This window comes from Lampris incognitus, chromosome 7 (assembly GCF_029633865.1).
Source record: "Lampris incognitus isolate fLamInc1 chromosome 7, fLamInc1.hap2, whole genome shotgun sequence".
Classification (NCBI taxonomy): domain Eukaryota; kingdom Metazoa; phylum Chordata; class Actinopteri; order Lampriformes; family Lampridae; genus Lampris; species Lampris incognitus.
In genome coordinates, this window is record NC_079217.1 from 65872620 (window position 1) to 65992619 (window position 120000).

A 120000-nucleotide genomic window follows, 5' to 3' on the forward strand; every position below is an offset into this window, starting at 1 on the left:
AATCTGTGTTTATATTCTCGGAAGAAGTTTTACGCGACGTATTATGCGTTAGCCAGTGAAGCTAATAAGATAGCTTAGCAAAGAAAAGTATAGCAAGCTAGCAGGCCGGGTAAAATTAGCGCGTTAGCAAAATGGCAAGCAAGAGCAACGGGAGTCTTGGCACCGCAGCTTAGTCGACGGATCCGAAGATAAGTATGAACTTTGGGAAACAAGATTCCTAGGCTGCTTACACACTCTGAAGCTAAAAGAGACTATTCTACATGAGCCCACCGGCACTAGCGAAGAAGGAGTTAGCTGAAGACAGGGGAAGAATGCTGACTGCTATGCTGAGCACCTCACTTAATATTGTAACGTGCATGGATAAGTAGACACGCTGGCCGCTGGCTCGCGGGCCTGACCCTTTAGCCGAGCGGTTAGCGATGTCTCCTGCGTGCGGGCGATACGGGTTCGCTTCCCGGCCGCGGCAGTTCCTGTGGTTGCGTTGTCCCCGAATTCGCTACGCTATTAATCACCCACTTAATATTTACCACCCTCACTCAACGCTCACACGCCCAACCTCCCAGCATGCAGTGCAGAGAGAGAGACAGGTAGAGAGAAGTTATTTTATATCGATGATTGCTGATGATTGGCGGACCTTTCCGGTCACACCCACCCATCAAACCTCTGGTCCAGTAAGAACCAATCATTACACCACTTCCTGGTCCTATCAAGCCTGTTTCTGTCTGTCTGTCTCGTGGATGTATTATAGTAGAATTGCCGCCCAATGACTGCTGGGATAGGCTCCAGCATCCCCAGGACCCTAAGAGCAGGATAAGCGGTTTGGATAATGGATGGATACGGCGTCGCCGCTCAGCGCTGCAGCCAATTTTTTTTCCAGTGGTCAATCGCGGTATTGCAGCGAAAAATCCCCTGCGGCCCAAGAAGCATTTTCCCCACAGACCACCATTGTAAAACAGACGCCTGTAAAACTGTTGACAGGACACCTGCTGCTATAGTCATGGTCAATTATTACTCTTTGTGTTGTATATTTTGAAGCCACGGGGGTTTTAATCTTTTTAACACAAATTTCCAAAGCCCAGAAAAAGCTTTTTTTTTCCCTGCATGACGTCACGGCTGTGTACGAGCGCTCTACGCGCGGCCATGTTGTGTCTCGGGAACGAGGATCTTTGCTAGGTTAAACAAACGCTGCTCGGATGAACAGAAACCAAAGGTGAAGGTGAATAAATGACACAAAGCTGAGCTTCTCTTCCACACGTCACGATATTCTGAGTCTGCGGATTTGCGTCGCGTTTATCGGTCACCAGCATCGCATTCATGTGTCCGCAGCGCCGGATCCTGAACGCGGATCCCTCGTTCTCATAGCCCAGAGGCATGATGGGAGTAACACTACTGCGCATATGCAGTGGGCCGCAGGTACCCGGAAGTAACCCGGAAGCCAGAGACTGAACAGGCGCCATTTTTAGACCTGGTATCCAGTTCTACTATAATACATCCACGGTCTGTCACTGTCTCTTTCTACCGGTCTGCCTTTCATCCACCCATCATCCATCCATCCATCCACATGTCTGTCTTTCTGTCCATGTGTCTTTGTGTTTGTGGTGTTGGTCTGTAGGATCATTAACTATCCTAACACTCTGAATAAGGAGGAACACCAGGAAAGCCATCAGCGTGGCCTTCACCAAGTGGAGCGACGTCTCACCTTTGACCTTCAGTGAAGTCACTGAACCCAACGCCACCGCAGACATCGTCATCGGTGAGAAGAGCAACTACTCACACACACACACACACACACACACACACACACACACACACACACACACACACACACACACACACACACACACACACACACACACACACACACACGGCAGTGTATCAGGAGGTAGAGCAGGTCTTCTGAGATGTGTGTGTGCTTGTGTGTGTGTGTGTGTGTGTGTGTGTGTGTGTGTGTGTGTGTCCAGGCTTCTACACTTTTAACCATACAGACTGCTGGTGGTCTCCCCTTCACCCATGTTTTGATGGACTGAACGGGGAGCTCGCTCACGCCTTCCTGCCCCCCCGCGGCGAAATCCACTTCGACAACCACGAGTTCTGGATCCTGGGTAAATCCAGATTCAGCTGGAAACAAGGTACTCTCACACCGATGCTGTTTGGTCTGGACTTTACAGACCTTTTTTAAAAAATATATTTTATTTTCCTTTTCTTCAGCAACATAGCAACTTTGTGATACCATCCATCCATCCATTATCCAAGCTGCTTCCCCTGCTCTCAGGGTCACGGGATGCTGGAGCCTATCCCAGCAGTCATTGGGCGGCAGGCGGGGAGACACCGTGGACAGGCCGCCAGGCCATCACAGGGCCTTCAATGTGATATACCAAAATACCAAAGTTTGCATGTTGTCCATTTTTATACCCCCCCCCCCCAGAAAAAAAAGACATTGTACAGAACAGAACTAACATGAGATGAATGAATGAAAAGAATCGGTTATGGAAGTGTACACAGTTTTAGCATTTCCATATATGTCAGAAATGGTTGCCATATCTTATAAAATTTACCTGTAGAGCCACCCAATGTGAACTTTATTTTCTCCATGTGTAAAAAACCTCATAAGTCCTCTCCAACCCACTGGACATGTGTGGGAGAGGCCTCCTGCTTCCACTTCATAAGGCATCTAGCAATTAAGGAGGCAAAAGCAATTGCATTCGAGTAATGTCTGGGAGGGAACATGTCCTCTGGTACCACTCTGAAAATTGAAATCAAAGGAGATGGGGGTAAATTTGACTCCAAAAACCTCTGAAAATGTATCAAATATAGATGTCAAGTCAATTTTATTTGTATAGCCCAATATCATTCATTCATCTTCAGCTGCTTCTCCGGGGCCGGGTCACAGTGGCAGCAAGCTAAGTAGGGCACTCCAGACGTCCCTCTCCCCAGCAACTCCCTCCAGCTCTTCCTGGGGAATACCAAGGCGTTCCCAGGCCAGATTGGACATGTAATCCCTCCAGCCAGTTCTGGATCTACCCCGGGGTCTACTCCCAGTTGGCCAAGCCCGGTAAACCTCCAAAGGAAGGCGCCCAGGAGGCATCCTAATCAGATACCTGAACCACCTCAACTGGCTCCTTTCAATGTGAGGGAGCAGCGGCTCTACTCCGAGCTCCCTCCAGATGTCTGAGCTCCTCACCCTATCTGTAAGGCTGAGCCCAGACACCCTACGGAGGAAACTCATTTCAGCCGCTTGTATCCAACTAATGCAGTTTCTCTCAAGCCCAATATCACAAATTACAAATTTGCCTCAAGGGGCTTTACAGACCCTCACATTGGATAAGGAACAACTCCCTAAAAAAAAAAAAAACCTTCAACAAGGAGCAAAAATAGGAAGAAACCTCAGGGAGAGCAACAGGAGAGCAACAATAATTATGAAGATTTGGACAAGTTCAAAACGTATGAATGAGGGATCCAGTTACTGTCTTGCATCTGTTGCATAAGGGATCTAGCCCTGGTTAAATCTTAGCCAGCTTTTCCTTGGATAGATGAAGACAGTGTATGACCTTGACTTGTAGGAGTCCATGCCTAGCACAAATTGAGGGAGAATGTACTCCTTGAAGAATGGACTGCCAATTGCCACCTGTTATTTCAGAGGCCAAATCATCTCTACTGGGATCTAACAGTGGAAAGAGAGGGGGATGCAAAGTCAATAATATGTTATATAGCACTTTGATTACTCCTCTGTTGAGCATTTTTATGTCGAGAATTTTTTTTTGGTTTTTTTTTGGAATTCCCCCTTTTTCTCCCCGGTTATATCCGTCCAGTTACCCCACTCTTTCAAGCCGTCCCGGTTGCTGCTCCACCCCCTCTGCCACATGCTTCCTCTGATACATGTGAACTCGCCAGCCGCTTCTTTTCACCTGACAGTGAGGAGTTGCACCAGGCGGATGTAACACATGGGAGGATCCCACTATTCCCCCTCCCCCCAACCCTTGAACAGGCACCCCCGACTGACCAGAGGAGGCGCTAGTGCAGCGACCAGGACATATACCCACATCTGGCTTCCCACCCGCAGACACGGCCAATTGTGTATGTATCGACGCCCAACCAAGCCAGAGGTAACACGGGGATTTGAACCGCCGATCCCCGTGTTGCTAGGCAACGGAATAGACCGCCACGCCACCCAGACGCCCCCTTTATTATTGTTGTTTTGTAGCGTTTTGCAATTTTTGTCAATAAAGTATTGGTAAAAAGCAAATCTCTCTCTCTCTCTCTCTCTCTCTCTCTCTCTCTCCTCTCTCTCTCTCTCTCTCTCTCTCTCTCTGTATCTCTCTCTCTCTCTCTCTCTCTCTCTCTCTGTCTCTCTCTCTCTCTGTATCTCTCTCTCTCTCTCTCTCTCTCTCTCTCTCTGTCTCTCTCTCTCTCTGTCTCTCTCTGTCTCTCTCTGTCTCTCTCTCTCTCTCTCTCTCTGTCTCCCTCTCTCTGTCTCTCTCTCTCTCTCTCTCTCTCTGTGTCTCTCTCTCTCTCTCTCTAGGTGTGTGGTTAAATGACCTGGTTCAGGTCGCGGCTCATGAGATCGGTCATGCTTTGGGTCTGTGGCACTCCAGGAACCCCAAAGCTCTGATGCACCCAAACGCCACCTACACCGGCCAGAGGAACCTGGCTCAGGATGACATCTGGGGCATCCAGAGACTCTATGGTCAGTCTGTCTGTCTGTCTGTCTGTCTGTCTGTCTGTCTGTCTGTCTGTCTGTCTGTCTGTCTGTCTGTGATGTCACTTCTGTAATAATCTGACTCACCACTCATAAAGACAAGTCAGATTTCATCGTAAACTAGACTGTGGTTTTCAGAACTGGTGTCAGACCTGTTCTGCTTCACCGAAAACTACAACTTTCTTGTGTGTATGTTGAGTGATTTTAACAAATGGAATAATGTTAAGGTGTGTGTGTGTGTGTGTGTGTTTTTCAGGCTGTCTGGATAAAAAGAGGGTTTGCGATTCCTGGGCTCGCCTCGGCTTCTGTGAGAGAAGGAAGAGTTTCATGAAAAAGAACTGTCCTCAACGCTGCAACCTCTGCTATGGTGAGACACGAACCTACAACCTGTGTGTGTGTGTGTGTGTGTGTGTGTGTGTGTGTGTGTGTGTGTGTCTTGCTATTGTCCTCATGTTGCTAATAGTCAGTGCGTTTACATGCACAGGTAAGTGGAGCTACAGTTACAGCTCGATTAGGACATGTAATTGGACTACTGTCGTTGTCCCAGTATACAAGAACCGGGGGAGAATCAATTTATTGACGGAAGTATGTCCCACCCCGGTACGGTAGGTGGCGATATGCCCCCTTTCAGATGGTTGCTATTGGACCCTGTTCCGGTTGACCTATTTTGTCACATACCAAACAAGCGACAAACAAGTAGCAGGCCTGTAGTAGTAGGCCTGTTTGAGGCGCTTCCACCGAACACGGATTTGCTCGGGGATTCTTTTAAATTCCGCTTCGTCCAACTTTTCCGCCACCTTCTTAAATAGTTCGCCATTCCGTGTCCTCCTTCTGTCATGTACTTTAGGACATTCACCTCCTTTAGCTGACACAACATGAAGTTTGTCTCCTTGTCGGTCCAGAAATCCGTGGTTCTCGCTCTAGCACTCGCCATATTGATACTGTTGATACTACGCTGTTCCACTTCCGGGTGAAAGACCGCTGCGGGAACTATGGATCATGCACAGAACGCCTACGCCAGTTCGGGGCCGATTGAAGCGTATACATGTAAATCCATCCCCAACCGCATTATCTAGGTGTATTAGTCCGACTTTCAGAAATTTGATTTAGTACGATTTCAGTCGGACTAGCATGTTTACATGTATTTCAAAAGTCCAGTTTTAGTCGGACTAACACAATAAATCCACTTTTTCTAACATCATGTAAACGTACTAAGAGAAGAAGAAGAAGAAGAAGAAGAATAGTAGAACAAGGAGGGGTAGGAAGCGCTGCATGGGTCCAGTGGCTTAATGGTGACAGGTGCTCTTCAGTATGGTGGGTAGAAAAATATGGAAAAATAACTGAAAACTGAGGCACCCCGTAAACCAAAAGAAATGAAATATATTCACCCAAGGGCAAGGCAACAAGGCTGACGCGTTTCGACTTTCGTCTTAATCCAAGTCATGGATTAAGTCAAGAAGAATGTTGTGATAAGGCCGGACCGGGTTCAGATCTGGCTTGACCCAACAGGAAGCTAACACCTGTGGGAATTCACTCATCAGTTTTACTTCCTGTTCTAGAGCCACTGGAGGCTGAGGCCACGCCCACTCCCCCCCCTGACAATGTCAAAGTCAAACTGGTTCCTCGAGGGAAGGTCATCGGCTTCCGCTGTGGAACCAAAAACCTGCGTTCCCCACCCAAAGTCAGGTGGTTAACCAGCTTCCCTTTATTTTTATAAACAACTCCCAGTTCTAATTGGTCAACAAATAGTTTATACATCGTCAAATATATCTTCAGTTTAATATTACTAAATAAACCACAAATTTATTCACAAATAATCCATTATGATATATGTTAATGTCTTCTGAGGTAAAAGACTGCAGGAGAACTTAGGATTCCCTGTCTTCTGTCTGTTCCAGTTGGTACAAAGATGGCGAGCAGCTGCTGACATCAGTTCCTGGTTACATCGTCATGAAGGAGCGAGACCTCCGCATCATCGCTAATGAGTTCAACGAGGGCGTCTACACATGCCGCATCCATCGCCGTGGCAATGTGGTCTCTGCCAACTCCTGGGCCATCCGGCTGAAACCCGAACAGTCGTCCAACAGCTGAGAGAAGTTGGGAGGTGTTTGTGTCGGTCCAGACCAAAACTCCCATCTGTCTGTTCACAGGGAAGAAAACCGGATTATGACATGGTGTTCAGACTGACAGGAAGAGATGGACAGAAGTGTGAAGATAGATGGATCTCCCCTCGTTCTCTCTCTCTGGAAGGAAACACATCGCAGGAAGTGCTTCATGCTAGGCTCATAGACTCATCAACCGGAATGGGAATCGGCAACCTTCCAGGAAGGTGACATTCCTTCTGATCTGCAGGAAACACACCATCCAAGAGCCAAAATCTACATGACAGGAAACCTTCTAACCCCCATCACAAACCTCTGACGTCTGTCTATCAGAGTGGAGGATGGATGGATTGATCCCTTGAGTATATATGCAGCTTCATATTCACTATGTGCTTTCAGACAACATGATCGGTGCTATCAGGGTCTTTAAAAGCAACTTCTGTCATCTGATCAGTTCACTCTCTCCTCCTTTCATATCTTTGCTGAAGGGGAATTGAATCAGCCTCCACTCAAGTCTCTCTCTCTCCTCTGGATGATGGCTTTCAAACCACAACGCTGGAGGAGAGAGATTCTGACTAACCGTGTTACAAACCAAAGTCAGAGCCTTCATCCCACTTTTACAACAGAAGTGAGAGAGCAAACAGACTCTGCAGCTTCTCAGCCAGTTAGCTTGTTAGCAGTTAGCTTGTTAGCAGTTAGCTTGGCACCTTTAGAAAAGTATATCTTAGATTGTTTTGGTCAAACACCATTGGGTGCTAACAGAGTTCAAGTATTACAACTTATGATGGATTTGATTTAAACATCATCTGTGTATTCGGTTTGGGTTTGAGATGTACTGAGAGTGCCTGGGGGCTCCAGAGTTGTCACGCATACTTACATACAGAAGTCATGTTTAATTTCATACATTTATCCTTTTCTGTACGAGTAGAGCCGTCCTCATATTTCTTCCTACTATTCATTATACTGTAAGCATTGATACGTGAAGTGAGAAACAGAATGTAAAAATGTAGGATTGTCATTTTTATAAACAGTGAAATAGGCGGGAAACAGATCTTGGCATGAAATATTTCAAACTGAAGCCTTTCTCATTTTATGAGATCTTGTTTCTTTGAAAAATGTGGCCTTTGTTTTAAGAATAAAACTTTGATTTCATTGCATTTAACCCTGAATACTTAACATTGTTTAATTAAACAACAGGAAAAAGTTTAATATAGTCACTGGTGTAGTGGAAGCTAAGTGTACCCAAACACAGTTCGACCAGTTTTATTAGCAGACTGATATTTATCCATTTATGTTAAAACTTGCATAAATCTTCATTACATACATGTATTGAGAGGCGTCTCATCATACAAGTTCTAGAGGATAGTCACAGAAGGTTGAATCAGTTCATCTGGACATAACGTTTACTGACAGAAACATTTCATCCCGTTTTTCATCGTCTGGGCTCAGCCTTAGAGATAGGGTGAGGAGCTCGGACATCCGGAGGGAGCTCGGAGTAGAGCCGCTGCTCCTTTACGTCCAAAGGAGCCAGTTGAGGTGGTTTGGGCATCTGATTAGGATGCCTCCTGGGCGCATTCCTTTGGAGGTTTACCAACTGGGAGGAGACCCCGGGGTAGACCCAGAACTCGCTGGAGGGACTACATGTCCAATCTGGCCTGGGAACGCCTTGGTATTCCCCAGGAAGAGCTGGAGGGAGTTGCTGGGGAGAGCAGAGAGGGACGTCTGGAGTGTCCTACTTAGCTTGCTGCCACCGCAACCCGACCCCGGAGAAGCAGCTGAAGATGAATGAATGTTTCATCATCATCTAAGTGACCTCTTCAGTCTCACCTGACTGCAGGTGTCCCCACCCTTATAAACAATACAGTGGCATAGCGACCCAAACCAACAATCAGTTTCATATGCAAATATGGGTGTGACCATTAACTAGAGTTACAAGGCCATGTGTACTAGTCACAGTCTACACCCATCTACAGGCCAGTGGCCACTCTTTCAAGGATGAGGTGAGGATGTGCACGACGCTGGTTTAAACGGAGAGTCAAAGAGGCCATCTATGTGAAGAGGGAACAACCATCCCTGAACCGGGGGGGGGGGGGCTAAGAGTACATGTCGCCATCTTACAATGCTGTGATGCCACTGTATTGTTTATAAGGGTGGGATAGCTGCAGTCAGGTGAGACTGAAGAGGTCAATTAGATGAGTGATGACACGTATCTGTCAGTAAACGTTGTGTCCAGATGAGCTGATTCAACCTTCTTTGACTTCCTTACCTGGATTATGCATCAAGATATATAGATGATGGTGTAATTCAGTAGAACCCCCCCCCCCCCATAATATTGTCCATACTAGTGGTTGGATGATTGATAAGTCACTGAATGGAGATCCCAGTTTATTTACCCCCACGTTACGGGGTAAAAACAGAGAAGCCGGCTTGGTCTCAACACCGTCTGAATTTCCACAGGAGGGAAGAACAGAGCAAGACTGTTATAACCGGTAGGACACAGCGCCACCTGCTGTTTTGTATAATCAATAGACGTGGTAGAGTATCTTAAGTCTTTCTATGGAGGCTTCCAGGCGGACCCGAGCAGACCAGCCTGTTTGATGAGATAAGGTCCCATGAAATGAAAAATGTACTTTCCTTCTAGTGAACTCTTTCATCTGCAGTTAATTTACATCTATTTGACACTATGTGGTAGAAATTCACAAACAGCATGTTGTATTTTTGTGTTTATAAGAATATTTTCGCTGACAAATGCAATTATTTCTTAATAACATCGTCCTACATTTTGCAGGTGCATGCTAAAAAAGTCAAATGGATGGAGGATGGGGTGAGACAGAGAGGACCCAACTGGAACTTGCCAAGAGCAGACCTATGTCCACGTTCTTCTAAAAATGTCCCTCCCCTCATTAAACCCACCTTACCGCTGACCTATAATAAACTAGTATCTATACTTATACCATCCACTATGGACAAGTGCACCCAACCTTCCCATGTTGTTCGGCTCTGTTCGCCACATCACTGACGCGTGTTGTTTTAGAGCAGGAACAATTTCCTGCCCCATTCCCTACATGAAGCCCCAGCAGCGCAGCACAAAACACATTCCCCAGAAACCACCACCACCACCACCACCACCAACAGAGAGAACAAAGCAACAACAACACAAACGGTCAACAACGCAGCCCGCTGGCTGCAGCGCAGTCCAGAAGAGTCCTCTGTCCAGGGAGGGAACGCCAGCCCGCCCGCCCGGAGGACTGTCGGAACCGCCGGTCTGCGTGGGCTAGCCGTTAGCTTAGCCTGCCCCGCTTCCGCGTCCTGCCAGACCGCCCTCGGTGTTTCCTCCCCGGGCGCAGCTCCGGGCAAGGGCCGTGGTCGCTGGGCCCATCTGGAGAAGCAGACCAGTAGGGTTGGGCATCGAGAACCCCAAATTCCGATTCCGACGGAATCGTTAAGAAAGCCCAATTTCGATTCTGCCCGTCGGTTCCTAGAGCAACTTCACTCGCGCTGAGGTCCGTTTCCGTGTCCGTGGCGGCGGCGTGCCGCCAGGGGGAATGGACCGGAGCAAGCGGCGGTTCGGAGTGAATGGAGGGTGGGCACAGAGCGGCGCACAGAGCGGCGCCTGTGGCGACGTCACTTCCTGCAAGGGCGGACGCACAACAAACATGGCCGATCACCCTGGCCTGCACGGAGTCCAGATTAACCAGCGTGGCGCCGGTCTCCGTCTCCCGCCTGGGCGTCCTCTGCAGCCAGCCTGGGCCCACGGCCAGCAGCACCTCGTCCCTGCTGGGTAGGGGGACGTTAATAACGTCTGTCTTCTTCTTCCTCACAACAGCGACACAGCGAACAGCTTGTACCTAGCAACCGTAGGGTGACGTGCATGGATAAGCAGACACGTCGGTCCTTCACTAACGGGTCGGGCCCTTTAGTCGACTGGTTAACGTTGTCGCTTGCGGAGCGGGAGACGCGGGTTCGCGTCCCGGCTGTGGCGACGGTCTCCCACACTGCCCCCCGAACTCGCTACAGTATGCAAATACCGAGATGTGTATCTACATACAGTTTATAGAAGGTAACCCGTATGTACAGACACCGCAGGGATGGGACTGGTCACATGTCAGTAATGCTGTCATGTTGCCACACATTTGTAGTTTTACTAGCGGTTTCCTGTCTGCAGGGGCGGGTAGGTGGGGTTAAATGAACGTTATGGTCAGAGGTGGCTAGTGGGGTTTAGCCTCGGCCGGTGGGGTTTAGCCTCGGCTAGGGGGGTTTAGCCTCGGCTGGTGGGGTTTAGCCTCGGCTAGTGGGGTTTAGCCTCGGCTAGGGGGGTTTAGCCTCGGCTGGTGGGGTTTAGCCTCGGCTAGTGGGGTTTAGCCTCGGCTAGGGGGGTTTAGCCTCGGCTAGGGGGGTTTAGCCTCGGCCGGTGGGGTTTAGCCTCGGCCGGTGGGGTTTAGCCTTGGCTAGGGCGGTTTAGCCTTGGCTAGTGGGGTTTAGGCTCGGCCAGCGGGGTTTAGCCTCGGCTAGTGGGGTTTAGGCTCGGCTAGTGGGGTTTAGGCTCGGCTAGTGGGGTTTAGCCTTGGCTAGTGGAGGCATCTTCAATGTTGCCATAACATGTATCGTGTAGTATTATACTACACGGACTTGTATGTGGGGATGAAATGAACGTTATGGTCAAATACGGACGTGACGCTGGCGTGTACAGCCTGAGAAGGCTGATGTGCCCATGTTTCTGATCAAGAACTGTTTAATACCTGGTGGTCCGGACCAGGGTGGGACCGTGTCTTCATGTCTTCATCTTCATGTATGAAGACCACCAGGTATCAAACTCCTAGTTTAAGGAGTTTAATACCTGGTGGTCCGGACCAGGGTGGGACCGTGTCTTTATGTCTTCATCTTCACGTATGAAGACCACCAGGTATCAAACTCCTAGTTTAAGGACCAGGGTGGGACCGTGTCTTCATGTCTTCATGTATGAAGACCACCAGGTATCAAACTCCTAGTTTAAGGACCAGGGTGGGACCGTGTCTTTATGTCTTCATCTTCATGTATGAAGACCACCAGGTATCAAACTCCTAGTGTAAGGAGTTTAATACCTGGTGGTCCGGACCAGGGTGGGACCGTGTCTTCATGTCTTCGTCTTCACGTATGTGTAAATATAAGAACGTGCAGTCACATGAATGATCCCTTCTTAAAACAGCATGGCTTGTATAAAGTGTTTTTAAAGAAAATCTTCTTCGGTGAAAGGAGCATGTGATCTGTTTTGACCCCGCCTCTCAAAGAACCGGAATCGAGAATCGTTAAGAACCGGGATCGAAAAGCAACATCGGAATCGGAACCAGAATCGTTAAAATCCAAACGATGCCCAACCCTACAGACCAGGTTCGCTCAGCCGATCCAGCGCCAGCTGCCCAGCCAAACGCCGTATCACCGGGCCGCTGACCGGCTCCCCCAGCCAAACGCCGTATCACCGGGCCGCTGACCGGCTCCCCCAGCCAAACGCCGTATCACCGGGCCGCTGACCGGCTCCCCCAGCCAAACGCCGTATCACCGGGCCGCTGACCGGCTCCCCCAGGGCGCCGTTTACAGAAGAATGAAAGCCGCTTTATTCGGCATCGCATTCTCACAACAAATTGTATTCTTACAACGAGCGTGTTGTCTGCATGTAACCATGCTATTGTGTAGGAGCAGTGGGCAGCTGCAGCACCCGGGGACCAACTCCTCTTCTTCTTTCCATTGCCTTGCTCAGGGGCACAGGCAGGAGTATTAACCCTAACATGCATGTCTTTTTGATGGTGGCAGGAAACCCACTTAGACACAGGGAGAAGATACGTGAGAGAGAAACGAGGCTGCTCCGGGCTTATGTGTTAACTACAGGGAGCTCGACAGGAAACGCACCCAGATCGCCACCCCGTCCCTAGAGTACGGGACATTATGGACAATCTGGGCGGAAACAACCACTTTTCACTGCTGGACCAGAGTAAAGCATGCCACCAGGGGTTCGTGGGCAAGGACAGCAAACATCTAACAGCCTTTGTGACCCCCTGGGGTCTATGTGAGGGGGTCCGAATCCCATTTGGACTCATGAACGCGCCTGCAGCATTTCAGCGCTGCATGGAGGAACGCTTAGGGGAATTCAGGGACGGGGTATGTTGCCTTATCTTGACGATGTCCTGGTGTTTAGCAGAACATTTGAGGACCATGTTAAGGATGTCAGGAGGGTACTGCGACGGCTGAGGGAGCAGGGAATCAAACTAAAACCAAGAAAGTGTGGCCTGTTTAAAGTGGCAGGCTTGTGTCTGCAGAGGGAACCGGGACGGATCCCCAGCGACACTGCTGCAGGGACAGCTTCGAAGAGCAAACAGCCAGGTGCTGTTGGTGAGTTAAGAGCAGTGTTGGGACTGTTGGGTCATTACAGACAGCATATCAAGGATTTCTCACGGCTCGCTAGTCCTCTGCATGACCTGCTTAGAGGACCTGCAGAAACTGAAACCCTGCAAAACAAAAGGAGAAAGTGGCAAACAAAACGAAACAGCAGAGGGGTCCCATCCAGTACACCTACTGAGTGGGCCGCCATGCACCAGTCGGTATAGGAGCAGTTGATAGACTGGCTATAACTCAGCCTCCCGTTCTAGGCTCCCCAGAATTACCGCAGCCATACTCCATACTGATGCATCGAACCAGGGATTAGGTGCAGCATTGTACCAACTTCAGTACTTTAACTGCAGCCGAGAAAGATTACCATTTACCTTCTGGCAAGTTGGAGTTTCTAGCCCTCAAACGGGCCATCACAGAAAAATTGTGTGATTACCTCTACAGTCTATAGCCACAATGATCCACTTACCTATGTACTGTCTACTGCCAAATTGAATGCAGCAGGGTGCCGATGGGTAGCAGAATTGGCAGATTTCCATTGTGTCGGCACTGGCATTGTGTTTTCCTGCTGGCATAAATGGACATTTTCTCCCCGAGGTGTCTGCGTGGGTTTCCTTCAGGTGCTTCGGTTTCCTCCCATAGTCCAAAGACATGTAGGTCAGGTGAATCCACCCATCCATTATCCAAACCGCTTATCCTGCTCTCAGGGCCGTGGGGGTGCTGGAGCCTATCCCAGCAGTCACTGGGCGGCAGGCGGGGAGACACCCTGGACAGGCCGCCAGGCCATCACAGGATCAGGCCCTGTGCAGGCCATCTCTGGTGAGTTGGCTATACTAAATTGTCCCTAGGTGTGTGTGTGTGTGTGTGTGTGTGTGTGTGTGTGGGCCCTGTGATGGCCTGGTGGCCTGTCCAGGGTGTCTCCCCGCCTGCCGCCCAATGACTGCTGGGCTAGGCTCCAGCATCCCTGTGGCCCTGAGAGCAGGATAAGCGGTTAGGATAAGGGACGGATGGATGATCGATACCTTTCACTCGGTTCTTCCGTTATTTATTTGAAGTATCTGCTGATAGAGTGATATATATATATATATATATATATATATATATATATATATATATATATATATATATATATATATATATATATATATATATATATATATATATACACTACCAGAATACAGCTGAGGGCACATTCAAACCTCTAGAGGGGGCACCTGGATAAAATAGCAGGTTGAGAAGTTAATCTGCAGACTGGAATAAACCCTCATGACTTATTCAGCGACTTTCCACCAGTTTGCTCTTCATCTTTTTCACAAAGACTGCAGAAAACTCTCACCTGCTGAAACAGTTTTTCATTAGAACACCAGGCGAGGGCGTCCGACCTACGTAACATTTGGCCAAATCGGTATGTGGACTGACATGGTGGATGCTGAATACGGAGCTGCCAGGGAAGAGGAGAAGAGGAAGGCCAAAGAGGCGGTTTATGGATGTGGTGAGGGAGGACATGCAGGTGGCTGGTGTGACGGAGAAAGATGCAGAGGACAGGAAGAGATGGAAACGGATGATCCGCTGTGGCGCCCCCTAACGGGAGCAGCCGGAAGTAGTAGTAGTACTAGTAGTACTAGTAGTAGTAGTAGTATGTGGATTGACAAGACCATACTGGATCAGTCGAGGCCCGGGTTAACAACGACCACCATCGGTGCTGTGTCCTCACAGGGTCCTGATGGAGACTATAAAATCCACTGCGGTGACCCCTGAGAAACGGAACGAGCGGAAAGGAGGATGAGGTGATATGAGGTCCACAGATGCTCTTGCCCTTCCATAGACAACACTATTTATTGACCTGATTTTTGCCAAGAACACACAAAAGGCACGGAGATGACAGTCATGAACGATTAAAACTTTGTGCAGGGCTGCAATAAAAAGGAAAAATTTGCAAAGCCAAAACTATTAATGACATTTGTCATTAATTACGTCTACAGTGCCCTTTTTGATACTTGAACAAATTTGCATATTATTTTATTTATAAAAGTCTAACAAGTGTGGTTTGGAGCCAGACCCTTTTGTTTCATAAATTCTCTTTTGCAACGTAAAGGTCATCACTTCGATTTCTAGAGACAATATAACATTTGGTAGGATTTTGCAAAACAAAAACGATGAACTCTGTTGTAATGTAATCCTCTGCTTAGCCAAATTCCTTATTCATAAAAATAGATACTTTAAGTCATCCCCCAAATGTGTTGTTTTTTTAAATGAATGTAGATTATACTTGAAATCTTTAAAACTAATGACCGATACAAAAGCTCTACAGATTTATGAGGTGTTAAGACATTCTCGCACTGAATCAGAAGACTGATATCCTTATTAATTCCCCCTTGTATGATGGACTATGTTTATTATTTTCAATTAGTGTATGTCAAGTATTTAATTAATTATTGTTTGTACCCTTATTTTCATAATACATTACCGTGTATTTGTCATGTGACATTTAACCTCTATGTACTTCCTGATATACTGTATAGAAAAGTTTACATACTGTTCCCTTTGGCACTCTGGATATCTCTATGTATGTTTGGATGGAATGTATATTTACCATGTTTGTTTTATAATGAACTTTCTTCAAGAATCTGCACATGAATATGAACAATGTTCAATAAAAATATTTTAAAAAACAAACGTAAAGGTCATCTCCGCATCACCATGTCGGAAATAAAACCATATGGACCCTGACGAGCCGGCAGCTGCTCTCCGCTCTGCTTAACAACATCCGGTTTAGGAGCGTCACGCCTCACTCGGCGGACCAGTGAAGAGAGACGCGCAGCCAACGTCCTGAGGCAGAAGACGACATAATGATGAGCTGAACTCTGAAAATACCCGAAAGTACAATAATAAACGAGGATGTAAGATATTTGCATTCGAAAGTGATCGTAAAATAGCACGGATGTGTACTTCCGGTGTTACGACGACACGTATACGTTGGTTTTATCAGCGTCAGCTGCGCGGGATTCGAGTTGAAAGAACATCTGTTGCGTTTGAAAAAAAAATCATTTTGGTAAAACAAAAGCAAACTCACAAACAAAGTAGCCGAAATTACAGTAAACAGGATGTAAGATATTTGCATTAAAAAAAAAAATCATAAAATAACACGTACGTTGACTTCCGGTGTTGTTATGGCAACGCCGGAAGCTGCACGGGATTCGAATTGAAAAAACGTTGCGTTTGAAAAAAAATCATTTTGGTAAAACAAATTTATTAACAAAAGCAAATTCACAAACAACGTAGCCGAAATGACAGTAAACAGGATGTAAGATATTTGCATTTAAAAAAAACGTAAAATAACACGTACGATGACTTCCGGTGTTGTTATGGCAACGCCGGAAGCTACATGGGATTCGAATTGAAAAAACGTTGCGTTTGAAAAAAAAATCATTTTGGTAAAACAAATTTATTAACAAAAGCAAATTCACAAACAAAATAAGCGAAATTACAGTAAACAGGATGTAAGATATTTGCATTAAAAAAAAACATAAAATAAGACGTACGTTGACTTCCGGTGTTGTTATAGCAACGCCGGAAGCTACACGGGATTCGAATTGAAAAAAACGTTACGTTTGAAAAAAAACAAAACAATTTTGGCAATTTTTTTTATTCACAAAAGCAAATTCACAAACAAAAAACACTTTTTTTTCTTGTGTTCTTGAAAGAACTTAACAGTATGTAACACTCCGTTCTTCTACGCACAGAAAGGCGGTCAAAACGTTTGTGTGTCCTGTAATATCTTTGTGTGATGGAATATAATGTACCCCCGGCTGCTTTGTGTGTGGTGTTCGTGGTGTTCGCGGTCCTCTGTACACTAAATCTGTTGCTTTAATCAAGATTTGTTTCATAAAAACAATTCGTTTTGAAACGGAAATTATGTTTCAGTCGACGCTGTCTATCGCCACCCCGCGGTCAGCGTGGGTACTGCGCTTTATTTTTCATTGAATCTCGCCTCTCATTGTTCTAGTGGTGCGTAATGTTAATGCGTTATTCTCAGCTACCCAAACCCAGAAGCTGAGCTGAACAATAGCAGAGGGTCACACAAAAGGTTTCCATCTTCAAAACTGAATCTTTATTATCGAAACAAATATTTTTTTTGACAGAAATAGTTCATCTCTTACAGGCGAAGGCCACACACAGTGCAGCCAGACCTTACTACTTTCAAATCTTCTGATTCAAAAGACCTTCATTTCCTTCTGCTGGGCAAGATACAGGAAGATACAGAAAACAGAGTAGAAAGGGTATAAAGACACCAGATACTGGGTTTTTACAACCATTTAGAGATAGCAAACAACTTCTGGAATGTAAGTCACTGAGTACCTGAATAGTTGTGGGTTGGTCTACATGCTCATACGTTTTTCTCTGGTTATTATTGTCACATTCGAAGCTCAGTTCCAAAGACAAGATGTTACTATTGTCACAGAGTGTGTCTACAAATGTCCTCAGGTTTAGGATCACACGTGTCGCTTGACAAGTTGCACAGCTCACCTTTTGCTAATCACACTCAGTAACTGAGTGGAACGTAATGTGAAATGTCAACGTAGCCACCATGAGCTCAGACGTGAGGAGGGTCCTTCTCTTTTCTGAAGAGCTCCCTAGTACACTCCTCCCTGAAAACACTGTGTCCTCCTGTAGGAACGGGTACACAATCACTGAAACTCAGGCGTCCCCCTTATGTCAGCGTTTTCACTCTGAGAAATGAGCAAGGCAGACATGGACTACCATGTGCCAAGATGAGCAGAACTTCCTGCTAAACCCTCACTGATCCACTTTAACTGAAGGAGAAACTGTGACCGTTCACAGGGAAAACCGTATAGTCGCTGCTCTCTATGGCTCATTGTTGTCAATATGTCTGCCGTATGGTCTACATACAAAGGAGAGCAGTTGTTCGATGTATCGTAAATGACCAGAAGGGGAAGGAGGGCCGTCCCGTTTAGACACACCTCTGTGGTTCTCTGGTTCATTTTTCAGCCAAAAGGTACTGGAGAACCACAGGGACACTACCTCCAAAAACTGACAACTAGTACTAAATCAACATAATGAGAGGTTGATAGGAAAAAGGATGGAAAAAAGGGAGGATGACTGCTTGGCAGGCAGACAGTGGTGATGGATAGAGACTTTGCTCACACACACACACACACACACAAGAGTGGCAGAGAGAGAGAGAAAGAAAATGGGGGAATCTCCCCGTGGCTGTGGACACTTGAGTCTATGATGGGGAGTCACTGAAGCTGGCTGTGTGTGTGTGTGTGTGTGTGTGTGTAAAAACGTAGGGTAATGTTGGTTAAGTTTCTCGGTAAAGATCGGAGACTCGATGAGGGACATTCCCGTGTTGTGGGCTGCCTGTCATCTTGGCTCCGCCCCTGGCCGTGACATCATCACTCTACATGCCCATCCTGATGCTCTGGATGATTTGGAAAATAGCTGAAATGAAAAGAGGTGGAAGTGAATAAAGCAGAGTTTGAAATATGAGCTCGGAGGTACAGGGTGACACAGGTGAGGTCGGGGTATTTGGAGGACACGGGGTATTTGGAGGTACATTCTGTTACCACAGAGCAAAGTTTGCTGTGGCTGCAGCCGCTGATAAGTGAGGTGGACTTTGGCACTTTGGCAGATCAACACAGAGACCAAACCACTTCAGTGACGTGGTCCACCAATGCGGGGTAACTCCACACTTGCAGCAGTACTGTCCACACAGCCATTTAAAAAAAACACCAGACTGATTTCTGTCTTACATAAACACAAGATCTACTCTTTACTGGAGTCATAACCAACATGCATGGAAACCTCATTTAAAAGACACAACACAGCCCCTCTCTGCAGCTCAAATACTCGTGTTTGGCTGACGTCATGGTTTTACTTTCCAACGTGTACTGATGGTACTACAGCATTTTGTGTGTCTGCTCCTCAAACCGTGTTATATTCTCCCAACCGTGGAGCCAAACACCATTTAATGCTACTTTAATTTAACCCCTTCTGAGCTGTCGGTCCCCCGTTGATCGATTACAGGGCTTCTGCCCGTCCCACATTTATCGGTTTTACTTTGATTCCAATCACTCCATGTTATTTCCTGTCTTATTCACTACACCACAGTCCCTTTTACTTTACAATTACTTGTCTTCTAGTCTGAATATGTCCACTGCATGGAAAGTGCATTGCCTTGCATTGCATTGCATTTCAGTAACGTTTGGTGACGTGTGGTGTGGACGTGCTGAGCCCCAGATGACGACTGGTCTCGGGACGTAGGCCTCTGTTGTGACGCGGTGTCTCGAGTCTGGACTAAACAGTGAAGCGTGAACGCACCTGAGCCACAAACCACGAAGACGAACAGGGCCAGCAGCCACGGCCCGACCCCCTTCTCCTCGCCCAGGTTTCTCTGAAATCAAACCAAGGCATTTCATCGATCAGTACGTCATCGATATCGGTGACCCGCTGGTGGTTCACCGGCAGTGCAGTTTAACTCAGTCGGCCGCTGCTGCCTGGGGAAACCTGCCGGCTGGCAGCTCGGCTGGGCAGCGGAGCGAGCAGGGCCCGCTGGGGGGGATATGGGGGGGGTAAGAGGAGCTGCTAGCCGAGCTGCGCAGCTCGGCGGGTTTCTGGGAGCTAGCGGCACCCTGCTAGCGAGGCCCCCCCCCCGCCCCCCAGATGCTCCCCGAGAGGAGCGACTCACCGTCGACTTGGCCACGTTTCCTCTCTGGGTGATGTTCTTGCTGTGCTTCTCGTTCGCCATGCGGATCCTCTGCTTGGCGACCATGGTGAGAGAGGCGGATCGGTGTCTTCACAGGCGCGGCGGCGTAGATTGAGACGGCGGAACTGCGGCAGACGGACTGGCGAAACTGCGGGCTCCGAGCAGACTTGTCTACGTACACACTCACTAGGCTCCGCCCGGCTGGACGTGTCACCCCTTCCTCCCTGCCTTCCTTCCTCCCGTCTGGCTGCTTTTTCTTCTTCGCCGGTTTATTGGCGGTTGGCAAACCACGGGTTGGTGCGTTACCGCCGCTAGCTGGTATGGAGTGTGGATCAGACTGTCTATTATTTACGTCATTCCCTCCCAAAAACAACAACAAATAACAAACAAAAAAACAACCCCTCAGATCGTCTTAGTTAAATTAGCTACTGTGGGAAACTGAAACAAGATTTTATAACGCGCAGTTGAATCCTTCTGTAGAACATACGTGTCACTCCGCCAGTAACTTACGCAGCGCTGCGTCTTCTTCTTCTTCTGTTTTATTGGCGAAAAGCAGCCAGACTGAGCATTATCGCCACCTACTGTTACATTAAAAAGTCCTTAATTTATAGCCTTCCCATCAGTCCAGTATCCTTGAGAAAGGCGAACACGTATTTAAGTACATCATTCCCAGTGTTGCTTGTGAAAATTGAGTTTAAGTCCATGTGCGTAATTCCGTTTTGTTCCAGTATAGTTTGTAGTATGAATCTGGAAAAGGCTCCAGCATCCCCGCGACCCCGAGAGCAGGATAAGCGGTTTAAGACAATGGATGGGATGGATGGGATGGATGGGATGGATGGATGGGTGGATGGGTGGATGGATGGATGGATGGATGGATGGATGAATCTCTCTCTTGCGTATGTTGGGCAAATAAGAAACACATGTTCTATAGTCTGATGTTTCCCGACGAGTTGCAATGAGGAAGTCAGTCTTGTATGACCTACTGTGAACCTGCTAATGATGTTCTGTTCTCTCCTGCTCTTCCCCCAAGTCCTTTCTACTCCGACTTCCTGTTGGACGTCTTCCTTTTCGATCATTGCCCCATAATTGCTGCCATTGTGCCTTGATTTTGTGTCTTCCACATTATGTTGCTTCTGCTTTGCTGACTGGTGCTGACAGTTCTGCATGACTTGCTTTCAACCCGCGTTTGGCCAGTTTCTGTGTCATAGCCCCTACATGAATAAGACCCACATGAGCTGGTATCCACATAGGCGGGACACCCGTTCCCAGTCTAACAGTGCTGTATGACAGCAGCGACATGTCAGAGGATCTCTCGTCGGCAGGGTGAAGATGTGTGTGTTTGGTGAGCAGTGTAATGCTGCACTGGAGGCCGAGCACACCGACCCTCCTGGGCTGGGTTCCCCCCCCCCCACTGGAGAGCTGATGAGACAGTCAGCACTTCCACTGTGACAGCACACACACACACACACACACACACACACACACACACACACACACACACACACACACACACACACACACTCTCTCTCTGCAACTCACACAGATCCCGTTTATCTTCACTTTCATGTTCAATACACAAAAGTGACACTAGTCACACTCTTCAGCTCAGGCCAGACGCCGCTCTCCGAGTCCCGTCTGAACACCCACCAGCTGCACGCTGACGTGGCAATTAGCGACACGCCCCCATGCCGTCGTTTTTCTTCCCGATCTTCTTCTCTTTATTTTTTTATAGAATTAATCCAAAAAAATGCAGCGTTCACAAATATTAATTCCCCGTTTTTAATTTGACGACGGGATTTATTTTAAATAAATCTAAATACGAGGCGTCCTCTGCTAACGTGGCAGCAGACGACGCGTCCCCGCGGCGTTACTTCCGGTCCCGACATCGTCCCTTTCCGGTGCGGCGTTAAAAATGGCGTCCCCCGTTCCACACCTGGCAGGTGGGTTAGTAGGCATTACCCCGTTGTGATGGCATGTTAAGCTACCGTTTTACGCTGAGATGTTCGCGAAGTGTCGGCGCTCCCCCCGCCGAAGGCGTCAGCTAGCCGGGGGAGACGGCCGAGAGGCCGCACGGCGCGGCGTCCGCCCGGGTTCCGGACGCGGTACCGACACAGACTCGCCTGTGATGGATAACCGTCCGCCCGCGTTCCGGACGCGGTACCGACACAGACTCGCCTGTGATGGATAACCGTCCGCCCGGGTTCCGGACGCGGTACCGACACAGACTCGCCTGTGATGGATAACCGTCATTTAACACCGTTCCCGGCTACACGGGGCGCCGCTGTTAAGGTGGAGGAGGTGGAGGAGTAGTTCGTCTCTGATGGATGAGATGAGATGAGATGAGATGGACCGACAGAGAGCAAGTGTTGTAGATTTCAGTAATAATAATCATAATTAAACCGGAGGCAGATGTCTGAATAATATATATATATACATATATATATGTGTGTATATACATATATATATATATATATATATATATATATATATATATATATAACTACAGTCTGTCTGTGTTAGATGTGTTTTTAGGAAGGTCCTCCATGCACAGTACTCTCAAATCCTCCCCCGCATACGGACTTAAATCATTGTTCTGATGAACATAATGTTGTTAATAACAGATATATATATACATATATATATATATATATATATATATATATCTCCTGTCATCCTACAGATGTGTCAGGCGTTTTTCTCTCGGGCGCGTGGTGTTACTCAGAATAAAGGAGCAAGGTGCATTTCAGTATTTTGGGGGAATTAAACCGGTGTCACAAAAAGTTGAATCAGGTCATCCGGAAACGCTTCATCAGTGACCTCTTCAGTCTCAGCTGACTGCAGGTGTCTCCACCCTTATACACAACACAGTGACTGCAGGTGTCTCCACCCTTATACACAACACAGTGACTGCAGGTGTCTCCACCCTTATACACAACACAGTGACTGCAGGTGTCTCCACCCTTATACACAACACAGTGGTATAACGACCCAAACCAACCACCAGTTTCATATGCACATATGTGTGGCCATTAACTAGAGTTACATTGGTCGTGGACTACCCACAGAGGCCATGTGTACTACCCACAGAGGCCATGTCGACTACCCACAGAGGCCATGTGGACTACTCACAGAGGCCATGTGGACTACTCACAGAGGCCATGTGTACTACTCATAGAGGCCATGTGTACTACTCACAGAGGCCATGTGTACTACTCACAGAGGCCATGTGGACTACTCACAGAGGGTTGGGGAATAGTTGCAATCACAGCATTGTAAGATGGTGACAGACCAGAATCTCTTACTGTACACTTACTCTGTACTGTACTGTTAGCCCCCCCCCGGTTCAGTGATGGTCGTTCCCTCTTCACATAGATGGCCTCTTTGACTCCCCATTCAAACCAGCCTTCCTCCCTATCCAGGATGTGCACATCCTCATCTCAGTTTGTGGTGCAGCGTGTTTTGGGGTTTGAAAGCAACTGAGACGCGGTGTTTGGAAAATACCTGTCTCAACTGTTCCGACACTCCGACCACATACAGAACCACCACTGGTTTACACTTAGACAGCTGTTGTCCTCCTCCTCTCTTCGATTGGCTGGGGCACTGTTTGGGCGTCTTCATGGCTTTGACAAACGCCCAGTTAGGATAACCACACTTAACCACGGTTGTCAGCTGGGTGGTCCAGCGTCCTGATGACTCCTGGTTTGTGCTCCTGTGGATGAGGAGAGTCAAACCTTAAGTACTGATCAGCATGTGTTGGTTTACAGTAAACATCAACAATCAAATGTCCCCCATCACCACTCCATGATGATGTCCCTCACCTCATGCACAACATCCACAGTGTTCTGCATGTGGCGTTCATTACTGTCGACCAACGAGTCAAGAACAGATGCCAGGAACTTAGAGAGGTCACAGGTCACTGAGTTAATCATACTAACGATAGGCTGTAATGGCACATCCTGTTTATGTATCTTAGGTAAACCATACGAGCGGCACAGTGGTTAGCGCGGTCACCTCACAGCAAGAAGGTCCTGGGTTCGAGCCCCGGGGTAGTCCAACCTTGGGGGTCGTCCCGGGTCGTCCTCTGTGTGGAGTTTGCATGTTCTCCCCGTGTCTGTGTGGGTTTCCTCCGGGGGCTCCGGTTTCCTCCCACAGTCCAAAGACATGTAGGTCAGGTGGATCGGCTGTACTAAATTGTCCCTAGGTGTGTATGTATGTGTGTGTGTGTGTGTGTCGGCCCTGTGTGATGGCCTGGCAGCCTGTCCAGGGTGTCTCCCCGCCTGTCGCCCACTGACTGCTGGGATAGGCTCCCGCATCCCCACGACCCTGAGAGCAGGATAAGCAGTTTGGATAATGGATGGATGGAGGTAACTCACACAGACTAGGTGTAGCGCCCCCTGGGTATAATCTGTGGTACAATATTCTGTCAATAGCATTGTGCTGTTCTAACAGCTTCAGACAATCTATCACCCTTTTTCTTCTTACCACTCCGACTAATTGTGGCCGTTGTAAGTCTAGGTAATGGTCAGGCTAATCTGCATATGAAACTGGTGGTTGGTTTGGGTCGTTATACCACTGTATAGTTTATAAGGGTGGGGACACCTGCAGTCAGGTGAGGACACTATTGTTTATAAGGGTGGGGGACACCTGCAGTCAGGTGAGGACACGGTATTGTTTATAAGGGTGGGGACACCTGCAGTCAGGTGAGACTGAAGAGGTCACTTATGCCCCTTTTCCACTACATGGTACCGGCTCGATTTGACTTTTTCGTTCTCCATTACAGGAAAGTACCGGCATTTTGGTAACTGTTACCACTTTTCTGGTACCACCTTTGTCGAGGTTCCAGAAAACCCGGAGCGGGTACCAAAATCAATGCAGACCAGCGACACTGTGGGGGTGGTTATGTTACGGCGATGGAAAACAACACTCTGCGAGTCGAGTCGGGTCGAGTTGAGCCGGTACCACGTGGTGGAAAAGGGGCATTAGATGAGCGATGACACGTATCTGTCAGTGAACGTTGTGTCCAGATGAACTGATTCGCCTTCTGTGAGGTCCTCCCCTGGGTGAGTGAGCAGCACCACCCGGCATCGTTCTGAGCTGCTTGTGTGTTTGTCTTCCTCAGTGTGTGGATCAGATGGGACACTGATTCTTCGTGGACCTCCGCACTGTGACGAGAGTCCTGCTTTTCAGAGGTCAGACACTGAACTTTTAACACGCCTGCATCTCCCACTGTTAGGTCCATGTTAGGATCCAGAGAAGTTACCAAGGGGGGAAAAATACTACTTGAATACTGCCGTCTGTTTCTCAGTGATACAAATAACAACAACAAAACAAATAGGGACAAATTCAGAGAGAGGTAGTGGACACACAGCTGCTGTACTGAAATCTGCCATTTACACCAGGGCGGGGGTGGGGGAGTGGCGGCGGTTAGCATGAGCTGGTGCTGCCGAATAGGGGGAGGCTGCAGGTGGACATGCAGCAGGGTGGGGCCAGACTGGGGGTGCGGCGGTGGAGGGGCCGGCGGAGGCGGGGCAGCAGAACCCTGGTAGTGCAAGCTGTGGGGGATAGTCTGCATCAAGGGCCGGAAACCGTGAGGACAGGGTGATGTGACGGCAGGCTTGAACCCAGGGAAGGGCCTGGCTGCTGTGGCGCCCTGGTTGGGGAAATAAATGACAGAAGCTGGGGGTGCGGGGGGGGGTGGCAGTGGGGCGCTCTGACCAGTAGACTGACAGCTCGTCTCGCTCAGTTTCCGACTCGTGCCCATAGATGAGCTGCCAGTTGGTCTCGCAGTGCTTCTAACAGCAGATTAGCGGGTGAGAAACAGCCGAGGGACCGAATACAGGAGGGTATGAAAGTAGTCGGAGCACTTCAAGCAAAGTAAGAAAGGAGGCTCTTTTGGATTCCCCCCCTTTTTCTCCCCAATTGTACCTTGCCAATTACCCCACTCTTCGGAGCCGTCCCGGTCGCTGCTCCACCCCCTCTGCTGATCCGGGGAGGGCTGCAGACTACCACGTGCCTCCTCCCATACATGTGGAGTCACCAGCCGCTTCTTTTCACCTGACTGGGGAGTTTCACCAGGGGGATGTAGCACGTGGGAGGATCACGCTATTCCCCCAAGTTCCTCCTCCCCCCTGAACAGGCACCCCGACTGACCAGAGGAGGCGCTAGTGCAGCGACCAGGACACATACCCACATCCGGCTTCACACCCACAAACACGGCCAGTTGTGTCTGTAGGGACGCCCGACCAAGCCGGAGGTAACACGGGAAGTCGAACTGGCGATCCCCGTGTTGGTAGGCAACGGACTAGACCGCTATGCTATGTGGATGCCCCCACAAAGGAGACTTATCTCTGTGTTTCATGGCTGCTGGGGTTGACGCCCAGCTGCCAGTGACAGTAGCAGTGAGCCGCAGTGTGGAGGAGGTGCTGGAGGAGGCTGCGGCTAGCGGAGACTGCGGCTAGCGGAGACTGCAGCTAGCAGAATCCTCAACTTGTCCAACCGCCAACTGAAAGAGTTTCCCCGCTCCGCCGGCGACCATGACCTGTCTGACATCACACACGCAGACCTGTGCGTTAACTTAAATTCAGCGTGTCAGAATTCCCCAACACCGCTAACTACTACCACTGCTACTTTTGGCTGCTCCTGAGTTGTTATCCACGTGCGGCGGGGCTTGCAGCAGGCCCAGTATCCGTGATGCCTCAGATGTTCCGAGTGCTGCCGCGACGCAGTGGTACTTGGTCTCATCCATGGTGATGTTCCTAATTGCGAACTGGGCTTTGATGAGAGGGAACCATGCTGCCGCAGCCGTCTGCCAGAAGTCGGGCAGTTTGAGCGAGACGGCGGTAGCCACTGCCGCTGCACTGGTAGCTTCGTTTTCTGGTTGTGTGGAACGGGGTAGCGGTCTGGCATCATGGCATTGGTGAGGTGGCAGTAATCAACACATGGGCGCCAACCGGCGTTAGCCTTCGTGACCATATGCAGGGGGGAGACCCACGGACTGTCGATGGCGAGCTTGGCTGGGTTGAAGCGCTGTGCATGGGCATAGACTGGGGGGGGGGGGCAGTGGTGGTGATGTAGTGTTCCACTCCATGCTAAACTCCCGCTAACTGCTTTTCCATTTCAGGGAGACACGGCCGAGCAAATGTATGACCTTCAGCAGAGATGGCACGCTGTTTGGATGGTGCAATGGGCAGAAGTAAGATGGATCATTCTATCTCTGTCACTTCTGTATCATCCGTCATCATTCTATTTCTGTGTCACTTCTCTATCATCCATCATCATTCTATCTCTGTCACTTCTCTATCCTCCATCATCATTCTATCTCTGTCACTTCTCTATCATCCGTCATCATTCTATCTCTGTCACTTCTCTATCATCCGTCATCATTCTATCTCTGTCACTTCTCTATCATCCATCGTCATTCTATCTCTCTGTCACTTCTCTATCATCCATCATCATTCTATCTCTGTCACTTCTCTATCATCCGTCATCATTCTATCTCTCTGTCACTTCTCTATCATCCATCATCATTCTATCTCTGTCACTTCTCTATCATCCATCATCATTCTATCTATGTCACTTCTCTATCATCCGTCATCATTCTATCTCTCTGTCACCTCTCTATCATCCGTCATCATTCTATCTCTCTGTCACTTCTCTATCATCCATCATCATTCTATCTCTCTGTCACCTCTCTATCATCCATCATCATTCTATCTCTGCCACTTCTCTATCATCCATCATCATTCTATCTCTGTCACTTCTCTATCATCCATCATCATTCTATCTCTGTCACTTCTCTATCATCCATCATCATTCTATCTCTGTCACTTCTCTATCATCCATCATCATTCTATTTCTGTGTCACTTCTCTATCATCCATCATCATTCTATCTCTGTCACTTCTCTATCATCCATCATCATTCTATCTCTGTCACTTCTCTATCATCCATCATCATTCTATTTCTGTGTCACTTCTCTATCATCCATCATCATCTATCTCTGTCACTTCTCTATCATCCATCATCATTCTATCTCTGTCACTTCTCTATCATCCATCATCATTCTATCTCTGTCACTTCTCTTTCATCCATCGTCATTCTATCTCTCTGTCACTTCTCTATCATCCATCATCATTCTATCTCTGTCACTTCTGTATCATCCATCATCATTCTATCTCTGTCACTTCTGTATCATCCATCATCATTCTATGTCTGTCACTTCTCTATCATCCATCATCATTCTATCTCTGTCACCTTTCTATCATCCATCATCATTCTATCTCTGTCACTTCTCTATCATCCATCATCATTCTATCTCTGTCACTTCTCTTTCATCCATCGTCATTCTATCTCTCTGTCACTTCTCTATCATCCATCATCATTCTATCTCTGTCACTTCTGTATCATCCATCATCATTCTATCTCTGTCACTTCTGTATCATCCATCATCATTCTATTTCTGTCACTTCTCTATCATCCATCATCATTCTATCTCTGTCACCTTTCTATCATCCATCATCATTCTATCTCTCTGTCACTTCTCTATCATCCATCATCATTCTATCTCTGTCACTTCTGTATCATCCATCATCATTCTATCTCTGTCACTTCTGTATCATCCATCATCATTCTATTTCTGTCACTTCTCTATCATCCATCATCATTCTATCTCTGTCACCTTTCTATCATCCATCATCATTCTATCTCTGTCACTTCTCTATCATCCATCATCATTCTATCTCTGTCACTTCTCTATCATCCATCATCATTCTATCTCTGTCACTTCTGTATCATCCATCATCATTCTATCTCTCTGTCACTTCTCTATCATCCATCATCATTCTATCTCTGTCACTTCTCTATCATCCATCGACATTCTATCTCTGTCACTTCTCTATCATCCATCATCATTCTATCTCTGTCACTTCTCTATCATCCATCATCATTCTATCTCTGTCACTTCTCTATCATCCATCATCATTCTATCTCTGTCACTTCTCTATCATCCATTGACATTCTATCTCTGTCACTTCTCTATCATCCATCATCATTCTATCTCTCTGTCACTTCTCTATCATCCGTCATCATTCTATCTCTGTCACTTCTCTATCATCCGTCATCATTCTATCTCTGTCACTTCTCTATCATCCATCATCATTCTATCTCTGTCACTTCTCTATCATCCATCATCATTCTATCTCTGTCACTTCTCTATCATCCATCATCATTCTATCTCTGTCACTTCTCTATCATCCATCATCATTCTGTCTCTCTGTCACTTCTCTATCATCCATCATTATTCCGTCTCTCTGTCACTTCTCTATCATCCATCATCATTCCGTCTCTCTGTCCCTTCTCTATCATCCATCGACATTCTATCTCTCTGTCACCTCTCTATCATCCATCATCATTCTATCTATAACTTCTCTATTATCCATCATCATTCTATCTCTGTCCCTTCTCTATCATCCATTGACATTCTATCTCTCTGTCACTTCTCTATCATCCTTCATCATTCTATCTCTGTCCCTTCTCTATCATCCATTGACATTCTATCTCTGTCACTTCTCTATCATCCATCATCATTCTATCTCTCTGTCACTTCTCTATTATCCATCATCATTCTATCTCTGTCCCTTTTCTATCATCCATTGACATTCTATCTCTGTCACCTGTCTATCATCCATCATCATTCCGTCTCTCTGTCACTTCTCTATCATCCATTGACATTCTATCTCTGTCACTTCTCTATCATCCATTGACATTCTATCTCTCTGTCACTTCTCTATCATCCATCATCATTCTCAGGTCTCAGGAATATTTGTTCCATCACTTGTCAGGGTTTTGCATCTCTGCCACCTGACCTCTTTACTTTTGGTTGATTATTACGTTTAATCTACATTGTGAGTCTCTATGGAGAATAAACGAGTCCATCAGCTCATTACAGATACACAAATGTCAGACCTGGAGTGCTGGCTTCACATCTGTTCGGCTAAAGTCAAAATTGCTTCTGTGTTTTTCAGGGTTAGTGTAGTGAAGGTGTCGGATGGTTCAGTGGTGATGACCTTTGACCTTCCCAAAACAACTCTGCTGCAGTTTTCCCCTCTCAACACTGTGCTGGCCACATGGCAGCCATACACCAGTGAGTTCAAAGTTCAGACTGACCTTTTGCAGAATGGATCCTCCTTGACAACACACACTCTGATGATGTTATTACCCGACTGTCTGTAGTGGCAGCACGGTGGTGCAGTGGTTAGCGGGGTCGCCTCACAGCAAGAAGGTCCTGGGTTCGAGCCCCGGGGTAGTCCAACCCTGGGGGTCGTCCCAGGTCGTCCTCTGTGTGGAGTTTGCATGTTCTCCCCGTGTCTGCGTGGGTTTCCTCCGGGTGCTCCGGTTTCCCCCACAGTCCAAAGACCTGTAGGTCAGGTGAATCACCGTACTAAATTGCCCCTAGGTGTGTGTGTGTGTGTGTGTTTGTGTGTGTGTTTGTGTGTGTGTGTGTATGTGTGTGTGTGTGTGTGTGTGTGTGTGTGTTTGTGTCGGCCCTGTGTGATGGCCTGGCGGCCTGTCCAGGGTGTCTCCCCGCCTGCCGCCTAATGACTGCTGGGATAGGCTCCAGCATCCCCGCAACCCTGAGAGCAGGTTGGGTGGTTTGGATAATGGACGGATGTTTGTTTGTAGAACTGTTGTAACCTGAACTACTGTAATTCTTCCACCTTCTCTGTTGGTTGTATTTGCTGTATCACTGACACCCACTTCCTGTTTTGTCGATATCCTTGTGTGTGTGTGTGTGTGTGTGTGTGTGTGTGTGTGTGTGTGAGTGTGAGAGTGAGAGAGAGTGTTATACACTGATGAGCCAAAATATTATGACCACCTGCCTAATGTGCTCTTGGACCCCCATGTGCTGCCAAAACAGCACCGACCCATCGAGAGGCACAAGACCCCTGAAGGTGTCTTGTGGTATCTGCAAGTCTCAGCGATTTCGGTTTTTACTGATTTTCAAAATACCCAGATTTTTAAACTGATTTTCACCTGGATTTTATATTTCCACGGATCCAAAAGTTGTTCCTGTTCATGTGAGGTTATGTAACAGTGTCCTCTTGTGGCGAAATTCGGCATGCTGGATGGCTTTGAAAAATAAAAACCGAGAACGCTGAACCTTTGGCATCTAGCACCAAAACATTTGCAGCAGATCCTTTGAGTCCTGTAAGTGGCGACGTGGAGCCACCGTGGATCGGACTTGTCGAGCCGGCACGTCCCACGGATGCTCAATTGGATTGAGATCTGGAAAATTTGGAGGCCAAGGCAACACCTTGAACACTTCATCATGTTCCTCAAACCATTCCTGCCGTGTGGGAGGGAGCATTATCCTGCTGAAAGAGGCCCCTGCCGTCAGGGAATACCGCTGCCTTGTAGGGGTGCACCTGGTCAGCAACGATGTTTAGGTAGGTGGCATGTGTCAAAGTGTCCACATGTCCACATGAATGGCTGGACCCAGGGTTTCCCAGCAGAACACTGCCCAGAGCGTCACACTCCCTCCGTCATCTTCCCACAGTGCATCCTGGTGCCATCACCTCCCTAGGTAAAAACAGCGCACACGTACACAGCCACCCACATGACCTAAAGGAAAACGGAAATCATCGAGCCAGGCGACCTTCTTCCACTGCTCCATGGTCCGTTTCTAATGCTCGCATGCCAGTTGTAGGCGCTTTCGACAGGGGACGGCGGTCATCACGGGCACTCTGACTGGTCCCGTACGCAGCAGGGTGCGAGTCACTGTGTGTTGTGACACATTCCTCCCGTAACCATCATTAACTTATATAACTTGTGCCACAGTAGACCTTCTGTCGGGTCAGACCAGACGGCCTTCGTTGCCCTTGCGCATCGATGTGCCTTGGGCGCCCAACACCCCTAAAATGCTAGTTTGTGGTTTGTCCCTCCTCAGGCCACTGTCGGTAGGTACTCGCACTACTGACCGGGAGCACCCCACAAGCCTTGCTGTTTCAGAGATGCTCTGACCCAGTCGTCTGGCCATCACGGCCATCACAATGTGGCGCTTGTCAGAGTCTCTCAGGTCTTTACTCCTGCTCATTTCTCCTGCACCCAACACGTTGACCAGGAGAACTGGTTGTTCACCTACCATCTAGTCCACCCAGACAGCGGTGAGTGGTCATAATGTTTTGGCTCATCAGTGTGTGTGTGTGTGTGTCTGTGTGTCTGTGTGTGTTGAAGAGAGCCAGAAGGAGGCTCAGGGAGAACCCAACCTCCAGCTGTGGTCACTGGCGAGCGGCGCCCTCCTCAAAGCACTTTACCAGAAGAATGCCGAGTCCTGGTGAGTGAGTCTCATTTACAGACAGAACATTTCCTCACACAAGCAGTGTGTCGCATTATAGCTGGACATAGCAGGATAAGCCGTTGGGATGATGGATGGATGGATGGATGGATGGATGGATGGATGGATGGATGGATGGATGGATGGATGCATGGATGGACTACCAGGTAGACTAGAAGAACAGCAGTACTGGTGGTACCTCAGGGCATTTTAGGTTTTGTGTCTGGTTTCCTTAAACGGTGTCAGGAGGAGCTCAATCTCAAAATGTGTGTGTGTGTGTGTGTGTAGCTTTCCCAGCTGGTCTGAGGATGAGCACATCGCCGTGCGCAGAGTCAACAACGAACTTCACTTCTTCGAGAAGAACGACTTCAGTGAGTGAGCAGTCGGTCGAGGAGTGCCAGACACCTGCTGTACTTTACTTATACTTCCTTTACACAAGACGACCGTCGCCTGCGGTTATTCAGGCCTGTTTGTGCACATCCTCAAAAATTAACACTTCACACCCACAAGGTGAAGTACCAACATACACCATGGGGGGCAGTATAGACGGCAGTAACTGCTAGTTTATGTCGAGATGCTGACAGTTTGTCTCAGTCCTGCCGCTTGGTGGACGAACTGTTAAAACTCTAGTCTGACAGGAAGTACACAGACGAGTATGTTAACAATGATGCTCACTTAGAAAACAATGTGCTAGGGCGTCCGGGTGGCGTGGCGGTCTATTCCGTTGCCTACCAATACGGGGATCGCCGGTTTGAATCCCTGTGTTATCGCCAGCTTAGTCGGGCGTCCCTACAAACACAATTTGGCCGTGTCTGCGGGTGGGAAGCTGGATGTGGGTATGTGTCCTGGTCGCTGCACTAGCGCCTCCTCTGGTTAGTCGGGGCGCCTGTTCAGGGGGGAGGGGGAACTGGGGGGAACAGTGTGATCCGTCCCCCTGGTGAAACTCCTCACTGTCAGGTGAAAAGAAGCGGCTGGTGACTCCACATGTATGGGAGGAGGCATGTGGTAGTCTGCAGCCCTCCCTGGATCAGCAGAGGGGGTGGTGCAGAGACCGGGACAGCTCAGAAGAGTGGGGTAATTGGCCAGACACAATCGGGGAAAAAGAGGGGGGGGATTATATATATATTATTGTAATTTGACGCAGTCCGACTAATGAGTCCAGAAGCTTTAACTCACTGTCTGGTACTTCAGTCTGTGTCTGAGTACTGACTCAGTCCTGTCTCTCCCATCAGACACCATCGCCAACAAGCTTCATATGCAGAAGGTGTCAAACTTTGTCCTCTCCCCTGGAGGTCAGCCCGTTAAGGTAAGGACTGCCTCAGACTTGGTTTGAGTGGTACAAACTGGTTCAGGCTGGTTCAGACTTGTTTTGATGGGTACGGATCGGTTCAGACTGGTTTGGACCGGTTCAGACTGATTTTTTGATTGGTCAGTGTTTTTATGGAAATGGCAGATGTGGTTCCAGACCGCACAACTGACCGTCTGTGTTGTTTGCCTTTTGCAGGTTGCCGTCTACGTGCCGGGCTCTAAAGGCACGCCGTCATTTGTCCGTCTGTATCAGTACCCGCTGTTTGGAGACTCGACGGCCGCCCTGGCCAATAAGAGTTTCTTCAAGGCCGACCACGTCTCCATGCTGTGGAACAGAAAAGGTTTGGGGAACCGTCTGAGATGTGTGCCGGTTTTTGGATGGATTGATGCGAACACGGCGTAGCTCCATTCAGCTTACAGTCTTTAGTTCTGTCCACCTCCAACACTCAGACTTAACAAATCACAAGATCCATTTGGACAGAAAGGATCAAGTCACTCAGTCAGTACAGTATGTAAAGTGCAGGTTAGTGCCTGTAGTCCAGCGGTCACCAACCCTGCTCCTGGAGAGCTACCAACCCTGCTCCTGGAGAGCCACCGTCCTGCCGGTTTTCACTCCAGCCCTAATTTAACACACCTGATTCTACTGATTACCTACTGAACAAGACCTTGGTTAATTGAATCAGGTGAGTTGAATCAGGGTTGGAGTGAAAACTGGCAGGACGGTGGCTCTCCAGGAGCAGGGCCGGTGACCACTGCGTCTAGCCAGTAGCCAGTGATAGTAGTAGCCTAAATAGAGACGCTAACATCTACCTAGGTTTCGGGAGTAGTATGCCTTGAATGACTCATGAGGGGAGTTGGTATGAAGTTGAACCGTTGACAATTTTATTGCCCCTTAGCAATTGCTAAGGGGCAATAAAACCACTGGGCCACCGGGCGGCACGGAGCAGATAGGGGTTTAGTGTCTTGCTCAAGGACACTCGGACAGGCTCGCTGGAGGAGCTGTTGGAACTAATAATGCTTGCTTGTCGTTTGCTGATAGTAGGCCGAGGTCGGAACTCCTTCGGAACCCAATTTCTGCCTGGGTTGGGGCCACAGCCTTTACCCCGCCCAGGACGTCTACAAGGCAGTAGTTTGTTTTGTTATTTAACCCATAACTGGGCTAACCTTGACTCAGTTACCAGGACACAGTAATTCAAGTGGGCCATAGTAATTGATCTACTGGGGGTTACTCCTCTTGAGGTTTTCTGACAGGGTTTGCCCCGCCCTTAGCCTTTGGCTAAATAGCCTATCCCACAAGGCAGCAGGAGGCCAGTTACTTTCTAGGGCGCCGGCGATTCACCCATAGCCAGAATCCCGTTAGTGATAACAGTGTGAACCACAAGAAGGTGGGGTTGACTTGCCCGGGAGAAGCTTTGTGTTGCACTAGACGTGTGTTTTTGACACACACCACACCAGACCAGTTCAGACTGCGGGCGAAGGAGGAGGATGATGATGACTGATTACTAGACGACCCGCTCTACCTCGTGAGCCGTGCCGCCCCTCATGACGTCGGCAGCAGGGGTAAATCTGAGACGAGCAGAAGTGCTAGTATGTGGATGTCCAGGTACTCGTGAGGCAGGTAGCTTCAGAGTTTGGATGGTTCAGTAGTTTTTGCACAGCCACGTCAGGAGGTTTTACCTCCAGAAGAGAAGCCCAGCACCACATCCACATGAGCCGAGTCCTCCTGAAACCAAGATAACAAGACTCCCCAAAAACCTGAAAGAATAAGTGATTTTCTTGTTTTCGTTGAGCAGTCTGTGAGCAGTAAATGTATTTTTCCCATCAGCCACTGCGGTGTTGGTGACGGCCAGTACAGACGTGGATAAGACAGGAGCTTCCTACTACGGAGAGCAGACGCTGCATTACCTGGCAGTAAATGGAGAAAGTGCCGTGGTCCAACTACGTAAGAACTAACTGCACTGTAGTAGTAGTAGTAGTAGTAGTAGTAGTAGTAGTAGTAGTAGTGGCAGTAGTAGTAGTAGTAGTAATGGTGGTAGTAGTAGTAGTGGTAGTAGCAGTAGTAGTAGTAGTGGTAGTAGTAGTAATGGTGGTAGTAGTAATAGTAGTAGTGGTAGTAGCAGTAGTGGTAGTAGTAGTAGTAGTAGTAGTAATGGTGGTAGTAGTAATAGTAGTAGTGGTAGTAGCAGTAGTAGTAGTAGTGGTAGTAGTAGTAGTAGTAGTAGTAATGGTGGTAGTAGTAATAGTAGTAGTGGTAGTAGTAGTGGTAGTAGCAGTAGTAGTAGTAGTGGTAGTAGTAGTAATGGTGGTAGTAGTAATAGTAGTAGTGGTAGTAGCAGTAGTAGCAGTAGTGGTAGTAGTAGTAGCGGTGGTGGTGGTAGTACTAGTGGTAGTTGGTGGTAGTGGTAGTACTAGTGGTGGTAGTGGTAGTACTAGTGGTAGTTGGTGGTAGTACTAGTGGTGGTAGTACTAGTGGTAGTTGGTGGTAGTGGTAGTACTAGTGGTGGTAGTAGTAGTGATAGTAGTAGTGGTGGTGGTAGTAGTATGGCTGCAGTCATCAGAGTGAGTGGTACAGATCAGAAGTCCATACATGAGTGAGTATTGTTCTGCTAGTGAAGTTAGTTACACTTCGTTTTTTGTCTGGGTGACCTCAGCACGACAATCTCCACTGTTTAAGTGAACCTGTGTGTGTGTGTGTGTGTGTGTGTGTGTGTGTGTGTGTGTGTGTGTGTGTGTGTGTGTGTGTGTGTGTGTGTGTGACAGCGAAGAGCGGTCCGATCTACGACGTGGCCTGGAGTCCCAACTCATCAGAGTTCTGTGTAGTTTACGGCTTCATGCCTGCCAAGGCCACCGTCTTCAACCTGAAATGTGACCCGGTGTTTGACTTCGGCACCGGCCCGCGAAATGCCGTGTACTACAGGTGAGGAGACGCACACGTCCCGTGCTGGGAAGAGGTCTTTACACTTGGACTTGGACTGCTTTTATTTGTCCTTGCCTCATATGCATGTCTCATACATACAAGGGAACGAGATGGTGTTCACACGGACCTCAGTGCCACACAACAACACATATCACACAGTTAATATTAAAATTAGAATTAAAATATTAAAATATTAATATTAAAAACAAGAATGACTTCACACACCTGAACACCACAAGCACACCCGACACGGACACTGACCGAGACGGTCACAAAGTCACTGTGTGGAAGGTCTGAGTGTTCAGGCTGGTGAGGAACCTCACAGCCTGAGGAATGAAGCTGTTGCGTAGTCTGGTGGAGGCAGCACGGATGCTCCGGTACCTCCTGCCAGAGGGTAGGGGAGGGAAGTGGATGTGGGAAGGGTCCTTCACGATGCTGAGAGCCTTCCGGCTGCTCCCTGCATCATAGATGGCCTGGATGGACGGGAGAGCAGTTCCAATGATCTCTCCAGCTGTCTCACTATCCGCTGTAGGGATTTGCGGGCGGAGGCCTTGGCGTTGCCATGGCAGTGGCGCTACAGCTGCTCAGGATGCTCTCTGTATGTAGAGACTCAGCTGAGGGGAGTGGGTTGCCTTGGATGCCTTGTTGACAATCCACTGCAGTTTTTTCTGTGTCTGCCTGTCTGTGCCGCCATACCATACTGTACTACTGTACTACTGTACTGCTGTACTACTGTACTACTGTACTACTGTACTACTGTACTGCTGTACTACTGTACTACTGTAAGAGAAGATGTTATGATGGACTGGATAAAGGCTGAGTAAAACCGAACGAGCAGTTGATGCTTGAGCCGGTATTTTTTAAGCTGCCTAAGAAAGTAAAGTGGTTGTTGAGCTTTTGCAGTGATGTGTTCAGTGTTAGTTTTCCACTTCAGGTTGTTGCTGATGGATGTTCCAAGGAATTTAAAAGAGTGGGTGGTGGTGATGGGGTCTCCGTTCATTTGTATGGGTGTTTTGGGATTCGGTATGCATGAGAAGTCAATGATGAGTTCTTGGGTTTTGACTGTATTAAGCAGAAGGTTGTTGTTTGTGCACCAAGTGGCAGCTTGGTGTACTGCAGGGCGGCACTGGGTTTCATCATTGTTGGAGATGAGACCTACAATGGTTGTGTCGTCTGCGTATTTTATTATTTTCACAGAGCTATCCGTGGATGTAAAGAGGGTGGTGTAAATGAGAAGAGCCAGGGGGCGAGAACACAGCTCTGAGGAGCACCTGTACTGAGGGTAAGAGGGTGTGAGGTTAGGTTATTAACCTTCACCCTAAGTGGCCTGTTCCATGGGAAGCTCTGAATCCAGTGGCATATGGCTGGGTCAAAGTTCATATCCAAGAGTATGGTAAAGAGTTTGAGTGGGTTGATGGAGTTGAAGGCGGAACTAAGTCTATGAAGAGGATGCATGCGTATGTGTTTGGGGATTCCAGGTGTTGCAGGGCTGTGCTAACTGCATCCTCAGCAGACCGGTTGGCTTGACAGGCAAATTGATATGGGTCCATCAGTGGGGAGGTGCAAGATATCAAGTTCGACAGAATGATGCGCTCAAATGCTTTCATGGCCACAGATGTCAGGGCAACTGGTCTGAAGTCATGGAGGCAGGTGATCTTTGAGGACTTTGGCACAGGAATGATGGTAGAGAGTCTGAAGCACTGTGGGACTGTACACTGACCTAGAGAGGTGTTAAATATGGTGGAAAATATTGGGGCCAGCTGTGCTGCACAGTGGCTCAACAAAGCAGGACTGAGGCCGCCTGGCCCTGCTGCAGTCATTCCCAGCAGTCATTGGGCTGCAGGCGGGAAGACACCCTGGACAGGCTGCCAGTCCATCACAGGGCCCACACACACACACACACACTCTGACAGCTGGTGATTCAGCAGCTGACGTCTGAACTCAGAGGTCATCATCTACTTGTCAGACCGCCCTGACCTGAAGCTGAGCGAGCTGAGAGGTCCTGTTGGTTCTGATAAATGTTAATGTTTGTTCTGTTGTCTGCTGTTGATTCACTGGTCTTGCTGACGATGCTGTGGGGACTCTAAGCAAAACCTTTCACCCCTCTTGAGTATCAGTCGTTACTCTGGGCAAATGTGTTCGTACACACCCATGGGATTTTTTACCCCTGAAGTTTGCCACAGAGACCCGTGTAGAACCTGGGTGACCCCTGAATTCAGACACCGGTTGGCTAACACTGATGTCTGTGCAGGCCTGGGTGATTGCTCGTTGCAAGAGGTAGAGATAGGTGTTAGGAGGCAGGAATTACAAATAACCATCATGCTTTGCTGCTGACTGTCAGACGATCTTGAGGACTACAAAATTCCATGAGTGTGTACGAACAAATGTGCCCGCGGTAATGACTGATACATGAGGCCCCTGGTCTGTGTTGTGGTGCGGGACTGTTTGAGGAGTTTTGATGTGAATGTTTGAAGTCAGCCCAGCCCATTTCCTGTCCCCTGTTAACTTCCTGTCTGCGCTGCAGTCCTCAGGGTCACATCCTGGTGCTGGCAGGCTTCGGGAACCTGCGTGGACAGATGGAGATGTGGGACACCAAGAAATACAAGCAGGTGGGTCGCTGGTTTAAAACCCAGGAGCGATGTCTCATATTCATATCTCCTCATATATGCGGTCGATGATGCGGTGCGTCTCAGGCGATGATCCAGTGCGTCTCAAGTTGATGATGCGGTGCATCTCAGGCGATGATGCAGTGCATCTCAGGTAATGATCCAGTGCGTCTCAGGTGATGATGCGGTGCGTCTCAGGCGATGATCCAGTGCGTCTCAAGTCGATGATGCGGTGCGTCTCAGGCGATGATCCAGTGCGTCTCAAGTCGATGATGCGGTGCATCTCAGGCAATGATGCAGTGCGTCTCAAGTCGATGATGCGGTGCATCTCAGGCAATGATGCAGTGCGTCTCAAGTCGATGATGCGGTGCATCTCAGGCAATGATGCAGTGCGTCTCAAGTCGATGATGCGGTGCATCTCAGGTGATGATGCAGTGCATCTCAGGTAATGATCCAGTGCGTCTCAGGTGATGATGCGGTGCGTCTCAGGCGATGATCCAGTGCGTCTCAGGTGATGATGCGGTGCGTCTCAGGCAATGATGCAGTGCGTCTCAAGTCGATGATGCGGTGCATCTCAGGCAATGATGCAGTGCGTCTCAAGTCGATGATGCGGTGCATCTCAGGCAATGATGCAGTGCGTCTCAAGTCGATGATGCGGTGCATCTCAGGCGATGATGCAGTGCGTCTCAAGTCGATGATGCGGTGCATCTCAGGCAATGATGCAGTGCGTCTCAAGTCGATGATGCGGTGCATCTCAGGCGATGATGCAGTGCATCTCAGGTTATGCTAAAGCTTCATCATCTGATATCTCTTTGTTTGAGTTTCTCTCTAAAACTGATTGACTGACAGTCTGCTGTGAGCTTCACGGACCAGTACAGAGTTATTCCATTCTACAGTCTCACAGAGAGTCTTGCCCTTCTAACCAATCAGAGAAGCTCAAAGGGAAGGGGCGGGTACCTCCTGGCTGTCCGTCAACTTTCAGCATGTGATTTGACAGTTTAACCCCCAGCTCTCTCTGGGTGAAGCCCATTTAAAGTAGACTTTAGTCTCTGTTGGCCAAATGAAGACAGCGATCTACTTCTCGTGTAACTTAAAGATTACAAGAAGTGAAACTGGGGCGCCTGCGTAGTGTAGCGGTCTATTCCGTTGCCTACCAACACAGGGGTCACCGGTTTGAATTCCTGTGTTACCTCTGGCTTGGTTGGGCGTCCCCACAGACATAATTGGCCGTGTCTGCGGGTGGGGAGCTGGATGTGGGTATGTGTCCTGATTGCTGCACTAGCGCCTCCTCTAGTCAGTCGGGGCGCCTGTTCGGGGGGGAGGGGGAACTGGAGGGAACAGCGTGATCCTCCCACCCGCTATGTCCCCCTGGTGAAACTCCTCACTGTCAGGTGAAAAGATGTGGCTGGCAACTCCACGTGTATCGGAGGAGGCATGTGGTAGTCTGTAGCCCTCCCCGGATCAGCAGAGCGGGTGGAGCAGAGACGGGGATGGCTCGTTGGTGTGGGGTAATAGGCCAAGTACAATTGGGAAGAAAAAGGGCGGGGGGGGTTGAAACTGCTTCACAGGAACAAGTGACCTGATTTCAGATGATCTTAATCAGTCATTTGTTGTCTAGAACTTGTGGAGTTTTTAGTCCTCAGGGTTGTCTCATAGAGAAGACATGGAGCCTGAATAACCCTGAATCTATACCAACACTGGTCCTGGTTCATGAACCAGGACCAGTGTTGGTGTCACTATTCTGACATGCATAGATTACAAACTGAGGTACAACTTTACTTGTGTGGATTATCCATGAATAGATGTCTTCTGTCATTTAAGATGGTCAGACTCCTGCACGCTTATGAAACTGGTTCAGAGGGAGTGATGGATTTATTTGCTGCGTCCTTTCAAAATTAAACTCAGTTGCTCGTTTCTCCAAAGGTAACTAGTTGTGACCCTGAGCAACCCAACGATTGATCAGATCTGATTTGGCCCTTTATCGATATGTAATGTGACTCAGTACAGTGGGATGCAACAGTAAGAATCACTTCCAATTCTATTAGGAATCAGGAACACTCTGTCCTGTTTTTTTGGGGGGGGGGGGGGTTAGTTTCCCCCAGCCCACAGCAGTGCAGCACAAGGACACAAACGCATCCACAAACTACTAGAACACATAACACATATCAAAACTGAAGAAGAGAACACTGTCCAGGAGAACAAACGCCAGCCAGGATGACTGTCGGAACTGCCGGTCTGCATGGGCTAGCAGTTAGCTTAGCCTGCCCCGCTTCCGCGTCCTGTCAGACCGCCCTCAGTGTTTCCTCTTCAGTCACAGCTCCAGGCAGGGCCATGGTCCCTGGACCCACCGGACACAGCAGACCAGGCTCCCCCAGCCGATCCAACGCCAGCTCTCCCAGCCAGACACCTTCGACACACCTCGGCACACTCCACACGACGACACTAAAAACACAGTCAGCGCCAGGCGAGGCCACTGCCTGACCGCCCTCAGTGTTTCCTCTTCAGGCACAGCTCCAGGCAGGGCCCTGGGCCCACCGGACACAGCAGACCAGGCTCTCTCGGCTGATCCAGCGCCAGCTCACCCAGCCATCAAACGAAGACAAACTTAGACGTGGACAAAGACACTGCATGGACGATACTGGGTGAGGCCGCCGCAAATGTGAATTCGTTTAATTCATATTAAGGCTTTGATTTTGTGATGGGCTCGTAACAGATACACATCTTCTCAGTCCAGTAACGAGAGAGACTGGTGGTGTTGGCATCTGGTCTGGAATGGTGCTGACATCTGGTCTGGAATGGTGCTGACATCTGGTCTGGAATCTGATTTGTTGGAATTAAAACATGAAAATAAATTCAACTCCAAATAATCCCTTCAAACAGGTTACTGTTTATTAACCGTGCGTTTCTGCTACGTTGACAACTTGACATAACACTATTTCTGTTGGGAAAATAAAACCCCGCCCGCATGTGGTGGAAGGAGGCACACCGCGACTCCATGACGTGTCGTAAAGCGTGTTGCGTCAGTTATGTTTCTCTGCGGTTCAGCAGGTTTTTCATATAGACACTCTTCTGTCAAGCCTTCTGTCGTTCTTCTAGAAGCTAAAACTAGCCCACCGTGTGATGGACGAGTGGGTGGGGGTTCACAATCACTCTGGGAAAGGAAAACATAAGACAGGTGTCTTTATTTGAGTGTGAGGCGACATGTCACGTGGGGACACAGGGAGAGAGAGGGACAAGCAGGCTGAGAGAGAAACCGCCAGAGAAACACGATGCTAAAGGAGCAGAAAGGGTATTATTAGATGCTAAACAATATGTCATATCGGGTTTTACTGAAAGACCACATATTGATTAAAAATTGATTAAAAATTTCACTTCCGGTGTGGGAAGATGATGGTGCGAATTCACATGGGCGGCGGACTCACCCAGTGCCATCTATGCAGCAGTGTCTTTGTCCATGTCTGCATCTACGTTTTGTCTTCGTTTGATGGCTGGGAGAGCTGGCGCTGAATCTGCTGGGAGAGCGGGGCAGGCTAAGCTAACTGCTAGCCCATGCAGACCGGCAGTTCCGATGAAACCGAGGGCGGTCTGGTGGCGGCCTCACCTGGCGTTGACTGTGGTGTTTTTCACGTCATCGTGAGAAGTGTGGGGAGGTGTGTCGAGGGTGTCTGGCTGGGAGAGCTGGCGCTGGATTGGCTGGGTAGGCTTGGTCTGCTTTGTCTGGTGAGCCCGGGGACCACGGCCCCTGCCTGGAGCTGCGCCTGAGGAAGAAATGCACGTGGATGCGGGGCGGGCTAAGCTAACTGCTAGCCCATGTAGACCGGCGGTTCTGACAGTCATCCTGGCTGGTGTTCGTTCCCTTGGACAGTGATTTTTTTGTTTAGTTAGTTTGGACATGTGTTTTAGTTTTAGTATGTGTGTTCTTGTAGTGTTTGGATGTGTTTTTGTCTTTGTGTTGTACTGCTGTGGGCTGGAGGCAACGGCATTTCATTTCATTTCATGTACACAAGTGCATGAAGTGAAATTACAAATAGGGTTCCTGATTCCTTCCTGATTTTTTTGATTGGGCGGCACGGTGGCCCAGTGGTCAGCACTGTTGCCTCACAAGAAGAAGGTCCTGGGTTTGAACCCCAGGCCGCCCCAGGTCCTTTCTGTGTGGAATTTGTCTGTGTGGGTTTCCTCCGGGTGCTCCGGTTTCCTCCCACCATCAAAAAGACATGCATGGTAGGGTTGATACTCCTGCCTGTGCCCCTGAGCAAGGCAATGGAAAGAAGAACTGGAGTTGGTCCCCGGGTGCTGCATCTGCCCACTGCTGCTATACAATAGGATGGTTACATGCAGAGACACATTTCACTGTAACCAAACAACTGTGCAATGACAAAAATTAAGTGGCGTTCTTTCTTTTCTGAGATTCCCCCCAAGCACTTGTCCAGTTACACCTTTCTGAATCGATGGAGTTGAATCTCAAACATAAAACCCAACACACCAGTTCCAGTCAGTGAAATGTCTCACCCCGAAAACCAAATGCTCCCTTTTCCAACAGTGTTTACTGCTGCTGTGTCTATGAGCAAGGTATTGAACATGAAGTTAAAAACCATCATTCAGTGTTCAGCACCATTGTCCCAGATATCCTTCACTCCAAACTCACCCGGCTCACTGTACCAGCCCCCGTCTGCCACTGGATTAAAAACCTCCTGACAGACGTGAGGCAGCTGGCGAGGCTGGGGAAAATCACATCCAGCACCCGGACAATCAGCACTGGCGTCCCCCAGGGATGTGTGCTCTCCCCTCTACTCTTTCCCCTCTAAACAAATGACTGCACCTCAGGTGCCCCGTCTGTTAAACTCCTGAAGTTTGCAGACGACACAACCATCACTGGCCTTATCCGGGATGGTGACGAGTCTGCATATAGATGGGAGGTTGATCAGCTGGGCCTCTGGTGCAGCCATAACAACCTGGAGCTGAACACGCTAGAAAATGGTGGAGATGACAGTGGACTTCAGGAGGAGTCCCCCAACACTGCCCCCCGCCCCCACCATACTCAACAGCATGGTGTCTACGGTGAAAACCTACAGATTTCTGGGTTCCACAGTCTCCCAGGACCTAAGGTGGACATACAACAGACACAATTATCAAAAAGGCCCAGCAAAGGATGTACTTCCTCCACCAGCTCAGGAAGTTCAACCTGCCTCAGGAACTGCTGGTTCAGTTCTACACTGCAGTAATCCAGTCTGTCCTCAGCACATCCATCACTGTCTGGTTTGGTTTGGCCACCAAACAGGACAGGGACAGACTACAATGGACAGTTAAGTCTGCAGAGAAACCTGCCCTCCATTCAGGACTTGTTGTTGTTGTTGTTATTCTATGTTAAGTACACTGAGAGGGCCATGACACCAGAGTCACATTCCATGTAGTACAAACCTACATGACCAGTAAACATGGTTCTGGTTCTGGTTCTGATTCATCATTATTTATTCATTCCTCAAATGTGTGTGTGTGTGAGATTAAAGTAGGCATGGTCATGTGACCTCGCCTGTTCTTTCTGCATCAAATCAGGTGTCCAAACCCCAGGTCCCGGATTCCACCCACTTCTCCTGGTGTCCTGACGGTGAGCACATCGTCACGGCGACCTGCGCCCCGCGGCTGCGGGTGGGGAACTGTTATAAGATCTGGCATTACACGGGCACAGTGCTGTGGAAGCAGGAGATGCCGGCCGGCACGGAGCTGTGGCAGGTCCTCTGGCAGCCCTTCCCCCCGGGATGCTTCCCCGAGCGGCCCATCTGCTACCAGGCAGCGCAGGGAGAGCTGGGCAGCACCGAAACCAAGCCCAGCCAGGCCTACCGGCCCCCAGCACTACGCAACCAACCACCGACAGCCAGCACCAAACTGGTGAGAGCAGGGGCGGCTGGGCGGGTGGTTGAATGAATGTCTCTCTCTCTTGCCCCCCTCTGTCTCTCTCTCTTTCTCTCTTGCCCCCCATCTCTCTCTCGCCCCTCCCATATATATTTATTTTCTTCCAGAAACCATCAGTGGTGTAGGTAAAAGTGCTCAACAAATGAGGAGGGGAATGTCAATACAGATGTAGGACAAAACTTTAATACACAGCAGTACAAACCTGTTTCATGCGTCACACACTCATCAGCTGCCAGTGTGGTAAACAACAAAGAAAACAACACACAGCCAGCAAATAAATAAATAAATAAATAAATAAATATTGGCTGTGTTTTTTGCTTTGAAGTAAGACAAAGCCATGAACCTCAAACCTGTGACGTGGGAATATGTGTGGACTCAGTAACTGACTTCTTTGTTTGTATCCTTGGCGTGTGTGCGTGTGTGTGTGTGTGTGTGTGTGTGTGTGTGTGTGTGTGTGTGTGTGTGTGTGTGCGGGGTAGCATGAGGATGAGCCTCCTCAGAACATGTTGCCAGGCGGAGACAAACAGCCGTCTAAAACTGCTCTCAAGAACCAGAGGAAGCGAGAAGCCAAGAAAGCTGCCAAACAGGTGAACATCCATCTGCCTACTGGGAGCTGACCAGTACAACCAGTCTAATACTGGTGGTTACTGGGAGCTGACCAGTACAACCCGTCTATTACTGTAGGTTACTGGGAGCTGACCAGTCAAACCAGTCCAATACTGATGGTTACTGGGAGCTGACCAGTCAAACCAGTCCAATACTGATGGTTACTGGGAGCTGACCAGTACAACCAGTCTATTACTGTAGGTTACTGGGAGCTGACCAGTCAAACCAGTCCAATACTGATGGTTACTGGGAGCTGACCAGTACAACCAGTCTAATACTGTAGGTTACTGGGAGCTGACCAGTACAACCTGTCTATTACTGTAGGTTACTGGGAGCTGACCAGTCAAACCAGTCCAATACTGAACTACTTATGCGTTATACGGTTTTAACACACACCCTTCAGCCAATCAGAGAGCAGTATTCTGTGACCCCGGTGTGACGGGAGTTAATAGTGTTGGAAACAGCAGCGCTTTGTTACATGGTTACTGTTTGTTTACATGGTTACTGTTTGTTTACATGGTTACTGTTTCCTGTAGGAGACAAAACAGGAAACCCCAGAGCCCCAGTCAAACTCCGCCCCCACAAACAGAATCCCATCAGCACCCTCTGGTGGCGACCCAGAGATTGACAAGAAGATCAAGAACCTGAAGAAGGTAAACTATTCATGTTCAGGGTTACAAGTGCTGTTGGGCAAGTGCCCACACTGCCGGAGGGCAGAGGTTCTATTCCCAGTAAAGTTGGGCTGTAAACACAAGCACTGTAATTCATGAACTGATCCACACTGATGCATCTCTGGGATCTTTCAGAAACTCAAAGCCATCGACGAACTGAAGGAGCAGCAGGCTTCTGGAAAAACCCTCCAAAAGAACCAGGTTTCACTCCCTACACGCCAAATACTACACGCCAAATACACTCCAGCTGTGTGCGGCTTCATTCAGCCTGACTTAAAGTGTATTTAGTTGGAGCAGAATTTATGACTTCCAGTAAAACTCAGGAGTACAGTAAACCTCACTTTCTACTGTTGGTGATATCTAAACTTATTCCACCATCAGTTTACCTGTACATCTCACACACAGATGATGGAGAGAGACAGACAGACGGACAGACAGACAGACAGAGAGAGGGGGGGAGAGAGACAGACAGAGAGGGACAGAGAGACAGAGACAGACAGGCAGAGAGAGGGGGGGAGAGAGAGAGACAGACAGAGCGAGACAGACAGAGAGGGAGAGAGAGACAGAGACAGACAGACAGAGAGAAGGGGGGAGAGAGACAGAGAGAGAGGGACAGATAGACAGACAGAGACAGACAGACAGACAGAGAGGGACAGACAGACAGACAGACAGACAGAGAGAAGGGGGGAGAGAGAGACAGACAGAGAGAGAGGGACAGAGACAGAGAGAGACAGACAGAGAGAGAGAGACTGGATAATAGAGAAGTGACACAAGTCTAATATGTCGGTGGTTTGATGTTTTAGAGAAACTGCTTCTGCTCTTTTAACATTTTAAATCTTTCCTTCTCAGATGGAGAAGATGCAGAAGGAGGAGCAGCTGCTGAAGGAGTTGGAGGAGTTGGAGTTGGGGCTGTAGGAGTTGGTTCTCCTCCAGGAGGTCCTCGCCATGTTCTGGCCTGGCAGTGGCGGCGGTCTTGCGTCCTGCAGAAGACGGAACTTGCAGGAATTTGCTGGGCTTGCTTGGTGTGTGTAAATGAAAGAGGGAAGCAGGTCTGTCCTCCTCAGACCTCCTTCTGCTCTGCTGACCTGAGTCGCTCCTCTTTGCTTTGCGGTGGATGTGTAGATAATAAAGCAGCGACACTAAATCGGTTTGTGAGAGTTTGTAGGATCTCTGCTGCGCCTGGCGTAAAAACATGGCGCCATTAGAAACGCCGGAGTTCGGCAGAAAGGAGGATCGCCTTTCTGTTGGATCTCCGTAGGATCTGGCCTCCTTCAGGTGTGAGAGGGTTTCGGGTGGATGTGAGTTGTATGCCAGTCGACGGGGGTTTGAGCATCAAATTTTAAACCTGGACGTCAGACTGCAGAACCAGAACCAGCAGATGCGGTTTCATGTGTTGATGCCGAGCCGTGTCAGTTAGAAGGCCTCTTGAGTTGCTGAAACATCTAATAAAGGTTTTCTATCTGTGTTGTGCCAGCGTTGCGGCCTCATTTGCATGCGGGGTGGAGGAAGTCGTGTCAGTGGGTTGTCGTGGGGATTCAGTAACTGATGGGTGGGATTTTCAGCCCCGGTCCACAACATTCACAGACGAACAGGCGGCCTTCCCAGTGTATTTATGCTCAAGATCCCAGGAAGCTGAATCATCAGTTCATCTGGACAGAAGAGCTAAGGGCCCACGTGCACCAGGCCGACATCGGGCCGTCACTGAGCGTCTGTGACCCCGTCACTGAGCGTCTGTGACCCCGTCAGTGAGTGTCTGTGACCCCGTCACTGAGCGTCTGTAACCCCGTCACTGAGCGTCTGTGACCCCGTCACTGAGCGTCTGTGACCCCTTCAGTGAGCGTCTGTGACCCCGTCAGTGAGCGTCTGTGACTAGTTTTTGCGGCGAGTCCCGCTCCGTCGGCACAATTGTGTCCGGCCGCTCATCCTCGTCCTCGTGGACGTAACTTGACGTGTACAACTTGACACTTCTGCCCCGTGTGCTGGCGGGTGCACGTGACAGTGTGTGGACAGTTGTGTGCACGTGGTGGCCATCTGTCCATGGTAAATCTTGCAGCCGTCGCCCAAAACATGGCACGGCACACGCCAACAAACAGGAAACTGGTATGACCGCCTCGGTAGAAACCGGAAGTCGGTGGACAACAGTTACACGCAGAGTCGATTGTGTCTGTAGGCACGCCCGACCAAGCCGGCGGTAACACGGGGATTCAAACCGGTGATCCCCGTTGATCCTTAATCTTTATTGAATTAGAAAAAGCGTCAAACCAGGGAAGAGATAGTCCCCCCTTTCCTACTGCGTCCAGGCTTTCAGAAAATTATTCAGCGAAGAAGAAGACGGGCGGTTTTTACTGGATGAATAAACCACGTGTTGGTGGGAGGAGTGACGTCAGCAGCAGGCTGACGTGCTGGAACATGACGTCATGGAGTTAAAATAAAGGGAGGTTTAGGAAGACAGTGAACGGTGACTGTGTACAAATGAGCTTTAAAAAAGTGTTCATTAATGTATTGATTCAGATCTTAAATTTAACAGGATTAATACACAAGAGTTGTGTTTCGTTTTCTGCGTTTTATCTCCCTTTCTTATCGAGGACTCGTGGTGAGTCGCCTGTTCGTCCTCCTGGGCAGTAGGTGGCGGTAACGCGCCCGATAGTTCAGTCGCCGCTATAAAACTCGAGAACAAGAAAACCACCAAACTGTTAAGTTTTCACCTGAGCAGCGCGAGGCGTCCGGTGGGTCTCGCAGGAGGTTACGTGACTGTTCACACGTTTGGTTAAAGGAGACGAACTGTCGGACGAGTGACATGAGATGAAGGACCGGAACAAACCGCGTGAAACCTGAACCACGTGAGGAAACCGCGAGGATAAACATGCGTTAAAGGCTCGCGCAGGAACCTGACCGACACGCGCACACAGGTGTGTATCCGGACATCCGGGGCTCACGCGACACGACCAAGCCGGAGCAGCACGGGACTGAGAGGGGGGGAGGTGGAGCAGAGCGGGACTGAGAGGGGGGGAGAGGTGGAGGAGAGCGGGACTGAGAGGGTAGAGGTGGAGGAGCGGGAGGGAGAGGTGGAGGAGAGCGGGACTGAGAGGTTAGAGGTGGAGGAGAGGGAGGGAGAGGTGGAGGAGAGCGGGACTGAGAGGGGGGAGAGGTGGAGCAGAACGGGACTGAGAGGGAGGGAGAGGTGGAGCAGAGTGGTACTGAGAGGGAGGTAGAGACGGAGCAGAGCGGGACTGAGAGGGAGGGAGAGGTGGAGCAGAGTGGTACTGAGAGGGGGGGAGAGGTGGAGGAGAGGGAGGGAGAGATGGAGCAGAGTGGGACTGAGAGGGAGGTAGAGACGGAGCAGAGCGGGACTGAGAGGGAGGGAGAGGTGGAGCAGAGTGGTACTGAGAGGGAGGGAGAGATGGAGCAGAGTGGGACTGAGAGGGAGGTAGAGACGGAGCAGAGCGGGACTGAGAGGGAGGGAGAGGTGGAGCAGAGTGGTACTGAGAGGGAGGGAGAGATGGAGCAGAGTGGGACTGAGAGGGGGGGAGAGGTGGAGCAGAGCGGGACTGAGAGGGAGGGAGAGGTGGAGGAGAGGAAGGGAGAAGTGGAGCAGAGCGGGACTGAGAGGGAGGAGAGGAGCCGGTCCGCCTGTGTCGTCGGTGTGAGTCTGTGTGGGTCCACCCCTCTGCTGTGGCGGTGTGTGGACCTGCGGGCGGTTCGGGACCGCGGTCTGGTCGGGTCGCTGGTGGGGTCTCTGACCCGACAGCCGAGGCAGAACTGCCGGCTGGGCAGACCGCTGCAGCTGCTGCGGGAGGAGGCGCGTCTGCTGGCGGAGACGGGGGCGGCCAAGGTGGTGCCGGCTGGAGACGAGGTATGAAGCCTGTACGTCCACTGCACGGTACCGGCTCGGCTCGACTCGGCCTGTTTGGTTTTAGGGGCGGTACCAGGTACTTTCTTGGTGCCATCTCCGTCGAGGGTCCAAGTGAGCTGAGCCGATACCAAAAGGTGACATGAAAACACCGCTATAAAGAAGTAAAATATAAATATATTAAAATACAAATATATGAATATCTTATAAATATGAATCTATGCTGTGTTAATATTCCGCTCCTGGTCTGCTGAGCACTTTTATAAACACCATGGGTGGATTCTGGAAACAAATATAAATCCTACATGTATATTTACTCCTATTCATTTAAATCTAGAGAGGATCTGACCTGTGATTGGTCAGAGAGAAGCTGAACAGCTGTGTTCCTAACAGGAAATGCCAGAGTGAGTCTTATGAAGCCTGTGCGTTATAGCTGATCATGTGTCCATGTCAAACATGAGTCTCTTAGTTACACTAATACTGTTCATGTCAACACACATTTACAGTCGGTCTCGCTGACTTGTGTGAAAATAAAACACTGGTGTGAGGAGGCGCTGCTAGACAAGGGAGGACAAACTAGTCAACACGCCCACAAATGACCAGCGGGGCTTCACCGTGAGGGGGCGCTATCTGCAGTGGACAACCACATCCCAACACGTAAAGCCAGTAGAGTCGAAGAGAGTAGAGTCCAGTTGAGCCGGTACCATGCAGGGGGAGAGGTGTTTCTGCATCAGGTCCTCGGGTACCAGCTGGTTTCCTGTTCAGGCTGGTACTTCATCACACCCACTTGTTGCAGTTGCTCCGCCTGCAGTCAGGAGGTCAGGAGGTCAGGAGGTGTTCCAGCTCCCCGACTGCAGGCAGGGAGTCAGGAGGTCAGGAGGTGTTCCACCTCCCTGACTGCAGGCGGGAGGTCAGGGGGTGTTCCACCTCTCTGACTGCAGGCGGGAGGTCAGGGGGTGTTCCACCTCCCCGACTGCAGGCGGGAGGTCAGGGGGTGTTCCACCTCTCTGACTGCAGTCAGGAGGTCAGGGGGTGTTCCACCTCTCTGACTGCAGGCGGGGAGTCAGGAGGTCAGGAGGTGTTCCACCTCCCCGACTGCAGGCGGGTGAATGGAACGAGCTACTTGCTGGAACGGGAAACCAGCAGCGCTGCTGGTTCCCGAGGCCCTGATGCAGAAACACTGGAGTCCTGTCATTATGGCTCCGAATCAAAAAAGGGTTGGTGGCCTTGTACAGCTTGGCCACAAGGTGGCCTTGTACAGCTTGGCCACAAGGTGGCCTTGTACAGCTTGGCCACAAGGTGGCCTTGTACAGCTTGGCCACAAGGTGGCCTTGCACACCTTGGCCACAAGGTGGCCTTGTACAGCTTGGCCACAAGGTGGCCTTGCACACCTTGGCCACAAGGTGGCCTTGTACAAGGCCACCTTGTGCATGGGACGAGTACTAGTATGTGTTGGATAGCAGACATCAGAACCGAGTAGAACCTGTATTTTATTCTGCCCTTTAGGCTCTCAGTCACATTTGAATGCTGGACCTGACAGAAACAAACCAAGATCCAAAGGTTTATTTGTCACATACTTCACGTACAAGTACACCGAGTACTGAGATGTGTTTTTTGTTGAACTCCGAAACGGGGCAACAAGCAGAACAAGTAAACAGGAATACAATTTTAATGTAAATGTTTAAAATCTGAGGAGTATACACAAGGTATAATCCAACAAATACCTGTATACAACGTCAAGTTTATTTGTATAAGCCCAACATCTCAAGGTAGTCCTGAAGGGCTTTACACTCAGCACAATACACAACAGAACACACAGAATACGACACAGGACACACCCTCTATTCTTGGACCCTAGACCCGAAGGAGGACAAACTCCACGAGACAAACCTTACCAGGAAACCAAGATGGGAGAAACCTCAGGAGGGGTCCCTCTTCCAGACAAGAGACATGCCATAGGTGTCAAATTCACTAAATACACTACTACTACTACTAGCACTACTACTAGCAATACTACTACTAGCAATACTACTACTACTACTACTAGCACTACTACTACTACTAGCACTATTACTACTAATACTTCCAGCTGCTCCCATTAGGGGGCGCCACAGCGAGTCATCCGTTTCCATCTCTTCCTGTCTTCTGCATCCTCCTCTGTCACACCAGCCACCTGCATGTCCTCCCTCACCACATCCATAAACCTCCTCTCTGGCCTTCCTCTTCTCCTCTTCCCTGGCAGCTCCATATTCAGCATCCTTCTCCCAGTATACCCAGCATCTCCTCCTCACATGTCCACACCATCTCCATCTTGTCTCTCTTGCTTTGTCTCCAAACCGTCCAACCTGAGCTGTCCCTCTAATATACTCGTTCCTAATCCTGTCCTTCTTCATCACTCCCAGTGAAAATCTTATCATCTTCATCTCTGCCACCTCCAGCTCCTCCACCTCCTGTCTCTTCATCAGTGCCACTGTCTCCAAACCATACAACATAGCTGGTCTCACTACCATCTTGTAAACCTTCCCTTTAACTCTTGCTGGTACCCTTCTGTCACACATCACTCCTGACACTCTTCTCCACCCACTCCACCCTGCCTGCACCCTCTTCTTCACCTCTCTCCTGCACTCCCCGTTACTTTGGACAGTTGACCCCAAGTATTTAAACTCATCCACCTTCGTCACCTCTACTCCTTGCATCCTCACCATTCCACCGTCCTCCCTCTCATTCATACCTACAGTGCATCCGGAAAGTATTCCCACCCCTTCCTTTTCCCCACATTGTGTTATGTTACAGCCTTATTCCAAAATGGATTAAATTCCTTTTTTTCCTCATCAATCTACACACAATACCCCATAATGACAAAGTGAAAAAGGTTTTGTAGAAATTTTTGCAAATTTATTAGAAATAAAAAACTGAAATATTGCATGTACATACAGTGGCTTGCAGAAGTATTCATACCCCTTGAGCTTTTCCACATTTTGTCACGTTTCGACCACAAACATAAATATATTTCATTGGAATTTTATGTGAATGACCAACACAAAGTGGCCCACAATTGTGAAGTACAAAGAAAATGATACATGATTTAAATTTTTCTTTACAGATAAAAAACTGAAAAGTGCGGTGTGCAAAAGTATTCAGCCCCCCTGAGTCAATACTTTGTGGAACCGCGTTTTGCTGCACCTCCAGCTGCAAGTCTTTTGGGGTATGTCTCTACCAGCTCTGCACATCTAGAGACTGACCGTTTTGCCCTTTCTTCTTTGCAAAACAGCTCAAGCTCAGTCAGATTAGATGGAGAGCGTGTGTGAACGGCCGTTTTCAGATCTTGCCACAGATTCTCAGTTGGATTTAGGTCTGGACTTTGACTGGGCCATTCTAACACATGAATATGTTTTGTTTTAAACCAGTCCATTGTAGCCCGGGCTTTACGTTTAGGGTCGTTGTCCTGCTGGAAGGTGAACCTCCGGAGGCCCCAGTCTCAAGTCTTTTGCAGACTCCAACAGGTTTTCTTCCAAGATTGCCCTGTATTTGGCTCCATCCATCTTCCCATCAACTCTGACCATCTTCCCTGTCCCTGCTGAAGAGAAGCACCCCCAGAGCATGATGCTGCCACCACCATGTTGGACAGTGGGGATGGTGGTGTGTTCAGAGTGATGTGCAGTGTTAGTTTCCCGCCACACATAGCGTTTTGCATGTAGGCCAAAAAGTTGAATTTTGGTCTCATCTGACCAGAGCACCTTCTTCCACATGTTTGCTGTGTCCCCCACATGGCTTCTGGCAAACTGCAAACAGGACTTCTTATGGTTTTCTTTTAACAATGGCTTTCTTCTTGCCACTCTTCCATAAAGGCCAGATTTGTGCAGTGCAGGACCAATAGTTGTCCTGTGGACAGATTCCCCCACCTGAGCTGTGGATCTCTGCAGTTCGTCCAGAGTCACCACGGGCCTCTTGGCTGCATCTCTGATCAGTGCTCTCCTTGTTCGGCCTGTAAGTTTAGGTGGACGGCCGTGTCTTGGTAGGTTTGCAGTTGTGCCATACTCCTTCCATTCCCGGATGATGGATTGAACAGTGCTCCGTGAGATGTTCAAAGCTTGGGAAATCTTTTTATAGCCTAACCCTGCTTTAAACGTCTCCACAACTTTATCCCTGACCTGTCTGGTGTGTTCCTTGGACTTCATGATGCTGTTTGCTCCCCAATATTCTCTTAACAAACCTCTGAGGCCGTCACAGAACAGCTGTATTTGTACTGAGATTAGATTCCACACAGGTTGACTCTATTTAGTCATTAGGTCAACATTCGATCATTCAGCAATCATCAGGCAACTTCTGAAGGCAGTTGGTTGCACTCAGAGAAAAGGGGGCTGAATACATTTGCACACTGCACTTTTCAGTTTTTTATTTGCAAAAAAAAATTTAAATCATGTATAATTTTCTTTGTACGTCACAATTGTGTGCCATTTTGTGTTGGTCTTTCACATAAAATTCCAATAAAATGTATTTATGTTTGTGGTCGTAACGTGACAAAATGTGGAAAAGTTCAAGGGATATGAATACTTTTGCAAGCCACGATAAGTATTCACACCCTTTGCTGTGACACTCAAAACTGAGCTCAGGTTCATCCTGTTTCCACTGATCATCCTTGAGAGGTTTCTACATCTTGATTGGAGTCCACCCGTAGTAAATTCAATTGATCGGACATGATTTGGAAAGGCAGACACCTGTCTATATAAGGTCCCACTGTTGACAGTGCATGTCAGAGCAGAAACCAAGCCATGAAGTCAAAGGAATTGTCTGTGGACCTCCGAGACAGGATTGTATCGAGGCACAGATCTGGGGAAGGGTACAAAACAATGTCTACAGCTTTGGAGGTCCTGAAGAGCACAGTGGTCTCCATCCAAGGGTCTCACAACCAAGTACTGAGTAAAGGGTGTGAATACTTATGTACATGCAATATTTCAGTTTTTTATTTTTAATAAATTTGCAAAAATGTCTACAAAACCTTTCTCACTTTGTCATTATGGGGTATTGTGTGTAGACTGATGAGGAGATAAAAAAAGGGATTTAATCCATTTTGGAAGAAGGCTGTAACATAACAACATGTGGGGAAAGGGAAGGGGTGTGGATACTTTCCGGTTGTACTGTAGGTATTCCGTCTTGCTCCTACTGACTTTCATTCCTCTTCTCTCCAGTGCATACCTCCACCTCTCCAGGCTCTCCTCCACCTGCACCCTGCTCTCACTACAGATCACGATGTCATCCGCAAACATCATCGTCCACGAAGACTCCTGCCTGATCTCGTCCGTCCACCTGTCCATCACCACTGCAAACAAGAAAGGGCTCAGAGACGATCCTTGAGAAGGAGGTTGAATCAGTTCATCTGGAGACATTTACTGACGGATACGTTTCATCAGGGACCACCTTGGTGGAGTCCGACACCCACCAAATATGTGTTTGACTTTGTGCCGAGAATGTGGACACAGCTCTCACTTTGGTTATACAAGGACCAGATGGCTTGTGGCAGCTGCCCCGGTACCCCATACTCCCGCAGTACCCCCACAGAGTGCCCCGGGGTACACGGTCATAAGCCTTCTCCAAGTCCACATAACCCATGTAGACTGGCTGGTCGAACTCCCACGTCCCCCTCAGCACTTCTGCAAGGCTAAAGAGTTGGTCCGTTGTTCCACGGCCGGGGCGGAGTCCGCATGGTTCCTCCTGCATCATCCCAGGTCAGAGCCTCCTTTCCAGCACCCTAGAGTAGACTTTCCCAGGGGGGCTGAGCAGTGTGGCGCCCCGATAACTGAAGCACACCGTCCGGTTTATCAGGGCAGCGGTTTTCACAGGGCCACGGGGGGGGGGGGGGGGGGCTCAGCATAATGGAGGAAAGATGAGGGGGGAAAGCTAAAAAAATTAAAACTAAAATCAAACTGAGGAGTTTGTGTATTATAAAACCTTCACACCTAGGGGCAATTCAGTACGGCCGAGTCACCTGACCTACAGGTCTTTGGACTTGTGGGAGGAAACCGGAGCCCCCCCGGAGGAAACCCACGCAGACACAGGCAGAACATGCAAACTCCACACAGAGGACGACCCCCAAGGTGGGACTACCCCGGGGCTCGAACCCAGGACCTTCTTGCTGTGACGCAACCGCGCTACCCGCTGCGCCACCGTGCGGCACCGCTACTGGAGATACCGTCCATAAACCGAGTATCCAGAAAGTCTGGCTGAAGAGCTCATATCCAGATACAGATGTACTTATTACATCAATACAAGTATGTCGTATTTTGTTACATCGTCAGTGGCGTCGTGTTGTCAGTAGGTTTTAGAAGACCCGGGTGGCCAGAAGCTGGTACTGTTTGGGGCCTCGGCTTGGAGCAGTGTGGGAACCCCTGTATTCGGGGACACCAGGAAGTTTGTAAAGGACGTTTGTGTGCGTGTAGATCTCCAGGGTTGTGTCTTTAGGAGTTAAGAGGAGGTTTGTTTACTCCCGGCAGGGAGAAGCGGGAGGAGGATCCGCGGAGGAGCAGCAGCAGCTCGTGCAGCAGTACGAGGAGGAGCAGCAGAGGAGCTTTGAGGAGCAAAGCGTTCTCGCTCTTCAAGACAGGAAGTCGACGCTGCTCCGAGCCTTGACGGACAGATGTCCAGGTGAGTGGGCGGGCCTTCGTTCCGATGCCTTGCAGGATTTGGTTGCTTTTGATTTCAGTTTTAATTTTCCACCTTTATTTAGTCGCGATAGTAGAGAGGGGCAGGAGATGCAGGGGGGGGGAGGGGAGGGGAGGGGATGCAGGAAAGGGCCCAGACCACATCAAACCCAGGCCACTGCAGGAAGAACTCAACCTTATGTGGTACCTGCTCTACCAGGTGAGCCACCGGGGTGCCCCCGGACTGCTGGGATTGCTTTCTTTTTTTAGACCCCCCCCCCCCCAATTGTATCCGGCCAATTACCCCACTCTTCCGAGCCGTCCCGGTCTCTGCTCCACCCCCTCTGCCGATCTGGGGAGGGCTGCAGACTACCACATGCCTCCTCCCATACATGTGGAGTCACCACCCGCTGCCCTGAGACGGGATTCATCCTGTAGACCACATGCTCGGAAACATGGAGACAGAGACAGCAGCAGAAACGGCTCGCTGCGTTGCCGTGTTGACCTGGTGTGTGTTACAGGTGCTGTGTGGTCTTTCTCCTGAGAACGTGAACCAGTTAATAGTGTCAAACCTCGAAGGGGGTCGTTTCCGTCGCGGAGCGTCCCAGCACATGTTCAGAGGTCTGTGGTCAGTTACAGGGTCTCAGTCTTTAGCGTTTGAGCCAAGGCAGAACCCCAAATCTTCTTTTGGGCATGCTCAGTGACGCCTCCTCAACAGAGAGGTAAATGTCAGTGACTCCTGGTCGGATCTGGAACAGGATCTGGAACAGGATCTGGATGTGAAGTCCTGCACATTTACCTCGGGTATCTGGGTTCAGTTCGTCTAACGTGTCCGTGAACAGAATGGTTTCACGGACGGTGTCAGGGTTCCCCCTCGTCCTGGAAAACCTGGAAGCTCATAAACCAGTTTTCCAGCCATGGAAACAACCTGGAAGATGATACAATTAATCAGCTGTCTCAGTGCTCCATTCCGTTGCCTACCAACACGGGGATCGCCGGTTCGAATCCCTGTGTTGCCTCCGGCTTGGCCGGGCGTCCCTACAGACACAATTGGCCGTGTCTGCGGGTGTGAAGCCGGATGTGGGCATGTGTCCTGGTCGCTGCACTAGCGCCTCCTCTGGTCGGTCGGGGCGCCTGTTCGGGGGGGAGGGGGAACAGCGTGATCCTCCCACGTGCTACGTCCTCCTGGTGAAACTCCTCACCGTCAGGTGAAAAGAGGCGGCTGGTGACTCCACATGTATGTGGATCAGCAGAGGGGGTGGAGCAGCGACTGGGACGGCTCGGAAGAGTGGGGTAGTCGACTCCTGTATTTTCACATTGTGTGTCTGTGTGGGAGTCTATAAACGGCCAAACTAAAGCACTCGGGGCCTCGATTCCTTTTGGAGGTTATCGGGGATGATCGGGGGCACCTATAAAAAACAGCGGAAAATTAAAAGTGTGCATAATGTGCGGAATATGCATAAAATATGTGGCATCCCTTCAGAATCCTGAGCAGTTCAACAAGATGGCGGCTCTGGCTACGTCACGCCTCGGCTCTTTCCGCCGTCCGCACAAACCTCGTGTTCTTAGCGGCTTGCTGGACGGCGGCCGGGCGGTGACCGCGAGCAGCGTCCGTGAAATCAGCCACGACGTTACAGTCGCATTTGCATGGGTCGAGCACGGGCGTATATGGCGGCTGTCACGTGAAGTGAACTCGATAAAGTTTTCTGTTTTTGAATGGAAATCAGCGCGTGCGGGCGGTTCGGGTTTTGGCGGGTCTGACGAACAATAAAGTTGTCCGCTGTTGCGCGCGTCGAAGTGTCCGCGTGTGTTATCTGATGAATCAGATTTAAAGGCCCAAACATACTCGGGCGGAACGTCCGCAGTCATTTGGGCTTCCGTAGTCGAGCGCACTTCCGCGTTGTAGTTTACTGTAAAGCCGTCCGTGAAACACTACATTACCCATAGTGCTTTGCGTGTCGTTACACTCTTCTGTCATGGCGTCCGACGCCGACGACGAGGAAGAGACGCTCTTGCCCGCTGGCTCTACAAGACAACACACTGAAGAGACGGTGGTGTGTATCCTCTCTGTGACGTGTCGTACAGGTGGGGCTACTTCCCCACCTTCTACTCATATATCTTCGGAATGTGTGTGTGTGTGTGTGTGTGTGTGTGTGGTGTTAGTGTGTGTAGATAGCGGGACGGAAAACTAAAGCACTTATGATCCTAATTTCTTTTTGGAGGTGGTAGGTATTGTTCCAGAGAGGACCAGAAAATTAGCAGAAAATTCAAATTCTAAAAATGGCTAAAAACCACTTTTCTCGGCATTTCAGATGATTTTGAGCATTTGGGGGGAGGGAGTTGGAGTGGGGGGGGGGGTTAGGGGCAGGGGGAAGGCGGTTGGCTGGCAGGATGAAGAGGAGGGAGATTTAGACGGGTGGAGAACTAATAAACGTCATGATCACCACAACTTGGTTGCGGGTCACTTACTAGTTGTCCAGATATAATTGGAAAGAAAAAGGGGAAAAATCCCAAAAAATAAAATTGTATTTTGACCTGGTGAGATGTGACATACTTGAACCGCTTCACTTGAGGCAACAACTCATCCCCAAATACTCTGGGTAGTGACTGAAAGGGTGAGGCCGGGGAAACGAGTTTCCTCCGCAGGGTGTCTGGGCTCAGCCTTAGAGATAGGCTGAGGAGCTGGGACATCCGGAGGGAGCTCGGAGTAGAGCCGCTGCTCCTTCGTGTCAAAAAGGAGCCAGTTGAGGTGGTTCGGGCATCTGATCAGGATGCCTCCTGGGCGCCTTCCTTTGGAGGTTTACCGGACACGCCCAACTGGGAGGAGACCCCGGGGTAGACCCAGAACTCTCTGGAGGGACTACATGTCCAATCTGGCCTGGGAACGCCTTGGGATCCCCCAGGAGGAGCTGGAGGGAGTTGCTGGGGAGAGGGACGTCTGGAGTGCCGTACTTAGCTTGCTGCCACCACGACCCGACCCCGGAGAAGCGGCTGATGAATGAATGAATGAATGATTGAATGAATGAATGAATGAATGAATGAATGAGATGTGACGTCAGTGTGGGGAGTCTGGCCGGTATGTCCAGTCACACAGTCCGTCGACAGACTGTTGAGACTTCCACTGACACCTAATATTAAATATGAGCCTTCGTCAGCAGCGCCTGGCGTGGACCTCCAAGATGAAGTCCTGGGAATAGGCAGGAAACCGATTTCATAAACCGAGTGTGAATCCTGATCCATGCTGTCAGCAGGTTTAACAAGGTGTCTGGGCGTCTGAGGTGACTCACAGTTTGCTTTTTGCTTCCTGGTTCATTTCCTGTTTTCTCAGACGGAGCATCCGAGGCGCTGACGGAGCGACTGGAGGTTTTGGACCGCACCTTCAGCTTCCCTCGCTCGGCCATGGCTGTCCAGCTAAACACAGCCCGGGCGAGGCTGAGCTACTGTCCAGAGGAGAAGGCCTTCCTGAAGACCGGTGGTCCTCAGGAGAACCAGAACCAGCGTGCCGAGGTCCGGTTCAGTGTGTTCAGAGACCTGAGACGGAGAGGCTTCCACATGACGTCCGCGGGGAAGTTCGGAGGCGACTTCCTCGTCTATTCAGGTGTGTAGAGAAACACTGCTTCCTGTATTCAACACACATCCACCCTGAACTCCCTCCACACTCATACTGCGCCCATGAAGGCTTCAGTATTAGTGGTGGAGCTTTACCAACACCAAAAAGATAGAATGATGAAGCGACACCAGCAGATGGTGACAGCACACCATTCAGGAAGGCTTGCTTTGTTTCTGACACCACAGCCCCGCTGACTCGTTCCTTCTGAGTGGAGCTCAGACACCCACCTCACCACCACCTACGTAGGCGACACACCAGCAGATTCAGGACTGTAGCTTTCAGGGATAACAAACCCCCGCCCCCTTTTTAACCCTCCCCCCTTTTCTCCCCAATTGTATCTGGCCAGTTACCCCACTCTTCTGAGCCGTCCCGGTCTCTGCTCCACCCCCTCTGCCGATCCGGGGAGGGCTGCAGACTACCACATGCCTCCTCCCATACATGTGGAGTCACCAGCTGCTTCTTTTCACCTGACAGTGGGGAGTTTCACCAGGGGGACGTAGAACATGGGAGGATCACGCTACTCCCCCCAGTCCCCCCGAACAGGCGCCCCGACTAACCAGAGGAGGCGCTAGTGCAGCAGCCAGGACACGTACCCACATCCAGCTTCCCACCCGCAAACACGGCTAATTGTGTATTGACATTTTCTTGCGCCCCCTAGCTGGCAGGGCAGGACAGGACAGGACAGGACGCTGTTGTGTTACACGTCGTGACACCTCTGCTTGCAGAACGCCAGCACGCGGTGCACAGTCGCACGCCGGGTGGGCGCCACTGTGCCGCCTTTGGTTTCTTTGCAGCGCCGGATCCTGAACGCGGTTCGCTCGTTCTCACAGCCCAGAGGCATGATGGGAGTAACACTACTGCTCATAGTCAGTGGGCCAGGCGAGCAATTCTCATAGGTATGAACAGGCACCATTTTTAGATCCGGCTTCCTCTACTGTACATCCATAGTTTACACCAGGACTATTTGACATGTTAAAGATGGCGGCACTGACAGTGTAAGACCATGTGACGTCATGATGTCAGCAAAACTGACCAATCAAAGCAACTTTGTATTTCATAAAGACAATCCACCAATCATATGTTCAGATTCACACAGACACTGTTCTGTTATTTATTTATTTACTTTTCCCTGGGACCCCCCCCCCCCTTTTCTCCCTAATTGTACTTGGCCAATCACCCCACTCTTCCGAGCCGTCCCGGTCTCTGCTCCACCCCCTCTGCTGATCCAGGAGGGCTGCAGACTACCACATGTCTCCTCCCATACATGTGGAGTCACCAGCTGCTTCTTTTCACCTGACAGTGAAGAGTTTCACCAGGGGGACGTAGCTGGTGGGAGGATCACGCTATTCCCCCCTACCCCCCGAACAGGCGCACCGACCGACCAGAGGCGGCGCTAGTGCAGCGACCAGGACATATAGCCACATCCAGCTTCCCACCCATAGACACGGCCAACTGTGTCTGTAGGGACGTCCGACCAAGCCGGAGGTAACAGGGATTTGAACCAGCGATCCCTGTGTTGGTAGGCAATGGAATAGACCGCCATGCTACCCGGACGCTTGAGTTTGACTCTTAATGGGAGAACAGGAAGTACTGGTCCTGTACACCAGTTCAATCCCCAAACCAGTGGTGCTATCCATCTGGAAGGCAGAATGTGGAAACGGAGAAAGATTAACAGGAGAGAGCGACCAGTCAGATAAATTCTGCCCTGTCGTTGGCTTACAACCCACCCGGCCTCCATCCTTACTCGGTGGAAAAGAGAAAGGAATGACAAGAACATGTCTGTCTGTCTGTCTCTGTCTGTCTGTCTGTTTTCAGGGGACCCTCTTCGTTTCCATGCTCACTTCATCGCCGTGTGTCTCTCTCTGGATGAGTCCGTCTGTTCGTCGGACGTCCTGGTTCTGGCCCGTCTGGGCTCTAACGTCAAGAAGACCGTTCTGCTGTGTTCACCAGGGCAGGACGAAGTGACATACACCTCCTTACAGTGGAGCGGGATGGTCTAGACCCACAACCACATGAACACTTCCTCGCACACTCTGGACCCTTACATGTGATGCTATCTGCTAGCTAGCCTCATCCTTGTGAGTATAGCCTGCTTCTGATTGTTTGAGGTCTGGAGGAGGCCCTGGTTTCCTGTAGGGATGTGCTTTATCTGATTCCATACATCTGCTGTGAAACCCAGTTTAACCAAAGAATGCCACGGTTTTCATTTCCTGTCAAAACAAGAACCACTTTATTGGTGAGGTTTGATCCGTTGGAAGGCCACACACAATACTTGTGTCTCCGTTGTCTGGTAGCAACCACTGATGTATGTTTCACACTCAGCATGAACTCAGTGGTAGTGATGATAGTGTGTTAGTGATGACAGTGTGTTATCATAGTGTGTTAGTTTTAATGGAACTTGCTCGAGCAGTCTCAACAGAAACAAATCTAGTTCCAACTTGGTGTGTTAGAACCAAGTCAGGAATTGTGTGTTCAGTTGTGATCTAAACAGCAGTCATTGGTTGGGGTCAGTGATTGACAGGTGTGTGTTCTTCAGTTGACTTCACACGCCCTTTTGGAAAATTCAGTCATTCAAGTTGCATTTTAATGCAAAGGGCATAGTTGTGCATGGGTGCAGTGAGGAGTTCAGGGTCTTGCTCAAGGACACTGTCATTGTTGTCAGGAGGAGCCGAGGGATCTCTTTGATTAATAAAGTAATTATTCAGGGTAGTTCTTTAAACTACTGCACGCTGGAAAGTTTCAGTTTTTTTTTTTTTACTTTGGGCTCTGGGGAACTGCGCAGCACTAAAGCTGCAGTACCAACTTTAACCACCAGGGTGAATTAACTGAAGGCAGTGGCCTCCATCAGATAATAGCCTTCAAACCTGATCCTCTAGCTGAAACAGCTCTGACTGCTCTGACTTCAGAAAATATGGATTAAGTTTAAAAATACGATCCTGGTGTCCTGGTAGTGTGGCGGTCTATTCTGTTGCCTACCAACACGGGGACCGCCAGATCGAATCCCTGTGTTACCTCCGGCTTGGTTGGGCGTCTCTACAGACACAATTGGCTGTGTCTGCGGGTGGGAAGCCAGATGTGGGTATGTGTCCTGGTCGCCGCACTAGCACCTCCTCTGGTTGGTCGGGGTGCTTGTTCAGGGGGGGGGGGGACAAGCGTGATCCTCCCACACACTACGTTCCTCTGGTGAAACTCCTCACTGTCGGGTGAAAAGAAGCGGCTGGCGACTCCACGTGTATCGGAGGAGGCATGTGGTAGTCTGCAGCCCTCCCCGGATCAGCGGAGGGGGTGGAGCAGAGACCGGGACGGCTCGGAAGAGTGGGCTAATTGGCTGCATACAATTGGGGAGAAAATACAATCCTGAATATTTACATGTAAACAAGTACTGTTGTGATGCTCTGTCTCTGGTGTATTTAAGACTATCTAGTCCACGAGTATCAAATCCTGCAGACTTTAGTAGTATTTAATGTGAATGGCTGGTGCCCGGTAGGACTTGCCAGGAAAAATGATTGGGTGTGTAGTGTCTTCCATCTTTCATCTTCATCATAGCAGCCACATGAGGGAGAAGAAGGCAGGTAGTGTTGAGTTTGAAGACGTGAACTTGTGTCTAAGCAGCAGATATGACAGAACAAGCCGGTTAGCAGACCTTTACTAACACATAGTCCAACGTCAGTAAGTGAAACTCGGGTTCAACCAGGTTTTTTGTTCGTTTCTGACGCAACAGCCCTGCTGACCCTCATTCATCTGGAATGGAGCTCAAACATCTACACAGGACTCACAGTTACAATAAAACCAGGAGATTCAGGACTGAGCTTAAAGCTTTTAAAATGATGATGGTGTACACAGTCAGATGGGTCGCTGTCCTGCAGGACACGGGCTGGATGATGGTGTACACGGTCAGATGGATCGCTGTCCTGCAGGACGCGGGCTGGATGACGGTGTTACACGGTCAGATGGGTCGCTGTCCTGCAGGACACGGGCTGGATGACGGTGTACACGGTCAGATGGGTCGCTGTCCTGCAGGACACGGGCTGGATGACGGTGTTACACGGTCAGATGGGTCGCTGTCCCGCAGGACACGGGCTGGATGACGGTGTACACGGTCAGATGGGTCGCTGTCCTGCAGGACACGGGCTGGATGACGGTGTTACATGGTCAGACGGGTCGTTGTCCTGCAGGACACGGGCTGGATGACGGTGTTACACGGTCAGAAGGGACGCTGTCCTGCAGGACACGGGCTGGATGACGGTGTTACACGGTCAGAAGGGTCGCTGTCCTGCAGGACACGGGCTGGATGACGGTGTGCACGGTCAGATGGGTCGCTGTCCCGCAGGACACGGGCTGGATGACGGTGTTACACGGTCAGATGGGTCGCTGTCCCGCAGGACACGGGCTGGATGACGGTGTGCACGGTCAGATGGGTCGCTGTCCCGCAGGACACGGGCTGGATGACGGTGTACACGCTCAGATGGGTCGTTGTCCCGCAGGACACGGGCTGGATGACGGTGTTACACGGTCAGATGGGTCGTTGTCCCGCAGGACACGGGCTGGATGACGGTGTTACACGGTCAGATGGGTCGTTGTCCCGCAGGACACGGGCTGGATGACGGTGTTACACGGTCAGATGGGTCGCTGTCCCGCAGGACACGGGCTGGATGACGGTGTTACACGGTCAGATGGGTCGTTGTCCCGCAGGACACGGGCTGGATGACGGTGTTACACGGTCAGAAGGGACGCTGTCCTGCAGGACACGGGCTGGATGACGGTGTTACACGGTCAGAAGGGTCGCTGTCCCGCAGGACACGGGCTGGATGACGGTGTTACACGGTCAGATGGGTCGCTGTCCCGCAGGACACGGGCTGGATGACGGTGTGCACGGTCAGATGGGTCGCTGTCCCGCAGGACACGGGCTGGATGACGGTGTGCACGGTCAGATGGGTCGCTGTCCCGCAGGACACGGGCTGGATGACGGTGTACACGCTCAGATGGGTTGCTGTCCTGCAGGACACGGGCTGGAGCAGGACACGGGCTGGATGATGGTGTACACGCTCAGATGGGTCGCTGTCCTGCAGGACACGGGCTGGATGATGGTGTTACACGGTCAGATGGGTCGCTGTCCTGCAGGACACGGGCTGGATGACGGTGTTACACGGTCAGATGGGTCGCTGTCCTGCAGGACACGGGCTGGATGACGGTGTACACGGTCAGATGGGTCGCTGTCCTGCAGGACACGGGCTGGAGCAGGACACGGGCTGGATGATGGTGTACACGGTCAGATGGGTCGCTGTCCCGCAGGACACGGGCTGGATGATGGTGTACACGGTCAGATGGGTCGCTGTCCCGCAGGACACGGGCTGGATGACGGTGTTACACGGTCAGATGGGTCGCTGTCCCGCAGGACACGGGCTGGATGACGGTGTTACACGGTCAGATGGGTCGCTGTCCCGCAGGACACGGGCTGGATGACGGTGTACACGGTCAGATGGGTCGCTGTCCCGCAGGACACGGGCTGGATGACGGTGTTACACGGTCAGATGGGTCGCTGTCCCGCAGGACACGGGCTGGATGACGGTGTTACACGGTCAGATGGGACGCTGTCCCGCAGGACACGGGCTGGATGACGGTGTTACACGGTCAGATGGGACGCTGTCCCGCAGGACACGGGCTGGATGACGGTGTTACACGGTCAGATGGGACGCTGTCCCGCAGGACACGGGCTGGATGACGGTGTTACACGGTCAGATGGGTCGCTGTCCTGCAGGACACGGTCTGGATGACGGTGTACACGGTCAGATGGGTCGCTGTCCCGCAGGACACGGGCTGGATGACGGTGTGCACGGTCAGATGGGTCGCTGTCCTGCAGGACACGGGCTGGATCGCTCTAAATCAGAAGTATGATGTGTTGTCGGGTCAATAGAATGGTGTGGTGCCGTTCCAGTCAATGGCAGCTCCGTCCCATTTGGTCCTGATGGTCATCTCCGTAGAGGGGAAGCACCTCTCCAGGTCTGCCTCCCAGCTCTCTGATGTCGCCTCCCAGTGGTGGGAGTGTGTATCTGCAGGAATCACAGAGCTACACGTGTCAGAAGCAGCTATAGTAAACTAATGTCGTCATTTTACCAAAGGGGAATATCACAGTAATTTATATGACTGTTGGCAGTTTCAGGTGAATGTTTGAGTAATAAAGTCATACCATACATGATTGAGGAGTGAAGAAGAAAGCCACTTCATTGGACATTGTGTTCTTACAATTTTTTCTCCCTGTTAAAAGTTTTTTTTTAGGGAGTTGTTCCTTATCTGATGCGAGGGTCTAAGGACAGGATGTTGTGTTGCCGTAAAGCCCCTTGAGGCAAATTTGTAATTTGTGATACTGGGCTACACAAATAAAACTGACTTACAATGAATTGTATTCTTACAATGAATGTGTTCTCTGCATGTAACCCATCCTATTGTATAGGAGCAGTGAGCAGCTATAGCACCTGGGGACCAACTCCAGTTCTTCTTTCCATTGCCTTGCTGAGGGGCACAGACAGGAGTATTAACCTTAACATGCATGTCTTTTTGATGGTGGGAGGAAACCGGAGCACCCGCAGGAAACCCATGCAGTCACAGGGAGAACATGCAAACTCCACACAGCAAGGACCTGGAAGAGCCTGGGGTTTGAATCCAAGACCCACTTGCTGTGTGGCAACAGTGCCACTGGCCACCATGCTGCCCAGTGGTTAACATTCTGGTACCGATTTTCAAGGATAAGGGTGATGTGCTGAGCTGTAGTAACTACAGAGGTATAAAGTTGATCAGCCACAGCATGAAGATATGGGAGAGTAATAGAAGCTAGGTTAAGAGGAGGAGAGGTGATGATCAGCGAGCAGCAGTATGGTTTCGTGCCAGGAAAGAGCACCACAGATGTGATGTTTGCTTTGAGAATGTTGATGGAGAAGTAGAGAGAAGGCCAGAATGAGGTACATTGTGTCTTTGTAGAGTTAGAGAAAGCATATGACAGGGTGGCGAGAGAGGAGGTGTGGTATTGTATGAGGAAGTCGGGAGTTGCAGAGAAGTATGTAGGAGTGGTGCAGGATATGTATGAGGGAAGTGTGACGGTGGTGAGGTGTGTGGTTGGACTACAGGTGGGTTCAAGGTGGAGGTGGGATTACATCAAGGATCGGCTCTGAGCCCTTTCTTGTTTGCAATGGTGACGGACAGGTTGACGGACAAGATCAGGCAGGAGTCTCCATGGACTATGATGTTTGGAGATGACATTGTGATCTGTAGTGAGAGTAGGGTGCAGGTGGAGCAGAGCCTGGAGAGGTGGAGGTATGCACTTAAGAGAAAAGCAATGGAAGTCAGTAGGAGCAAGACGGGATACATATACATGAATGAGAGGGAGGACAGTGGAATGGTGAGGATGCAAGGAGTAGAGGTGACGAAGGCATATGAGTTTAAATACTTGGGGGTCAACTGTTCAAAGTAACGGGGAGTGCAGAAGAGAGGTGAAGAAGAGAGTGCAGGCAGGGTGGAGTGGGTGGAGAAGAGTGTCAGGAGTGATTTGTGACAGAAGGGTATCAGCAAGAGTTAAAGGGAAGGTTTACAAGATGGTAGTGAGACCAGCTATGTTGTATGGTTTGGAGACCGTGGCAATGATGAAAAGACTGGAGGTGGAGCTGGAGGTGGCAGAGATGAAGATGCTAAGATTTTCACTGGGAGTGATGAAGAAGGACAGGATTAGGAACGAGTATATTAGAGGGACAGCTCAAGTTGGACGGTTTGGAGACAGCAAGAGAGGCAAGATTGAGATGGTTTGGACATGTGTGGAGGAGAGATGCTGGGTATATTGGGAGAAGGATGCTGAATATGGAGCTGCCAGGGAAGAGGAGAAGAGGAAGGCTAAAGAGGAGGTTTATGGATGTGGTGAGGGAGGACATGCGGGTGGCTGTTGTGACAGAGGAAGATGCAGAGGACAGGAAGAGATGGAAATGGATGATCCGCTGTGGCGCCCCCAAATGGGAGCAGCCGGAAGTAGTAGTAGTAGTAGTAGAAAGTCACAGCATAAATGAATAAAGGCTTAAAACTGCTTCTGTGCACCAGGTAAAAGATAAGTCTGTTTAGTCGTTACCTATAGTGAGTGTGGCGGTAGTCCTCTGTGTCGGCTGTCCGTTATAGAAGTAAAGCTGAAAGAGATGCTCCATCCTCCAGTCGGACAGCAGCGAGCGATTTAGACTGAACAGAACCGAGTAGGTTCCATTTACACTGCAGACCCAAACCGGAAACCTGGGGGTCTTCAACATACTGCCCACCTACAAAACATTACAATTAATTGTCATGATACAGAGTGTTATTTTAGGCTCCCCCTAGTGGCGTGTATAACAGGTATTGTTTTATATATGCAAGCTGCCTCTTGGCCAGGTTATTCAAAATCATTTTGTGTTTTACCATTTTTATACTGACGACACTCTGTTATACACGCCACTCCGACCCACAGATCCTAGCGGCCTAGCACATCTCACAACTCGCCTCTCTGACGTTAAATCCTGGATGTCCCAAAATGTTCTTAAATCTAATGGTTATAAATCTGAGGTCATTCTGTTCAGTCCCCCAAATTCCATCAGCCCTTTTGGTACTAATCTTGGTGGTCTGTCAGGTAGTCTTAAGCAGGCTGCTGGGAATCTTGGGGGGTAACATTTGATGCTCACCTTGGTTTTGATAATCAAATCAAACATGTTGTTCAGTCGTGTTTTCTTCAGCTCAAGTTAATCTCCAAAATTAGGTCATTTCCATCAATTGCTGATCTACAAAAGTTGTACATGCTTTTATCTATTCTCAGCTTGATTACTGTGACGCACTTTATATGGGTATCAGCCAGAGCTCCCTCCACCGTCTGCACTTAGAACAAAATGCCGCTCATTACCAGGACAAAGAGGCATGACCACATCGCTCCTGTGTGAGCCTCCCTACACTGGCTCCTGTTTGAATTGATGTTAAAATTTTATTGCTCACTTTTTCAGGCCTTAAACGGTCTTGCTCCTACATACACGTGTGATTTATTGACCTGGCTTGCACCCTCTCGACCATTAAGACCTACAGATGGAGCCCTGCTGGTTATTCCCATGTCACGGGTTGTCACAAAAGGTGATGGGGCTTTAGCTGTTAGAGCCCCACACTATGGACCTGTCTTCTTATTGACCTCTGACCAACTAAGTCTCTAGCTTCTCTTAAATCTCGTCTTAAAACCTTTCTCTTTGTGAAAGCTTTTACAAATGTTTGATGTTTTTACTTATACGGTTCTTACTTCCCTTCCTACTTATTTGGTCTTATTCTTGTTACTTCCTCTTTGCTCTTGTCCTTTGGTCTTGTTCTTATTTTTGCCTTGTCTGGTTTTTTTTCTTTTTGTAAAGCACTTTGTAACATTGTTTTAGAGAAATGCTATATAAATAAAAAGTAATTATTGCTGAACAATGTGCAGTGTGGTAGGGAGCATTATCCTGCTGAAAGAGGCCACTGCCATCAGGGAATACCGTTGCTATTAAGGGGTGTACCTGGTCTGCAACAATGTTTAGCTAGGTCACACATGCCGAAGTCCACATAACTGCCAGGACCCAAGGTTTCCCAGCAGAACATTGCCCAGAGCATCACACTGCCTCCACCGGCTTGCCTTCTTCCCATAATGCATCCTGGTGCCATCTCTCCCCCAGGTAAATGACACACACACACCCGGCCGTCCACATGATGTAAAAGAAAACGTGATTCATCAGACCAGGCCACCTTCTTCCACTGCATCATGGTCCAGTTCTGATGCTCACGTGTCCATTGTTGGAGCTTTTGGCAGTGGACAGGGGTCATCATGGACACTGATCGGTCTGCAGCTACACAGCTCCATACGCAGCAAGCTGTGATGCACCGTGTGTTCTGACACCTGTCTATCATAGCCAGCATCAACTCTTTCAGCAGTTTGGGCTGCAGTAGCTCTTCTGTGGGGTCAGACCAGACGGGCTAGCCTTCACTCCCCAGGCGCATCAATTAGCCTTGGGCGCACATGACCCTGTCGCCGGTACAGTGGTTGTCCTTTCCTGGACCACTTTTGGTAGGTCCAGACCACTACAGACCAGGAACACCCCACAAGACAAATGATGGCTGCTAAGGAGAGACATAGAGACACTTCGGATGCTTCAGTTGACATATGTAGGCCACATCACCACTGATTAAACTGCATTGGCTGGAGTCGGTGTAAGAACCGATGCTAAATGGTGAAATGAAAAGATTCAAACCTCAAAACTAGCAACAGCGCTATGTGCACAAACCACACCGCTCCCTGATTGGCTAGTCAAAACACCCTCCATTCTGATTAGCTAGTCAAAGAGGTAACACCCTCCATTCTGATTGGCTAGTCAAAGAAGTAACACCCTCCATTCTAATTGGCTAGTCAGAGGTAACACCCTCCATTCTGATTGGCTCATCTCAGACACCTGAAATGCTTGTCAGAAGTCAGTAAGTGTAGATGGAGTTATATGCAAGATGGTACAGGTATATTGGGAACTACATGTAGAATATTTAAATATGTCACTTCACCTGTCGAGTTTTGTACAATGTACTTTTTGTACACTGTACTCTACACATTTAGACATGATATACAATGACTAGGGCTGTGTATTGGTGAGAATCTGGTGATACGATATGTATCACAATACTGGAGTTACGATTCAATATATCACGATATACTGCGATACTGTAAGAAAGGTGATATATTGCAATACTGTAAGAAAGGTGATATATTGCGATACTGTAAGAAAGGTGATATATTGTGATACTGTAAGAAAGGTGATATATTGCGATACTGTAAGAAAGGTGATATATGGTGATACTGTAAGAAAGGTGATATATGGTTCTTTGTGCTTACGCTACTTCCTGTCTCAGTTTATGTTGTTGGGTTGGAGTGGAAGAGTCACATGGCTGAAGATAGATTACAACACTGTTATCTAGCGGTCGTGGGGTTACACACAACACAACATGTTTGTCACGAACCTTTACATGTAATCAATTAAAAATCCATATAGTGGTTTTGAGAATTGATACAGTATCACAAAAGATAATATCGTGATACTCGAGTGTATCGATATTTTCTTACACACCTAACAATGACCTTTTGAAAATATTATGTAAGTATGAGTAAAGAAATACAATTCTTTAAGCATGAGTGGACATGTCAGCAGGTTGATACCATGTGAGAGGGAGCAGGGTGATGCTGGTGCTGTGAGAGAATGAGATGACGCTAACAGGAAAATGTTGGTTAACTTTGTATGTTGGGGGTCTTGCCTGAGGAAGTGTGTTTCTGTCCCGCTGCTCGCGGCTCCAGTACAGGAAGCCCGTGTCACTGCGGGCCAGGATGCCGTGGAGGGGCCGCACCAGAACCTGGTCATCTGGACCCTGGGTCTGGTTCCCGTTAAACACATTGGGGCTGGCTCTCCCTGTCAGTAGCAGGTTTAACAGAGCCTGGAAAAAAAAACACACACACACACACAAACACCCACAGATCACTGTTCTCTGAGAAACTGTGTCTACAGATCAGAATCCGTTGGTGAACGAAGAATAAACATTTTGAGATGGCTTGTCTTGATGCTGCTCAATAATCCAGGTAAGGAAATCACAAGAAAGGTGAATCAGTTCATCTGGACACAACGTTCACTGACAGAAACATCTCCTCATCTTCCAAGTGACCTCCTCAGTCTCACCTGACTGCAGGTGGCCCCCACCCTTATAAACAATAGTGTCCTCACCTGACTGCAGGTGTCCCACCCTTATAAACAATACAGTGTCCTCACCTGACTGCAGGTGGTCCCCACCCTTATAAACAATAGTGTCCTCACCTGACTGCAGGTGGCCCCCACCCTTATAAACAATACAGTGTCCTCACCTGACTGCAGGTGTCCCCACCCTTATAAACAATACAGTGGCATAACGACCCAAACCAACGACCAGTTTCATATGAAAATATGGGTGTGACCATTAACTAGAGTTACAGCGGTCATGTGTACTATTCACAGAGGGTTGGGGAATAGTTGCAATCACAGCATTGTAAGATGGTGACAGATGTACTCTTAGCCCCCACCCCCTCAGTTCAGGGATGGTCGTTCCCTCTTCACATAGATGGCCTCTTTGACTCCCCGTTCAAACCAGCCTTCCTCCTATCAAGGATGTGCACATCCTCATCCTTGAAAGAGTGGTCACTGGTCTGTAGATGGTGTAGACTGTGGAGTCCTGGCCTGTAGATGGTGTAGACTGTGGAGTCCTGGTCTGACGCGTTAGCTCTCCTGTGTTGTGCCATCCTCTTGGCCAGTGTCTGCTTAGTTTCCCCGATGTACAAGTGACGGTAATCCTCCTGGCACTTAACAGCTATACTATATTGCTCTGTTTGTGCCAGGGGACCTGATCCTTGGGGAGGACCATCTTCTGGTGCAGCGTGTTTTGGTGTTTGAAAGCAACTGAGATGCGGTGTTTGCAAAATACACATCTCAGCTTTTCTGACACTCCCACCACATACAGAACCCCCACTGGTTTATGCTTAGACAGCTGTTGTCTTCCTCTTCTTTTCGATCGGTCGGTGCACTGTTTGTGCATCTTCCTGGCCTTGACAAACGCCCAGTTAGGATAACTACACTTACCCAGGGCCTGTTTAATGTGGGACTTCTCCCCTTCCCTGGCTGCTGTGTCAGTGGGGACGTTGTCAGCTCGGCGGTACAGTGTCCTGATGACTCCTAGTTTGTGCTCCAGTGGATGATGAGAGTCAAGTTATTCCCCAATCCTCTGTGAATAGTACACATGGCCATTGTAACTCTAGTTAATGGTCACACCCATATTTGCATATGAAACTGGTCGTTGGTTTCAGTCATTAGACACTGTATTGTACTGTATTGTTTATAAGGGTGGGGTACCTGCAGTCAGTTGAGACTGAAGAGGTCACTTAGATGATGATGAAACGTATCTGTCGATAACCGTTGTATCCAGATGATTCAACCTTCTTTGATTTTCTTACCTTGATTCCTGAGCATGCATCAAGACCTTTCAGATGGACTGCTGACCTGCCGACAGATGAAGTTTCCCAGACTGACTTGCAGCAAGTGGGAGGTGGTCCAGTCCAGATCCTCCTGCAATCTGGAGGACAGCATTTGATTGACAGCTCACCCAGAAAAGCAATACGACAGAAAGCGCCGGCCTGACACCAGAGACTGGTTTTATTGGGAGGAGGCTGTTCAAACTGAGGATAATTGTAAGTTTATAAAATGGAAAATGTGTGGCTGCCATACGCACTCGAACTGGATTTACAGAGCAACTGAAATGCTCCTTCAGAACGTTGTGTTCACCTCCTCGGTTGTCTGTTTGTTAGTAAAGTCGTCTCAGAAACCAGTTGGGATCAGGCCGGCTTCAGCCAGCGGAATGATGAGTTACGTTTACATTTATTCATTTAGCAGACGCTGAGAGGCTAAAAACAATCAAAGCACACTGACCACTGGAGCAACCCCAAACTTAAGTGCCTGAACACGATGTACCTAACCAGATACGGGGCATCCAGGTAGTGCAGCAACCAGGCCACATACCCACATGCGGCTTCCCACCCGCAGACACAGCCAATTTGTCTGTAGGGATGCCCGACCAAGCCAGAGGTAACACGGGGATTCAAACTGGCGATCCCCGTGTTGGTAGGCAACGGAATAGACCGCTACGATACCTGGACGCCCCTTTAAAGGTGTTTTGTTAGGGAGTTGTTCCTTACTCGAATCGAGGGTCTAAGGACAGGATGTTGTGTTGCTGTAAAGCCCCCTGAGGCAAATTTTTAATTTGTGATAATGGGGTTTATACTCCTGTCTGTGCCCCTGAGCAAGGCAATGGGAAAAGAACTGGAGTTGGTCCCCGGGTGCTGCAGCTGCCCACTTCTCCTATACAATAGGACGGTTACATGCAGAGACACAGTTCATTGTAACCTGTACAATGACAAAATAAAGTGTCTTTCTTCTTCTTTATGGCTTTCTTCTACATAGATGGCATGTCTTCTCAATATCACCCGACACTGTACTTTATTTTTACTTCACCCCGCTCCTCTCTTAAAACCCTGGCAAGGCGGACACGTTGGTCTCTAGCGGTTGGTTAGGGAAAACTGAATCCCCTTCCCCCCACAGGAGTCGGTTAAAGTGGAGGCAAAGTCTGACTTGAGATGGACATACAGTGTAACGAGTTGACAAATCTGTCTGATATCAGGCCAGCGAGCATGCCAAGGGCACGTTATCGCACAACTTGTGGCATCTGTGGCGTGATGTTGCACAACACAAACTGCCTCTCTTAGTCTTTTTATTGTCCTCATCCAAATGAACCCTGTGAAGTGTTAATGCTGTTTAACCAATGCCTTGATATACCACACATGTCCTGTGGATGGATTTTAATTTTCTTTATATTCTAAACATTTTTTTCAAATTTTCAGCCACTATTTGAGAGATATAATCTGATTGTGCACGTACAAAAAAAAACAACAACCCTGGATTTCTTCTTGCAACCTGTGAAAAATGTGGAGCAATAACAGAAGCACTGTATTGACATTTTTGTCGAGTGTAATTGGGACAACACAACATGAATGCTTGTCATAGCTCAGCTAGAATCTGGTGTTAAGCTGTTCCTGAAAGTGCAGGGTCTTCAGGTGTTTTTTGACGGTGGCAAGTATCGGGGCGTCCAGGTAGCGTAGCGGTCTATTCCGTTGCCTACCAACACAGGGATCGCTGGTTCGAATCCCTGTGTTACCTCTGGCTTGGTCGGTTGTCCTTACAGACACAACTGGCTGTGTCTGCAGGTGGGAAGCCAGATGTGGGTGTGTCCTGGTCGCTGCACTAGCGCCTCCTCTGGTCGGTTGGGGCACCTGTTCAGGGGGGAGGGGGAACTGGGGGGAATAGCGTGATCCTCCCACACGCTACCTCCCCCTGGTGAAACTCCTCACTGTCAGGTGAAAAGAAGCGGCTGGTGACTCCACATGTATCAGAGGAGGCAGAGGGGGACAAGCAGTGACCGGGATGGCTCGGAAGAGTGGGGTAATTGGCCGGATGCAATTGGGGAGAAAAGGGGGGGGGGGGAGGTGGCGAGTGTCTCTGTCGACTGTAATGAGCTGGGCAGCTCGGTCCACAATTTGGGTACCATGCATGAGAAGAGTCTGGATTGAGAACTCATTTCATGTAGTGGAGGCACGACCAGCCGGTGTGCAGAGAGCGCGTTGGGTATATGGCCTGATGCGTGATGCAATGTGTGTGGGTGCAGATCCAGTGACTGCCCTGAAGGCCAGCATCGAGGATATGAACCTGTGGTGGGCAGCTACAGGGAGCCAGTGGAGAGAAATGAAGAGTGGTGCGACACGTGAACACTTTGGCTGGTTGAAAACCAGGCGCACTGCTGCATCTGCAGAGGTTTAACAGTGCGTGCTGGTAGACGAGCCAGTAGTGTGCTGCAGTAGTCAAGTCGTGAGATGACAAGCGCCTGGACAAGCGTAGTTTTTTTTCCCCCAGTTTAACATAAAAAACGATTTAAAACAACCAGCATCATTCTGATGGAAGAGAAGTGACAGAGAGAGAGAATGATGACAATGATGATGATAGAGAAGTGACAGATGACAGGATGATGATAGAGAAGTGACAGAAGACAGGATGATGATGATGATAGAGAAGTGACAGAAGACAGGATGATGATGATGATGATAGAGAAGTGACAGAAGACAGGCTGATGGGATGAGGTTGGAGGAGGTATAGTCTGTCTTTTGTGCTTTTACCTTTTGACTGTTCTTGAGCAAATGAGGCTGTAGAGAAACAGGATGACTCCATGACTCCTTTCCTCTTTAAACTAAAACAAGAGAAGAAGAAAGACTGAAAGTCACCAAGTACCAGAGTACATACTGATACACATGGTACACAGACAACAGTAACTTTAACAGACTAACAGTACAGTACCACAGTACACACTGATACACATGGTACACAGACAACAGGACTTAAGACTGCAACGCACAACATATAGACAGTACACCATACATATTACTACAAATAGACTCGTTCCTAATCCTGTCCTTCTTCGTCACTCCCAATGAAGATCTTATCTTCATCTCTGCCACCTCCACCTCCTGTCTTTTCATCAGTGCCACTGTCTCCAGATCATACAACATAGCTGGTCTCACTACCATCTTGCAAACCTTCCCTTTAACTCTTGCTGGTACCCTTCTGTCACACATCACTCCTGACACTCTTCTCCACCCACTCCACCCTGCATGCACTCTCTTCTTCACCTCCCTGTTACTTTTTATAGCTGACCCCAAGTATTTAAACTCATACGCCTTCATCACCTCTACTCCTTGCATCCTCACCATCCCACTGTCCTCCCTCTCATTCACACATATGTATTCCGTCTTGCTCCTACTGACTTTCATTCCTCTTCTCTCCAGTGCATACCTCCACCTCCCCAGGCTCTCCTCCACCTGCACCCTACTCTCACTACAGATCACATAAAGACATATAGACAGTACACTATACATATTACTACATATACAGTACACTATACATACTATTATATAAACACAGACAGTAAGTTGTGGACTTACACATTGGATGTGATCATAGATGAATTTTCTGACTTCGTCTTTCTCGTTGAAGGTGAAGAGCTGCAGCTGAGAGGAAAACAAACCTTCACCAACTTGTTGACGGATTGAAAGTTTTAGTAATTCATAATTAATACACAGGTATGACAGCGGCTTCTTGGTGTCTCATTTTAAACTGAGGTCTTATGGACGGTTTAGTGGGAGTGAGTTTTGAGGAGGTCATATCGGCTCATTGGTATTTTATTTTAACACTAGATTAGACAAATGGTTGAATTTCTTCCTTTGGGTCAAAAGTACATCAGCAGAGGAATTCAAACCCTCTCGGTGAAGTCGTCCAGTTTGTAGTCCAGGTGTGGGGTGATGCAGTAGTCTGCTGTAACCAGGGTAACGGTGACGCTGTGCTCCTCGCCGGCCGACCACAGGATGTCTGTCAGCGCCGCCGCCAACGCTTGCTCCTGCTGTCTCTCGCCCACCTCACTTAGACTGGTGAGAGAGAGAGATGGTGATAGGTTGCTAATTTTCAGGTTCATTATTTATTCATTTTTAAATTCCCCCCCTTTTCTCCCCAATCTCCCACCCTGCTCTCTGAGCCGTCCCGGTCACTGCTCCACCCCCTCTGTTGAGCCGGGGAGGGCTGCAGACTACCACATGCCTCCTCCGATACATGTGGAGTCGCCAGCCGCTTCTTTTCACCTGACACCAAGGAGTTTCACCAGGGGGATGTAGTGCGTTGGAGGATCATGCTATTCCCCCCAGTTCTCCCTCCCCCCTGAACAGGCATCCCGACCGACCAGAGGAGGCGCTAGTGCAGCGACCAGGACACATAACCACACCCGGCTTCCCACCCTCAGACACGGCCAATTGTGTCTGTAGGGGTGTCTGACCAAGCTGAAGGTAACACAGGGATTTGAACCGGCGATCCCTGTGTGGGTAGACAACGGACTAGACCGCTATGCTACCCAAATGCCTACATTTTGTTTTCTGATGTTTCTGCAGACTGACTGTCAGTTGCTGGTACTTCACCTATTAACTAAACAGACAGATGAATTTGGGCAACAGACACAAAGTCCGACAGAAGAGAAGGCAGACAGACAGGCAGACTGACAGAGAGGCAGACAGCACAGCAACAGTGTTAAAATCTATTTGGACCACAAGTGGAACTGCACGTGTTGCCAACTCACTTTTTACAGTGTATTTCAATGTATTTTCTCAGGTTTTTTACAGTGTAGGAGATGTGAGGCAGGTGTGTGTCACCTCTGCAGGGTCCGGCGCTCCGAGCCGTCTGGTCCAGTGAACAGCAAGTATTTAATGATGTGAGCCTGGACAACCATCTGAATGGCACGGGTCCCACCCTGAAAACACAGACACAGACACCAGGAAGGCATTACTAAATGACCATCTATACATTATCTATTTCATCAGTTTCTTTACTCAGATATACAAAAACGAACTATGTTCAGAAACAACTTGTGGTGCAGTGTGTTTTGGGGTTTGAAAGCAACTGAGACGCGGTGTTTGGAAAATACACGTCTCAACTGCTCCGACACTCCCACCACATACAAAATCACCACTGGTTTACGCTTAGACAGCTGTTGTCTTCCTCCTCTCTTCGATTGGCTGGGGCACTGTTTGGGCGTCTTCATGGCTTTGACAAACGCCCAGTTAGGATAACCACACTTAACCAGGGCCTGTTTAATGTGAGATTTCTCCTCTTCCCCGGCTGCTGTGTCGGTGGGGACGTGGTCAGCTCGGTGGTCCAGCGTCCTAATGACTCCTGGTTTGTGCTCCAGTGGATGATGAGAGTCAAACCTTAAGTACTGATCAGCATGTGTTGGTTTACAGTAAACATCAACAATCAAATGTCCCCCATCACCAACTGCAACTTCACAGTGTAAGAAGACTACCCTGTCATGTGAACATGAAAAGAGAGCCATCCTAAGTTGTCATTGCATCCTGCACCAGGAGGCGCTCTGCACTCAGACGTGTGGCCAGGAGCTTGGTGAGGTGATGTCGCTGGTCATTCGAGTGGTCAACTTTATTGTTGCCCGAGCTTTAAATGATCGCCAGTTTAAAGCTCTGTTAGAAGAAGTTGGGAATCATTATCCCGGTCTGCTTTTACACAGCAACGTGCGTTGGTTGTCAAGGGGGAAGGTGCTCAGCCGTTTTGCAGCTTGCCTGAGTGAAATCCGGACTTTTCTTGACATGAAAGGCGTCAAGCATCCTGAGCTAGACAACACTGACTGGCTCCTGCAGTTTCACTATCTCGTGGACATAACTGGCCATCTGAACCAGCTCAGTGTGAAAATGCAAGGTATTGGAAATACAATCTCATCCCTTCAACAAGCAGTGTTTGCATTTGAAAGCAAGCTGGAAGTCTTTCTCAGGGACATTGAAACAGGTCGTCTTCTGCACTTTGAAAGACTGCAACAATTTAGAGATGCATGCTTAGCAAGTGACTCCACCCAACATCTGGATCTCCAGCAGCTAGCTGGCTTTACGTCCAATCTCCTGCAGTCATTCAAAGCACGTTTTGGAGAATTTCGTGCGCGCACTGGTCTTTTCAAGTTCATCACTCATCCACATGAGTGTGCAGTGGACAAAATCGACCTGACATGCATCCCCGGGGTCTCTATCGGAGACTTTGAGCTGGAAGTTGCTGACCTGAAGGCATCAGACATGTGGATGAGTAAGTTCAAGTCACTTAATGGAGAGTTGGAAAGTCTTGCGCGACAGCGAGCAGAGCTGGCGAGGGAACACAAGTGGACAGAAATGAAAAATCTTCAACCTGAAGACCAGCTGATTCTTAAAACTTGGAACGAGCTTCCTGTGACATACCACACAGTGCAGCGTGTGAGTATTGCCGTATTGACCATGTTTGGCTCTACATATGCATGTGAGCAGTCATTCTCGCATATGAGGAACATTAAGACCAACCTACGCTCACGTTTAACTGATGGAAGGAAGCCTCAACGCCTGCATGAAGCTCAACCTCACCACGTATGAACCAGACTACAAGGCCATCAGCAAAACCATGCAGCACCAGACGTCGCATTAAAAGTAAGACATATTTAATTTATTATACGTTAAAAATACTATATGGCTCTCAATGAAATATATTTAGAAATATTTGGCTTTTATGGCTCTCCCAGTCAAAAAGGTTCCTGACCCCTGTTATAGAGTATGGATTATTGACTATTGCAGGCTGTTCTCTTCTCTCACGTCTTTTCTCTCTCTGAATGATGTCTTCTCCTTTCTCTTCTTCTGTGTATGTGAATGGTGTGATGCGAGTCTCCCTTGGGTGCACTTGCAGTCTGTCCTCTTCCCAGGTTTCCACGGTGATAGCGGTTGCCACCTGGACACTTCTTGGCATTCCCCTCATCACGTTTCTTTTTATATACTATCTTATAAATCCATATAATTTTGTTATCCTGTTTCAATGTTATATCCTCTCACTAAGATGTGTGACTTTTCTTGTTTTTTTACATTGTGATGCTGGTCGCGTGGCTTGGGTCCTGGGGGCGTCTGGACACTGCTTGGCATCCTCCTCATCATACTCTTCATATATCTTATAAGTCCATTATAATTCTGTTATCCTCTTTCAATGTTGTATTGTGTAAACTGCGTGAACACAACATCATTGCACGTTGTGCGTCTTGGGAGAGAGATCCTCCTCTGGTGCTCTCCCTGAGCTTTCTCCCTGAGCTTTCTTCCTAGTTAAAGGGTTTTTAGGGAGTTGTCCCTCATCCGATGAGAGGGTCTAAGGACAGGATGTTTTGTTGCTGTAAAGCCCCCTGAGGCAAATTTGTAATTTGTGATATTGGGCTGTACAAATAAAAGAGGACTTGACACCTCAACCATCGGCAGCCATTTTGCACCAGAACGCTCACCACACATCAGCATGAGGGAGAGGGGGGAGTCATTGAGGCAGTTACATGGGGGTGATTAGATGGTCAGATGGAGAGAGCCAGGTTGGGAATGTTGCCAGGACACCGGGGACCCCCTACTCTTTGTGATAAGTGGCATGGGATCTTTAATGACCACAGTGAGTCAGGACCTCGGTTTAACGTCTCATCAGAAGGACGGCATCTCCTACAGCACAGTGTCCCCGTCACTGCACTGGGGCATCGAGATTTTTTTCAATAGTAGTAGTAGTAGTAGCAGTAATAATAATAATAGTAGTTGTAGCAGTAACAGTATTGGTAGTAGTAGTAGTAGTAAAAGTATTAGTATTAGTAGTAGTCATAGCACCTTTATTGGTAAAAGTAGCAGCAGCAGCAATAGTAGTAGCAGTAATAGTAGTAATACTGATAGTAGTAGCAATAGTAGTAGTATTGATAGTCGTAATAGTAGTATTGATAGTCATAATAGTAGTAGCAGTAGCAGTAGTACCAGCAGTGGCAACAGTAGCAGTATTATTGATAGCAGTAATAGTAGCAGTAGTTACAATGTTACAATTTCATTTAGCAGACGCTTTTATCCAAAGCAAGATAGTATTGATAGTTGTAATAGTATTGATAGTAGTAGTAATATTGATAGTAGTGTTAATAGTAGTATTGACAGTAGTAATAACAGTATCAGTATTGATAGTATTAATAGTAGTGTAGTATTGATAGTAGTAATAATAGTAGCAGTATTGATAGTAGCAATAGTAGTATTACTGATAGTAGTAATAGCTGTAGTAGTATTTATATATTAATAGTAGTAGTATTGATAGAAGTAATAGTAGTAGCAGCATTGATAGAGTAACAGTTGTAGCATCGATAATAGTAATAGTTGTATTAGTATTGACAGTACTGATAGTATTAATAGTAGTAATATTGATAGAAGTAATAGTAGTAGTATTTTTTTTAAAGATTATGTTTTTTGGCATTGTCCACCTTTATTTGCTAGCTATACGCGAGAGAGAGGGGAAAGGCAGGGGAAAAAGAGGGGATAACATTCAGCAAAGGGCCTGGGCCGGACTCGAACCTAGGCCTCTGCAGTAAGGACCCAGCCTTATGTGGTACACGCTCTACCAGGTGAGCTACCGGGCAGTAGTAGTAGCAATAGTAAAATTGATAATATTAATAGTAGTAGTAGTATTGATACAGTAGTTATAGTTGTAGTAGTATTGATAGCATTAATAGTCATAGTAGTAATGATAGTAGTAGGAGTAGCAGTAGTAGTATTAGTGGCAGTAGCAGTAGTATTGATATTAGTAATAGTAGAAGTAGTAGCACTAATAGCAGTAGCAGTAGTAGTATTGATCGTAGTAACAGCCACAGTAGTATTGATAGTAGTAATAATATTGATAGTAATAATAGTACTAGTAGTATTGCCATCAGTAATAATAGTAACAGTATTGATAGTAGTAACAGTCGTAGTAGCATTTATAGTAGTAATAGTCGTAACAGTACTGATAGTTGCAGTAGCATTAATATTAGCAATAATCATACCAGTATTGGTAGTAGTAATAGTCGTAGTAATATTTATAGTAGTAGTAGCAGTAGTAGTAGCAGTAGCAATAGTAATATTGACGGTAGTAAGTCATAGTAGTATTGATATTAGCAATAGCCGTACCAGTATTTATAGTAGTAATAGTCATAGTAGCATTTACAGTAGTAATAGTCGTAGTAATATTTATAGTCGTAATAGTCGTAACAGTACTGATAGTAGTAATAGTCGTAGTAGTCACCCTCTCTGTCTCCAGAGCGTAGGCCAGATCTGAGTTGGGCTCTCTGAATTTGAAGCAGGATTTCCGCCATTCGTAGTTAAAGACGTGAAACGTTCCGCCAAACAAAATCTTCCTCAGATCCTACACAGAAGAGAAAAACCCGTCATTAGACGTCTACATGTATTTCTACTGCCTACTGTTTGTCAGCTGTAGGACGCAGTATTCTGTCAAATTTGTTACTCAGCTGATTCAGAAGCTCCCATCTGTTCAGCCAAGCATTAATATGAAATAAAGTTTCAACCATTTTGATAAATGTATTGATTATTTTATTGATCAAGTATATCGCCGCTCCCTCTCGTCATTCACTCTGCAGCTTGCTCAACCAATGCTGCTTTCTGTCACTACCCGCCCTGAGTCAACCATGAACATGCGTGACTCGTATCTGTTGACTCGGAGCGGGCAGCAACAGTGTTAAACCAAACACATTATGTATTTGGAGATGAGTCCTGAAAGTAAACGAGCGGTCCATCGTATTTTGCAGGCCAGCGAATCATTCATTGCTGATTTCAGCACAGGAGAACTGGAGGAACACTGGAGGAACCAACAATAATTCACCTTATTCACCTCGCCACCATGTGGACGTGCCATAGTCTCCAATGTTAAAACTCTGCTATAAAAATAGAATCTCAACAGTAGGATTAATCACAGCAACAGCTGGAAATCATCTCAGCAGCTACAATAAAACTCATCCTATAGCTGAGCTACATTTCCTTATTGTTTTATGAATGAAAGTCAATCAGCAGAGCAGCCGTTCACCTTCATTCATTTCATATCATGAAAACGGATGGTCAAACACGTTAGACATCTTTTAATAAGGGCTTTGAAATGATGATATCCTGACCTCTGTCATTTACAATTGTTCGAGTCTTTAATTAAGTCTGACATTTCATCCATCCATCCATTATCCAAACCGCTTATCCTGCTCTCAGGGTTGCGGGGATGCTGGAGCCTATCCCAGCAGTCATTGAGCGGCAGGTCGGGAGACACCCTGAACAGGCTGCCAGACCATCACAGATCTGACATTTCAGACTTAATTAAGGTTCCTTTCTTAATCCCCTTGGGGAAATTCAGTTACTACAAATTAACCCATCCAAGCTGTGATCTGTGTAGCTAGGAGCAGTGATCTGTGTAGCTAGGAGCAGTGATCAGTGTAGCTAGGAGCAGTGATCAGTGTAGCTAGGAGCAGTGGCTTGTGTAGCTAGGAGCAGTGGCTTGTGTAGCTAGGAGCAGTGGCTTGTGTAGCTAGGAGCAGTGATCAGTGTAGCTAGGAGCAGTGGGCTGTGTAGCTAGAAGCAGTGATCAGTGTAGCTAGGAGCAGTGGCTTGTGTAGCTAGGAGCAGTCTGTGTAGCTAGGAGCAGTGATCAGTGTAGCTAGGAGCAGTCTGTGTAGCTAGGAGCAGTGATCAGTGTAGCTAGGAGCAGTGATCAGTGTAGCTAGGAGCAGTGGGCTGTGTAGCTAGGAGCAGTGGGCTGTGTAGCTAGGAGCAGTGATCAGTGTAGCTAGGAGCAGCGGGCTGCTGCCTTCATGCTGTGCCCCAGGACCAATTCCAGTTCTTTTCCCATTGCCTTGCTCGAGGCACAGACAAGAGTATAAACCCTAAAATGCAAGTTTCTTTTGGTAATTGCTTGGACTTGGTCACTTTTGTGCAAGGGTCCACCTAGCAGGCTGCATGACTGACAGGCAAAAAGTCTTTATTAGGTAGATTTTACAGCTTAAGTGCTGCATATCAAAAACATTTTATTCCATATTTTCCATTCAATCAATTTGGGCGCTGCGAGTGAACCATCTCCAGATTGGTTTTATTTGTTCATAGGTTCTTAAAAAGAACCCTCTCCCCTTTTTCATAATGACATATTTGCATACAATTATCAATTTCATACTTACTCCACGTGAACTTCTTCTTTCCTTAGACCCCCCTATTCTTGTACTTCCCAATCTCAGTTTAGTATATTCTACCCAGGGTCCAAAATATGGACTTCTCTGCCTTTATATTTATTGAAATCACTTCTCCTAACCAACCAATATTTTCCGTATGGTCTGCCTGTATGAACTGGGTCCAACCAGTATTTTCCTTTGTCATATAAGTCTAAAGGCCTGTTATGAATATCACTTGTTTTTCTTATGTGTGTGTGTGTGTGTGTGTGTGTATGTATGTATATATATGTGTATATATATATATATATATATATAAAATAAATAAACATAAAATATTACAATATTCTATAAATATTCAAACATAATAAATATAATATAAATATGATATATAAATAATCCAGTGAGTCAAGTTTTGGCTCACTGGATTATTTATATGTAATGTTCTGTTATGTAATAAATCAAATTGAAAAGTAAATCTTGTCTCTGTGTATTTAATCACGTCTTGCCTGCTCCATGGCTGTCACGCGTTCTGATCCTAGAACGTTCATTGCATGAACCTTTACCCTCTACAATAAACAAGATATACCAATACTGCCACCTACTGGCCCGGTGGGCACATATAATTACATCCTCCATTTGAAGATAATACAAAAAAATAATAAGAATAAGAATACAAGGTAAGTATAAAGTCTAGAGACTGTTAAGCTATAACCAAACTTAGTCATCAAAACATTACACCACATGTTTAACACGTTCCTTTTCAGGTAAAATAACAAACGGACAAGTCACATTAAGCTATTGCCACACCTAGTCATTTAAATATTAAACAATATATTTAACACTTTTCTTCTCAGTATGTATAACAACAAACTGGTAAGTCACATTATTTCCTTTTCAGGTATCCCAACTCAATGTAACTTTCTGGTAAGTTTTCAAATAACTCCACACTCCCATGTCTTGTAGGATATCTCTAACCATACTCAGTCTCTTGTTTTTTTTTACATTTCTTTTATCTTACAAATCCATTGTAACTTTGGTTTCTTTTGCTCCTTATTTGTTGAACACTTTCCCTACTGTTGAGTGTTTCTTTTAACAAAGTTGTGTGTGTGTGTATATATATATATATATATATATATATATATATATATATGTAATATAAAATATAACTATTATGTTATATTACATATATATATATATAATGTGTTTATTTTGTCCTTTATCGTTCTTGTTTTATGAAAACCCCAAGTCATATTACATGAGTGTATGTTCTTAGACTGTTAATGATAGTGTTTGTGTATACATGCATGTATCATGAATGACTGTGCTGGATATGTGTGTGTGTGTGTGTGTGTGTGTGTAGAGAAGAGGAGATGCGTGTGCTTGGCGGACATCTGCGCAACACTGACTCCTCTGGTATGTCAGCTGATCGGTTAAGTGATTCATTAGGTAGTGTGTTGGTTGTTACCCACCACAGCTAGCTCCGGTGTAACAGGCAGACCCCCGAGGCTGGGGGACACGGCCAGGGTGCTGGGAATTGAGTAGGGGGCCAACAGCTGGTTCCTGGGTCCAGGAGCCAGACCGTCAGTGGATGGAGGTCTTCCTGAAACCTCTTCATTCTCCTCCTCCTTACTCCTCTCCACCGGTCTCTGAGGAGAACATAGTACGACAGTATACACTGATACACATGGTACACAGAGAATAGTACTTCTAACAGTACTAACATAGTACCACAGTACACACTGATACACATGGTGCACAGACAACAGTACCTCTAACAGTACTAACATAGTACTACAGTACATACTGATACACATGGTACACAGACAACAGTACCTCTAACAGTACTAACATAGTACCACAGTACATACTGATACACATGGTACACAAACAACAGTGCCTCTAACAGTACTAACATAGTACCACAGTACACACTGATACACATGGTACAGACAACAGTACCTCTAACAGACTAACATAGCACTACAGTATATACTGACACACATGGTACACAGACAAAGGTACCTCTAACAGTACTAACATAGTTCTACAGTACACACTGATACACGTGGTACACAGACAACAGTGCCTCTAACCGACTAACATAGTACCAGAGAAAATACTGATACACATGGTACACAGACAACAGTGCCTCTAACCGACTAACATAGTACCAGAGAAAATACTGATACACATGGTACACAGACAACAGTACCTCTAACAGTACTAACATAGTACTACAGTACACACTGATACACATGGTACACAGACAACAGTGCCTCTAACCGACTAACATAGTACCAGAGTAAATACTGATACACATGGTACACAGACAACAGTACCTCTAACAGTACTAACATAGTACTACAGTACACACTGATACACATGGTACACAGACAACAGTGCCTCTAACCGACTAACATAGTACCAGAGAAAATACTGATACACATGGTACACAGACAACAGTACCTCTAACAGTACTAACATAGTACTACAGTACACACTGATACACATGGTACACAGACAACAGTGCCTCTAACCGACTAACATAGTACCAGAGTAAATACTGATACACATGGTACACAGACAACAGTGCCTCTAACCGACTAACATAGTACCAGAGAAAATACTGATACACATGGTACACAGACAACAGTACCTCTAACAGTACTAACATAGTACTACAGTACACACTGATACACATGGTACACAGACAACAGTGCCTCTAACCGACTAACATAGTACCAGAGTAAATACTGATACACATGGTACACAGACAACAGTACCTCTAACAGTACTAACATAGTACTACAGTACACACTGATACACATGGTCCACAGACAACAGTGCCTCTAACCGACTAACATAGTACCAGAGAAAATACTGATACACATGGTACACAGACAACAGTACCTCTAACAGTACTAACATAGTGCCACAGTACACACTGAACTGCATTGTGTCAGTACAGACATGATCCCTTCCTCCTCGTGTACTTGGTTAAATCAGTATTAGTGGAGCATCCCATCATAGAGACTTGAGAAAATGAACAGGAAGTTCCACAGAGAAACAGGAGAAAATGAACAGGAAGTTCCACAGAGAAAATGAACAGGAAGTTCCACAGAGAAACAGGAGAAAATGAACAGGAAGTTCCACAGAGAAACAGGAGAAAATGAACAGGAAGTTCCACAGAGAAAATGAACAGGAAGTTCCACAGGAGAAAATGAACAGGAAGTTCCACAGAGAAACAGGAGAAAATGAACAGGAAGTTCCACAGAGAAATGAACAGGAAGTTCCACAGAGAAACAGGAGAAAATGAACAGGAAGTTCCCCAGAGAAACAGGAGAAAATGAACAGGAAGTTCCACAGAGAAACGGGAGAAAATGAACAGGAAGTTCCACAGAGAAAATGAACAGGAAGTTCCACAGAGAAACAGGACGTAGAACTGAGTGTCCTCAGCACTCACATCAGGTCTCCTGCTCACGTCTTCTTGCAGCAGCTCTATGTAGTCCAGCTTGAGACAGTCTGACATCTCCACCGACCGACACTAGTACCACCACCGCAGCTACTACTATTACTGCTAATATTACTACTGCTAGTATCTGTACAACCACTACATCTACTATGACTGGTACTGCTCGTGTCTCTGTTAGTACAGCTCCTGGTAGTGCTACTACTGCCGTCTGTGGCACAGAACTCTGAAGCCCCTGACAGAGAGAGAGAGAGAGAGAGAGAGAGAGAGAGAGAGGGAGGGAGACAGAGAGACATGAGTGTTGAACTGACAGAAGGAGAATGTAGCTCACAGCATTCGCAGTGAAAACGAATACCTACTGCACTCCATCTCAGTCTCTCACGGTCCCTCTTTGTTTCTCTCTCCGATCATATCAGGTTCTGACAACGACACTATGGTAACAGAGCAGACATCCTACCCCCTTCACCCACACACATTCTCTGACTGAATAATAATGACAGTGGGTCACCTGAAACCAGCGTCGCCACGAAACTTTCAACAAACCAGGGTGTCTTTATGCAGCCAGTCAGATAACAGTCATTCAGATGGTCAATTAAATAGTTTATTAGATAATTAGTTTATTTCCAAAGATCGATGAAGAACAAAAACATTTGGTTTTCATTATCCAGCCATCCATCCATTATCTGAACCGCTTATCCTGTTCCCAGGAATGCTGGAGCCTATCCCAGCAGTTATTGGGCGGCAGGCGGGGAGACACCCTGGACAGGCCACCAGGCCATCACCACACATACACACACAGGGACAATTCACCTGACCTACATGTCTTTGGACTGTGAGAGGAAACCAGAGCCTCCGGAAGAAACCCACACAGACACGGGGATAACATGCAAACTCCACTCAGAGGACGAGCCCCAAGGTTGGATTACCCCGGGGCTCGAACCCAGGATGTTCTTGCTGTGACGCGACCGGGCTAACCACTACGCCACCATGCTGCCCATTTATTGAATATACAGTGCATCCGGAAAGTATTCACACCCCTTCACTTTCCCCACATTTTGTTATGTTACAGCCTTATTCCAAAATGGATTAAATTCCTTTTTTTCTCATCAGTCTACACACCATACCCCATAATGACAAAGTGAAAAGGGTTTTGTAGAAATTTTTGCAAATTCATTAAAAATAAAAAACTGAAATATTGCATGTACATAAGTATTCACACCCTTTACTCAGTACTTGGTTGAGGCACCCTTGGCAGCGATTACAGCCTCAAGTCTTCTTGGGTACAAAGCTACAAGCTTGGCACACCTATATTTGGGGTATTTCTCCCATTCTTCTCTGCAGATCCTCTCGAGCTCTGTAAGGTTAGATGGGGAGCGTCGCTGCACAGCTATTTTCAGGTCTTTCCAGAGATGTTCAATGGGGTTCAAGTCTGGGCTCTGGCTGGGCCACTCAAGGACATTCACAGACTTGTCCCGAAGCCACTCCTTCGTTGTCTTGGCTGTGTGCTTAGGGTCGTTGTCGTGTTGAAAGGTAAACCTTCACCCCAGTCTGAGGTCCTGAGCGCTCTGGAGCAGGTTTTCATCAAGGATCTCTCTGTACTTTGCTCCATTCATCTTTCCCTCGATCCTGACTAGTCTCCTAGTTCCTGCCGCTGAAGAACATCCCCACAGCATGATGCTGCCACCATCATGCTTCACTGAAGGGATGGTATTAGCAAGGTGATGAGAGAGGCCTGGTTTCCTCCAGACGTGACGTTTGGCATTCAGGCCAAAGAGTTCAATCTTGGTTTCATCAGACCAGAGAATCTTGTTTCTCATGGTCTGAGAGTCCTTTAGGTGCTTTCTGGCAAACTCCAAGCGGGCTGCCATGTGCCTTTTACTGAGCAGAGGCTTCCGTCTGGCCACTCTACCATAAAGGCCTGAGTGGTGGAGTGATGCAGAGATGGTTGTCCTTCTGGAAGGTTCTCCCATCTCCACAGAGGAACGCTGGAGCTCTGTCAGAGTGACCATCGGGTTCTTGGTCACCTCCCTGACCAAGGCCCTTCTTCCCCGATTGCTCAGTTTGGCTGGGCGGCCAGCTCTAGGAAGAGTCCTGGTGGATCCAAACTTCTTCCATTTATGAATGATGGAGACCACTGTGCTCTTCGGGACCTTCAAAGCTGTAGAATTTTTTTGTACCCTTCCCCAGATCTGTACCTCGGTACAATCCTGTCTCGGGGGTCCACAGACAATTCCTTTGACTTCATGGCTTGATTTCTGCTCTGACATGCACTGTCAACAGTGGGAACTTATATAGACAGGTGTGTGCCTTTCCAAATCATGTCCAATCAATTGAATTTACTACAGGTGGACTCCAATCAAGATGTAGAAACATCTCAAGGATGATCAGTGGAAACAGGATGAACCTGAGCTCAATTTTGAGTGTCATAGCAAAGGCTGTGAATACTTATGTACATGCAACATTTCAGTTTGTTATTTTTTAATAAATTTGCAAAAATTTCTACAAAACCTTTTTCACTTTGTCATTATGGGGTATTGTGTGTAGATTGATGAGGAAAAAGAGGAATTTAATCCATTTTGGAATAAGGCTGGAACATAACAAAATGTGGGGAAAGTGAAGGGGTGTGAATACTTTCCGGATGCACTGTATACTCTCCAAAAGCCTCCGGTCAACAGCCACATATCCTCTTCAGCGCCTACACAGGGATAGGTTAGCACGTGTGACACACACAAATGTATGGTCACATTTTGTGTTTAAAATTAGTGATGTGTTTTTGTTTGTGTGCACCGGATTCCCTGTATAACTGTGAAACTATTCTTCCTACGTCCGCCACAAGGGGGCGCTCTGAGTAAACGGGAGCGCTAGTTCGGAAAGTTGGGCCAGACAGGGAACAGCCTGATTGACGCAAACACTAACGTCTCCTGTCTCTACTTTTACCTGTTTAAAGCAGGTTAGTAGTGGATATTACTCTCATCCAGTGCACTAAATGTAGATTTAACATGTTTAACTGTATTAATCTCGAATTTGATGTCGTATTGGGTTGAAAAAATAGGTGTTTACTGATGCAGCAAACATACGGATGTTTCCCTCCGTCCAACATGGATGGAAGCAGGCCGGAAATGGCGTTCGCTCCGTCTGTATTTCCTTTGTTATTTTGATGGCTCCTTGACACCTTTTATTTTGAGAAAACAGTGGAAAATAATTTGTTACGTACACCTGGAAAACGTAATGGATAAATGTTAAAAAAAAAACCGAAGTTGTTTGAACGTTTATTAGCTTACGTGTCATCAGATGCGGTTCAGTAACCTTTATTTACACTTGACTGATTCACAATAGCCTCCTTCAGAAGGGGGCCCGAAGGAGGTGAATCAGGGGCAACTGGACTTGGTACATACCCGTGAAGACGTCTCGCCTCTCATCCAAGAGGCTTCCTCAGTTCCTGCCTTCCTGACTAGACCACGCTAGTGTAACCGGTTATCTTCTTGCCCGGTGCGGGATTCGATACGGGGTGTACTGCAGCACAAGGCGACGTCACTAACCGCTCGGCTAAAGGGTCAGACCCGTTAGCTAGCTAGGGGCTAACGGGTCTTACTAGTAGTTTACACCAGTAATGTACAGGAAAACAGCGGGACTCACCTCTCTGACTCACCTCTCCGATGTACCACCCAAAAGGCGCGAGATGAAGGTGGGAGGCACCATTTATAGAGGGGGACGCCCGGAAGTAACCGTAGGGGAACAGGAATTAAATAAACGTTCCGCACATTGACTCCGGAGGCATCGCATGTCACGTTAACAGCTTAGTAACTATACACAGATGTGGTGTAATTATAATACCGCATATTATAAACGACTGTTGCATCGGCAGAAACACACATGCTGGCTGGCCAAACAACTGCCCCACAGCGAGGTGGAAGCCAGCGACATGGCAGACATTTTGGGGCGGCCAACAATGGCGGCTGGTGCTAAAACATTTTGTGGGGGCGCAACGTACCTTGGCGCAACACACCGGACAGCTGCTTTAATGTCCACACAGTCACCGAGGTATTCAGAAGGACCATGTAGCCTGTAGATTTGATCAGGGCTCGTAGACGGTGGATGATTGACAGTCGAGACGAGGCGTCGTGGTGGGTCTGAACATGATTGACAGCCACGAGAATTGTCCAATCACATTAGATCAAAAAACATTAAAACAATTCCAAGTCGCTGCCAATAAAAGTGGGCGTGTCTGGGGCGAACAGAACTCCGCCCCCTGGAAAATCTGAGGAAACCAATCAGACAAGCAGCCTCAGGTCGCCTGCTCGCCACAAGTTTGAGGGCTTATATAAGGGATGGTTTGGCCGGCGCCCCTCACCCAGGAAGTATATGTATTCAGACAGGAAGTACATGTATTCAGACAGAAATCAACCAAACACCATTTGAACCAATATTTAATGGCTGCTGACAGACGCTCACAAACTGAAAACACTTTTATTTCATCATTATTTGCATTATCCATTATCGAAACCGCTTATCCTGCTTTCAGGGTCACGGGGATGCTGGAGCCTATCCCAGCAGTCACTGGGCGGCAGGCGGGGAGACACGCTGGACAGGCCGCCAGGCCATCACACAGGGCTGATATAGTATACGTATATATATATATATATATATATGTATATATATATATATATATAGTTGTATACTCCTATTTCTACTTGAGTATAACTTTTAATAAAGAGGCAGGAGACGGAGGAGTATTTTATGTGGTCAGATGTATTCTTATCGGAACCCCGGAATCCGCATAAGCATAACACACAAGGGAAGCGTGGTGACGGTATCTCAGAAGGGACAAACCTTGATGGCCAAAACATAACATATACGTATTTTTCCGAAACCGTCAATGGAGTTGCGAGTGCTCAACTAATGAGGAGCGGAATATCAACACGGATACAGGAAAAAAATGTTAATACATGCAGTACAGGCCTGTATCGTGCTGAGATATATAGTCTTTATGAGACAGTAGTGTCTCATAAAGACTTTACTTGACTCACTGGATTTGTGTTTAACATGTTCCATCTCTTGATGTTTGAAGGAGAAGGCGGCCCAGCGCCCTCTACTGGCCAGCCGCCACTGGTGGCCATCAGATTCTAGGGGTGGCCCTGGCAACCCTGGCCACCCATTAAAAACCGCACATGACTGTAGGTATGGTGGGGTTTTTTCTTTTTTCTTTGAAAGCTTCATTTTTTCGTCTGTGTACATAGAGCTGATGTGACTTATTAAAAAGCTCCAGTTTGGCTCGTCTGTCCAAAGCACGTCCTCCCAGAAGGATTGTGACTTGTCAAGAGGCGTTTCAGCAAACACCAGTCAGGCTTTATGTTTTTCTTTCAAAAGTGGAGTCCTCCTGGGTCTTCTTCCATGGAGCCCAGTTTCGCTCACAATGCACCTACCAACACCTACCTCTGGTCGGTCAGGGCGCCTGTTCGGGGGGGGGGACTAGGGGGAATAGTGTGATCCTCCCACGCACTACGGCCCCCTGGTGAAACTCCTCACTGTCAGGTGAAAATAAGTGGCTGGTGACTCCACATGTATGGGAGGAGGCATGTGGTAGTCTGCAGCCCTCCCCGGATCGCCGGGTTGGTGGAGCAGCGATCGGGACAGCCCTGAAGAGTGCTGTAATTGGCCGGATATAATTGGGGAGAAAAGGGGGGTGGGGTGGGGTGAGTTCCATGGACCTTAAACGTCTTGATAACATCTGCAGCTGTTGTCACAGGAGCATCAAGCTGCCGGAGGTGGTCTGGTAGCCTTTACCTTTGTCATGCTTGTCTGTTGTTTTCTTTCGGATCTCAGACAGCTCCCTCTATTGCTTCCCCTGGTCCATATTCAGTGCGGTGCACACAACGATACCCAACAGCACAGTGACTACTTTCCTCCACAGGCCGTCATTTTGACGGTTTTGGATTTTCCAAGCCCTCTGCCGATCCGGGGAGGGCTGCAGACTACCACATGCCTCCTCCCATACATGTGGAGTCGCGAACCGCTTCTTTTCACCTGACAGTCAGGAGTTTCACCAGGGGGACGCAGCGCGTGGGAGGACCACACTATTCCCCCCAGTCCCCCTTCCTCCCCGAACAGGCGCCCCGGCCGCCCAGAGGGGGCGCTAGTGCAGCAACCAGGACACATGCCCACATCCGGCTTCCCACCCGCCGACACGGCCAGTTGTGTCTGTAGGGACACCCGACCAAGCCGGAGGAAACACGGGGATTCGAACTGGCGATACCCGTGTTGGTAGGCAACGGAATAGACCGCTACGCCACCCGGGCGCCTCGATATTTGTTTCTTTTTTAAGGGGTATCCATGTCCTTTTAGGATATCTTTGTACAATAAGCAATAATTCATCTCTTCTCACAGCTTCTTTGCTTTATTCTGTGACATACCAGAGGCATACAAGTGTACAGAGTTTTAAATTTCATCACTTTTCAGGAGAAGTGAAGAATCACTTCAATGAGCTATAAGGGTGCCGACAAATCTTATAAGGGTGCCAACAAATCTGAGCACGTCTGTATATATATGTATGGGTGGCATTGTGTCCCAGAGGTCAGCACTGTTGCCTCACAGCAAGAAGGTCCTGGGTTCGAACCCCAGGCCGTCCCAGGTCCTCTCTGTGTGGAGTTTGCATGTTTTCCCCATGTCTGCGTGGGGTTCTTCCTAGTACTCCGGTTTCCTCCCACCATCAAAAAGACATGCATGTTAGGGTTAATACTCCTGCCTGTGCCCCTGAGCAAGGCAATGGAAAGAAGAACTGGAATTGGTCCCCGGGTGCCGCAGCAGCCCACTGCTCCTATACAATAGGATGGTTACATGCAGACAACACATTCGTTTTCAGAATACAATGACAAAAGGGGCGTCCGGGTGGCGTAGTGGTCTATTCCGTTGCTTACCAACACGGGGATCGCTGGTTCGAATCCCCGTGTTACCTCCGGCTTGGTCGGGCGTCCCTACAGACACAATTGGCCGTGTCAGCGGGAGGGAAGCCGGATGTGGGTATGTGTCCTGGTCGCTGCACTTGCGCCTCCCCTGGTCGGTCAGGGAGGCTGTTCGGGAGCACTGGGGGGTATATCGTGATCCTCCCACGCGCGACGTCGCCCTGGTGAAACTCCTCACTGTCAGGTGAAAAGCAGCGGCTCTCATAGCAGTTCACACACACACACACATCAGTCGGGAGTAGACACAGAAGATTCCGAGCCTCATGGGCCCCCTCACGTCGTCGGGCCCCGGGACTTGAGCCCCGGTAAGCCTCTGCATTAATACGGCTTGTCTAAGCCATCAACACCTATGCCCCATACCAGTCATCAGATACCCGACTGGAATAATAAATATGCCAAAGGAGGCAGTAAAGGTCACAGATATCAGGAAATGAAAACTCCTCACAATGCACGCAGGGTTCCACCTGAAGTCCAGCAGCCTGAGACTGTACGAGAAGCGAAAAGATGGGGGCTGAGGGTTAGTGAATGTCAGGTCCACTATCCAGGATGAAACAAGGAACATCCACGAGTATGTCAGAAAGGGGGACCCCCCCCAAGGTGAACTGCCAGGTGAGTACCTCAGTCAGCAGAAGACAGAGAGTGAGAAGGAAGAAGAGGAGGTATCATTGAAGACTAAAACCCTCCATGGGATGTAAAGAAGAAATAACAACACTTTATTTGTCATTGTAAGCAAGCATACAGTGAATTTCTTCCCCTGCATTTAACCCATCCTACTGTATTGGAGCAGTGAGCAGCTGCCATGTAGCGCCTGGGGACCACTCCAGTTCTTCTTTCCTATTGCCTTATTGCCTTGATCAGGTGCACAGACAAGAGTATTAAACCTAACATACATCCCAGATAGCAAAATTGCTGTGGCCTGAACCTGTCCCACACCCGACACTTTCATCCAGCCCACATACCGCGTGGAATGATGGCACTTGGGTGGTCCGCTCCTGTTTGCCAGATCTGGGCCAGAACCAAGCCATAGCAATGCCGCATGTGCCACATATTTGTCAAAGGTGGCCCATATTTGTTTTGTGATATTTGGGCCATATTCACCATTTACCACACGAGCCACTTCAGGGTCACATCCAGACCACATGTTGCCCAGAGCACCGCATCTTTGCCAAAAAAGGCCCACATTTGATTTGGCATATTTGGGCCATATTTGCTATTATACATGTGGGCCACTTCAGGCTCACATCCATTTCGTCAAGGCCAGAAGAAGACCATCAGTGCTGCATCATTGCCTGAAGTGGCCCACATCCGGATGCTATCTGGGATGTTATCCCCACATGAAAACTCCACACAGAAAGGACCTGGAATGGCCTGGGGAAGGAATGGTCTTGGGAAGGAATGGTCTGGGGAAGGAATGGTCTTGGGAAGGAATGGCCTGGGGAAGGAATGGCCTGGGAAAGGAATGGTCTTGGGAAGGAATGGCCTGGGGAAGGAATGGTCTTGGGAAGGAATGGCCTGGGGAAGGAACGGCCTGGGAAAGGAATGGTCTTGGGAAGGAATGGCCTGGGGAAGGAATGGCCTGGGGAAGGAATGGCCTGGGAAAGGAATGGTCTTGGGAAGGAATGGCCTGGGGAAGGAATGGTCTTGGGAAGGAATGGCCTGGGGAAGGAATGGTCTTGGGAAGGAATGACCTGGGGAAGGAATGGTCTGGGGAAGGAATGGTCTGGGGGAGGAATGGCCTGGGGAAGGAATGGCCTGGGGAAGGAATGGCCTGGGGAAGGAATGGCCTTGGGAAGGAATGGTCTTGGGAAGGAATGGCCTGGGGAAGGAACGGCCTGGGGAAGGAACGGTCTTGGGAAGGAATGGCCTGGGGAAGGAACGGCCTGGGGAAGGAATGGTCTTGGGAAGGAATGGCCTGGGGAAGGAATGGCCTGGGGAAGGAATGGCCTGGGGAAGGAATGGCCTGGGGAAGGAACAGCCTGTGGACGGCGTATTTAGTTTGCAAGATATTGACAGACGAACTTCAAAAGGACGTGGTTCAGCACATAAGTAGATCAAAGTCAACAAGCGTTGGGCCGATCAACACAAAACGTGCAGGATGTGTCCACATAAGTACCTGAAACATACCCTGAACGTTTTATTCAAATTGACCTCTAGAGGGCGGTGCAAATGCAAAAAAAGAAGAAGTGTGTGGCATTATACAAATCAGACTATCAATCAGAAATTGTTTGTCCAATCATTACAGAACTCGCAGGATGTTTCATAGCAACATTGAACAACATGTGTAAAACTATTTTGAAATCGCTCAATAGGGGGCGCCACCAGTTCCAACTACGTGCATTGGCCTGGCGCAAATTTGGCCATAAATCAATGGCAGTTTGTCCAAACATCACCCACCTTGGTGGATGTTTTAATTATGCTGTTGAAGCTTTCAACTTCTAACGGTCTGTGTTGGCTGGAACCCCGGGATATTTTACTATTTTTATTTTATTATTTACTATATTATACTACTATTTATACTGCATGAATAGTAGTGTAATATATTTAACTAGATAGTTGAACACAATCCTGGAAAGTGAGAGGATGCCTGAGGAGTGGAGAAGAAGCATACTGGTACCGATTTTCAAGAACAAGGGTGATGTGCAGAACTGTAGCAACTACAGAGGTATAAAGTTGATCAGCACAGCATGAAGATATGGGAAAGAGTAATAGAAGCTAGGTTAAGAGGAGGAGAGGTGGTGATCAGCGAGCAGCAGTATGGTTTCATGCCAGGAAAGAGCACCACAGATGTGATGTTTGCTTTGAGAATGTTGATGGAAGAGTATAGAGGAGGCCAGAAGGAGTTGCATTGTGTCTTTGTGGATTTAGAGAAAGCATATGACAGGGTGCTGAGAGAGGAGGTGTGGTATTGTTTGAGGAAGTCGGGAGTGGCAGAGAAGTATGTAGGAGTGGTGCAGGATATGTATGAGGGAGGTGTGACAGTGGTGAGGTGCTTGGTTGGAATGACAGATGGGTTCAGGGTGGAGGTGGGATTACATCAAGGATCGGCTCTGAGCCCTTTCTTGTTTGCAATGGTGATGGACAGGTTGACGGACAAAATCAGGCAGGAGTCTCCGTTGACTATGATGTTCACAGATGACATTGTGATCTGTAGTGAGAGTAGGGTGCAGGTGGAGGAGAGCCTGGAGAGGTGGAGGTAGGCACTGGAGAGAAGAGGAATGAAAGTCAGTAGGAGCAAGACGGAATACCTATGTGTGAATGAGAGGGAGGACAGTGGAATGGTGAGGATGCAAGGAGTGGAGGTGACAAAGGCGTATGAGTTTAAATACTTGGGGTCAACTGTCCAAAGTAACGGGGAGTGCAGAAGAGAGGTGAAGAAGAGAGTGCAGGCAGGGCGGAGTGGGTGGAGAAGAGCGTCAGGAGTGATTTGTGACAGAAGGGTACCAGCAAGAGTTAAAGGGAAGGTTTACAAGATGGTTGTGAGACCAGCTATGTTGTATGGTTTGGAGACAGTGGCACTGATGAAAAGACAGGAGGAGGAGGTGGAGGTGGCAGAGATGAAGATGCTAAGATTTTCACTGGGAGTGATGAAGAAGGACAGGATTAGGAACGAGTATATTAGAGGGACAGCTCAGGTTGGACGGTTTGGAGACAAAGCAAGAGAGACAAGATTGAGAGGGTTTGGACATGTGTGGAGGACAGATGCTGGGTATACTGGGAGAAGGATGCTGAATATGGAGCTGCCAGGCAAGAGGAGAAGAGGAAGGCCAAAGAGGAGGTTTATGGATGTGGTGAGGGAGGACATGTGGGTGGCTGGTGTCACAGAGGAAGATGCAGAGGACAGGAAGAGATGGAAAGGGATGATCCACTGTGGCGCCCCCTAACGGGAGCAGCCAAAAGTAGTAGTCTTATACTACTATATATATATACGGCATATTCTATTTACTATTAATCAATCTAATATTATATTATCATATAATTTCTATAATATAATAAACTCATAAATACAATAAGGTGTAGTATAGGCTATTAATAATGATTAATAATAATAAAATACTGCTGTGCTATAATGTATATTGTTGTACTACTACTACTACTAAATCTCACGTATATTAAGGAAAAGCAGCTTTCTTCCTTCATTTTGCGAGACATGCCTCATCATCTTGGTGGAAGTGAAGTGACGGGACATTCGTCTCACTTCATTGGCACATTAGTTTCTATATAAAACACGGAGTCTCACATTACAGCTGGACACATTAAAACTTAACCGAGAGGAGAAAGTGGATGAACTCCAGCATTAAGACAGAGTAAGTGCAGTGAAACACAACACCATTAAGACCTTCACATTGGCCTCTAATAGGTCCTCTTATCTAACAAGACACCACAATTGAACACTGGAGGGGGAAAATATGATGCCGGCACCCCCTGCAGGAGCAGTTTGTGTTCTGGGAGAAGGAGCTGTCTCTGTGTCTCTGGTCTTTATCTGAGGAGACAGCGGGAGGAGGACTCAGGGTTTGCCGGAGAAGGCTGCATAGCGGGGAGCTTCAGCGTTACCCTGGGAGGTGGGGACTGATAAAGAGGAGATGGACTTGGTCAGAGTCCAAGAGGAATACTACAGAGACTCGAGACCTGGAGAACTGCCAAACCTGTAGTCCTAGAGATCCAGAGGGCCAAGAGAGGATCGCCCCCTACTGGATGTCCATGTAGATTGACTTCAGTCATCCAGGCAGTAATCCTCGAGATCTAGAAGGCCAAGAGGGGAGTGCCCCCTGCTGGATGTCCATGTAGATTGACTTCAGTCATCCAGGCAGTAATCCTCGAGATCTAGAAGGCCAAGAGGGGAGTGCCCCCTGCTGGATGTCCATGTAGATTGACTTCAGTCATCCAGGCAGTAAAACATCAAGGCTCGGAGGGTCAGATCTGTTTGCCAGACGTTAATTTAAGGGCATGCCTCGGCAGTGATGTCACGCCGGGCCAGTAACGTCATGGCGGTGTCAACACCCAAATGATGTCACCCCCCCAGCCCCCATCTAGAGAGGGTTGTTCCAGTTTAACATGTCTAGCTTCTTTGACTAACCATCAGACCATCTGTCCTCCATGTCCAGAACATGTGCTACCTCAACATGTTAACCTCTTTTCTTATAAATGGATGTCTGTCTGGTTCTCTCTCATGCTCCTGATTCAGTACACTTCTCACTTCACTTTTTTCTGGATGGATGGACCACGCGATTTTTTTCTCCAACTTCTACCACCAATTAACCATCACTGAAGAAAAAACCCTGAAAACCTCATGTTCAATTTTAATGTGTCATAGCGAGCATCACTTCCTGTACGTGAATAAAGAATCAGTGGTTTGCTGGTACTGATACAATACTGCCCATCTTGTCTCACCACACCATTTCAGGCAATAGACGTGTACTGAAGCACCAGAGGCTTCAATTTGTTATCAGCACACTCCAGATCGTAATGCACTGATTAACAAAAATAACCCAATGTCGCTTTAAACCTCTCTTGGATGTCTTAAACAGTCACTGGCAACAGCAGCAATTTCTTGTCATGCCCACAGACTCCAGCAGGGGACGGCACTGCATTCTCAGATCTAGTTCCTGTAGATGAGCGTTGGTAAAGGAAAGATTTCTGAGGGCCGTTGGTGGACCTCAGGGTCCAGTTCGCTGGCTCTTTGTGTAGAAGAGTTCAGAAGATGCCTGGGGTGGAAAGACGGAGCTCATTAAACCCTCTTTACATTTAACCTTCTCTAACTGGAGGTGCTGTTTGTTCTGAAGGAGAGGCTGGAGGTGCTATTTGTTCTTATGGAGAGGCTCCTGATGGTGGGAGGACGTTAGCCAGCGTGTCTCTGAGGAACTGGGCTGGCATCTGAGCCGTGGATTCAGTTCAGTACATCAGATCTGCCGCCCCACTGTTCAGATCTGACTCCTTCGCCTCACGGAAAGGGAACTGGATCCCTGTGAGCCGGATCAGCAGGATGTTGAGTCCATGGAGAAAGAAGATGAGGAAGAAGAGCCAGAAACAGCTGTCGTAGCACTCCGTGTGCGTCCGGAAGAGGAAGGTGGTCTCCTTGAAGTTGGCGATCCGGTCCGACAGCCGCCGGAGCTTCACCTCTGACGCAAAGAGAACCATCACCATGCAGCTACACACACCTGCGAAAACACATGAAGGCCAGACTAGATGTGAGGGCATGAACTGGTCTGGATTTAAAGGAGGACTCTTGAATGAAACTGGTCTTCTTTAATCAGACAGTTCCCAAAAGTCTTCCATTGTCACCTCCTTCACCTGTCTGCCACATTTAACACGTTAAATAACCAGATACTGTCCTCACCATCAGACTAACACGTTGTTAATATTGACCTACAGCGGTTCAGCTCAGTTACTGGGAGAAAACCAGTACAACCAGTCTACTACTGCCGCTCACTGATTAACTCCAGTTACATTATGAAAACTCTGTGTGTGTCTGTGTGTGTGTGTGTGTGTGTCTCTGTGTCTGTCCATGTTTGTGTCTGTGCGTGGTGACGGCAACTTGGACTGTGAGGAATCTGGGTGTGATCCCGGACGACCAACCGTTGTTTGCTGCAAACGTTGCATCGGTTGGTCGCTCCTGCAGATTTCTCCTCTATAACATCAGGAGGATTCGCCCATTCCTCACCGACGAGATGGCACAGGTGCTCATCCAGGCTCTGGTCATCTCCCGACTGGACTACGGCAACTCCCTCCTTACTGGCGCCCTGGCGTCGGCCATCAGACCTCTGGAGCTTGTTCAGAAAGCTGCAGCTCGTCTGGTGTTCAACCGCCCTAAGTTCTCCCACACAACTCCCCTTCTCATGTCCCTACACTGGCTCCCAGTAGCTGCTCGCATCCAGTTTAAGACTCTGGTGCTGGCCTACAGGGCAGTGCAAGGAACAGCTCCTTCCTATCTCCAGGCCATGGTCAAGACCTACACTCCCGCCTGACCACTACGCTCTGCTGCCTCGGGACGCCTGGTTGCCCCGTCGCTCAGCGGCCCTTGCTGCCGATTGACCCGGTCCCGGCTCTGTTCTGTCCTGGCCCCACAGTGGTGGACTGAACTCCCCACTGATGTCAGGACAGCGGAGTCGCTGCCCATCTTTCAGCGCAGGTTGAAAACTCACCTCTTTAAGAACTACTGCCCTGTTACTTGTTCTTAGCACTTATTGTATTCACTCATTTAAAAAACAAAAACATCTCTTTCTTGCGCTTTTACTTTAGCACTGGTTTTGCTCTTAGATGCTTGTTTAGATGCACTTATGCCCTCTGATGACTAGTAGTTCTCCTGATCTCCTACGTTAAATGATGCACTTTTTCAAGATGGAAAAAAAGGAGTGGTTGTTAAAATCCCTAGTGTTTGCACTGCAACAGTTTCGGTGGAAATTAAACTGGAGATGGCTGCCAAGGGGACATTGCCACCACCAGGACACATCATCAGTTGTGTACCTCAGCATCACAGGGTGTTTCGGCCTTTTATCGCAAGACACCCTCCGCTGAGGCAGGCCAACCACAGGTTGATCGGCCCTGGGTGTGTGACCTGTGGTTAGCTGTTCACCCTGGCAGCCCAGACGGCGTCTCTCCTTTTCATCCAGATCCAGTGGCTAGTCCTCTCAGCAGTGTCGGCTAGCTCAGTTCCCTCAGGAGTTTTGCTGTGGGGTTGGCAACAAAGCCCTTACAACCCACCTCCACAGGGCGCACCTTCACCTTTCAGCCTCTGTCCTCTGCTAGGCTGCTAGGCAGGCATACCGCAGCTTCTTACGCTCATACGCTCGTACGCTATTGTAAGTCACTTTGGATAAAAGCATCGGCTAAATGACTGTAATGTGATGTGTTTGTGTGTGTGTGTGTGTGTGTGTGTGTGTGTGTGTCTATGAGCAGGAAGTGTCTCACAGCAGATGAGGTTCCAGAGATAAAGTCCCATGGGGCCGTGCAGCGTCTCGTAGGGTTTGCCGAAGGCGTTGAAGAAGAAGAATCCTGAGGCCACAGAGGAGAAGACGATGAGGACACCACAGAAGAAGAGGACAGTGACGTGGAGGCCGGCTGGGATGGCGTCAACCAGATCTGGGAAGACTGGGAAGCGACAGAGAGAGAGAGGTGGAGGTGAAAACGCTTCCTGTACTGGATACCAGTCTGGTTTGATGGGCCTGACTCGTTAAAATGACTCTGGAAATCTTTACTGATAGGATGTTAAAGCTACAGTCCTGAACCTCCTGGTTTTACTGGACCAGTGTGTGTCCTATGTAGGTGGTGGTGAGGTGAGTGTGGGCTGAGCTTCATTACTGTACCAGTGTGTGTCCTATGTAGGTGGTGGTGAGGTGAGCGTGGGCTGAGCTTCATTACTGTACCAGTGTGTGTGCTATGTAGGTGGTGGTGAGGTGAGTGTGGGCTGAGCTTCATTACTGTACCAGTGTGTGTCCTATGTAGGTGGTGGTGAGGTGAGTGTGGGCTGAGCTTCATTACTGTACCAGTGTGTGTCCTATGTAGGTGGTGGTGAGGGGAGTGTGGGCCGAGCTTCATTACTGTACCAGTGTGTGTCCTATGTAGGTGGTGGTGAGGTGAGTGTGGGCTGAGCTTCATTACTGTACCAGTGTGTGTCCTATGTAGGTGGTGGTGAGGTGAGTGTGGGCCGAGCTTTATTACTGTACCAGTGTGTGTCCTATGTAGGTGGTGGTGAGGTGTTTCTTCTCATCACCTGAAGAAGAAACACGTAGCTGAAGGTTTTCAAACACACCCGGTTGTGTGTAAGTATAATTAAGTGGATGTACATTGAGAATAAATATAACTAATTGGATATACAGTGGGCTGGGCCTACCGTTGTGTTGCAGCTGAGAAACAAGCCCAGTAAAGTCGTTTCTACAAGGAACTTCAGGTCCCCATCTGCGTTCTGCTCCCCGGCTGCACCACTCTGTGCGTGTTAGGCCGTGTTTTGTAGTGATGACGCTGATTTGATCGGTGAGAAGCCAGGTTCAACCTGCCCCCCCTTACCCTTTGTCCCCCCCCTTTAAAGATGAACTGACCATTCAGTGTTGAGCTTGGTCAAGCCTGGCCTTAATCTGATTAGCTAAAACTTCACTTGTTTTTCTTCTAAAAAAGTCTTCCTTCCTTCTTTCTTTCCTTCTTTCTTTCTTTCTCGTTATCCAGTAACTCGGTATTTAGCCTGGTTTTTAATTTCCTCCTCCCTGCACCACTTTTCGACAGTCCTTTTTTAGGATCTCTGTAATCCGTCTTTACCTTCTTCAGTTTGTTTGTGATTTGTTCCGTTGCTCTTCCGCAGCTTTCACTCTGCTTTCACCCGTTTCCTCAAAATGGCGGCGAACTTCTGGTTTTTACTGCGAAACTAAACGTCAGTAGACATGCGCCAAGGCTTAAGGGGCGGTGAAGTTCTTGCGGTAGCCCCTCCCATAGCCACTGACGTCAGGTTCCCACTTCCGGTCCAGCATCACCCAGTCTTTTTTTTCAGGTGGAAAATGTTCTAGATTAGGCACCGGCACCGGCACCGGCACCGACACCAGGGCGGTGAAAAAGGGTCTCGAAAGGGAAGCCAGGCAAAGCTGGCCTCCTTTGAGCGATGGTAGGGTCTGACTGACCACCAGACAGTGCAGAGGAGAAGGGTCTGTCTGTGGACTGCAAGATAGGGGCGGAACTTGTAGCAGGACCCCCATCACTTGCCCTGACTGCAAACCTTCCAACCCTAACCTCGGGGGTGGGGGTGGGGGTGGGGGCGTCTTGAACTGGCAAGTAGGTGTTTCTTGTACTGATGTGGGCGTGTCTTGTACTTTGGGGGGGTGTCTTGTAATTACGCTCCTGTCTTGCTGTCCGCAGACAGATACTGTTAGTGCAGGGGACATCAACTACACATGGTAATGCACGCAGTGGGGCGCTGTTTCACTAGCTACACCAGGTAAAGAAGAACAATATGATAATATGTGGAATGTTATGATAACAAGATAAATGGCATAACTCAAGAAAGACAGAGCCATGGGAACAATAAGTTTTGTTTCCTTTATTAGAATATATTTGCAGACCCATAACACCTTGGTCACAACCTGTTCCATCTCCTCCCCTCTGGTAGGCGCTACAGAGCACTGTAACCCAAAACAACCAGATATAAAAATGAACGCTTAACACTGTATATACTGTATATTGTATGTACACATGCATATTCTGTCATGTCCACATCCCTCTTGCTAACATATTTATTCCAGCATCTTTGCACTCTGCACCACTGCCTTCCTGTTTCACCTGTATATGGCCATTCCTTGTATCTATTCCTGCAGATTGTTGTGCTGTTAGAGACACTAAACTGGCATGTGCAAAAATATATGGTCAAATAAAGATGACTCTAATTCTGATTATGATTCTGCTATATGGGGAGGCCAGGCTTCCTTTGGCCTCTTAGAGAAAGTGCCTCTGCAGGCCTGCAGCCTATTCAAGCGGAGCCAGAGTGAGCCGTCAGATGACCCACACCAACACGTCCCCTTTTAAAACCATGGGGGTCTTGTTCACGAGTGAGGGCAGGGTGGAGCGGGAGATTGACAGGAGGATTGGTGCAGCATCAGCAGTAATGCAGACGTTCCACTGGACTGTTGTGGTGAAGAGGGAGCTGAGCCGGAAGGCAAAGCTCTCAATTTACCAGTCAATCTTCGTTCCAACCCTCATCTACGGTCATGAGCTTTGGGTAGTGACCGAAAGGGTGAGATGGCAGATACAAGCAGCTGAAATGAGTTTCCTCCGTAGGGTGTCTGGGCTCAGCCTTAGAGATAGGGTGAGGAGCTCGGACATCTGGAGGGAGCTCAGAGGAGAGCCGCTGCGCCTTCACATCGAAAGGGGCCAGTTGAGGTGGTTCGGGCATCTGACCCAGATAGCAAAATTGCTGTGGCCCAGACCCGTCCCACACCTGACAGTTTCATCCGGCTCACATACCATGTGGAATGATCGCACTTGGGTGGTCCGCTCATTTTTGCCAGATCTGGGCCAGAACCAATCCATAGCAATGCCACATGTGCCACATATTTGCCAAAGGTGGCCCATATTTGTTTTGTGATATTTGGGCCATATTTGCTATTATACAGTGGGCCACTTCAGGGTCACATCCATTTCGTCAGGGCCAGAAGAAGGCCACCAGTGCTGCATCATTGCCTGAAGTGGCCCACATCCGGGTGCTATAGGATTAGGAAGCCTCCTGGGCACCTTCCTTTGGAGGTTTTCCGGGCACGTCCAACTGGGAGGAGACCCTGGGGTAGACCCAGAACTCGCTGGAGGGAGTACATGTCCTATCTGGCCTGGGAATGCCTTGGGATCCTCCAGGAGGAGCTGGAGAGCATTGCTGGGGAGAGGGACATCTGGAGTGCCCTACTTAGGTTGCTGCCCCATGACCTGACCCCGGAGAAATGGCTGCTGATGATGAGATGAGATCCTTTTCAGGCCACTTTTATTTTAAAGTCTAACATAACTTTTAGTTTCCACTCATTCTCTCTTCATTTGATTATTTCCCGCTTGACCTCTGACATCACACGGATGGACGCATCCACTTGCAGAGGTGGGGCAGGAGGAGGGCAGCCTTGCTGCACCTGCCTTATAGTTTAGGAATCCTCCTGAGAGCTGGGAGCTTGTAACCCGTCACAGGGCCGTGCAGCATCACGTGCAGCATCATGTGCAGCATCACGTGGGCCACGGCCGGCAGGGCCACGTTTATTCCCACACTGCTGACCGGCCTGTGACACAGAGAGGGTGTGTGTGTGTGTGTGTGTGTGTGTGTGTGTGTGTGTGTGTGTGTGTGTGTGTGTGTGTGTGTGTGTATTTGTGTGTGTGTGCGTCACAGGGTTGCAGGTTCGGGACACAGAGGACAGGGAACAAAGTGTCTCTGTTGTGCGGTCAGTGGAGCGATGAGAGCAGGAAGTGAATTGGAAAATGTCCAGGCAGCAGCCAGAGCTCATTAGTGACCGACTGAGAAGCTTCTGGAAAACACCCTGCACTCATTAACAACATGCAACCCTTACATGCTGATTAATTAATCTTTTCATGTTAACGACCACGCCTCATCTTCTGTCTGTCTTGCAAGAAGCACCATCACGTGGTTCCCTGTTGTGTAGCATGTTTCATGTCATGGTGTCATGTTGTGTAGCATGTTTCATATCATGGTGTCTTGTGTAGCATGTTTAATGTCATGGTGTCATGTTGTGTAGCATGTTTTATGTCATGGTGTCATGTTGTGTAGCATGTTTCATGTCATGGTGTCATGTTGTGTAGCATGTTTTATGTCATGGTGTCATGTTGTGTAGCATGTTTCATGTCATGGTGTCATGTTGTGTAGCATGTTTCATGTCATGGTGTCATGTTGTGTAGCATGTTTCATATCATGGTGTCTTGTGTAGCATGTTTCATGTCATGGTGTCATGTTGTGTAGCATGTTTTATGTCATGGTGTCATGTTGTGTAGCATGTTTCATGTCATGGTGTCATGTTGTGTAGCATGTTTTATGTCATGGTGTCATGTTGTGTAGCATGTTTCATGTCATGGTGTCATGTTGTGTAGCATGTTTCATGTCATGGTGTCATGTTGTGTTTCATGTCATGGTGTCATATTGTGTAGCATGTTTCATGTCATGGTGTCATGTTGTGTAGCATGTTTCATGTCATAGTGTCAAGTTGTGTAGCATGTTTTATGTCATGGTGTCATGTTGTGTAGCATGTTTCATGTCATGGTGTCATGTTGTGTAGCATGTTTCATGTCATGGTGTCATGTTGTGTTTCATGTCATGGTGTCATGTTGTGTAGCATGTTTCATGTCATGGTGTCATGTTGTGTAGCATGTTTTATGTCATGGTGTCATGTTGTGTAGCATGTTTCATGTCATGGTGTCATGTTGTGTAGCATGTTTCATGTCATGGTGTCATGTTGTGTTTCATGTCATGGTGTCATATTGTGTAGCATGTTTCATGTCATGGTGTCATGTTGTGTAGCATGTTTCATGTCATAGTGTCAAGTTGTGTAGCATGTTTTATGTCATGGTGTCATGTTGTGTAGCATGTTTCATGTCATGGTGTCATGTTGTGTAGCATGTTTCATGTCATGGTGTCATGTTGTGTTTCATGTCATGGTGTCATGTTGTGTAGCATGTTTCATGTCATAGTGTCAAGTTGTGTAGCATCTTTCATGTCATGGTGTCATGTTGTATAGCATGTTTCATGTCATGGTGTCATGTTGTGTAGCATGTTTCATGTCATGGTGTCATGTTGTGTAGCATGCTGCATCCTCTTCTGGTTGTTGAACACCAGTTTAAAGGTGGCAGAGTCCATATTAGACTGGTTCTATTGGTTCTGCTGGTTCTACAAGTCCTACAAGTTCTCTGGCTCTACTGCTTCCGCTGATTCCGCTGGTCCTACTGGTCCCGCTGGTTGTACTGCTTCTACTGGTCCTGCTGTTTCTACTGCTTCCGCTGATTCTGCTGGTCCTACTGCTTCCGCTGATTCTGCTGGTCCTACTGGTCCCGCTGGTTGTACTGCTTCTACTGGTCCTGCTGGTTCTACTACTTCCGCTGATTCTGCTGGTCCTACTGGTCCCGCTGGTTGTACTGCTTCTACTGGTCCTGCTGGTTCTACTGCTTCCACTAATTCTGCTGGTCCTACTGGTCCTGCTGGTTCTACTGCTTCCACTGATTCTGCTGGTTCTACTGGTCACCTCCCAGTAACCAGCAGAGTCCCAGTAGATTACACGTGTTTTACAGTTAAAGTATCTATGGGTTTGTGTGTGTGTGTTTGTGTGCGTGCGTGCGTGTGTATGTGTGTGTGTGTGTATTCACGGTCCACTGAGTCCAGTTCCGTGTGACACTCAGTCATTTAGTGTGATGGATGTCGAGGTCGGACGCCGTTTCAGTGAATGAAGCGAAACACATTTCCCATGTTCAGCCCCCTCACACTACACACTCACACTACACACACACACTACACACTCACACTACACACACTCACTACACACACTACACACTCACCACATACACTCACTACACCTTTACATCAGCTCATCAACATGGACCCCAGATAGCAAAATAGCTGTGGCCCGGACCCGTCCCACACCCGACACTTCATCCGGCCCACATACCGCGTGGAACGATGGCGCTTGGGCGGTCCGCTCCTGTTTGCCAGATCTGGGCCAGAACCGAGCCATGGCAATGCCACATGTGCCACCTATTTGCCAAAGAACAAATATGGGCCACCATATTTGTGTTGTGATATTTGGGCCATATTCACCATTTACCACACGGGGCCACTTCAGGGTCACATCCAGACCACATGTTGCCCAGAGCACCGCATCTTTGCCAGAAAAGGCCCACATGTGATTTGGCATATTTGGGCCATATTTGCTATTATACATGTGGGCCACTTCAGGCTCACGTCCGTTTTGACAGGGCCAGAAGAAGGCCGTCAGTGCTGCATCACTGCCTGAAGTGGCCCACATCCGGATGCTGTCTGGTACCACATGTTTAAAGCCGTAATGTGGGAGTTTCTCCGTTAATAAGTGTTTATCTGATCCATCCTAAAGGTGGAGGTCAGGTGATGTGGTGGTGTCGGACAGTATTCCAGTAGAACAGTGGTGTGATATAGTGGATGTAGGAGACAGAGAGAAACAGACCTGTTGACTCTGATGTTCTGGGACTACAAACCAGGTGCTGTAGGACTACAAACCTGGTGCAGCAGGACTACAAACCAGGTGCTGTAGGACTACAAACCAGGTGCTGTAGGACTACACACCAGGTGTAGCAGGTCTACAAACCAGGTGCAGCAAAACTACACACCAGGTGCAGTAGGACTACAAAACAGGTGTAGCAAGACTACAAACCAGGTGCAGCAGGACAACACACCAGGTGTAGCAGGACTACACACCAGGTGCAGTAGGACTACAAACCAGGTGCAGCAGGACTACACACCAGGTGTAGCAGCCATTGTGGCTGGTGTGCCGTCAGCTCAGCAGTAAACAGCTCCACCCTTGTAAAAATGGATCCTGGGAACACAGCTAACACAGACAGTGTGATGGAGTTTGTGTGATGGAGTACAAACTCCATCACACTGTGTGGAACACTGTTGTACAGTCGTACTGGTTGTCATGGAGACATCAGCATCACGTCTCAGTCTTTTTCCCAACATGTATGTGTTTGCTGCTGCACCAGTGTTCATCCTACCCAGTCAAAAGATCTCTACAGCGGTATAGGGAGACTGGAGAGAGTCTCCACCCATGGTGAAGAGGACAGGTGGTGTTATGGGGTCTGACTCCGCCATACACATGGAGGACATGGCTCTTTACTAAGGAGAAATGTTACAGGTTGCAGCTTTAATGGGGTTATCTGAACGGACGACGTATTTAAATGATATATGATATACTGATCTGTGCGGGTTGACCAGGAGGTGTGGGATGAGGTGTGGAACGAAGAGGTGTGGGATGAGGAGGCGTGGGACGAAGAGGTGTGGGATGAGGAGGCGTGGGACGAAGAGGTGTGGGATGAGGAGGCGTGGGACGAAGAGGTGTGGGATGAGGAGGCGTGGGACGAAGAGGTGTGGGATGAGGAGGCATGGAATGAGGAGTGGGATGAGGAGGCGTGGGATGAGGAGGTGCGGGATGAGGAGGCGTGGGACGAAGAGGTGTGGGATGAGGAGGCGCGGGATGAGGAGGTGCGGGATGAGGAGGTACTCACAGTAGAAGTTGAGGTTTCTACCTCCGAGGCCACACTGCTTGACTCTCTCCCCTCCGAACAGTCCGTATCTGACGTTACCCAGGAACTTGTCCAGCTCCGGCCCGGACGCGTTCACCAGCTCCGCTCCGGTTTGGCACAGCACGGTACCGCGGACCCAGAACGGGAGACCGACCGCCACGGCGGCCGTCAGCACGCACGAGAAACTGACGACGCCAGCGACGCAGAACACCACGGACTTCTGCCGGCTGTGCATGGCGGCTCCGGGAGTCCAGCTCACACATCTGCCGAACTGCCCCGTGGACCAGTGACGATCACAGCCAGGACGCACCAGTCCCGGGGACTCGGTGTGACGCGCGGTAAGTCCAGCGTACCGGAGGTGCCGCGGCTCCGTCGTTTATCTGATCAAACGACAACACACCGTCTCTAGGCAACCAGCGGCTTCCGTTTCACACGGCGCGTCTCAAATAGCGGGAGAGGGGCGGGGTCTGTGCGCGCGCGGGTTTGTGTGCGCGCGCGCGTGGGTGGTGGGTTCCGCCCCTTCTTTCGGTCAAAACAAAAGCTTTGCGTCTGAACGGCGGCTGGTTGAGTTGGCGGGTGTTTGACAAGGAAATACATTAAAATATAAAATCAGTAAAACTATATTTGCAGAGACATCAGGACAGTTACGTTAGTACTTTGGTTGCCGGCTGTATATATTGGTATATATTGGCATATATACTGGTGTATTGGTATGTACTGGTATATATTTTGGTATATGTTGGTATATATACACACACACACACACACATATATAGGTATATATAGGTATATATTTATATTGTTATATATTGGTGCATATATTGTAGCAAACTCAGGCGGGCAGCCCAGCCAGGCGCGAGTTTTGGGGGGTAGATGGGCGCTCCACAGCCTCTTCAGGAAATGCAGGCGTTGTTGGGCCTTTTTCACAAGGGCCTGGGTGTTTAATGTCCAGGAGAGGTCCTCGCTGATGTGGACTCCAAGGAATTTAAAGCTGGAAACACGCTCCACTTCCACCCTGTTGATGTGTATGGGGGAGTGGCTGCAGCTTCTAGACCTCCTGAAGTCCACAATCAGCTCCTTCGTCTTCTGCACATTAAGGGCAAGATTATTGGTAGTACACCATGATGTAAGGTGCTCAATCTCGTCCTTGTAGGCCATCTCGTCATTGTTGGTGATACGGCCAATGACTGTGGTGTCATCTGCAAACTTAACTATAACATTTGAAGGTCGAGTTGGCAGACAGTCAAGGGTAAAGAGGGAGAAAAGGAGGGGGCTCAGAACACAGCCTTGAGGGGCACCTGTGCTGAGGGTCAGGGTGGAGGAGGTGTGGTCACCTAACCTAACAGACTGAGGTCTGTTGGTCAGGAAGTCCAGGGTCCAGTCACAGAGGGAGGGGTTGAGACCAAGGGAGAGGAGTTTGCTGGTTTGGTGGGGATGATAGTGTTGAAGGCAGAGCTGTAATCTATAAACAGCATCCGGATGTATGTGTTGTTAAGTTCAAGGTGGGTCAGGGCAACGTGCAGGGCAGTGGCAATGGCATCCTCAGTAGACCTTTTGGGCCGGTAGGCGAACTGATGTGGGTCGAATGTGGGAGGGATAATGTTTTTGATGTGAGCCAGAACCAGTCTCTCAAAGCACTTCATGGCAATGGGGGTTATTGCTATGGGTCAGTACTCATTCAGACATGTGGATGTTGGTTTCTTGGGGACAGGAATGATAGAGGTGGTCTTAAAGCATGCCGGCCGGGACAACGGATTGGGACAGTGAGAAGTTAAATATAGTTGTGAAGACCTCAGCCAGCTGGTCGGCACATTCCCAGAGGACCCGACCCGGTATGCCGTCTGGTGCGGCAGCCTTCAAATCAAATCAAATCAAATCAATTTTATTTGTACAGCCCAATATCACAAATTACAAATTTGCCTCAGTGGGCTTAACAGCAACACAACATCCTGTCCTTAGACCCTCTCATCGGATAAGGAACAACTCCCTAAAAAACCCCTCTAACAGGGGGAAAACCTTGGAAGAAACCTCAGGGAGAGCAACAGAGGAGGGATCTCTCTACCAAGACGGACAGCGTGCAATGGATGTTGTGTTTACGCAATTTACATAATACAACGAGGAGAGGAAAGAGGACAACAGAATTATAATGGACATCAAATTTATGAAGAACATGATGCACAGGATGCCAAGCAGTGTCCACATGCCAACGGAACAGTCCAGGACCCAAGCCACGCGACCAGCATCATCATGTAAAAAAAGAAAAACTTATGTGAGGAGAAGAAGGGCAGGCAGCATCCAAATGGAGACCACCATCACCACGGAGACCTGGGAGGAGAACCGACTGCACATGCACGCAAGACAGACTCACATGACACCATTCAAACACAGAAAAAGAGAAAGGAGAAGACATCATTCAGAGAGAGAGAAAAGACATGTTAGAGAAGAGAACAGTTTGCAATAGTCATTAGCCATAATCAATTAAGTCAGCAAGTAGTCATAATCTATACTCTGTAATCTATACTCTAGCAGGGCAAATGACCAGCATCTCGGTTTTATCTGAATTTAAAAGCAGAAAGTTAAGTGACATCCTGTTTTTCACAGTAGCCAAGCAGGCCTCTAAGTTAGTGATTTGAGTATGATCATCAGCCCTTATAGGCACATAACTGAGTATCATCAGCATAGCAGTGGAAATGTATTCCATAACTGCGTATAATTTGGCCAAGAGGTGTAATGTAAAGAGAGAAAAGTAGAGGGCCAAGAACTGAGCCCTGAGGCACACCATATTTAACGTCAGAAAATGTTGATATAATATTATTATAGCAGACAAAATGTGTTCTTCCAGATAAGTAGGACTTAAGCCAAGAGAGAGCTAAGCCAGAGACACCAAAATTACGATTTAATCTATCTAAAAGTATACAGTGATTAATGGTGTCAAAGGCTGCACTGAGGTCCAGTAGTAGAAGCACAGAAGTGGAATCAGAGTCGATAGCCAGTAGAAGATCATTTACCACTCTGGTCAGAGCAGTTTCAGTGGAGTGACAGGGTGTGAAAGCCGACTGAAAAGGTTCATATAGATGGTTTTCTTTTATATGGGTCAAAAGTTGTTGATACACAACTCTCTCTAGTACTTTAGAGAAGAATGGAAGATTAGAGACTGGCCGATAGTTATTAAGAGACCCTGGATCAAGGTGCGGTTTTTTAAGTAGAGGTTTAACCACAGCTGTCCTAAAACTGCTCCTTTTAACCCCAATCATGACACTCCCCTGTTTCCAGTTGACCTGTTCACCTGTGGAATGTTCCAGACAGGTGGTTTTTGAGCATTCCTCAACTTTCCCAGTCTTTTGTTGCCCCTGTCCCAGCTTCTTTGGAACGTGTTGCAGGCTTCAAATTCAAAATGAGTGAATATTTCCCAAAAACAATAAAGTTTATCAGTTTGAACATTAAATATCTTGTCTTTGTAGTGTATTCAATTGAATATAGGTGGGAAAGGATTTGCAAATCATTGTATTCTGTTTTTATTCACGTTTTACACAACGTCCCAACTTCATTGGAACTGGGGTTTGTAGACGGGAGGTTGATCAGCTGGTCCTCTGGTGCGACCATTACAACCTGGAGCTGAAGACGCTCAAAACAGTGGAGATGACAGTGGAGCCCCCAACACTGCCCCCCCACCACCACCATACTCAACAACACAGATTTCTGGGTTCCAAAATCTCCCAGGACTTAAGGTGGACATCCAACATAGACACAATCATCACAAAGGCCCAGCAGAGGGTGTACTTTCTCCACCTGCTCAGGAACTTCAACCTGCCTCAGGAACTGCTGATTGAAACGGGCAGGCTACATCACTGCAGACCCATCACACTCTGGTCACAACCTGCTCCAACCCCCCCCCCCCCCGGTAGGCGCTACAGAGCACTGTACCACAAAACAACCGGATATAAAAACAGTCGATGGCTGCAAGATTTACCATGGATAAATGGTAACGACAAACTTTCACCTGTCAGCAGGTTACTTACATATATCAAGTTACGTCCACAATTATGAGGATGAGCGGACGGACGGACGGACGGACGGACGGAATCGTGGGCGTAACTTGACATGTGCAACTTGAAACTTTCCACTCGTGTGCTGGTAGGTGCAGGTGAAAGTGTGTGGACAGCTGTGTGCATGTGGTGGACATTTATCCATGGTAAATCTTGCAGGCATCGCCAAAAATATGCCATTGTCAATAGCACACGCCAACAAACAGGAAACTGGTGTGACCGCTACAACAGAAACCGGAAGTCAGCGGAATACAGTTATGCAAAGACACAATTAAGGACGCCTTGGAGGAATTCACACCTGTCCACACGTGATCGGATCACCCAAGACGCATATTAATGACAGGGGCAAACGGGGCATTAGAGTGTGCGCGCGCGCGCGTGTGTGGGGGGGGGCGAGCGTTAGAGAGAGAGAGAGAGAGAGAGAGAGAGAGAGAGAGAGAGAGAGAGAGAGAGAGAGAGAGAGAGAGAGAGAGAGAGAGAGAGAGAGAGAGAGGGAGGGAGAGAGCGAGAGAGAGAGAGGGAGAGAGAGGGAGGGAGGGAGGGAGGGGAGAGAGAGAGAGGGAGGGAGGGTGGAGAGAGAGAGAGAGAGAGAGAGAGAGAGAGAGAGAGAGAGAGAGAGAGAGAGGGAGGGAGGGAGAGAGAGAGAGAGAGAGGGAGGGAGGGAGAGAGGGAGGGGTGAAAAGACGTGTAGTTCTTTGGACTCCGGGTTCTGAACATGACTACAAGTTCTTGGACAGACATGGGGTGAGTACTCAGGTTCTGTCCATTACGGTAAAACTTGTAAAGTACTACATGTACAGCTGTGCGTACTGCGACGCCGCGGTAGCGTTCAGCGCGCTGGTGCTGCAGTCTCGCCTGGCAGCCTTCTGCAGGTCTGAGGGGAGTTATGAAGGAGAACTGCCGAGGCGATCCGTTTTCTGTTGAGTTGCGCCGCCCGGGTGGAGACCCGTCAGTCCCCCTGTCTGGCGGACCGTGGTCTTTATTTTCCTGAGCTGTGGGAGGGTTGCCGGACCCGTGCGTGATGGGTGGTAATTCTAACGAAACGTCCACAAACACGTCCAGCTCATCCGCGGTTGAGGTGATTAGTCCACCGTAACCCGGAGCAGGAGGAGCAGGACCCGAGTCCGCTGTAACGCCGCACGTTTCACTTATCACCTGAATGACACGCGTAGTAACGGGAAGGACGAGACGTTACGTTACGTGTCGTTACGTTACGTGTCGTTACGTTACGTGTCGTTACCGTCACTGTACATGGTTCAGTCGGTGTAGCTCAACTCATTTACCTCCGTGTCGACATCAGAGAAGAGCTGACACCCTGCGTTTTTTATTGTGTACTACGGTTTGAATCAATAGTACTACCACAATTACTACGACTCTTACTACTACAGGTTCTGTTGCTCTCATGAGAACTGTCATTACTACTATTGCTATTTGTACTACAACTACTTCTACTACTAGCACTATTACTTCTACTGGTAGCACTAATATTACTGCAACTACTGCTATTGATACTAGTGCTACCAGTAATGACATTAAGAACAGTAAGGACGCCCATGGCATCTGTTCTTGACTCGTTGGTCGACAGTAATGAACGCCACATGCAGAACACTGTGGATGTTGTGCATGAGGTGAGGGACATCATCATGGAGAGGATGAAACAATGGTCTCTTATGATATTAAGTCTCTCCTCACGTGCCTTCCTGTTGATGAAGCAGTGGAGGTAGTCCATATGAAATTACAAAACGACCCCACCCTTAGCAATAGAACCACCCTTAACACTGACCAAGTGTGTCTGCTCCTGAAGCTGTCTTCAGTCCACGAACTTCACATACAGGGGGCAGTACTATAGGCAGAAGCATGGGGGCGCTATAGGTTCCCCAGTCTCACCTGTAGTGTCCAGCTTGTACATGGAGTTAGTGGAAAAGAGGCTCTGGTGTCCTATCCAGGGACACCACCTAGCCATTGGTTCAGATTTGTGGACAACACCTGGGTTAAAGTTAAATCTCAGGGTGTAGCACATTTCACCACCACATGAACTCTGTGGACTCCACATCAAGTTCACCAGGGAGGATGTGGAACATGACAGGGTAGTCTTCTTACACTGTGAAACTGCAGTTGGTGATGGGGGACATTTGATTGGTGATGTTTACTGTATACCAACACATACTGATCAGTACTTAAGGTTTGACTCTCATCATCCACTGGAGCACAAACCAGGAGTCATCAGGACGCTGCACCACCCAGCTGACCACGTCCCCACCGACACAGCGGCCGGGGAAGAGGAGAAATCCCACGTTAAACAGGCCCTGGTTAAGTGTGGTTATCCTAACATTTGTCAAAGCCAGGAAGACCCCAAACAGTGCCCCAGCCAATCGAAGAGAGGAGGAGGACAACAGCTGTATAACAGTAAACCAGTGGTGTTTCTGTATGTGGTGGGAGTGTCGGAACAGTTGACACATGTATTTTCCAAACACCGCGTCTCAGTTGCTTTCAAACCCCAAAACACACTGCACCAGAAGTTGGTCCAGCCCAAGGATCAGGTCCCCTGCACAAACAGAGCAATATAGTGTAGCTGTTAAGCACCAGGAGGATTGCCGTGACTTGTGAAAAATAAACAGACGCTGGACAAGAGGATGACACAACACAGGAGAGCTAACATGTCAGACCAGGACTCCACAGTCTACACCATCTACAGACCAGGACTCCACAGTCTACACCATCTACAGACCAGGACTCCACAGTCTACACCATCTACAGGCCAGTGACCACTCTTTCAAGGATGAGGATGTGCACATCCTTGATAGGGAGGAACGCTGGTTTGAACGGGGAGTCAAAGAGGCCATCTATGTGAAGAGGGAACAACCATCCCCGAACCGAGGGGCGGGGGGGCTATAGAGTACATGTGTCACCATCTTACAATGCTGTGATTGCAACTATTCCCCAACCTTCAGTGAATAGTACACATGGCCATTGTAACTCTAGTTAATGATCACGGGCTTTGCATATGAAACCGACCGTTGTTTTCAGGTGAGGACACTGTATTGTTTATAAGGGTGGGGACACCTGCAGTCAGGTGAGGACACTGTATTGTTTATAGGGGTGGGGACACCTGCAGTCAGGTGAGGACACTGTATTGTTTATAAAGGTGGGACACCTGCAGTCAGGTGAGACTGAAGAGGTCACTTAAATGATGGTGAAACGCATCTGTCGATAAACGTTGTGTCCAGAAGAACTGATTCAACTTTCTTTGGCTTCTTTACCTGGATTATTGAGCATGCATCAAGACAACAGTAATAACAGTAATAACAGTGATGACAGTATTCATGGTAATAACAGTGATGACAGTATTCATAGTACTAACAGTAATGACAGTATTCCTGGTAATAACAGTAACGATAGTAATAGTAGTAGTAAAAGCAAAGACAATAACTTCAGTAATAATAATAGTAACAGTGATAACAGTAATGATGAAGGTTAATTGGATCGTGTTCTTCCTGTTCCAGCTGCTTTATTGTCCTGCTCACCTGCTTGAGCGCCACCAGTGCCGAGGTGCTTTCTCTCACCGCCATGTACGGGAGCCTGCAGTCGCCACACTTCCCAGAGCCGTACCCCAGAGAGACGGATCTGAGGTGGAACATCAGCGTTCCAGAAGGTTTTCAGATCAGACTCTACTTCAGCCACTTCGACCTGGAGCCCTCCTACCTCTGTGAGTACGACTACGTCAAGGTAAGACACCTCACGACCTTCCCGTCCCACTGTGTGTGTGTGTGTGTGTGTGTATTTGATAGATGGTACTGCAGCTTTACCTTGGACCTCTTCACTACCGTCTACACTTTTATCTTCCCGATGAACCTACGCGTTAAAGTCTAGACTTAGTGATGGAAAGTGAAACTGTGCTGTTGTTCTACTGTTGCTGTCACTCCAAGTCTCTCTGGTTCCACTTTTATCTCGTGCTGTAAATAGCAAAACATTGCGTGGAGGAAACAGGAAGATCCAGTAGTTAATAGATCACGAACCGAGAATTTGATTTAAGCTCCACCTCCTCCCTCTTCTCAACCCATCAGATCTGTTTGCAGGCGAGTGGCGGGACGTCCAACTAGTAGTTTATATAACTTCTTCAACATGTTGCTGAAGAAAAAGACTTAGATTTAGGTTAGGTTTAGGTCTACGTTTAGGTCGTTTTAGTTGTAGGTTAGGTTTAGGTCTATGTTTTGGTCTAGGTCTAGGTTAGGTTTAGGTGTAGGTATAGGTGTAGTTTTAGGTCATACTTTAAGGGTAAGCGTTATGGCTTGACACCAGCAATCAGAATCAGAATCATGTTTATTGGCCATGTAGGTTTGCACATACATGGAGGGTGACACTGGTTTCGTGGCTCTCTCAGTGTACTGAACATAGAATAATAACACTACAACACAACAGTCTTCACATATATATATACACACAAGGACTGACATACAGGTGAAATAAGAGGTGATGAAGTGCAATGATGCAGAGAATATATCAGAGATGCTGAAATATATGTTAGCAGGTTACTTACATACATGGCTGAGGTAGATGGACCTGACAGAGTGATGGCAACAGTATACGTTCAATGTACAGTACAGTCTATACACCATGTACAGTACAGTCTATACATGTACAGTACAGTCTATACAACATGTACAGTACAGTATATACAACATGTACAGTACAGTATGTACAACATGTACAGTACAGTATATACAACATGTACACAGTACAGTATGTACAACATGGTTGGATTTACTGACAGTGTTAAACGTTCATTTGAATGACAGCCTGTAGAAAGAAACTGTTTTTATATCTGGTTGTTTTGGGGTACAGTGCTCTGTAGTGCCTGCCAGAGGGGAAGAGTTGGAACAGGTTGTGACCAGGGTGTGATGGGTCTGCAGTGATGTAGCCTGCCCGTCTCCTGAGTCTGGAGGTGTATAAGTCCTGAATGGAGGGTAGGCACCAATGATTTTCTCTGCAGACCTAACTGTCCATTGTAGTCTGTCCCTGTCCTGTTTGGGGGCCGATCCAAACCAGACAGTGATGGATGTGCAGAGGACAGACTGGATTATTGCAGTGTAGAACTGAATCAACAGTTCCTGAGGCTGGTTGAACTTCCTGAGCTGGTGAAGAAGAACCGTTTAATCCTGTGATATGGGGTTTTTTGGGGACCGGGATGATAGTGGAGCTCTTGAAGCAGGAGGGGACTTCACACGGCTCCAGTGATCTGTTGAAGATCAGTGTGAAGATGGGGGCAAGTGTCGTTTGTCGCAA

General features: G+C 48.3%; 7 protein-coding genes across 7 annotated transcripts in view; 4 read left to right on the forward strand and 3 right to left on the reverse strand.

Annotated features, from left to right (window-relative positions):
* Positions 1 to 621: 621 nt before the first annotated feature.
* mmp23bb (matrix metallopeptidase 23bb) lies at positions 622 to 7910 on the forward strand. The gene is given in 8 exon segments (XM_056282931.1): positions 622 to 671; positions 1613 to 1649; positions 1651 to 1753; positions 1962 to 2129; positions 4520 to 4684; positions 4953 to 5063; positions 6256 to 6382; positions 6595 to 7910. Coding segments are annotated over 8 exon segments (954 nt in total). The 3' UTR covers positions 6788 to 7910.
* Positions 7911 to 17246: 9336 nt separating this feature from the next.
* On the reverse strand, positions 17247 to 20110 carry LOC130115477 (stress-associated endoplasmic reticulum protein 1). The gene is made up of 3 exons (XM_056283150.1): positions 19868 to 20110; positions 19501 to 19573; positions 17247 to 18621 (listed from the first exon to the last, which is right to left on the reverse strand). Exons 1-3 carry the CDS (start codon positions 19949 to 19951, stop codon positions 18581 to 18583), a joined length of 198 nt encoding a protein of 65 aa, XP_056139125.1. The 5' UTR covers positions 19952 to 20110; the 3' UTR covers positions 17247 to 18580.
* Positions 20111 to 21786: 1676 nt separating this feature from the next.
* eif2a (eukaryotic translation initiation factor 2A) lies at positions 21787 to 47377 on the forward strand. Its single transcript, XM_056283280.1, has 16 exons — positions 21787 to 21825; positions 25005 to 25074; positions 27006 to 27077; positions 29907 to 30025; positions 32116 to 32215; positions 32504 to 32586; positions 33448 to 33521; positions 33720 to 33864; positions 35349 to 35465; positions 36284 to 36440; positions 38965 to 39049; positions 44600 to 44932; positions 45436 to 45543; positions 46099 to 46215; positions 46369 to 46434; positions 47083 to 47377. Exons 1-16 carry the CDS (start codon positions 21798 to 21800, stop codon positions 47146 to 47148), a joined length of 1740 nt encoding a protein of 579 aa, XP_056139255.1. The 5' UTR covers positions 21787 to 21797; the 3' UTR covers positions 47149 to 47377.
* A 2256-nt stretch (positions 47378 to 49633) lies between these two features.
* On the forward strand, positions 49634 to 64250 carry tsen34 (TSEN34 tRNA splicing endonuclease subunit). The gene is made up of 5 exons (XM_056282932.1): positions 49634 to 49643; positions 49788 to 50086; positions 56575 to 56725; positions 60050 to 60319; positions 62147 to 64250. The coding sequence occupies exons 1-5, from the start codon at positions 49634 to 49636 to the stop codon at positions 62329 to 62331; spliced, it is 915 nt and encodes a 304-aa protein (XP_056138907.1). The 3' UTR covers positions 62332 to 64250.
* Positions 64251 to 66118: 1868 nt separating this feature from the next.
* Positions 66119 to 88052, reverse strand: mindy4b (MINDY family member 4B). Its single transcript, XM_056282934.1, has 11 exons — positions 87987 to 88052; positions 85993 to 86169; positions 82609 to 82728; positions 78189 to 78286; positions 77252 to 77417; positions 76938 to 77003; positions 76116 to 76186; positions 73396 to 73468; positions 71633 to 71809; positions 68439 to 68619; positions 66119 to 66381 (listed from the first exon to the last, which is right to left on the reverse strand). The coding sequence occupies exons 1-11, from the start codon at positions 88050 to 88052 to the stop codon at positions 66239 to 66241; spliced, it is 1338 nt and encodes a 445-aa protein (XP_056138909.1). The 3' UTR covers positions 66119 to 66238.
* Positions 88053 to 100840: 12788 nt separating this feature from the next.
* Positions 100841 to 110906, reverse strand: clrn1 (clarin 1). Its single transcript, XM_056284102.1, has 3 exons — positions 110654 to 110906; positions 102857 to 103036; positions 100841 to 101106 (listed from the first exon to the last, which is right to left on the reverse strand). The coding sequence occupies exons 1-3, from the start codon at positions 110904 to 110906 to the stop codon at positions 100841 to 100843; spliced, it is 699 nt and encodes a 232-aa protein (XP_056140077.1).
* Positions 110907 to 115413: 4507 nt separating this feature from the next.
* Positions 115414 to 120000, forward strand: part of masp1 (MBL associated serine protease 1) — a 39897-nt gene continuing 35310 nt past the window's right edge. Inside the window, exons 1-2 of the mRNA XM_056283644.1 lie at positions 115414 to 115461; positions 118221 to 118443. Coding sequence (XP_056139619.1) covers positions 115433 to 115461; positions 118221 to 118443 — 252 coding nt within the window. The 5' untranslated portion in view covers positions 115414 to 115432. The remainder of the gene's footprint in view (positions 115462 to 118220; positions 118444 to 120000) is intronic.

Coding starts and splice junctions, on each gene's coding strand:
- eif2a (XM_056283280.1), top strand. CDS start 21,798: ATGGCGTCCCCCGTTCCACACCTGGCAG. Junction 32,216..32,503: donor CAGAAGAATGCCGAGTCCTG/GTGAGTGAGTCT, acceptor GTGTGTGTGTAG/CTTTCCCAGCTGGTCTGAGG. Junction 45,544..46,098: donor CCAAGAAAGCTGCCAAACAG/GTGAACATCCAT, acceptor TGTTTCCTGTAG/GAGACAAAACAGGAAACCCC.
- clrn1 (XM_056284102.1), bottom strand. CDS start 110,906: ATGCACAGCCGGCAGAAGTCCGTGGTGTTCTGCGTCGCTGGCGTCGTC. Junction 103,037..110,653: donor TAGAAACCTCAACTTCTACT/GTGAGTACCTCC, acceptor GTCGCTTCCCAG/TCTTCCCAGATCTGGTTGAC. Junction 101,107..102,856: donor TCTCTGGAACCTCATCTGCT/GTGAGACACTTC, acceptor GTGTTTTCGCAG/GTGTGTGTAGCTGCATGGTG.
- LOC130115477 (XM_056283150.1), bottom strand. CDS start 19,951: ATGGTCGCCAAGCAGAGGATCCGCATGGCGAACGAGAAGCACAGCAAG. Junction 19,574..19,867: donor GAAACGTGGCCAAGTCGACG/GTGAGTCGCTCC, acceptor GTTTGATTTCAG/AGAAACCTGGGCGAGGAGAA. Junction 18,622..19,500: donor CTTCGTGGTTTGTGGCTCAG/GTGCGTTCACGC, acceptor TTTTCATTTCAG/CTATTTTCCAAATCATCCAG.
- mindy4b (XM_056282934.1), bottom strand. CDS start 88,052: ATGTCAGACTGTCTCAAGCTGGACTACATAGAGCTGCTGCAAGAAGAC. Junction 86,170..87,986: donor ACGTGAGCAGGAGACCTGAT/GTGAGTGCTGAG, acceptor TGTTCTCCTCAG/AGACCGGTGGAGAGGAGTAA. Junction 77,418..78,188: donor GAGCGCCGGACCCTGCAGAG/GTGACACACACC, acceptor CTCTCTCACCAG/TCTAAGTGAGGTGGGCGAGA.
- tsen34 (XM_056282932.1), top strand. Junction 50,087..56,574: donor TGGTGCCGGCTGGAGACGAG/GTATGAAGCCTG, acceptor TACTCCCGGCAG/GGAGAAGCGGGAGGAGGATC. Junction 60,320..62,146: donor CGACTTCCTCGTCTATTCAG/GTGTGTAGAGAA, acceptor GTCTGTTTTCAG/GGGACCCTCTTCGTTTCCAT.